This window comes from Atractosteus spatula, chromosome 6, assembly GCF_055471065.1.
Source record: "Atractosteus spatula isolate fAtrSpa1 chromosome 6, fAtrSpa1.hap1, whole genome shotgun sequence".
Taxonomy (NCBI): Eukaryota; Metazoa; Chordata; class Actinopteri; order Semionotiformes; family Lepisosteidae; genus Atractosteus; species Atractosteus spatula.
In genome coordinates, this window is record NC_142711.1 from 19452715 (window position 1) to 19595008 (window position 142294).

The 142294-nt window shown below is 50.4% G+C and overlaps 4 protein-coding genes across 10 annotated transcripts; 2 read left to right on the forward strand and 2 right to left on the reverse strand.

Moving 5' to 3' along the window:
* Positions 1-3477: 3477 nt before the first annotated feature.
* LOC148832614 (palmitoyltransferase ZDHHC5-A-like) lies at positions 3478-23838 on the forward strand. 5 transcript variants are annotated; one of them, XM_088918893.1, is made up of 12 exons: positions 3478-4017; positions 7483-7659; positions 8871-8992; positions 9214-9371; positions 9984-10156; positions 10619-10721; positions 14492-14583; positions 14802-14934; positions 15027-15150; positions 16153-16361; positions 19122-20125; positions 21838-23838. In XM_088918893.1, the coding sequence occupies exons 2-12, from the start codon at positions 7526-7528 to the stop codon at positions 22082-22084; spliced, it is 2499 nt and encodes an 832-aa protein (XP_088775019.1). In that variant the 5' UTR covers positions 3478-4017; positions 7483-7525; the 3' UTR covers positions 22085-23838. The 5 variants fall into 5 exon arrangements, with proteins under 5 accessions (XP_088775019.1, XP_088775023.1, XP_088775020.1 ...); XM_088918897.1 differs by lacking the exon at positions 3478-4017 and adding an exon at positions 4148-4227; XM_088918894.1 differs by lacking the exon at positions 3478-4017 and adding an exon at positions 4421-4473.
* Positions 23839-24262: 424 nt separating this feature from the next.
* tmx2b (thioredoxin-related transmembrane protein 2b) lies at positions 24263-33010 on the reverse strand. Its single transcript, XM_088918898.1, has 8 exons — positions 32654-33010; positions 31563-31623; positions 30339-30452; positions 29807-29883; positions 26790-26896; positions 26461-26526; positions 26141-26270; positions 24263-25906 (listed from the first exon to the last, which is right to left on the reverse strand). The coding sequence occupies exons 1-8, from the start codon at positions 32840-32842 to the stop codon at positions 25739-25741; spliced, it is 912 nt and encodes a 303-aa protein (XP_088775024.1). The 5' UTR covers positions 32843-33010; the 3' UTR covers positions 24263-25738.
* Positions 33011-34820: 1810 nt separating this feature from the next.
* Positions 34821-40085, forward strand: med19b (mediator complex subunit 19b). Of its 2 annotated transcripts, XM_088919364.1 has the most exons (7): positions 34821-34895; positions 34998-35182; positions 35690-35812; positions 37126-37259; positions 37649-37745; positions 37912-38006; positions 39316-40085. In XM_088919364.1, the coding sequence occupies exons 2-7, from the start codon at positions 35083-35085 to the stop codon at positions 39382-39384; spliced, it is 618 nt and encodes a 205-aa protein (XP_088775490.1). In that variant the 5' UTR covers positions 34821-34895; positions 34998-35082; the 3' UTR covers positions 39385-40085. The 2 variants fall into 2 exon arrangements, with proteins under 2 accessions (XP_088775490.1, XP_088775489.1); XM_088919363.1 differs by having other exon boundaries at positions 34878-35182.
* Positions 40086-40571: 486 nt separating this feature from the next.
* Positions 40572-73801, reverse strand: slc43a1b (solute carrier family 43 member 1b). 2 transcript variants are annotated; one of them, XM_088919279.1, is made up of 15 exons: positions 73623-73801; positions 63016-63170; positions 62233-62404; positions 62033-62088; positions 58907-58983; positions 52291-52383; positions 51729-51862; positions 50723-50877; positions 49278-49424; positions 47923-47958; positions 47614-47749; positions 46962-47091; positions 45639-45712; positions 45323-45446; positions 40572-44928 (listed from the first exon to the last, which is right to left on the reverse strand). In XM_088919279.1, the coding sequence occupies exons 2-15, from the start codon at positions 63167-63169 to the stop codon at positions 44749-44751; spliced, it is 1668 nt and encodes a 555-aa protein (XP_088775405.1). In that variant the 5' UTR covers position 63170; positions 73623-73801; the 3' UTR covers positions 40572-44748. The 2 variants fall into 2 exon arrangements, with proteins under 2 accessions (XP_088775405.1, XP_088775404.1); XM_088919278.1 differs by having other exon boundaries at positions 73648-73773.
* Positions 73802-142294: the final 68493 nt, after the last annotated feature.

Consider the following 142294-nt stretch of genomic DNA (forward strand, 5'->3'; position numbering starts at 1 on the left):
CCCAGTGCTCTTTGTCTCCTGGAGCCTCTTTTCTGCTGCTGCTCCCTGCTTTCAGGACTCTTGTCTGGATCCAATCTTGTATTCCCGGTGCGCTGGCATGTTCTGTGTCTTCTCTCCTGCGCCTGTGGTTTAGCGCTCGACTCTTGACATCACATTACCTCGTCCTGTTCCCACGGCCTTTTAGGAGCGTGCTTCCTGTATGGCTTCTGCTCCAGCCCCCTCCTGTCTGCTTACTGTACCGTTCTGTGACTGCTGCTCTTGGGGCAGGGTGTGGAGGAGTGATCAGGGCTATGTACTGAAGGGTGACGGGTTCGAGGTGCTTCTCTTCAGTCACTGTCCTCCTCTGAAGTCTACGTGAAGTGAGCCCGAAGCACATCCATCTCAGTCAGGAAACAATGCCGCGATATCTTGAGGAAATTCACAGTGCAGAGGTCTCGTGAAGGAAGTGCCAGTGTTAAAATAAAGAGTATTCCTGAGTTTGAAGCCTGTGTTGTACCGATCAGCAACAGAAACAATTGTAGGTGCAGTGGGCTTCTTGTAAGCAGTTTGTCAGAATTGACATACTATTGTCTTTCTTCATACAGTGTTCATTTGTTGTGCGCTTGCCTCAGAGCAATAGAAACCACTTAGTGAGTGCAGGCAACTTGGTTTCTTCCCAAGTTCCTTGATGTCCCTCACTCTCCTGTATTCAGACCTCTCGACATTGGGATTCTGGGAAGACTTCCCTATTTCCAGCAGCGTCAGTGATGATAGTCCCAGCATGCTGTGACAGTCATGTTGCTGTGTGTTCGCTTCTAGTCTGTCTACATGTCCGTCAACCAAGACTGGTCCTTGTAGAGTAGTCCTCTGCTGGGAGGAGAAGTGTGGTTTGTGAAATATAGAAATATATAGAATATGCTGTGCCCAGCAAAAAATCTTTCATAGCAGGAGAATAGAGCAGGTGATGCAGACAGTTACAGTACAGGATGGGAGACACAGTGAGAGGAAGTAATGGGGGAATATAGACAGTTTTACAGTACAGGACAGGAGGCCCAGTGAGAGGAGATAACTCTACAGTAAAGGACAGGAGACACAGTGAGAGGAGGTAATGGGAATATAGACTGTTTTACAGTACAGGACAGGAGACAGTGAGAGGAGATGACAGGGGAATATAGACAGTTTTACAGTACAGGACAGGAGACAGTGAGAGGAGATGACAGGGGAATATAAACAGCTGCAGTACAAGGCAGGGGAGGAAAGACCAGGGAGAGTGGCATGAATCACTGTAGCTTTAATCAGGAGATGGTTCATGAGCATCAGGAGTTGGAGCAGTGTGAGCTGTTCCTGCTCTGAGCTTGTGTGAGAGGCAGCCTGGTGAACAGACACACCCTGTTACCACAACAGACATGATTGTACTTGAGGACTGGATTTTCAGGTCTCCTGCAGGCAGTTAGATAAGTTAGAAAGCGAAAACATTTTTACTATGTACTGACACAAGGTAAACGCATAGCTTATACATCTCCACACCAGAACTGTCTGGGAAAATGATCAGTTGGCCTTCGACAGATTGTTGTGTCCAGTATGTGCTGGTTACCAAGTGCTGCCTCCTGTCTTCACTGATTAGAGAGGCCACCAGGAATCCAGTGGCAACTTTGAAGGACTGCAGGGCTTTACGTGGAAGACTGGTCAGTGTGTACATGTCGCAACACTATCCCAGGCCCTGCACAAGCCTGAGCTGTACGGGCAGGAAGAAAGCCACAGCTCCAAAAAGCCGAGATTGAGTCATGTGTGAGGTGTGCCAAGCAGCCCTGTGGAGGTTCTGAAGCCCTGTGTTTTTATGGTCTGGTGAAACCAGGATGGGACTTTTGGTGCTAAATGCAAAACATCCAATTCAGAAAAAACTGAGTACAGCTCCTCACCCACAGAGCACCATTCCTGCAGTAGAGCATGGTGGAGGCTGCGCTCTGTTATGGGGGTGTTTCTCTGCACCTGGGACTGGGGCTTTTATCAGGACTGAAGGGAAACTGGATGAAACCAAATACAGACTCTTGGCAGATAACCTGCTGCCCTCTGCTAGGAAGCTGAAATGAGGACTGGATTTCACCTCTTCCACATTACAACCCCAAGCACACAGCCAGAGCAGCAGTGCAGTTGCTGTAGAACAGACAGATAAGCGTCCCTGAGTGGCCCGGTCAGAACCCAGACTCGCAGGCTGCAGTCCGACAGCTTCAACACCCCCTCGGTGTGAGTGAGCTTGAGCAGCTCTGGAGGGAGCAGTGGGCAAACACTGCCAAGTCTCGGTGTGTTACGCTGGTACAGGTGGATCCTATCAGAATCATGGCTGTAATTCAAGAAAAAGCTGCTAACCCAGGGGTGTGTACGCTTCTCCAGCCCACTTGTCCTGGGTATCAAATGGGACGACTGTTCAGCATGTTTGAGCATTTGCTTTGCATTGAGAAGTTGGTACAATGTGTGAATTAAGGTCTTATAAGTTCTGATGTAATGTGTCTTGGTTCTAGGCTGTTTAGGAGAGCGGAGGAGTGTGCTGTGTGATTTCTGGGGGAGTGACATTTCTGCCCGTGTCACCCCCCCCAGAAATCACACAGCACACTCCTCCACTGTCACCCTCCAACGGTCTGCCCCAGTGAGGGCAGTAACATTAAACATTACGAACAAGAGGCCTGTATGCTGCTTGTTCTACCCAGACCCAGCTCGCTGTCCTGTGGCCTGTGAGTGAAATGCCTGGAGACGCTTGTTCCCTGGTGTCCTGCAGGAGACAGAACAGAGGAAAAGAAGTCAGTCACGCTGTTAGGGGAAGTGGTTTGTTTGTGTTTGGCCCTAGGTTGTGATTCTGTTGGCACCTTGTCAGTCTTAGTGTGTCACGCTGTGTTTGCAATGCAAACGTGGGTGAAACTGGGTGAATTTGGTTTGCTCATCAGGGAGGGGCTGGCCAATTGGATGAGTTCACTGAACAGCAGAACAGCTGTCAGGCTCTGTTAATTCAGGCAGGGGAGGGAACTGTTGAATTGACAAGCTCCTTTCAAACACCACAGCACGGACACCTGCAGAGTGCAGCAGTAATACAGCCTGCCGTGTCTTTCAAGAGTTAACTCTGTGTCCTGGTACAGAACAGTCGCACACTGCAGGTCTGAGCACGACTGGGACTGGGACTGGTTTTAGAACACTCTTAATCTCTGATGCACAAACGGGGTGCGATCCCAGCGTCCCTGTGTGCGTTTCTTCAGGTTTTAGTTATTGTTTTGTGTTGCGCTGCCGTGAGTGATGTCTGACAGAGCTGTGCGGGCCCAGTGCCCAGTAGAAACGCACAAACACAAGGTCCTGCGCGTCTCGCACGCTGCTGGGAGAGCGGCCAGCTGCTGGCCACGGACTGTCTCTGTTCGCTTTCACAGCCAGTCCAGGGAGTTAGACTCCGCTGTCGACAGGGAAGCTGTGCCCCATGTTTCTGAGGAAGAATAACTCGTGTGTTTTGTGTTGCAGGAGCAGTGTCGGGCTGGAGAGGTGCAGAGTGGATTTTACTTCACTTCATGACCAAGAGGAACAAACTTTCACAACCAAAGCTGTGCTTTTTTAAATCGTCAGTCAAGTCGACTGAACATTCGACTAAGCAGAGTGGAGTCTACAGTCTGCTAAAACGACACAGTCCGCACTGTCGCATCCTGAGGGGAGAGTGGACCTCCCGTGCTCTGCAGCTGAATCCCGTCTCCCTTCCAGCTGAAGGCAACAAGCGCAAGGATCTCAGGAAGGAATTCCGAGTTTTTTCCGCTCCTCAGGATTCCTTACAGGGAATTGAATTTTTTGCCCCCTCTTAGAAATTCCTGCTCCAGACTGCCCGTTTCTCCGGGAGTTTGGTCCCGGAGGGAGACAAGAAGGCCGCCTGCAGCCGCGATCGCTTGTGCCCCGTCGCCATGCGGGCGGGCGGGTCTGACCGCCGGGGCGACGCCACTGTTGATCCGGCTCCGGAGACGAGCCGGGGTGCGAGCGGGCCTTCGCGGGTGTGAATGCAGTCGGATCGGCCAGGTACCGGACCTCCACCCACACTGTGCGCGGGCTCTCCCTGCGTCTATTTCAAGTGCACCGACACTTTCCAAGACCGCCCGTGAACTGTTTTCACACCAGTGCGATAGACGAGAGGTTTCGATGAGGCTGGGCGGCGTTCCCCCCGGAGCCCTGTAGGACTGCTTCTGATTCTACTGGCCTCGAGGGAGTCTGTGCTCGTGTCTGCAGCCTGTGGGTAATCACAAGCCCCTTCACCTCGTCTCCTTTCTTCCCCATTAAATCGGAACGTTGACTCTATCATAGAAACCTGACTTGATTTCTTCATGTTCAGAATCCTTCGGCCCAGTTCAGGGACACTTGGTTATTTTTTTTAACCGGAAGTGAAAGAGGGGTTGCCTTTGAAGAAGGCAGGATCTCCCGCTGGTCAGATTGTCACTGGATCGCTGTCCCTGAAGAGGCGCTGTTGTGCTTTCAAAGGTTGGGCCTCGGAGGAGTACCCTGCATTTCCCTTCTTCCTGGCTAAGAAAATACGTGAAAAACACACGTATACCTACTGCGCGTCTTTGGACTTTTCTTAGTTCTTGGAGAGTGTTCCGGGTGTGCATGAGCGATCGCTGGGCTTACCGCGTATTTAGCGCACTGTGCTGTTCTCGTATGTTTCTTAGCAGCGTAGTTGAGCCTCAGTCATGTCTTCAGCACTCTGTACTCCGGTTTCCTAAGATTTCCCTCAGTTACGCACACCTAAGCGCCACTCCCGAGCTCCCCCTCTCCGGTCCCAAGTCCTTTGCGTTGGGAAACCGGGACCTAAATCCCACCCCTTGGATTCCCAGACAGCTGGGAACAGCCACCACCACCAGCGAGGACGTGCCGGGGTTCGAGCGGCACTCGGAGCGCTAGGAAGCCCGATCGATTTTCAAAAAGTAAGTTTTCTTTTCATGTATATAGATATCCACTATATATATATATGTCAAAAGAAAACTTACTTTTTCCAAATTGTAGGCCGGCTCCAGGACAAGGTCTCGGTGGACGCGTTACAGCGTCGCCGTGATCCTACGCAAAGAGAGACTTGATTGTCCGAAGTGCTTGACGGCAGAGATTTTTAATTTTCTTTTTAGCTTGTCTAGTAAGAGAGCTGGCCCCCGTACGCTAAGGAAAAGCCACACGTGCGGATCGGCCTCCGGGCTCCAAGGCCTTTTCAGTTCCAGAGCCGATAGCCTAGGGACCCCCGCCCCCCGCCTCGCCTGTCTCTGGCCGCCTCCGCTGCTCCTCGCGACTCCGGAGGGGGCGGTCGGGCCGCCCTCCGTCTACCTCCCCTCGGCCCTCTTCCCTTCGAGCTCTGTAGACCCCTTTTCCCACCAGATTCTCCGAAGCCTTTCTGTTAATCTTCCGAGGCCCCAGGGCGTTCGCGATAATTGAGTCTCTTTTAAAAAAAGATCCGTTGTACTTAAATTGTCCAGAAACGTCCGTGTCACTTCCGAGGGTTCCTCGCGCAGGCCTTGTGTCCTGTGTCCGGAACACGTTTCTCAGATCCGAGCCCCTTATCCCTGACTCCAGGCTGCAGGGTCTCAGTCCTCCCGGCGGAGACCGGAGCGACTGTTGTCCAGAGCATGGTAAGAAAAGGTGGATAAAGCCCAGTGTGCTCTTTCTCTGAACACTGAAGGATAGACGAGCCTTCAGTGCAAACATACTGCACAGTCGCTATTTCCCAAAACGTTTAAAAACCAAACTCCGTAAAGCACACTTCCACCGTCTCGTGTGGGTTCTGCCTTCTCACCTTCTGGTTGGGTAGGAGAGATTTTTCTCTCGCTTGTCCCTCAGAAAAGACCGTTAAGAAAATTAGTGCACTGCGTTCAGTTCTGTGGTCCATCCTGCCTTTCAAGTCGAAACGGCGAAACCGTTTCTCGAGAGAACTGACATAACGGGAAGAGATGATCCCTTAAGGCTTGCAAAGACTGCTAATTCCTCTCTCAAGTAATGCGCTGTTAACGGCTAGACCTGGTCGTAGTTGAGCTGCCTTTGATAACCACTAACACGGCAACATCACACACTGCTTAATCTGCACTTCAAGTGTTTTTGTTCGTTTGGCTTTGTAATCTTTTAGTAGTTGGACTTTCAGGCAGCCCTGTAATGCGCTGCGTGGTAGTGGGAGTTTTAGGAAGGCCAGATAGGTGCTGCGCTTGTTAACGAGACCCCGAGCAGAGGGGTCTTAGCCTGGACCAGTGCTAAGTGGGCTCCAGACTGCAGGGAAATTAAAGCACAGGCACTTGAAAAAGAGATTTCTTATTTTAGAGTGTATATATCTTACCTAAAAATCTGGTTGACTTGTAACCTTTTACGCACCAAAACCGCAAGGAGAGAAGCCATATTTTCAAAAGTAGTTTGCTTTTTCTTTAAAAAAAAAAAGTACACCTATTGAACATATATTTTTGTATCACAGCCTATCTCTACCAACATATACTTTTTTTTAAAAGATATTAAAACTGGCGGTTTTGTTGCATCAGTTTCCATTTGATATATGCAGAAACCATAAGCCTCTCTGAGTTCTTCCTGCGCGTTTGTTGTTCATAAGTCCTACAAATAAAAAATAAATAGGTTCACCCCTACTGCATCTTCTGTTTGCACATCTACAAGGAGATTACAAATCGGTCACTGCTTTATTAGGGAGTTTTTTTTTACCACCACAATCTGTTCTTCTGTAAAAAGTCTCATTTTGGGAAATCTGTCACTTGACACAAATCACATTTTCATTTTGTTTTTGTCTAGTGCCCAGTCAGTGCACCTTTTCCAAAAAACTCCCATATTCTGGTTGAACTTCAGTGCAGTTCACAACAGTTTCCCTGTAGTTAACCGACTGAATCCAGATCAGGTCTCTCATTGCAGCAGAGCGGCTGTCGGTCTGTCCTGGCCTCCTTTACAATACACACATTACGGTTTTCTTTCTATGTTTCCAAAGATGAATAAAAGCAAGTTGCTGGGTGGACTCTAGTTGTATTAAAGGAAAGCAGTCCACTGTTGTGCTGTGCGCGGGAAGTTCCAGAAGTACCGCCCCTTCCCATCTCTCCCTAGTTCAGTGAACCTGTCCCTAACACCTCTTCTGCCTTGAACCTCTCATTCCCAGATTGCCTGGTACACTCCTCCCGTTTTTTAACCCTCTCATCCTGACGGGCTTCTTTGCTCCCGTTTCCTGCCAAGGAATTTCACGCCACGGACTCTACAATACCTCTGAAAACTTGGGAACGCCTCTCTCCTTGGGCCTGTGAAATTTCTCCCTCCCCCTCGTCTTGACAGCAGGTTTCTCTCTGTGCTCCCTGGGACTGGTGCTCTCTTCCTCCTCCTCCTCCTCCTCGCTCCCTGCCTCTGGGCTATGTTGACCCCTGGGGGCTCCCCCTGTCCTGCGAGAAGCCAGCGCCCGCCCGCCCGTCTCTGACGAACGCCTGCTCAGCGTGTCCTCTCTCCCTCTCCCTCTCTCTCCCCGCCTCTGCTCAGGAGAGCCAGGCCCTTCCACCTCTCTCTCTTTCCCAGCGGCAGTATGCCCAGCGTCAACAAGGCCCCCGGCGGGGCTGGCTCCTCCTCGTCCGCGAGCCTCAAGCCCAGCAAGTACATCCCCGTGTCAGCTGCCACCACCTTCCTGGTCGGCTCCACCACCCTCTTCTTCGCCTTCACGTGAGTCTCCCTCGGCTTCCGGCCTGCGCGTGTCCTTCTCCTGGGTGTGAGTGCGAGTGGGTATTTTCATGTGAATTTCATTATTTTATTTGCTTTGGCAACACTGATTGTACCCATCGGTCATGCTAATAAAGCACCTTGAATTGAATTGAATTGAGTGTGGGTCTTCCTCCGCGGAGTGGCTGTTTCTCTTCTGGGTCTGAATTGGAGCGTCTATCTGTGTCTGTGTGTGTTCCTCTTGTGGGATGTCTGGATACTGGTATACCAGTTCACCTGCGTGCAAGTTGGACCCACATGATGTGAGACATTGCTAGTGCTATTGCTGCCTCCTGCCTTTCGCGGTTGGAGCTGAGTGTTTCTTCTCTTACTCGGCTGTTTTACATCTAATTTTTTCTTAATTGGTGAACAATAGAAGTGTATGCTTATGTGGTACAGAGGAAAGATCTCATTTTAATGCAGTGTTAATGTCCTGTAGTGTCCGGTCAGTGTGTCTGGACTGTATTAACCCCTCTCTCTCAGTGCAGTGTTAATGTCCTGTAGTGTCCAGTCAGTGTGTCTGGACTGTATTAACCCCTCTCTCTCAGTGCAGTGTTAATGTACTGTAGTGTCCAGTCAGTGTGTCTGGACTGTATTAACCCCTCTCTCTGTGCAGTCAGAGTTCTTAAGCCCATCCTCCCTCTTTTCACTGTCTCTCCACCCCTCTGTCTTTGTGTCAGTCACTCATTTATCCCCAGATTAAAGAGAAACAACAAGCTCAAAAACTAGGCCAACATCTGTCACCCTTAATGAAATGCTCGCTCGCTCTCTGTATATCTGCTGCTTTTGACACTCTGAAACAGTTAATCAGTTATGTTTTTTTCAGTTTCTCACTCTTCTTATTGTCATTTTCTTGTTTTGTAAAATCCCTCTGTATCTTATCACAGCTTGTGTGGACTTGCTGTGCACACTGTGTAGCACAGGGTGTTCTGCTCTGTCCTCCCTCTCCCATTCTTTTTTATAGTGTGGTGGGAATATTGTGTTGCATCTTTCTGTGTGTCAATGACGGAGGAGAATAACCAAATGGAGGTTCTGCAGCACCAGGGTTGTGAGCCCCCTGATGTATTGTGATCTGGAAGAATAACCGGTTTAGGGCTCTGCAGGACCTGGTTTGGGGACCCCTGGTCTAGACTGTTTCTCTTCTATGCTGTATTCACCCCGTCTCCCCCATTCAGGTGTCCCTGGTTGACGCACCAGTTCTCTATGGCGATCCCCATCTATAATGGCGTCATCTTCCTCTTCGTTCTGGCCAACTTCTGCATGGCCACCTTCATGGACCCTGGCATCTTCCCCCGAGGTAACTGCCGACCTGAGCGCCCTGGTTGTCTGTCTGTCTCCTCTCCTCCTGTCTCTGTGCGGTATTGGTGTAGCGTTGAGCCACCTGTCCTCCACCGTGCTGTAGCCTGGAGTCCTGTGTTGCCAGATCGCTTTTCTTCCGTCTCTCGGCGCCTGTCACACCGCAGTCTCCCAGCCCGCCTGTGCTGTGTCTTAATTATTCCCATCTCTTCCCGCCCCCAGCGGAGGAGGATGAGGATAAGGAGGACGATTTCCGGGCCCCGCTGTACAAGACGGTGGAGATCCGAGGGATCCAGGTGCGGATGAAGTGGTGCTCCACCTGCCGGTTCTACAGACCCCCCCGCTGCTCCCACTGCTCCGTCTGTGACAACTGTGTGGAGGTACGCCGACTGACGAGTCGGGACGGGCTGCCTGTCCGACCGGAACGGTCTGAGCAGTAAATAAAGGGCTACATTTGCTAGATTTTCCAAAGACTCAAAATGAATTAAACTACGACCTTTATATTTTTATACCACGAAATTCAAATGCATTGCTGAAATGTGGCTAAAAGCGAATTCAGCTTCAAGTAAGTGGTTTCTGTCATTTTAGTTGGTTAGACCAACTTAAGCGTGTGACTAAAATACGACTAATAGACATTTTAGCTGACTTAACTGAGACTGCTCTTACCCTTGTACCGCATTCTGGTCAGCTTCTGTCTGTCACACTTGCTGCTGTACCGAGTGTTTTAAGTTTCGGGATGATTGAGCCAATTAAGCCTGCTTTGCAGTGTGTAGTCCTTCGCTGCACTGTAGTGTTTTATTGCAGTATATCGTCGTCCCATCCCCTTGTCCCCCACTGGCATGTTTCCTTTACTGTAGAGCAGGCTGTTGTTTGCAATAATATACCCGGGGCGTCGCGGTTTCATTCCCTTTTCCAGTGCTCGCTGTGTTCGTTCCCTCTTCACCACCACGCAAGGCCAACAGCTGCAGCCTCTCGCTCTCTCTCCCCTGCAGGACTTCGACCACCATTGCCCCTGGGTGAACAACTGCATCGGTCGTCGCAACTACCGCTACTTCTTCCTGTTCCTGCTGTCGCTCACCACGCACATCATGGGCGTCTTCGGCTTCGGCCTTCTGTTCATCCTCTACCACACCGAGGAGCTGGGCAAGATCCACTGTGCCGTCACGTATCCTTCCGTGCCGATGCGCTGGTGCTGTAATGACTGTGTGGGAGATCGGCCCCTGGCCCTAATTACCTGATTAACTACCCGATTTTCTGGTTGAGAAGTACCTTTAAAACCTGCAGGACTTAAATCCTGGAGTTGCCCGTCATGGGCATTGGCCCATTACAAAAGGTAAGATCACGCCCCATCTCCTAGCTCCCCAAAACTGAGACAGTGTACCTCCCTCCTGCTGCAGGAGAGGGGAAAGAGAAGTGTGATTATGTCCCAGTAGGGGGCAGGGCAGAGCTGTGGCTGACCATCACACGCACTGTAGGCGAGCACTTTCCTCTCTTCAACATCTGATCTTCTCTCTCGGGTCTGCTGGGCAGAGGCACGGCCAGTCGTTGTCCTGTCTTGGCGTGTGACAGCAGAGCTGGCCTCCCTCGCGGTGTGGGCGTGTTTGTCCTTGACCCTCTCCCTGTCCAGGATGGCAGTGATGTGTGTGGCTGGCCTCTTCTTCATCCCAGTGGCTGGGCTGACTGGTTTCCACATTGTACTGGTGGCCAGGGGACGGACCACTAATGAACAGGTGAGAGCAGGAATCATTTCCCCCATCTTCTGATCAGGTCCGTCTCGCTGTCCTTGTCTCTGTACTGTGTGTCTTCCGGAGAGCCCGTTTCACAGTGTTCATCAGTGCGAGTCTGTCATTGTGTCAGTCGTGAGGCATGTTGGTAAGGTGGGTGGAGCCGCTCTGTAAGTTACCACCTTGTGGTCAGAGAAGCCCGGTCACTACCAGGATGGGAACTCCCAGGAAGTTAAGTGTTTTGCCGTGTGTTGAGCTGGTGGACCAGTAGGAGTTGCTCTTTCCTCTGAACCATTTTCCCAGCCAGTGTTCTGATATGGTGACCAGGTACGTTGTGCTATAGAAGGTGCTGTCATTTGGATGAAATTACAAACTGTGGTCCTGGCTTGAGGTCCACTCTGTGATTAAAGTTCGCTCTGCTCCTGGTTCAATAGTTTCTTTCTCCTCCCCCTGACCTGTGAGCAGTAAGTCCGCTGGTGCAGGAGGGGGCTGTGTGTCTCCCAGGTGGAGATACTGGTGCAGGAGGGGGCTGTGTGTCTCCCAGGTGGAGATACTGGTGCAGGAGGGGGCTGTGTGTCTCCCAGGTGGGCCGCTGGTGCAGGAGGGGGCTGTGTGTCTCCCAGGTGGAGCTGCTGGTGCAGGAGGGGGCTGTGTGTCTCCCAGGTGGAGATACTGGTGCAGGAGGGGGCTGTGTGTCTCCCAGGTGGGCCGCTGGTGCAGGAGGGGGCTGTGTGTCTCCCAGGTGGAGATACTGGTGCAGGAGGGGGCTGTGTGTCTCCCAGGTGGGCCGCTGGTGCAGGAGGGGGCTGTGTGTCTCCCAGGTGGAGCTGCTGGTGCAGGAGGGGGCTGTGTGTCTCCCAGGTGGGCCGCTGGTGCAGGAGGGGGCTGTGTGTCTCCCAGGTGGAGCTGCTGGTGCAGGAGGGGGCTGTGTGTCTCCCAGGTGGGGCCGCTGGTGCAGGAGGGGGCTGTGTGTCTCCCAGGTGGGGCCGCTGGTGCAGGAGGGGGCTGTGTGTCTCCCAGGTGGGCCGCTGGTGCAGGAGGGGGCTGTGTGTCTCCCAGGTGGGGCCGCTGGTGCAGGAGGGGGCTGTGTGTCTCCCAGGTGGGCCGCTGGTGCAGGAGGGGGCTGTGTGTCTCCCAGGTGGCTGCACTTCGGTGGGGGAGGAAATTGGTTCCCTTCTATATGTGTAAAGAGCTTTTGGACCCTTTTTGATTGAAAGTGCTTTAAAAATACAAGAAATTGTTTAACTCTGTTACAGTGGCTGAGTTAATGGCTATGTGTTGATTTTACTCAGAAGAATCAGATTGATCTCTGATTCAAATGCTGTTAATTTAAAGTAGAATTTAAAAAACCTGAAGAGAAGATAGTGCCCTGGCAGGGAGAGGGGCTGGTTGTGTGACTGCTATTTCAGTCTACCAATTAATAACAAATAACTAATTCCTATTAATGAAAGATCCAATGGCAAGCACATTCAGTCCAGTGTAATTAAGAGAGTGTTTTCTATAGGAATAGCCCGGAAGACCCCACAGAGCTGGTCTGTTAGCGGACAAGTGCACATGGCGTCCTGTTCCCTACAGAAACAGGTGGTGGGCGGAGTTGTAGAGGAGTGGAGGACTGCACTGTAGCACAGGTCTGAGCTTCAGCAGATTCACTCCACTCCAGTCACAAGAAGGCCAAAGAAATAAATACGGTGTAGAGTTAGAGAGCAAGAGATGGAATCTGAGCCTAAAAGTAATTGACAATATAGGCCTGTGTCCTACTGTTGGCCACAGATACAGAAAGGGTGTGAACAGTACAGCGCTGTGCAGTGATCCTGGAGCACTAAAACAGGTTACAAATGAGAAGGCAATTTGGCACATCCAGCCCATTTGGTAGTTAGCATTTCCTATTTCTTCAAAGCCAACGTTATCGGCTTCAAGTATATGGCTGGGCAGCTTCTTCTAAACTCCTACAAACCTCTGTGTCCTAACTTGAGGATCTCTTTCAGCTGTTTCTTGAAAAAAACGAGGGTAGCAGCTTCAATAGAATGACTGTTTCATACTCCCGCCGCCCTTTGTGTATAGACATATTGGTATTATAGATGTTGCTGCCAGAAACTTAAATGACTGGTGTAGCCAAATTTTACTTGGCCTATGTGTGTGGTTTGGGCAGACAGCACAGCAGGTGTTCCTCTCTCTTCCCTTGTATCTTGGTGCCACATCCTAGTCAATTTGCATAGATCTGCTTTAAGAAAGTGTCATAAAAACCCTTAATCAAGAACGATGAGGTCTCTGTAAGTTAATGGGGAGAATTTATACCCAGTTAGAGATCAGGTTAATTTCGCCCCAACCACCAAAATTACAGGTTTTTTAAAATCCAGGCATTCGTGAGACAAGGCTCAGCTTTTGTGCTCGTTCTTCTACTGTATTGTTAAGTGCCCCATGCGTCTAAATGCTGGAGTCAGCTGTCATCATGCTTAGAGCATCTACACTAAGGTCATGAGCACTTACACGTTAAATATATGTGAATGAAATATGATGACCCCTCCAACTTGCCTGCTTGAAAGTGTACTTCACAATCCTTTGTCGTTTTGGTCAGTATCATGCTGTGACCTGACTCCAGACTCCCGGTGTCTGATGTGTTCCACATGCATCGGTCAGTTGTGGCCTGTCTGTGTGTGGTCAGACAGCTGGACAAAAGCCTGTCCGGTGAAGGACACAGCTTTGATTGGCCACAGGGCAGGCTCAGAACACGCGGCTCATCAAGATATGCACACAGATCTCCAGACTGGTGGCGGGGGAGCAGGCACTCTCTGGCCCACTTGATTCCAGTCTGGGTTTTGCACCTGTCCCCAGTGGGATCGCATCACCCCGGTCTGGTCTGCGCCGGTCCGAGCAGGATTCCACCTGCGGAGGAGGGAGACTGACTGCTGAAGCCTGTTTGCTATGCTGTCAGCCTGAGGGCCCTGGCTTTCACACACAACAAAGAGAGGATGAAAGTGTGCGTCTTAGGGTTGCAGATATTTAATGCCGTTTGATGATAAACTTTTGGTTTGGTTTAGAAATTGTTAATCCAAATTTATTTGTAATCCTTCAGATATGACCTGAATAAGCTCCCCTCCCTCCAATCCCCTCCTAAAATCTGTTATGGGTTATGGTTAAAAACCTATAATCCTGTCAGCACAGCAAATTAATACACAGTCTGTCGTTGCTCAGCGTGCAACAACACACTGCTTAATCTGCAACATTAACCCCAGTGTCTGTTGGTAACAAGCTTGCTGTCTGATGTATTATACTGGAGGGCATTGTGCGGCTTTATCTGTCCTGCTGAGTCCCCCTCCTCCACGTCTCTCGGGGAGAAGCCATGAGTCTCTGCACTCTGTGAAATCAGGTACTCATGTGTTCCACCAGAGAGAGACTTCACAATCGCGTCCCCGTATGTACCACCGATGAGAGCCTCTTTAGTCAGATTCTTCCTGTGTTTTGCGGTTCTCTCTGTCCAGTCAGTGTTTGTCCTGTCAACCAGCTGTCTGACTGACAATGAACAATTAATGTGCTGTGGTGTCCACTTGATTGCAGTGTCTGTGTCTGTGCAGTGTTTATCCAGTCCTTATTCTTGGTGGAGCTCAGGGTAGGGTCTTGGAATCATGCTGTCCTGTCATAAGCTCGCTTCTTGGTTACAGTAGTCACTCTGATCTGTGTGTCTGTGCTGTGTGAATGTCTCTCACTTCCTCTGCCTCCGAGTCCAGTGTTCCTGTCCTGTGATATTGATTGGCTGTTTGATTCTCTCTTTCTCTCAGGTGACGGGTAAATTCCGCGGAGGGGTCAATCCCTTTACGAATGGCTGCTGGAGGAATGTGTCTCATGTTCTGTGCAGCTCGCAGGCCCCCAGGTGAGTTCCACTTTCACTGTATACTCTTCCCCTGAGACCATGCGCTCTTTCCGTTTAACTTCGTCCATAGCAGTCTCTCTCAGTGCAGTGTTAATGTCCTGTAGTGTCCAGTCAGTGTGTCTGGACTGTATTAACCCCTCTCTCTCAGTGCAGTGTTAATGTCCTGTAGTGTCCAGTCAGTGTGTCTGGACTGTATTAATTCCCCCTTATTCCCTCAGGTACCTGGGCCGTCCTCGACAGGAGCAGTCAGTGCTGATCAAGCCTCCCTTTTTGAGGCCTGAGCTGACAGAGGCCCAGCTGGGGGTGAAGATCCTAGACAACGGCATTCAGGGAGACTTGCACTCCTCTAGGGTAAGTGGGGAGGGTGTGCACTCTGTGTGCAGTGTATATATAGTCTGTGGTTACCAGGGTATTACAACTGACTGGTGTCTCTCTTTTTCCAGTCCAAAGGCAGTCTGGAGGTGATGGAGAGCCAGTCAGCTGATGCAGAGCCACCTCCCCCTCCCAAGCCAGAGCTTCATAGATACCCTGGGCTGAGGGCCCAGATGTCACTGGGGCATACTGAAGGTAACACTGTGCTGGAGACGGTGTACTGTGGTCACTGTACACTGCATCAAACACTGGGCACACCCCTAGCCTGGGCTGAGGCTGATACTGTGCTGGAGACGGTGTACTGTGGTCACTGTACACTGCATCGAACACTGGGCACACCCCTAGCATGGGCTGAGGGCCTAGATGTCACTGGGGCCTACTGAAGATAATACTGTGCTAGAGACAGTGCATTGTGGTCACTCTACTCGGTATCAAACACTGGAGATATTCCTACCCTTTACATGAAAGTCTTAGTGTACTAGAGAGGGTATACTGCAGTTGCTCTACACTGCATCAAACACTGGAGATGCCCCTAGCCTGTACTCAAGATAATACTGTGGTCACTGTACACTATATTAAACACTAGACATGCCCCTAGCCTGGTTTGAGGGTAATACTGTGCTAGAGAGGTTGATCACTCCCACGTTGCTAACTGTGTGTCTAGACTGTATACAGTCCAGTCTAGTCCAGTTCACACTCCCAGGCCAAACCGTAGCTAGTCTGAAAACACAGCGACCACAAGCGACTCAGTCATCATCAGACGGGTCTTTGTCTGTTGTTCGTACTTTTCTCTTCTGCTTTGCTTTCAAATAGGAAAACATCACCGAGTCTGACTACAATTTCAATCATGAAATCTCTTCAATAGATTTTTATGAGCAGTCTGTGTTAATGGTAACTGGGGGTGTTATCAGTAAGTACTGATGTGCCTGCTGAACATTGAAGCTGTTTTGCAGATCGTACAAATCTGTGCTTATGCTCTTGCGGACTGCAGTGCATTTCCCCTGTAGCCGGGGGCTCGGCAGCTCGGTCACAGTCCCGCTGAGCTGGCCTCGTGGGGACGTGACCCCTGCTGTTCCGTCCGAGTATGAACTCCAAACCGCACGGTGACGCCACAGTGCCGATCGCCCTGCCTCCGCGAGCTGTGCCAGTGCTGTAACACCCCCCCCCCCCCCCGCCATCTCTCTTCTCCCCTCCCAGAGAGCAGCCTGCTCAACGAGGCCCCACCGACGCCCACCATGTACAAGTACCGGCCCAGCTACAGCAGCCCGGGCAAGAACCACACGGCCCTCGCTCACGCCTCCGGCAACAAGGTACCGCCGCCCCGCTGCCCGAGCCCTGCTGTAGCGCGGCGGCCGCCCAGCCGCCGGGAGGAGCCCGCGCAGGGCGCTTCTCATAACCTGCTACAGGTGTGCCTCTAGGATCGCGGGGAGCCCGGACACTGGCCGGCTTCAGACTGGCCTTCCTGTCACTCTTCCAGCACGTGTGTCTCGTGTGCCTGCATGGCATGAGGTCAACGGCCTGTGTAGTTGTGCGTCATCACTAGTACTTATTGTACCGTTCCGTCTTTGGTAGTGATATTAACTTGTGACCCACTGTTTTTCTGTCGCTATACGTGACTATTTTTTGGGGGTTTGTTTGTGTGTTAATGGCTTCATTCCTTTTTTTTTCTTTCTTGTGACTCTCAGTGGCAATCGATTGATCAGTAAGTCTTACTGGGAACCCCCCCCCCCCGTTTGTGTGTGTGTAGCCAGCGTTATTACTACAGGGGTGTATTCACTCGTACAGGATATATCTTCTCTACAGACCATGCCAGTGTAAAATGGGACTGGATCTGTAGGTTCTATAGGCATTAAGAAGGCATCTCGGATCCCTCAAGTTAGTACAGGGGTCTCCAGCCCCAGTCCAGTTAGTAGAGGGGTTTCCAAATCTGGTCCTGAGAGCCCCTTTCAAGGTGGTCACCTGCTTTTGAAGACTGGAAACACCTGTAATCTTATCGTATCAAGCAAGTAGTCTGTTCAGTTAAGAGAACTTGATTCCTTGACTATTGAAGAGTGCATGCTAGTCCTCCTTGATCTCTATTTAATTCACCATTGCTGTACTTGACAGTCAGATTGTTCCTTATCTTTGGAAATGATCTGTAGATCTTGCAGAGCAAACACCAGCTGTTTCAGGAACAGCCATGTGGGAGCTCACGGGCAGTGGGACAGTGTCCGAGTGTTACACTCAATCACACTGAAGTTTCCACAGTGCCTTGAGCCCTTGATGTCGCTAGGCAAATAAAGAGACGGTGTTGGTGTTGTATACAGTTGAAATCCAGTAAATGGGCAATGTCAGTGTAGGACATGAAATGTGAGTGCAAGGTTGTAGGTCTCCTCACTTGGTCACACCAGATCATGATAGATCTTCAGTTTGCTTCTTCCACTAGGTTCCTTTGTGTTTTTATGTTGGAAGAAGCGACTCCTATTTTCTTTTTCATGTACTTCATTTCAACCACCCACCCACACCCATCCAGTTGTGTTTGTGTGTAGTGGTGTCTCCCAGAGCGTTGTGTAATTCACGTGATGCCGAGACCGAGAGTTGTCAGGGGTGTCAAACATACAGCCCCCAGGTGAATCCGGCCCGAGGGGCAGCTGTGGTCAGACCCATCAGCCAGGATGCAGCGTGTGCCTTGTCTGAGCCCAAATAGCCCACACATGAAACAGGCCCCCTTGGTGATGTCACTCAGTCTCGTACACTGCTCCCCCTGCGGTTCCCTACCGCTGTGGCCCCGTCTGATGACCTCACATGGCAACACCTCGTGTGTACAAATATGATGGGGAAGGGAATTGACCATCAAAAAGCGTATGCCCTTCCGCCAATACCGGAGCAACTTCAATCACCTAATCGCCACTGGTAGCACTGAAGCCATACCTAGTGTTTTTTTAACGATCTCAAAAGAGTTTTGAACATCACAAATAAAATTGTGTGGTTCAAGAAAAGCAGAAAAATCTCTCTCTAGAGGCAAATGTAAGGCTGACATGATTGATGTTTGCATGAAGCTGATGCCAAAGAGCTATAGTTGTGGAAGTTTTTATGTTGCTGATATCTAGCGAATAGTGTTTGCGTTTTCGGTGTATTTTTTGTCATAGGAAAGCACTTTAAACTGCCTTTTGCTGATTCTGTGTCCCAGTTAAAAGCTCTAATTCTACTACTACAAAATCAAAGGCTGTTCATCACTATCATCAGTCTCTATAGCAGAGTTTACAGGCTGATCACTAATCCGACTGCAGTAGCACAGTCTCTGATCTATGGTTTATCAACAGATATCCATATACTCTACACACCCATCCTTGTATGAAAAGGCAAATCGTTCTCAGCAACGTAATGTGAAACGTGATGTACAAAAAAATTCAAATCCCATCATGTGCCCAATATTGCCTGTTCTTACTATCTCAAGAGTCCTGTCACAGTCAAAATAAAACACTTCTGCATGATTATGAGAATTATTCCAGTTAATTTACAAGACCAGATATGTAAAAATTGTGAACTGTTGACCAGTGAAGTTGAAAGCAGTGCAAACGTCTTTCAATCTTATGCCTTTTCCCATCCTATTGCTTCCAGTTCTACAGCCAAGGGAGGAATGCTCTCTTTATTTCTTGGCTTTTGTAATACTGAAAGCGCTGGCAACACCTCCACTTCATCCAAGTGTACAATCACAACTGTGATCATTCAAATGACGCTTCTTACAGTAAAAAAAAACCCAGGAGGCTGTGAGTAACTTAGTCTGCATTTTCATCTCATGAAGACTAACTGCAGATGGCATTTTAAAGGGATGTATTTTATTGTAAAAAAAACACCAAAAGTCGTGCCTAGTATTTCAATTATTTGGGGTATGACATTTTTAAATGGTGTATTACGTATTTAAGGAATTGAAATATTAGGTCTTAAATGCTTTAATTGGAACCAGATCTGGCCCTCCTGAGCAAGTGAGTTTGACACCCCCGCTGTGTCTCCCATACCCCGCTGCTCCCCGGCCCTCGTTCTCTCTGGGGCTTGCTTCTGTGGGTGTGTCCGTCCAGTCTCCCAGCCCTCCCTCGTCTTGTGTGGGCGGTGTTGCCGGCACGGCAGAGAGGTCGCACTGATAGTGACCCTCGCTCCGTGTCTCTCTCTCTTTCCCTCTGTCCCAGATGAGCCGGGGCGACAGCCTGCAAGAGCCGCCCTCCATCCTGGAGTCCAGCCAGCACCCCAGCTACCGCTCCGAGCCCAGCCTGGATGGAGGAGGCGGAGGAGGGGGCCCGGGTTTGGGAGCTGGGGGCGCAGTGGGCATCCCGGGCTACTCCCTCGGGGGCCGCTCCTACCCCTCCTTCACGGACCCTGTGGTCCATTCGGGGGGGGCGTCCCGCTCTTCCAGCCTGCGCTCCACCCACACGGCCCACAATGCACTGGGCACCTTGCACTCGGAAGGCACCACGTCCACGAGCTACAAGAGCCTGGCCAACCAGACGCCCCGGAATGGGAGCCTCTCGTACGACAGCCTGCTGACGCCCTCCGAGAGCCCCGAGTTCGAGTCCGCCGCCCCCGAGCTGTCCCCTCCCGGCCTGCCTCACCAGAAGCCCCCACCGCCAGTGGTGGGTTACAGCTCACCTTTCCTCTCGGCCCAGATCGCCCACCAGCGCGAGGCCGAGCTGCACCAGTCCTCCTCCCTGCTGCTGTCCTCAACCTCTCCCCCGCCGCCTGGCTCCTCCTCCTCCGCTGCCTCCTCTCCCCCTCCCCAGAAGCCTTACCTGAGGGCTGCCTCAGGCAGCCCCCCTCCGGAGCGGGAGAGGCTGCTGCAGGACCACGACACCTTTTCTCAAGCCCACCCCCGCCACCACCCGCGCTACAGCCGCCCCCCGCTTCTGTCCGACGGCTCAGGGGCCCACCTACACCATCACCCCCCCTCTGTCCGTATACGCTCCTTAGGCTCCCCGGATCTACAGCCCCCAGCACCACCTGCCCACTCTTCCCTCTCCGCCCACACTGGCCCATCGGCGCCTCCTCCCTTGGGCAAATCCCTCTCCTACAGCAGCGCTGCCTCAACTGAACTGCAGTACCGCCACAAGCCAACAGGGGGCAGCAGCTTGTCCAGCACAGAGGTGCAGTACCGCACCAAGGCAGCAGGGGGCGGCAGTGGTGTCATCCGCGCTCCGAAGTGAGTAACGCAGCTCCTCTTCTCTGTGAGTGTCTCCTTTATTCTTCCTCTTTTACTGTTTTTTTGTCCTTTCTTCTAATAAATTCTTTTCCTGTGTGTTTTTAACAGCCTTTCCTTCTTGCTTTATGTTTGTGCATCCATTGTCTTCTATATGTTGTGTGTTAATTGCAGTGTTGGTAGCGTATTACTGTTATTAATATCAGAAGTGCAGTTGCCGTTTCTGCCAGGGATTGAAATAAAACTAATTGTGCACTAGTTAAAGGTGTGCTATATTTTGTTAGCTGCTGTCTCGTTTGTAATTTAACACCAGCTGCTAAACAATACTATTGGAGATAGCAAAGTGGAGATAAAATCAGGGTGCTACTACAAGTCATATTCATGGACCCATTACAGACCCAGGACACTGTCAGTGAGAGTAGGGGTGTTGCACAGGTGGGGCCGCCGGTGCAGGAGGGGGCTGTGTGTCTCCCAGGAGGGGTTGCTGGTGCAGGAGGGGGCTGTGTGTCTCCCAGGTGGGGCCGCCGGTGCAGGAGGGGGCTGTGTGTCTCCCAGGTGGGGCCGCCGGTGCAGGAGGGGGCTGTGTGTCTCCCAGGAGGGGTTGCTGGTGCAGGAGGGGGCTGTGTGTCTCCCAGGTGGGGCCGCCGGTGCAGGAGGGGGCTGTGTGTCTCCCAGGTGGGGCTCTACTACACTGGGGGAGGAAATGGTTCCCTGCTGTGTGAAGCCCTTTATTGAAACCTTACATTAACACAATTATAACTGATGGTGCATTCTGTAATACAGGATCCATGCTAAAGCATGTATAGGTGGTTTTGTGATTTCCGTCGGTTATTACCTGAGCCTGAATCCGGAGTCAGGGTTCTGTCTCTAATGCACCGACCCTTGGCTGTGTGCAGAGTGGGGCAGTGCTGGTTCTCACTCGTTATTCTTGTCTGCAAGGGTGGCACAGTGCTGTCTCAGCTCTCGGGTTCTGTGTTCACCCAGGACAGTGCCGAAAATAGTAAGATAATAACCAAGGTTAATTATCAAAAAGAGGCTGTTCAAACCTAGGTTTAGTATTGATTTTTCAAGAACCTTTTTTTAAAGATGTCATAAGAGCACTTGTACAATAATAAATATGACCAATGAGTGCACACCTTCTCTGTGGAGCTTGCATGTTCACATGGGGTTTTCTCTAGGTACTCCAGTATCCTGCCTTCTGAAGATCTGCTAGCTGGGTTCATCTTAAATTGTTAAGGTTAAATTGTACACATTTGTGCGTGCCCAGAGATGGACTGGTGTCTTCTAAGATCGTGAGCTGGTTCACCCATTGAGAAGGCATTCAGCCCGTTGGGGAGTTGATGAGATTCTCAGATTGATTCCACAGCTTGTTGAAAGAAGCCAGGCTATCGGCTTCAACAACATGGCTGGGCAGCTTGTTCCACTCTCCCTTCACACCTAGAGTATGTTATTCTAACGTTTCATTTAAATCTGGACAGGCTCCATTGGAGAATATTCTTGCAACCTAGAAGATTGCATTGCCTCCTTGGTGAATTAAACAATGTGTATAATTAATCATTTTTTGTTTTCCTGTTTTCATTTATCCTTTCTTTGCCTTTCCTTGTTCCCCATTTCCTCCACCTGCCTTGTTCTACCTCCTTTTCTCCTCCCCTTTCCTCCTTCCTCCCTCTCTGTGATCTGCTTCCTGCCCCTCCTCCTCCCCCCTCTCTTCTCAGGGACGAGATACAGATGAAATCCTTCAGCAGGTCCAATGGGCAGCCTAAGACCCACCCCTCCTCCTCCTCCTCCCCTCAGCCCCGCCCTCTCTCCCCGCCTCACCCAGTCGGCTCCTCTGCCCGGCCGAGGGAGGGTCCAGGGCTGGCCAATCACAGCGCTCCCCTCAGCCCAGCCCACAGGCCACAGGGGGGCGGAGTGAAGAAGGTGACAGGTGTTGGAGGAACCACTTATGAGATCTCTGTGTGAGAGATGGACAGGTGGGCCTGCCAATCACAGCGCAAGGAGCCCTTCTAGAGCCTTCCTCCCCCTTACTACAGAGAGTCTTGTAAATGGAAGAGCAGCAGCCGGGCGAAAGCCACAGGGATGGAATTTGTTTTTTCTTTACTTCTCTCCTCCTCAAGGATCAAGGGTGAGGAAGGGGGTGAAGGGGAGCACTGACTGATGCGACTGTACTAAACAGAGAAAAAAAACGGTTTCTTCACGGACGCAGTGCGTGCGGTTTTATTCGGACCTGCAGTTTCATTCAGGGGCAGGACAGCAGGCGGACCAGGGCTGCGACCCGGAGGCGCCTGGAGGCGGCGCTCTCTCCTCCACGGACCAAAGGCGGACCAGGACACTCGTTCTCCCTCTGCGGCCGGTGCCGACGGTGGAGAGAGCCGAGAGAGCTCGCCGCCAGGGCTGGGCCGTCGAGGCCTCGGTGTCGAATCTGTGACTTGATGACAAATGTCCAAACAGGCCTTTCGGCTGGCGGGCGGCCGCCGGGATGGAGACGGGACTTTATTCCAGAGAGCGCACTCCTCACGGACCACGCTCGCTCCCCAGCCGGCCTGGCCCGGGACAGACCCATTAGGAGGAACTTTCTAAAACGGTTTGAATTTGATCACCTATGGATTACAGGGAAGGATTTTGTTTTTATTTTTAAAAAAAATATTTTATATAAATATATGTACCTCCTTTGGCAGCGTCTCATCCAGAGGGACGGTAACAAAAGAAAAGAAAGCCCTTTGTCCATCTGGCTTGATGGCTGAAGCAGGCCAGTCAGGGGGTCGTGGGTGTTTCCGAGGTGGCGACAGCTGGTCAGTGCAGCTGTGAGGAAGACTGGGGTCCTCTTTGTCAGGCACAGCAGGAGGAAGAGGAGGCTGAAGCCATGAGCGGGGAACGGACAGTCTGGCTCTGACAGCGGGGTGCTGTGTGAGCTGCTGGAGGAGTCGCCCTGTGGGACGTGGACATGCGGTCGCCCAGGGTCTTCCGTCAGCCCAGTGCAGGCCCACGTGAAAGCCTGTCTGAACGCAGCTCGTTCAGGCCTTCTGACTGGCTGAGCGGAGGATTGGAGCTGCTCCAGAGGGACTGTGGGAGCCACCCTGTGTGGTACAAGGAGCAGCCCTTTCCCATTCGTGCAGGAGAGCTGGCACCAGCCTGGGTGGCTCTGGGAGGGACAGGGCCCCCGCCTGGCTTGAGGGACTCGACAGCAGTATGCAGGAGCGCGTGTGGTGGCTCCAGAGCAGTGACCTGCCTGTAGGAGTGCAAGCATCAGTGTGGCACCAGCCACCGCCAGTAACCAGTGCCTTTACTGGTTGCCACTGGGAACCTGGAGCAGGATGGCTGCTGGGAGGTTTGTAGTTAAGCCAAGCACTGATTTCTGTGCAGGTAGTCATAGTGCACGAGCAGCTGCGCTATGTTTCTAGATGTGGCTGGGTGTGTGTGTGTGAGTGAGTGGTCACTGTTGCCTCGCTAGAAGTGTGTCCTACCAAAGATCACCTGCCCAATTCAAGGCTGACTGACGCTAGGGCAGCCATGATGGAAGTCCAGCTCTTGCCCAGGCGGAGTGTGGATTCGGACTGAAGCGAGAGAAAGGCAGGCGCTGTGGTCGTCGTCTGTAAAGACTGTCAACAGGGCCCCATGGGGCATGAGTGAGGGGGGACAAGAAACCTACAATAATGGTTATTAATCATTTATCCAGGGTTGAATAAAGATAAAGAGTCTAAAGAAGTGAATTTTAAGAGGAGCTGTGTTGGATCTCTCTGTTATTGCTTTTTTATTGCATCCCTGAGGCTATTTCTACTGAGTAAGGATGCATGTTTCCACTTGGTCACCAGCAGTTAATGGTCCTTGTCCACCACTGGTTTCTGCACTGTCCCACTGCAGCTGTCCCTTTACCTACCAGGACTTGATCCTATGCGGATTACAGGCACAAGCAGTGTCTTTCTGTAGACCGTGGACAACTCTGCCACACTTAAAGATCGGTTCTCTGCAGCACACCATTTAATGAGATTCAGAAAGGTGTGGACAATGCTATCCCACTAACAGCAGTGAAATGGCACAGAGGCTAGAGAAGCAATCCTCATCCTCCTCCTCATTCAAGCTGCCACACCTGCATCCTAACCTGCCGAGGAGGAGGGAGAAAGAACCACGCTGAACATTTGCTTCAAGGTTACAGTGTTTTAATTTCCACAGAATTATTCCCCCCCTCCCCCTGATCCACACTTAACATTAGATTAAACAGCCTGGCCTACATCACAAGAGCTGGCAGCCTGGCGTTGTGCTACAAACTAAACCGGGACTAAAATCTTTAAAAAAAAAGGTGATAAATTAGAAAAATGGATATTAGAAAAGATAGCAAAAACAAAATCCTTTAAGACTGGACTGCTGAAGTCACAAAAGATGCTGGAAAGGGGGCGATGAAAGGTGGCCAAGAGCTAGCCTCTCTCCCAGCATGCCTGGGGGGGAGCAACCGGCTGCCTTCCACCATTGCCCTTCATCGTCCCTCTCTTTTAACTCCTGTTATCAACCACAAACCACTTCTAATACTTCATGATCCATTGTCAGTGACTTTGGGAGGCATTAGACAGGAACACTCAGTTAATGAGTTAAGATCTAAACTAATCAAACTATTCATGATCTAATAAAATATTAAACTGTTTTTGCCCTTACAATTGAGCATGGTTTCAATCAAAGCATACCAGGGCCTCCTTCCTGGTGGGGGGGTGCAGTAACGAGGGGTGGCGAGGGACGTGTACTCTAGGGGGGCTGGGAGTTAGAGCTACTGGGAGGTAGGGCTCCTAGCAGGAACTCTCTCCTGTCACCTGATTGGCCACAGCTAAGAAATGGCAGCGGGGCAAAGCGACTCACAAGGCGTTGCACAAGAGATCTGCGACGGGGCAGGGTCGATCTGGACTGGGGTCGATCGCCGAGGCGCTACAGGAGGGGTCCAGATCCCTGCAGGAGCTGCTTGGTCATCTGTGCTGAGGACCAGGGTCTCAGGGGAGACTCAGAGGAGGAGCTTCAGGCCTGGACTCGGACAGGTAAGATCCAGCAGTGTGTCTGACACGAGGACACAGGACCGGACTCGCAGAGTAACACAGACAGGTGAGAGCCAGCAGTGTGTCTGACACGAGGACACAGGACCGGACTCCCAGAGTAACGCAGACAGCTAAGAGCCAGCAGTGTCTCCAACAGGAGGACCCAGGCGAATGCACACAGCAGTATTTCAAGCAGAGACCTAGAGAATAAATTTGCTCTCCGTCTTTTGCTCCAACCTCCCTTCCCATCCCTGTCTCTCTCTTCTCCCTCAGTCAACCCTCCCATCCCCCCAAAAAGAAACCCTTCTCCCTGCAGCAAAAACCTGTTTCACTTTAAAACAAGTCAGGGTAGGGTGGGAGAGGGTTGGAGCCCTTGATGACAACAGTAAATTTTATTTCACCAACTCAATTTAAAAACAACACACAAAATAAGTCTGTTCACATAGGACAGCATAGCTAATACTAAAAGTTTTAAAATAGGAAATAAAACATCCTCTCCTGTTCAAGAGGTTCCATCTCAGTGGTGCTCCTCTCCTTCCCACTCCCCAGAACTCATCTGCATATCCCTGCCCAGTCTTTGTGAGGTCTTCACACAGGGGCTCTACTTGTCCTTCTTGCTCTCAGTCTCCGCCCCCTCTTCCCCTGTCTCCGTGGCACCCTCCTCTGGCACTGTGGGGAACTGCGTCTCCTGCTTCTCCTCCCGGTTCTTGGACAGTTTCTTGGATTTCTGGTACAGCTCATTCAGACTGAACTCCCGGATAATGTTCTCCTGGATGGATAAGAGTAGTGCATAAGTGCACAGGGCCTTTGCATGCAGAGCAGCTGTGCTTTAACAGAACCCAAGGGAAGTGAGACGAACGCCAGAGGACCTGCTGGTGCCCAGTCTGCCAGGCCTGCAGGAGTACCAGGCTCAGAATCAAACTGAAGAGTGACGCACGGAGTCTGAGCCACAGAACCCAGAACCTCGTGATCATGAAGCCGCTAGTGCCTGGACCTCTCTTACCTCAGTGAAGCTCCAGGACACGGCTCTCCCCTTCTTGTCAATCTGGGGGCGCCTCATGACCTCCTTCCCCCCCTGGAACAGGACGAGAGAGGGCAGCTGCTTTGTCAGAGGAGACGTGCTGACTTTATACCTGGACACATAGAGAGAGAAGGGTTAATACAGTCCAGACACACTGACTGGACACTACAGGACATTAACACTGCACTGAGAGAGAGGGGTTAATACAGTCCAGACACACTGACTGGACACTACAGTACATTAACACTGCACTGAGAGAGAGGGGTTAATACAGTACATTAAAAATACTCATATATACTCACTTCTTTGATACTTCTCCATATCGGCCAACATCAACTTTCCCAAACTTCAATCCTACACAATTATACCTGAGAGACAAACAGGAGAAAGAAAAACAAGCATTTAAGTGGAGGACAGATTTTGTTTCACATACTAACATTTTGATCAACATTTTGAATGTTTCCATTAGCAGCACTGATCCTATGCTGTGACTGTCATGCCAGTGTCCATGTCAGAGCTGTAGCTGACACCACAGGGATGTGCAGTTCCCGGCAGTGCCTGTACAGCGAGGGGGGCGCTGTGGCGTCCCAGCAGTGTCGGCGTTCTCACTGTCCCCCAGCTGGCGTCTTACTTGAGCGACAGGTCCGCGTAGACCGAGGCGAAAGACTGGCACTCCGGAGACCAGTTGGCGAAGAACTCCACGATCCAGGTCACCCGGCTGTCTCTCTGCAGCTCCTCCTGTCCCCAACCAATCGACAAGCTCGTTAGCACAGCAATCGGCACTCGTTAACACCAATCAAAGGCTCTGCACTGACAAAACACTCAGAGCCCCTGAGCCTCCGCGTTCTGAATAAAACCCCACCAGTTCCTAGAGTTCCTAGGCTGCTCTCTGCAGAGAGGTGCCAGGTCACTCACTGGACAGCTCTCCTGCAACAGGAGCCCAGGAGGACAGCAGGCTAAGCTGACCCCAACCAGCATGAAGATGACCCAGGGCTGAGACAGCTGAGAGGACAGGCCAGTTCGGGGATGTAGCTATAGGTGATCAGAGCACCTAGGCATCCCCGTTAAAGTCCTATAGATTAGAGAACCCACTCCAGTTAGCCTTACAGATCAGGGTCCTCACTGCAGTTAGTCTCTTCAGCGGTCTGATCTCTGAAGTGTGTGGTGTGCGAGGGGAGAGAGAGTGCTCACTCTCATTCAGCGGTCTGATCTCTGAAGTGTGTGGTGTGTGAGAGGAGAGTGCTCACTCTCGTCAGCAGTCTGATCTCTGAAGTGTGGAGTGTGCGAGAGGAGAGAGAGTGCTCACTCTCGTTCAGCAGTCTGATCTCTGAAGTGTGTGGTGTGTGAGAGGAGAGAGTGCTCACTCTCGTTCAGAGGTCTGATCTCTGAAGTGTGTGGTGTGTGAGAGGAGAGTGCTCACTCTCGTTCAGCAGTCTGATCTCTGAAGTGTGTGGTGTGTGAGAGGAGAGTGCTCACTCTCGTTCAGCAGTCTGATCTCTGAAGTGTGTGGTGTGTGAGAGGAGAGTGCTCACTCTCGTTCAGCGGTCTGATCTCTGAAGTGTGTGGTGTGTGAGAGGAGAGTGCTCACTCTCGTCAGCAGTCTGATCTCTGAAGTGTGTGGTGTGTGAGAGGAGAGTGCTCACTCTCGTTCAGCGGTCTGATCTCTGAAGTCTGTGGTGTGTGAGAGGAGAGTGCTCACTCTCGTCAGCAGTCTGATCTCTGAAGTGTGGAGTGTGCGAGAGGAGAGAGAGTGCTCACTCTCGTTCAGCAGTCTGATCTCTGAAGTGTGTGGTGTGTGAGAGGAGAGAGTGCTCACTCTCGTTCAGAGGTCTGATCTCTGAAGTGTGTGGTGTGTGAGAGGAGAGTGCTCACTCTCGTTCAGCAGTCTGATCTCTGAAGTGTGTGGTGTGTGAGAGGAGAGTGCTCACTCTCGTTCAGCAGTCTGATCTCTGAAGTGTGTGGTGTGCGAGAGGAGAAAGTGCTCACTCTCGTTCAGCAGTCTGATCTCTGAAGTGTGTGGTGTGCGAGAGGAGAGAGTGCTCACTCTCGTTCAGCGGTCTGATCTCTGAAGTGTGTGGTGTGTGAGAGGAGAGTGCTCACTCTCGTTCAGCGGTCTGATCTCTGAAGTGTGTGGTGTGTGAGAGGAGAGTGCTCACTCTCGTCAGCAGTCTGATCTCTGAAGTGTGGAGTGTGCGAGAGGAGAGAGAGTGCTCACTCTCGTTCAGCAGTCTGATCTCTGAAGTGTGTGGTGTGCGAGAGGAGAGAGTGCTCACTCTCGTTCAGCGGTCTGATCTCTGAAGTGTGTGGTGTGTGAGAGGAGAGTGCTCACTCTCGTTCAGCGGTCTGATCTCTGAAGTGTGTGGTGTGTGAGAGGAGAGTGCTCACTCTCGTTCAGCGGTCTGATCTCTGAAGTGTGTGGTGTGTGAGAGGAGAGTGCTCACTCTCGTCAGCAGTCTGATCTCTGAAGTGTGTGGTGTGTGAGAGGAGAGTGCTCACTCTCGTTCAGCAGTCTGATCTCTGAAGTGTGTGGTGTGTGAGAGGAGAGTGCTCACTCTCGTTCAGCAGTCTGATCTCTGAAGTGTGTGGTGTGCGAGAGGAGAGAGTGCTCACTCTCGTTCAGCGGTCTGATCTCTGAAGTGTGTGGTGTGTGAGAGGAGAGTGCTCACTCTCGTTCAGCGGTCTGATCTCTGAAGTGTGTGGTGTGTGAGAGGAGAGTGCTCACTCTCGTCAGCAGTCTGATCTCTGAAGTGTGGAGTGTGCGAGAGGAGAGAGAGTGCTCACTCTCGTTCAGCAGTCTGATCTCTGAAGTGTGTGGTGTGCGAGAGGAGAGAGTGCTCACTCTCGTTCAGCGGTCTGATCTCTGAAGTGTGTGGTGTGTGAGAGGAGAGTGCTCACTCTCGTTCAGCGGTCTGATCTCTGAAGTGTGTGGTGTGTGAGAGGAGAGTGCTCACTCTCGTCAGCAGTCTGATCTCTGAAGTGTGGAGTGTGCGAGAGGAGAGAGAGTGCTCACTCTCTTTCAGCAGTCTGATCTCTGAAGTGTGTGGTGTGTGAGAGGAGAGAGTGCTCACTCTCGTTCAGAGGTCTGATCTCTGAAGTGTGTGGTGTGTGAGAGGAGAGTGCTCACTCTCGTTCAGCAGTCTGATCTCTGAAGTGTGTGGTGTGTGAGAGGAGAGTGCTCACTCTCGTTCAGCAGTCTGATCTCTGAAGTGTGTGGTGTGTGAGAGGAGAGTGCTCACTCTCGTTCAGCGGTCTGATCTCTGAAGTGTGTGGTGTGTGAGAGGAGAGAGTGCTCACTCTCGTTCAGCGGTCTGATCTCTGAAGTGTGTGGTGTGTGAGAGGAGAGAGTGCTCACTCTCGTTCAGCGGTCTGATCTCTGAAGTGTGTGGTGTGTGAGAGGAGAGAGTGCTCACTCTCGTTCAGCAGTCTGATCTCTGAAGTGTGTGGTGTGTGAGAGGAGAGAGAGTGCTCACTCTCGTTCAGCAGTCTGATCTCTGAAGTGTGTGGTGTGTGAGAGGAGAGTGCTCACTCTCGTTCAGCAGTCTGATCTCTGAAGTGTGTGGTGTGTGAGAGGAGAGAGAGTGCTCACTCTCGTTCAGCAGTCTGATCTCTGAAGTGTGTGGTGTGTGACAGGAGAGAGTTCTCACTCACGTCAATGGTCTTGTCGCTGAAGTATTTGATGTACTCGGGTCCCATGTAGAGAGGAGGTTTACATGTCATCAGGAAGACTAGACAAAAAAGCACAAACAACAACAGGCAGCAGAGTTAGTGTTGGTAGGTCTCCCATCATCAACATCTTTGCTGGATTAATGCCAACAACCACAATACTGTATGTGCTATAATAGTAGGCGCTGTGACCAGCATAATCAACTCAGAAGTGGAAGGTTGTGGGTTCGAATCCCAAGTGAGACGCTGTTGAGCCAGGTGCTTCACCTGAACTGCTCCAGTAAGATACACAGCTGTAAAATGGCTGCAAATAGAAGTCTCTTAGCATAAAAAACATCAGCCATATATATTACTTAGTAATAATTCCTGGAGTGATTATTCACATCGCACAGGTCCACTGACTCGCTCCAGTTTAATAAGGATTATTGAACTGCAGTTCCCCACTCTGCCTGTACAGAGTGAGGGGGCGCTCTAGAGTATTAGAACCGGCAGTACCTACAGTAGCTGTCCGACTGACCTATGCACAAAGTGAGGTACAGCAAGCCCATCCTGATGTCCAGTCTGAAGAACAGGATGACGTTGGCCACCTTACTGAACAGGAAGATGTTCCCCACGTGCTGCTCCACTGTGACTGGAGAAGAGAGAGGGTTTTAATACAGTAAACAGGTTTAACTGCGAGTGTACAGCATAGTATACCTACACACATTATACACCATATACCACGTGTATGCTCCTGCTGACACTGAATGAATGTGTATTTCAAGTGTGTGCACAGCCCATATGCAAGAACACAGGCATTCAAAACGATTATTAGGAGGCCATGACTAGTAAGGGCCAGGGGGAAATCTGGCCAGGAGCCAGGGTCACACCCCTTCTCTGTTCAAGAAACACCCCGGGGTTTTTAATGACCACAGGGAGTCTGAACCTCCGTTTACTTCTCATCCTCAGCACTAAATGTGTATAATGACCAGCAGTCAGGACACTGGGGTCAGCACCCCTACTCTCACTGACAGTGTCCTGGGTCTGTAATGACCAGCAGTCAGGACACTGGGGTCAGCACCCCTACTCTCACTGACAGTGTCCTGGGTCTGTAATGACCAGCAGTCAGGACACTGGGGTCAGCACCCCTACTCTCACTGACGGTGTCCTGGGTCTGTAATGACCAGCGGTCAGGACACTGGGGTCAGCACCCTACTCTCACTGACAGTGTCCTGAGTCTGTAATGACCAGCAGTCAGGACACTGGGGTCAGCACCCTACTCTCACTGACAGTGTCCTGGGTCTGTAAAGACCAGCGGTCAGGACACTGGGGTTAACATCTGAATGACAGCATGTCCTACAGCACAGTGCTCCTGTTCCCCATTCTGAGGCTTGGCTTGAAAACTCTGGTCTAGAGGGAAGGACGCCACCTACTGGTTGTCCAGTGGCCTGCAGTAAATTATTTGGGGTTTGCATGCATCAGGACAGGGGTGTCCGACCCGCTTCCTTGAGGGCCTGATGCCTTCTGGTTTTCCTACCAACCAGATAGGATGTTCCTTAAGCTGAATAATCAGCTTTTAAACAATACACTTCATTAAAGGGACAGTTCATTATAAAACACCTCAGAGCCAGGCTCCACGTGTTACACTTCTGCAGTTTGTTAAAGAATCAGAGCCACTGCGCGCCTGAGCGCTCAGGCTGTTAGAAAGCTGGACGCGCCCGGACCTGAGTCCGAGCGCCACTGTGTGACAGGAGTGTCTTACTGGCTCTCCGGTTCTTCATCATCACGATGGCACTGAGGAACATGAGGATCTCCACTTCCCTCTGGGGGTAGAGCACACAGCACGTCAGGGCGACAGGGACAGCACACTGACACGCACCAGCCCACAGCAGCCATTGCTACAGCTACCAATCGCAACACAACCAACACTCAGCAGCTACAGCATGACTGTGCAACAGGTTGCTCAGAGGGGTACTACACACGGCACACGCCACACTCTCCTACAGCACCGCACACCCACCCACACTCCCCCACGGCACCTCACACTCTCCCACTGCTCCCCACACCCTCCCACAGCACCCCACAGCACCCCACAGCACCCCACACTCTCCCACACTCTCCCACACTCTCCCACACTCTCCCACAGCACCCCACCCCCACCTGCACCCTCCATCACCCCAGGCCAGTGGCCGCCCTCAGCCCCCTCTCCCCCTGTGTGTACAGTAAACACATCAGGGCCAACGGACACACCAGCTGCCTGCTGTCCCAGTGCTGTGTGCTAAACACTACAGGGGTCCCCTGCCCTGGTCCTGGAGAGACCCGGTCCAGTTAGTACAGGGGTCCCCTGCCCTGGTCTTGGGGAGACCCGGTCCAGTTGGTACAGGGGTCCCCAGCCCTGGTCCTGGGGAGACCCGGTCCAGTTGGTACAGGGGTCCCCTGCCCTGGTCCTGGGGAGACCCGGTCCAGTTGGTACAGGGGTCCCCTGCCCTGGTCCTGGGGAGACCCGGTCCAGTTGGTACAGGGGTCCCCAGCCCTGGTCCTGGGGAGACCCGGTCCAGTTGGTACAGGGGTCCCCTGCCCTGGTCCTGGGGAGACCCGGTCCAGTTGGTACAGGGGTCCCCTGCCCTGGTCCTGGGGAGACCCGGTCCAGTTGGTACAGGGGTCCCCAGCCCTGGTTCTCCTCGTCCTCTCCCCCTGTCCTAACAGTCCGCTCGCCCTCTGTCTCCACACTTGCCTTAGACCAATACCTGAGCTCACTGGCGAGTGTCTCTCTCTACCTAGTACCAGCCGGTCAGTCGCGGAGGTACCGGCCTGCTCTAATATCAAAGCCCTGGTCCTCCTCCGGTGACTCACCCAGTCGAAGTCGCAGGAGTTGCCGTCCTCTCTAGTGGTGGACAAGTGCTCACAGATCCCCGGCGTCTTTCGCACCAGCAAGAAAATCACCGACAAAAACACTGACGCCACATAATACGGCTTGAGCAGCCATTTGTACACCCGGGGAAGGTGATACAGAAACGCCAGGAGGGGAGTAAGTAACGCCATTTTTATAACTCTCAAACAAGAGTGCCACTACATATATATGCGGCAGATTGCTGGTGCAGACGAACATGCACACAGAGGTCTGTCTGCCGACAAATAATAACAGTCTGCGGTCGCAGGGAAGATTTAAAGGGGAAGTGAAGAGAGGTCACTGCGGACAAACAACAGCCATAAAGCCACGCCTCTAGCGTAATCGGATTGGTTAGCTGTGGAGACATCTTGGATATTATTGGATATTACAGCTGTCACTCTTCTGTACAAAGGAATAGGACTTTTTCGGTTGATCGGGGATTGTGACATACATTGTAAGGCCCTTGTAAAAGGGAAGTTTTTGAATGAGCTTTATTTATACGTAAAATTAGCCTTTTATTGTACCGTAAAGATCAGAAACTATACGCCTCTAAATTTGGTGTCAACTATCTGTTAACATAAACAGTCAAATGAACACAAAAGCTTAAACCTAAATAAACAATCCTATACACTTATATAAGAGTATTATTAGTGTCCAGAAAAGCGCTATATAAGTGTTTATAATAATAATGTATGATTATTGTTATTATATAGCACTTTTCTGGACTCTCCATTCAGAGCTCTTTACAGGTAATGGGGATCCCCTTCACCACCACCAGTGTGCAGCCCCACCTGGATGATGCTCCAGTTTGCTCACACACACGAGCTCTCAGTGGGGAGGAGGGCAGAGTGATGAAGCCAGTTCAGAGAGGGGGTTATTAGGAGGCCATGATTGGTAAAGGCCAGGGGGAAATCTGGCCAGGACATTAGTGTAACACCCCTACTCTTTTTGAGTTTTTGTGATGACCACAGAGAGTCGGGACCTCAGTTTTATGTCTCATCTGAAGGACAGCACCTTCTTACAGTATAGTGTCCCTGTCACTATAATGGGGCATTAGAACCCACACAGACTGCAGGGTGAGCGTCCCCTGCTGGCCCCACTAACACCTCTTCCAGCAGCAGTCTTAGCTTTCCCAGGAGTCTCCCCTCCAGGTACTGACCAGGCTCACTCCTGCTGAGCTCCAGGGGGTGGTGTTTTGACACATAGTCAAAATACATAGTTTGACACCTACTGTCAAAATACCAAAGAAGAAGTGTTATACACAAAAAAATACCAAAACAATTACTCTAAAAACCAAAAGGCGATTCAGACATGACCGCAGCTCTGTGCTGAGACAGAGAAAGGTAAAGGGGCTGACTCCCTGAGTCCCTGAGGCAGCACTGCGGTTCTGGCAGCGATGGAGGAGAACGAGGAGAAGGAACAGCTGAGTGACCAGCAAGAGACGGGTGGGTGGGCAGTAGGACAAAACCTTCACAAATCAGCTATGTTTGTGTGACACCTGTGACCCTTTCCACAAAGTGGTGAGAGTGTCAAACAACAGTCTAGCTGTTGAAGCTGATACAGTAACGTCTTGCAAGACACAGCTGGATGTAATCCTCCAGTTAGGAGAGGAGACACTCCTTTACACAAAGGGGGGCGGGAGTGTGGAGCAAGCAGCCCAGCCACGTTGTTGTTGAAGCCAGTGCAGTGACAGCACTGGAGGAGATCCTCCAATCAGGACGGGAGCTTCTTCTTTACACAAAGGGGGGCGGGAGTTTAGAAACAGCTGGATGAGATTCTCGGATCAGTTGTCCACCAAGTGCCAAACAGGATAGACGGGGCAGATGGACTACTCTCGGCTGTTTAAGAACATTACATTTCACCATAATGGATGATAGTGAGGAATACAGGTACTTAAGTGGAAGAACAACACCTTTAGTAATATTCGCTTGCTCACTGATGTGACACTGAATTTAGACCGGTGATTCCTAAATGCTAATAAATGATACAGTATTTAAATAAAAATGAGAATGCGTCACTAGAAGTCTGCACCATTGTAATTGCGTCTGGTGTGCAAATTTGATCTGAATCATGCAACAGCGGTTCACTGCTTCATTTTGAGTCGCCTATATATGAAGAAAGACGGTAGCGCCCAATTTGCTTAGTCGTACGGAAGCTCACGGATTCAGAGCAAAACAACGCGAAGCACGGTGCGGTGGTTTAGTGGTATTTGTGTTAAAATTTCCACGATTTATTTATTTTGTTTATTTCTTAAAATTAACATTTTGCTGCATCGATGACGGAAATTTTCTCTTTGTTTGGACAAAGCGACTCTCAAGGTCCCCCCGGCTCCTCGGCGCTGGGCTACGGGCCGGGTAAACAGCCGGGGCCGCCACCCCAGAATCAGGTGTCCATGGCGGTACAGATGCCACCACAGCTCGGGGATGAGGGGCCTCCTCTTCGGAAGCCCGCAGCGATGAATGAGCCTTTTTATTTACTTCGGGAACTTCCAGGTAAACAGACTGCGCTCGCCCACATAGTCATCTTCGACAAGACTTTGCGTTACAGACGAGGAAGTAAAATATTCAATAGTTTCTTTTTTAAGTTGGTAAAAGTATTCAGAGATGTATTGTACAGGGCACAGCAGTGCAGAGCTTGAGAGGATGATTCTGTGCTTGAAACTAAATACGTCTCGTTGCTGTTCCGTTTCAATTGTAAGTTTGTGTATTAACCCCTCTCAGTGTAGTGTTAATGTCCTGTAGTGTCCAGTCAGTGTGACTGTACTGTATTAACCCCTCTCTCTCAGTGCAGTGTTAATGTCCTGTAGTGTCCAGTCAGTGTGTCTGTACTGTATTAACCCCTCTCTCTCAGTGCAGTGTTAATGTCCTGTAGTGTCCAGTCAGTGTGTCTGTACTGTATTAACCCCTCTCTCTCAGTGCAGTGTTAATGTCCTGGAGTGTCCAGTCAGGCAGTGTTCCTGTAGTTTCTAATACAGCTGTTATCTTTTGCCCTTCTTTCAGTGGGGAATGAACTGACCGGGAACACTAACCTGATCACCCATTATAACCTGGAGCACGCCTACAACAAGTTCTGTGGGAAGAAGTTGAAGGAGAAGCTCAGCAATTTCCTGCCCGAGTTGCCTGGTAAGACATGGCTGGGGTTACAGCACTCTTGCTGTCTTGCCTGTCCTTTCCACTGTCTCTCTGCTCTCGGTTCAGGCCGAGAGACTTTCCGGACGTCTCCATGTGCACAGCGTCCTCCCTCATTCATGGCAGAAAACTGGAATATTTCAGTACACGTAGGCAAAGAGCGGCATATTACAGATGAGTAATTATGTCCTGTTAATTACTATTGTCATGTGTAAAATCCACTAGTTTTGCTTTTTAAACTGAGGTTACACAGTGGAAAACCCCACGCTGCTGTTCTGGACGCCTCGTCCCCTGCTGGCTGAAGAGCCCCTGATTCTGGAAATGTTTCTTTCCCATCGTGCTTCCTTGAAACCCCATTACAACGTTTCCCCAGCCCTGGGGAGACATCTCGGTGACTTCAATGTGAGAAAGAACAAGCGCTGCGATTGAGTCTGCGGACTGGCAGGGGCAATCTGTCCAGTTTTGGATAATAATGATTCCTGACACTTAAACAGCGCTGTTAGGGACACTTGGCTCAAAGCGCTTTACAGATAATGGGGATCCCCTCCACCACCACCAGTCTACTCCCCACACACCAGCTCTGTGTGGAGGAGAGCAGAGTGATGAAGCCAGTTCAGAGATGGGGATTATTAGGAGGCCATGATGGGTAAGGGCCAGGGGGAAATTTGGCCAGAACACCAGGGTCACACCCCTACTCTTTTCAAGAGTCACCCTGAGATTTTAATGACCACAGAGAGTCGGACCTCGGTTTTACATCTCATCCGAAGGACAGCGCCTGTTTACAGTGTAGTGTCCCCATCACTATACTGGGGCATTAGGACCCACACAGACCGCAGAGTGAGTGCCCCCTACTGGTCCCAGTAACACCTCTTCCAGCAGCAGCAGAGTGTGTCTGGACTGTGTGTCTGGACTGTATTAACCCCTCTCTCTCAGTGCAGTGTTAATGTACTGTAGTGTCCAGTCAGTGTGTCTGGACTGTATTAACCCCTCTCTCTCAGTGCAGTGTTAATGTACTGTAGTGTCCAGTCAGTGTGTCTGGACTGTATTAACCCCTCTCTCTCAGTGCAGTGTTAATGTCCTGGAGTGTCCAGTCAGTGTGTCTGGACTGTATTAACCCCTCTCTCTCAGTGCAGTGTTAATGTCCTGGAGTGTCCAGTCAGTGTGTCTGTACTGTATTAACCCCTCTCTCTCAGTGCAGTGTTAATGTCCTGTAGTGTCCAGTCAGTGTGTCTGGACTGTATTAACCCCTCTCTCTCAGTGCAGTGTTAATGTACTGTAGTGTTTAAATCCTTCTCGGTCTCTCCCAGGGATGATTGACTCTCCAGGCTCTCAGGATGGTAGCTCTCTTCGCTCCCTTATTGAAAAGCCTCCGGTCTGTGGCAACTCCTTCAGCCCCCTCACTGGAGCCCTGCTCACCGGCTTCAGACTGCACACTGGCCCGGTAAGTCTGACTGTGTGTGTGTGTGCGTGTGTGTGTCACTGTTGTTGTGTTGTCACATTGTTGGTCAGTCTGTATGCGTTTCCCAGCAGCCCAGTGAGTCTGTCTTGTCTGGAGTGTTGCTGATCGGGACACTCGTTCTCTGTACACACTGCAGAACAGGGTGGTCCAGAGGAAGATGAGATCCCTGTCGTAGCGCAGGCACTTGGATTTGCACTGCTCTTCAACACGAAGAAGCCTGCAGAGTGTACAGACGAAATGAGAATGGGTCTGTGTAATCTTGCGCTCCTCACAGCAGGGAGTCACACTCCGCGAATGAAACAGGGCACTGGGCTTTGTCTCAGAGCTGCGTCTGTCTGTCAGCGTGCTGACTTTCTCCTCTTCCACGCCAGCTGCCAGAGCAGTACAGACTGATGCACATCCAGCCACCAAAGAAGAAGAGCAAGCACAAGCACAGACACCACCGCCCCCAGGACCCCCTCCCGCCAGGTCAGTGTCCTGTCCTGACTACCCCTCGCTGTCCAGACTGACCCCTCCCGCCTGGTCAGTCTCCTGTCCAGACTGACCCCTCCCGCCTTGTCACTGTCCTGCACTGGACACAGTGCACTGGACACAGTGCCACACTGTCCTCTCACAGCCCCCCATCTCTTTCCAGAGACGCCCTCCGACTCTGACCACAAGAAGAAGAAGAAGAAGAGGGATGACGATCCTGACCGCAAGAAGAAGAAGAAAGATAAGAAAAAGAAGAAGGTGAGAAGACCATCTGTTACCTTTTTATGTTCATCAGTATTACCTGTCAGGCCATTTTTTATTTTTATAAGCATTGTACCAGGGACTCAACTGACTCCCAGTGCAGACACTTGCAGCTGTTGAAAGAGAAACCTTTCTGAACGAAATCACACGTTTATAAGTGTATTCAACCACAGTGTCTTTAGTGCCTGCACTGTTTATTTTGTCATATTACCATCTTGTGTGGAGCTGCTGTTCGTGTTTTCCACACCTCGGCTAGCAGCTGTGAACCCCGTGACCGCACACGGGGGAGAGTGGGGTGGGGGGGTGAGAGTGGCCTTGTCGCAGGCAGCACGGCCTCGTACTGGAGGATCAGGGCTGATGGGAGGAGAGGGTCATCCCTCGCTGTTGCGCTGTTGACACCATGTGTCTGCAGGCACCTGGGTAGCCACAGGGGGGCGCTGTATCACCCAACGAGCCCTGGCTGACTAATCCCACCCCACCCTAATGCCGGCGTCACACTACACGACTTTTCCTAGGATTTTCAGTCCTAGTCTTCTTTTACATAATCGTAAGAAAATCACAGCGAGTCGCGGCGCACGCCCGATACCGTCAGTTGTGAAGTGCGACACCCCCAGCGCTCTTAACAGCCCCTACGGCTCTCTGGGACAGGTTTGATTTTCACGTAGCCAGTCACAAGCCGCAGGGGTGGGCTCTTGTGTCTGCGGCAGTCGCAGCCGATGAGCGCTCAACCGGAAGTACAGCGCAAACAGTGTGGCTGCAAGGGAAGAAGGGAAGCGAGTGATTGGGACCGTGCAAATGGAGGAGAGGCTCGTCGAACTCTGGAGTGGGCACAGAAGTCCGTGCGATGTTTCGTGGTTGTTGTTTGTTTACTTTCCTGCGGTGCTCTTCCTCCTATTCCGGTGTGCTCCAGGTTGATTGGCTGCCAGAGTGAGGCGACCTCGCGGTACTTCCGCAGCGCGCTACGAGATTTGGAACCGTCATAAAAAGTCGTGAGGGAATCGTTTAATTAGTCACCCCCCTGTGCTTCCTAGTCGTATAATCTGACACCCTCAGGACAGGAAAGGCAGTGAGATTCAGCAACTGCAGTCGATAAATTTGACATGCTCTCCGACTAGAAGTCGTGTAGAGTCGTGTAGCGTCCTGTAGTGTGACGCCGGTTTAAGCAACGCTCAACCTGTTGCAACCCAGGCTCGACCCTATAACCCTAGAGCTCAGCCAGTCGGGTGCCCCTGCGGCCCGTCACGGGGAAAGAGCTTGCCTTTTTTTCTTTGTAAGCCGTTTCCTTTTATGGTGTCTTCTGTTCCAGAATCGGCACAGTCCTGATCACCCTGGATTGGCTGGATCTCAGCCCAACAGCAGCAACAGCCTGAGATAGTGAGCGCGACTGCCAGTCACCACTGACCTGGCTCTGACCTAAGCTGGCTTAGGATCGACTGCTAACAATGACCCCTGAACTCTGACCTCTGACCACTTCCATGCCAGGGTGCATGTGCGCACCCCCGGGTTTCAGGGTTTGTGCTTTTTCTGTGGGCCCCCGCCGAAGACGGCTTCCTCGGAGCGCGGGTGGCTGTGCCATCGGGCTGGGACCCCGCCCGGCTGGGGCTGGCCCGAGTCCGTCAGGGCATCCTTGGTGTAATGGGGGCCGTGAGCAGGTTGCAGGAGTGACGTCGCCCATGTAAAACCCTGCAGTGGCGGACCAGGTTCGAATCCCTGCAGGAGCAGGGAGAGCTGCCCTCGTCTCGCCGGCGTAAAACCCTGGAACCCGCCGGGCTCCGGAGCTCCGGCTCGCGCCCGTGGGAGCAGCGGTCCGCAGCCATCGCCTCCTTCCGTGCTGCTGGACAGCGGGCTCCAGATCTGGGCTGAAATAGTTTTCACCATGACCCCTGGGGTAAAGGATTCTGGTCATTTTTAATGTTCCCCCCTCCTCCCCCCCACACTAATACACCTTCCTAACCAGTAGTGTTAACGTGTGCATTGCTGAGCCTGTGCCTCGTCCTGTGTGTTCAGTTTTCTGGAACAGTACACCTCAGAAAGTACACGCCCTGTTTTTGAAATCAATAAAGCCCGTTTGTTACAGAGTGGTCGTTTTTATTCTCGGGTGTGACTCGGGCGGTCAGGTGCGATCAGGACGAAAAGCAGCCCCAGTTCTGTGGATCAGCGTTTGCCAGGGCCTTTCTGCCCCCGGAGGGGACCAGGGCCACCAGCCGGGGCTCGGACTGCGTGTCTGCTGGGCGCGGGGCAGCAGCTGGGTTCTCCCGGAAGAGAAGGCCCGCGGACAGGCCTTTTCAGGGGTTTGGTCGCGGTACAGGTTTTGATGTTCATCCAGTCCAGTACAGCCTGTAGTGAGCGGGTTTACCTTGTCAAAAGCTGGATGGGGATGAAAACCTCCAGCCCTGGCCTAAATTGTCAAGTGGCCGTTTTTTGTTTTGTTATTCCTGTTGCCTTGCTGTGTGAAACCGCACCGCGCCCTCGCGGCTGGCAGACGTGACGAAGCGAGGGGCTCGTCTCTGCTGGTCTCCTTCTGCTGGGCCAGGGGTAAAGAACAGCAGCTGAGTCACAACATGGCTGAATAACACCCTTTGACTTTTATTGCATTTTAAAGACAGTTGAGTGTTCATTTTCATGACAGCACCGCAAAAAGAAACACAAAAATACAGGTATATAATTCAGGTTACACAACGAACCTGCAAGGTATTCTTTACCAAGGGCTCTCTCCCTGCATGCTACCCTGCTGACACACTGTCTCCACCAGGGGGCACACCTGCTGGCCTGGGGCCCAGAAACTTTCTGATCTTACTTCTACTTGCTGAACCGGACAGGTTGTAGCCTCTCCTTGTTCTTAGGAAGCTGGAGGTTTAGAGGGAGACGTATAAATCCTGCTGGACAGCAGCCCTCAGGGCCTTGGAGCTCTCCTGTACTATACTCGCAAGAACAACGCAGTGAGAGAGCGTGCCTCCTAGCTCTGTTCAGGCTCAGCGAGGCACGCCTTTCCCAGTAATAGTTCACGGCAGTCACAATGAAATGCTTTGAACTCGTGCTCCCTGAGGCATTACTGAAAAGTATGGAAAGGAAATGTGACTAAAAAAGAGCCCGTGACTTTGCACCACTTGTACTCCTCCGTTATGCAAAGGTGTACACCTGTGTGCTCGATTGAAGAGATAGACTGTGCAAATATTTGTGGAAATGTTTGCCCTTTATCGGGTCCGCTGCTGTGACGTCAAGTGTAAGGTTCTTATGCAGCAGTGCATCATGGGATCTGTCGATTTCATTGCAGAATGATTAAGGCACTGATATTACAGACACTTCCTGATTTTACCATCACAAAGTTATTAGGGGGAAAAACACAACTCCCATGAAACTTCCCCGCCAGCTCTGCGGTACTGTAAATGGCTCTGATAAAGGCTTTACAGATCTACACGCCAAAAAAAACCCAACAAACATCTCATCAGCAACCCATCCCTGGAGGCTGTGACACCACAGACCTCCTGTCTGAGTGTGGAAAAGGTTACCTTGGTGGACCATGGGAGTTATATGTCATTCACAGCCCTTGGAATTAAAATAATTTAAAAAAATGAGTTTATGTTGCCACAATACCCCTACTTTTTATGACTATATTACCCCTAAACGCATTTATAGTTCTGACACTGGCTGACCCACTAATTTACCATCTTAATGACTTACTGACTAACTTACTGACATACTGACTGACTTACTGACACACTGACTTATCGACATACTGACTTATATAGGGACTTACTGACACACTGACTGACTGATGTACTGATCACACTGACAATATCAGCAGAGGTGCCATAAGTAGTGACTCCTTTGCATAGAGCTGTATTCTCCTGTCACACACCTCACACAACAGAAGCATAGATGCCTTTACTTCATTATGTGCCTTTAGAACTGATGTTGCTATTACAATGAATGCGAAAATTGGGCAACATATTTCTAGAATGGGTAATATAAACAAAAAAGTAACGGAAAATGAAGACAGAGTGAATAAATAAAAACAAAAATGGAAACTAATTCTAAAGCAAATCTTTTCAGAACAGAAATATATAAAATAACACTTTTTGTGTCTTTGGCTTTCATGTTGAGTATCTGAATTTAGTGTGACATTAAATTATTCAAGCAAAACAAAGCAAATTTGGTAAAGGGCTGCCCTCTCACAGGTGAAGAGGAACTTCAGCTTACAGCGATGATGATAACAACCCCATTAAGTTCATTTGCTCCCTGAAGTATGATGTGAAAGTCTTACGGACAAAATGTTAAAAACTACATCTTCCATGAGTCCCCGCAGCCACCATGAGACAACAGCCTCCAGTGTCCTATGAGAGTTGTAGTTTTTCTATTGTAGGTGGCCAAGGCACTGATTAAATACAAGGCATATACAACAAATATTAAGGTCCAAAAATACATTCTGTGGGACTCTCCCATCAGTCTTTACGACCCTAATGAGCTTTTCTTTGGGATATTTCAATGCAAGTGATGCAGGCTATAGTGCTCATTTTATAACAGGTTTGCTTGTCCACACATCCCAGTGCTGACTGGTCAGTATAACCATCGCCATGGTGAATCCGGACCAAACCACGCCACAACACTGGAGGGGGGCAAACACAACATAGTGCTGATTGGTCCATTGTGACTGTCACCATGGTGAATCCGGACCAAACCACGCCACAACACTGGAGGGGGGCAAACACAATATAGTGCTGATTGGTCCATTGTGACCGTCACCATGGTGAATCCGGACCAAACCACGCCACAACACTGGAGGGGGACAAACACAATATAGTGCTGATTGGTCCATTGTGACTGTCACCATGGTGAATCTGGACCAAACCACGCCACAACACTGGAAGGGGGGCAAGCACAACATAGTGCTGATTGGTCCACGTGACTGTCACCATAGGGAATCCGGACCAAACCACGCCAGAAGGAGGGGGGGGCACAGGAGGGAGTGGGTGGTGAGTGCTACATGTCTGTGAAAGGCCAATCTCTCTGCTTTCTCTTGCTAAGCTCTCTCTGACTTGGGTTGTAACTGCATCAGCGATTTTCTTCAGTGAGCTTTTTCAGTTTTCAGTTCTTTTATATTCGCTTGAAATGGCCCGGATGATCAGGATCCAGAAACAATCAAGAAGGTCTTTCTGTTGCAGCAAGGAGAGGGCTGAGCTTCTTCAGCTTCCGAGCGGTCGATCCTTAAGGAGCTGCTCCGTGGGGAATCCTTCCCTCTGACGCCGCTGAGGCCCACCAGATCTCGATTCGCATAAGAAATTAGTCTCTCTGGTTGTGCGGCACAGAGCAGAGATCAGTGTGTCCTGTTCCTGAGTGAATTCAGTCTCTCTGTGCAGGACAGACAGGAGGGATGATGATCAGTGTGTCCTGTTCCTGAGTGAATTCAGTCTCTGAGCACGACAGACAGGAGGGATGATGATCAGTGTGTCCTGTTCCTGAGTGAATTCAGTCTCTGAGCAGGACAGACAGGAGGGATGATGATCAGTGTGTCCTGTTCTTGAGTGAATTCAGTCTCTCTGTGCAGGACAGACAGGAGGGATGATGATCAGTGTGTCCTGTTCCTGAGTGAATTCAGTCTCTCTGTGCAGGACAGACAGGAGGGATGATGATCAGTGTGTCCTGTTCCTGAGTGAATTCAGTCTCTCTGTGCAGGACAGACAGGAGGGATGATGATCAGTGTGTCCTGTTCCTGAGTGAATTCAGTCTCTCTGTGCAGGACAGACAGGAGGTATGATGATCAGTGTGTCCTGTTCCTGAGTGAATTCAGTCTCTGAGCACGACAGACAGGAGGGATGATGATCAGTGTGTCCTGTTCCTGAGTGAATTCAGTCTCTGAGCAGGACAGACAGGAGGGATGATGATCAGTGTGTCCTGTTCCTGAGTGAATTCAGTCTCTCTGTGCAGGACAGACAGGAGGGATGATGATCAGTGTGTCCTGTTCCTGAGTGAATTCAGTCTCTCTGTGCAGGACAGACAGGAGGGATGATGATCAGTGTGTCCTGTTCCTGAGTGAATTCAGTCTCTCTGTGCAGGACAGACAGGAGGGATGATGATCAGTGTGTCCTGTTCCTGAGTGAATTCAGTCTCTCTGAGCAGGACAGACAGGAGGGATGATGATCAGTGTGTCCTGTTCCTGAGTGAATTCAGTCTCTGAGCAGGACAGACAGGAGGGATGATGATCAGTGTGTCCTGTTCCTGAGTGAATTCAGTCTCTCTGAGCAGGACAGACAGGAGGGATGATGATCACAAGCACGCTGACTGATGTTTTTGAGTACTGATGCCACAGAGTGCCAGACAGCTGCGTACAGCACTGGCGCTCAGAACAATTATCACTCTCCACGGCAGCACAGAACACAACCCACTGCAAAAACGTGAAAAACACTGCTAAAACAAAAACCTATTGTTAAATGCTTTAAGGGGTAGGGAATAGTGACAAAATAATGGTTTGTGTTCCAGTCTAGCATGCGTATGTTTCTATCTACAAAAGGTCTTTGGCTCAGCTGTGGATTGAATAAAAGGATTTGGTAGACGCTTTCAAAACCCTGTCAAGTGCCACCTCTCCCGTTGCTTGCAAGTTCTGAGCCTTGCATTTTGTAGGTCTTTGGATATGTGTGTCCCAGTCTGATTCTCAGTCCTGGAGCTGCCAGATGCAATTTCACAACCTGCTTGTACTATTATTTTCCATATTCCTGAATCCTTCTTGAAGGCTGTCCTTTCCTTAGGCGTCTCCTGTTGCTATTTGCCCGTTGCTGTGGTGCTTGAGACTGCTGCTCTCCGACAGGCCAGCAGCACCCCTCTCTTGCTCAGCCTTCTCCCGGATGAGGTTCCGGCGGTGATAGTAGAGGTAACCAGGCAGCAGGAACCCAGTTAGGGAGAAAATCAGGAGACCCAAGTTGATCTGTGATCGGGAGGAAAAATAAGAGTCACTGTTCATGCAAATAGATCTCACAAGCTCATCCTCTCTCAGTGCAGTGTTAATGTCCTGTAGTGTCCAGTCAGTGTGTCTGGACTGTATTAACCCCTCTCACTCAGTGCAGTGTTAATGTCCTGTAGTGTCCAGTCAGTGTGTCTGGACTGTATTAACCCCTCTCACTCAGTGCAGTGTTAATGTCCTGTAGTGTCCAGTCAGTGTGTCTGGACTGTATTAACCCCTCTCTCTCAGTGTAGTGTTAATGTCCTGTAGTGTCCAGTCAGTGTGTCTGGACTGTATTAACCCCTCTCACTCAGTGCAGTGTTAATGTCCTGTAGTGTCCAGTCAGTGTGTCTGGACTGTATTAACCCCTCTCTCTTACCCAGTAGGGGTTGCCATGTAGAGGTCCCACCATGGCGATAAACAGCAGCTGCTGCAGGAGAGCGAAGACGGCGCTGATCAGGGACTGCAGCCCAGTCAGAGTACCGAAGTGATTGGAGGGGTACCTGGAAGAGAACAAGGGATGAGGGTAGTGGAGACCAGACACTGATTCGCTCAGTGACTGGCAGGTATGCTGACACACTGACCAACGTGCCCACTGGCGCAGTGCCAATCTCCACAACGTTCATGTTACAAAACAGTCCAGTCCCCAGCGACGGAGACGCAGGGAGAGCCCGTCAGCCGGCTGGGATACTCACACTGCAGCGTACAGCCCCCCACAGCATGAGTGAATGAAGCCTCTGACCATCGTGTGAAGGATGAAGGAGACGATCTGTGAAGGGAGAAAGACGGGGGCTCAGCCGGTCCAGTAAAACACACCCCGCATTAGAGCCTTAACTTGCACAATACGGTAAGTGTAAAAGGACCGGTGTGTTCCCCTTCTGCAGCGCTCTGGAGGAGCAGCGTACCGTTTACTGCGGTAAACGAGTTGTGATCGAGTGTTTCATGACGGGCAACAGTGTTAGTGTGCAATTTCACCCCACACTCCCGCCGTTTCCATAGTGCTACAGCAAAAACGAGCACTTCACTCTGCTAAGGCATAAGGAGCTTCATCCGATGACAGGTCTACTGAGCCCTTTGCCACTGCCTTCGGCTGTCGACAATTTACAGAGATATGGAAACGTCTGCTTGATTCAGGAACCAGGCGAACGGAGGAGGGAACGCCTGGTCTACCTTGCCATCACCTGCAGCTGAATTAGAGAACAGACAAACTGATTCTGCAGTCCTGACAGGTGGGTGTTCCACTGTACCCCACAGGGGTCGTAAGAGCACTAGCTGATATGCACTTGTCTTTGGAGTTTCGAAGGCAGGTTAACTGAGACACAGGTGTGTCAGTGTGCTCACATTTACCTGTGCAGATCAGTTCTGTATGAGACAGGTGTGTCAGTGTGCTCACATTTACCTGTGCAGATCAGTTCTGTATGAGACAGGTGTGTCAGTGTGCTCACAGTTACCTCTGCAGATCAGTTCTGTATGAGACAGGTGTGTCAGTGTGCTCACAGTTACCTGCAGAGATCAGTTCTGTATGAGACAGGTGTGTCAGTGTGCTCACAGTTACCTGTGCAGATCAGTTCTGTATGAGACAGGTGTGTCAGTGTGCTCACAGTTACCTGCAGAGATCAGTTCTGTATGAGACAGGTGTGTCAGTGTGCTCACAGTTACCTCTGCAGATCAGTTCTGTATGAGACAGGTGTGTCAGTGTGCTCACAGTTACCTCTGCAGATCAGTTCTGTATGAGACAGGTGTGTCAGTGTGCTCACAGTTACCTGCAGAGATCAGTTCTGTATGAGACAGGTGTGTCAGTGTGCTCACAGTTACCTGTGCAGATCAGTTCTGTATGAGACAGGTGTGTCAGTGTGCTCACAGTTACCTGCAGAGATCAGTTCTGTATGAGACAGGTGTGTCAGTGTGCTCACAGTTACCTGCAGAGATCAGTTCTGTATGAGACAGGTGTGCAATGTGCAGTGTTGTTAAAGTGCGGGTAGATTGTCTGCACAGAGGTATGCCAGAATATTCTTTACCTGTACAGGCAAGTTGTCGATGAGGCAGGTGACTCCAAAGAGAACGAGGAGGATGTTGGTAAAAATGAAGGCTCTCATGGCATTGGTCAGCTTCTGGATCTTGCTGTCTCTCCGTGGGGGTTTGGACATGCTGTGAAGGACACAACAATCACATGGAACTGGCACTCAGTGAGCACAAACAGATTTAACTCTGGATGTTCCTACTATACAACACCAAGTTCTTAACAGTAAGTGCACAAGGTCGGCGAGTCAATACTGTATTAACCCCTCTCTCTCAGCGCAGTGTTAATGTCCTGTAGTGTCCAGTCAGTGTGTCTGGACTGTATTAACCCCTCTCTCTCAGCGCAGTGTTAATGTCCTGTAGTGTCCAGTCAGTGTGTCTGGACTGTATTAACCAGTCTCTCTCAGTGCAGTGTTAATGTCCTGTAGTGTCCAGTCAGTGTGTCTGGACTGTATTAACCCCTCTCTCTCAGCGCAGTGTTAATGTACTGGAGTGTCCAGTCAGTGTGTCTGGACTGTATTAACCCCTCTCTCTCTCAGTGCAGTGTTAATGTCCTGTAGTGTCCAGTCAGTGTGTCTGGACTGTATTAACCCCTCTCTCTCAGTGCAGTGTTAATGTCCTGTAGTGTCCAGTGTCCACTCTTTTCCTTACCACTTCTCCCCCTCTGTCTCCGTGCTCTTCTCCTCCACACACTCCTTCATTCTCCAGTCCATGATGTATCCAATGAGGGGGCACGTCAGCAGACACAGAAGCTGCAGGGTCCCAAAGATCGAGGAGTAGAACCCCACTGAAACACAAGACCCCGCGATGTGAGTCCCAGCAGCCACAGTGTGAGCCACCGGCAACCCCCAGCGCACTCTAGCGAATACACCGAGGGAGCCCCGGCACGTGACGGCAGTCCAGAGGCTCATGGGAAATGAGCGCGATGGGAAAGCAAGGCCGTGGAAGGAAGAGACTCACCTTGCTCTGTCGCCTCTTGGGCTACCGCTTCAGAGGCTGCAGGAGGAAGAAGGACACACAAGGGGGGTCAGTGTCAGGTTCAAGTCTTCTGGCAGGATACACGAGAGGGTTTGGGGGTTGTGGCAAGTGATAGCACGAGTAATTGATCTTAAAAATGTAAGACAGCTACACAGAAGAGAAGATTATTCAGCCCCTGTACAGGCTATGTGACAGTACATAATTGATCGGAGGATCTCCTCCAGCTGTTTCCTGAAAAAGCCCGTGGTATCGGCCACAACACCACAACTGGGCAGCTTGTTCCACGCTCCCACCAGCCTTTGTGTAAAGAAATGCCTCCTGCTCTCAGTTTTACATGCCTCGCCGTGGAGTTTGCACCGGTATCCCCTTGTTTTGAGTGTTTGAGTGGTGATTCTGGAAAAGTCCACTGGCGTGACCGTGACACGCACCTGTATCAGCTTCAGTGTCTATTGTGTGTCACATACAGAGCAACATCCATTTCAGTAGATGGGTTGGATCCTAATGTGACAGAGGGATGAGATGTGGCAGTGCCGGATTTCCCATGAGGCACTGTAGGCCCAGTGCCTGGGGCCTACGAAATGTTTAGGGCCTACGAAGGAGGGAAACACTAGTGACTTATGAAAAACGAGCTGGAACAACAGGCCTGCGATCGACTCTAGGTGCTCCAAATCAATACGCTCTCCAGCGGCTGTTCTAGGCCTGCGGATAGGGAGGCAGGGAGGGGCGCAGGAGAGACACGCGAGAGGAAGGGCTGGGTGCGAGACTTGTGCATACAGGCAAGCGAGATCAGGATCTAACTGTTCTCACAAGCTTCTGTGCGAAACACCATTACGAGTTGACCAAACCTACTACAATCTTGCACCGTGCACGAAGGCCCTCTAAGGTCTTCTCAGCGCACTGTGATTCGAACACAGAATCCCTGGATTTAAATCTCCACTTTTATTCCACACTATTTCCTGACATTTTGTTTGCTTTTTTATGGCTTCCCCACACTGGCTCTCACTGCCGTGGGTGTAGTGCGTCCTACGGGAATGTCAGAAAGGTTGCGAGTGGAGTCACGATGTCTAGATATTTCCCCAGCTGGTATTTTTGTCCAGCTCCACTCACGTGTGCGCTGATTTATACAGTGGGGTGTTTCAGTGGGCCGACTGAGGGGAGGCAGCACCGTGCTGAAGGGCACAACAGCAGTGTCACAGTTGGGAGTTGAACCTACAACCCCCTAGTCACCGAGCCGCGGCCCGCACCGCGGAGGGCAGGCCGCCGCTGTGAAGCTGTGACGGGCGTCAGGGCGTGTGTGGTGGGTCAGCGTGTGGCGGCGTTCCTGTGGAAGTGCTTACGGTGCTCTTCTCCTCGGGTGACCACGAACTCCAGCATCTTGTTCATCGCCCCCATGAAGAAGATGATGCGCAACTGAGTCATCGCCATGGTGATCAGACTCCACAGAAAGATGGGGGAACACACTGAGCTACGAAATGACACTGAGTCTGTGGGAGAGAGAGAGGGGTTAATACAGTCCAGACACACTGTCTGTGTGATAAAGTGTGTGTGACTACAGTGTGTGTGAGCAGTGACTACAGTGAGTGTGAGCAGTAAATAGAGTGTGTGTGACTACAGTGTGTGTGAGCAGTGACTACAGTGTGTGAGCAGTAAATAGAGTGTGTGTGACTACAGTGTGTGTGTGAGCAGTGAATAGAGTGTGTGACTACAGTGTATGTGAGAAGTGACTACAGTGTGTGTGAGCAGTGACTAGTGTGTGTAAATACAGTGAATACAGTGTGTGTGTGACTACAGTGTGTGTGAGCAGTGAATACAGTGTGACTACAGTGTGTGTGACTACAGTGTGTGTGAGCAGTGAATACAGTGATTACAGTGTGTGTGAGCAGTGACTACAGTGTGTGTGAGCAGTGAATAGTGTGTGTGACTACAGTGTGTGTGAGCAGTGACTACAGTGTGTGTGAGCAGTAAATAGAGTGTCTGTGACTTCAGTGTGTGTGAGCAGTGACTAGTGTGTGTAAATACAGTGAATACAGTGTGTGTGACTACAGTGTGTGTGAGCAGTGACTACAGTGAATACAGTGTGTGACTACAGTGTGTGTGACTACAGTGTGTGTGAGCAGTGAATACAGTGACTAGTGTGTGTGAGCAGTGACTACAGTGTGTGTGAGCAGTGACCACAGTGAATAGTGTGTGAGCAGTGACTACAGTGTGTGTGAGCAGTGAATACAGTGAATACAGTGTGTGTGAGCAGTGACTACAGTGTGTGTGACTACAGTGTGTGTGAGCAGTGAATACAGTGTGTGTGAGAGCAGTGACTACAGTAAATACAGTGTGTGTGAGCAGTGACTACAGTGTGAGACTACAGTGTGTGTGAGCAGTGACAAGTGTGTGTGACTACAGTGTATGTGAGAAGTGACTACAGTGTGTGTGAGCAGTGACTAGTGTGTGTAAATACAGTGAATACAGTGTGTGTGAGAAGTAACTACAGTGTGTGTGACTACAGTGTGTGTGAGCAGTGAATACAGTGACTACAGTGTGTGTGAGCAGTGACTACAGTGAATACAGTGTGTGAGCAGTGAATACAGTGTGTGTGACTACAGTGTGTGTGAGCAGTGAATACAGTGTGTGTGAGAGCAGTGACTACAGTGAATACAGTGTGTGTGAGCAGTGACTACAGTGTGTGTGACTACAGTGTGTGTGAGCAGTGAATACAGTGTGTGTGAGAGCAGTGACTATTGTGACTACAGTGTGTGTGAGCAGTGACTACAGTCAAACCCTCCCTCACTCTGTGGCTCTGTTCTGTGGTCTATGCTCTCTGCGGAGCAGTCCACGTCCCTGTGCTTCTGGCTCAGCCTCTGGCCCACAGTGGTGACATGGCTGTAGAAGCGATCTCCTGTCACCTTGTGATCCAGAGCCAAACCACTCAGCTTGATCTTTTTCCTGCAAGAGGCAAAGACAAACTGTCAGACAACAGGGGAAACATGAATCATTTTTGCATCTGACATCCCCCTTAATATATATATATATTCTATATACAGATCTCCCCGATAACTTTGCTGAAACAGATAGGAAGAGCAGAGCAAGACACTGGTTTATCTGTTCATTTACATGAGTTCAAGAAGCACGAAGTGAATACAGTGCACTATAGCACTGCACTGACTGTCATAAGGTCAGTGGGTAGAGGAAAGGCAACTGAAGAAGAAGAGTTCACCTCAAACCCATTCCTCCACTATTCAGCATCACTTTAATCCACTGAAGAACAGCATGCAAGAAAACTGTAGTTTATTTATATTAACCCCTCTCTCTCAGTGCAGTGTTAATGTACTGAAGTGTCCAGTCAGTGTGTCTGGACTGTATTAACCCCTCTCTCTCAGTGCAGTGTTAATGTACTGGAGTGTCCAGTCAGTGTGTCTGGACTGTATTAACCCCTCTCTCTCAGTGCAGTGTTAATGTCCTGTAGTGTCCAGTCAGTGTGTCTGGACTGTATTAACCCCTCTCTCTCAGTGCAGTGTTAATGTCCTGTAGTGTCCAGTCAGTGTGTCTGGACTGTATTAACCCCTCTCTGTCAGTGCAGTGTTAATGTCCTGTAGTGTCCAGTCAGTGTGTCTGTACTGTATTAACCCCTCTCTCTCAGTGCAGTGTTATTGTCCTGTAGTGTCCAGTCAGTGTGTCTCTACTGTATTAACCCCTCTCTCTCAGTGCAGTGTTAATGTACTGTAGTGTTCAGTCAGTGTGTCTGTAAAGTCCTAACACCCCTGTACTCCCTTCCATCCCTCCGTCTCAGTACTGACGTGTAGCTGATCTCCTCAGGTGCGGGGAAGGACTCTACTGGCCAGTTCAGGAAGCAGTTGAGGAAGACGAGACAGGCCAGCCCGGCCCACACCCACATGATGATTGTGAAGGGCACGCCTGCGTCATACACCAGCTGAGAGAGAGGAGAACAAGCTGAGGCAGTGCTGGCACAGTGATCATGGAAGTCAGAATTGGGTACAGTAGAGAAACACTGAAATTCACAGTGGGACACATGAAAGAGAGCAAGGTCTGCACACTGGCAGAGACAAAGCCTCAGAGAGTCAGACTGCGAGACAGAAAGGTCAGAAGAGTGGATACAAACAAGAAAAGGCTAGATGGCCAATCTATCCCATTTTGTACTTGGCATTTAATTAATCCAAGGATCTCATCCATCAGTTTCTTGAAAGACGCTACAGACAGAGAGATGAGAGGCAGGCACTTTTAATCCGAGATCCTGCCCTCAGACTGAAACACGTTCCTTCTTCATCTGAGCTCCCGTCTTCGGGTCCTCAGCCTTGGACCTGCAGACACACTGACTGACCCAGACAGACACAGACAGACCTTGACTCCAGGGAAGGTGACAGCGGAGGAGGCATAGGAGCCAATCATGAGAGACATCACTGTGGAGCGCAGATTTCCGAACATGTTGGGTAGCTGTGTGAGAGAGAGAGAGGTATACAAGGGGTTAATGTGGCACTTCATTGATCATACATTAAAAATCAGCTGGAAATCAACCAACTGCAGAGCACCATTTGCTGCTTCTTAGGATACTGCACAAAGTGCTCAGTTATATTCATGGGGCATGAGATGATATTTCTTATACCACAAGAGACACTAGGGTTAATAGAAGACAAACACACTGGACACTCCAGTACATTAACACTGCACTGAGAGAGAGGGGTTAATACAGTCCAGACACACTGACTGGACACTACAGTACATTAACACTGCACTGAGAGAGAGGGGTTAATACAGTCCAGACACACTGAATGGACACTCCAGTACATTAACACTGCACTGAGAGAGGGGGGTTAATACAGTCCAGACACACTGACTGGACACTACAGTACATTAACACTGCACTGAGAGAGGGGTTAACATAGCACAGACACACTGAGTGACTAGGCACCACATTACTAATATTGTCTGTGTACATTAACACAGAGGGACAGGGAGATCAACACAGCACATTACGAAAGTCGTTACGTATCTCACTCAGGGACAAACAGTGTCAAGGATAAAACCATAAACTGTGAACTACTGGACCAGTTCATTATTATTCCTGTATTACTTTGGTTACTATTCTAATACTGTATTGTTACCGATTTCATTACTTTGGACAAGTTTCAGTGTTTTATATCCTGCAGTGACACACACTGACCACAAGGTGGAGGAATGGAGCTGACCTTACATCAGTATAACGCAACCTTACATCATGCGCCTCTAAAATTAGCTGCAGCCAATTAGATTCGGAGTTCCAGACCAGCCTCTCTCCGTCTGCCAGTGTTTCTCCTCCCGTACCTCAGCTCTGACCTCTATCCTCAGCTGCCTCCCTCCCCCAAATATTACAAGCGGTGTGTCCCACACACACACACAACCCTCCCCCTTCTCTCTTCCCAGCATCTAGGGGTCAAATCAGGACACCTGGCCCCCGTGTCTGCCCGTATCTCTCTCTGCCTCTCACCAGTCCACAGCCCACTAGCCTGCACTTTTCAAAGCCCTCAAAGTCACTGACAAAGTCAATTCAGAATCAACAGTGACACACTAATCAGAGGACACGAGTAGAAACTACAGGGAAGAGCATTTAAAACAACAGGAGAACAGGAGGCACTTCTGTACACAAAGGGTGGTGGGAGTGTGGAACAAGCTGCCTGGTCAAAACGTTGAAGCTGATGCCCTGGTTTCTGTCAATGAAAGGCGTGTTCTTACTTCTTCTCTTTCTCTTTTTTAGTCCTTCTTCACCCTCTCCTGTCTCTCTTTTTCTCTACCTCTTACACAAATTCAGATTCAGATTGGGTTTGACCTGGACTCCTTGGAGGTAGTGGCTGAGAGGAGAATGAGGTCCAAACTAGAGGCCATCATGGACAACTTCTCCCATCCCCTCTTTGACAGGCTGGCAGGAATGAAGAGCACGTTCAGCAATAGACTGATTCATCCACGGTGCGACAGGGAGCGCTACAGGAGGTCATTCTTGCCGTCTGCCATAAGACTGTACAACGCATCCACCTTGCGTCTTGGCAGAGGCAACATCGACAGTGACCTGTTTCTGGACTAAACGCATCTACACATCTACTGCTACATCTGTTCTCTTTCTTTTTCTTTTTCTTTTTCCCGTTTACAACCACTTTTTGTGCAATATATGCCAGGGACCTGTGCAATACATTTATATTTATATCTATAGTTACATCTATATTTATATTCATATGTGTAATATGAGTGTGATACGATTTTCTGTGTACTGTTCTGTTCTAGTTTGTTCTTGTGCGTCCGGACTGTGAGTAACTCTTGTATTGTATTGTATGTATTGTACTATTATTATATAATTCGTTACACTGTGGCTGTGTTGTGTGTGTTAAGCTGCTGTTGCACTGCAATTTCCCTCACGGGATCAATAAAGTATCTATCTATCTATCTATCTATTCAAAGAGCTGTATTTGCATTACCAATGAGTTACATTGTTGCCAAAGCAAATACAATTAAGACATTATTTACTCACATTTACAGTGGAAACATGTAATTTGACAATTGCACACATCACATAAAACATTATTGTGAAACAGGCTCACTGTCTGCTCCTCAGGCTGTGACAGGAGATCCCATACTGAGCTGCAGCTCTGTCCAGCTCCCTCCCCCAGTAAGATGGGAATCTGTGCCGATAATGGCAGGTGTTGGGAATTAATTCTGGGATTAGATTTATTTTAGGGAAGCATGTTTGTCTAGTGAGAAGAGTATTTCTCACAGTGCTACAGAAAGTGCATCTCAGTCTCTGCTTCTCCCTGCTGGCAGTGAGAGTAGAGCCTGCTCTCTGTGTCCAGTGTCTGTGTCCAGGCTGTGCTCACTGAGCCTGTCCTCTCTGGACAGTCAGGTCTGTCTGCGTACAGGCCCTGGTTACTGAGCCTGTCCTCTCTGGACAGTCAGGTCTGTCTGTGTCCAGTGTCCGTGTGCAGGCTGTGGTCACTGAGCCTGTCCTCTCTGGACAGTCAGGTCTGTCTGCGTACAGGCCCTGGTTACTGAGCCTGTCCTCTCTGGACAGTCAGGTCTGTCTGTGTCCAGTGTCTGTGTCCAGGCTGTGCTCACTGAGCCTGTCCTCTCTGGACAGTCAGGTCTGTCTGCGTACAGGCCCTGGTTACTGAGCCTGTCCTCTCTGGACAGTCAGGTCTGTCTGTGTCCAGTGTCCGTGTGCAGGCTGTGGTCACTGAGCCTGTCCTCTCTGGACAGTCAGGTCTGTCTGTGTACAGGCCCTGGTTACTGAGCCTGTCCTCTCTGGACAGTCAGGTCTGTCTGTGTACAGGCCCTGGTTACTGAGCCTGTCCTCTCTGGACAGTCAGGTCTGTCTGTGTACAGGCCCTGGTTACTGAGCCTGTCCTCTCTGGACAGTCAGGTCTGTCTGTGTCCAGTGTCCGTGTACAGGCTGTGGTCACTGAGGCTGTCCTCTCTGGACAGTCTGGTCTGTCTGTGTCCAGGCCGTGGTCACTGAGCCTGTCCTCTCTGGTCAGTCAGGTCTGTCTGTGTCCAGTGTCCATGTACAGGCTGTGCTCACTGAGCCTGTACTTCATCAGTACCTGTAGCACTGAGCCCTTAGCATTCCAGTGCGTGTTGTGTTTCTATGTGTTCTGTGGAGGATGTTTCTGGGGGGTTGATATTGTAGATCCTTCTTCTAATGGAACAGAAAGCTTTCTCTCTCCAACTTCCTCTCCCTCTCCCTGCCTTTCTCTCCCTTCTTCCTCTAGCAGGGAAGGAGAAAATGTGCCCAGCTCCCTACCAATCAGGCTCTTCAGACTGACTGCTCCAAACACAGCTGTGAAACTAATTGCACACCACATCAGCGTCTTTGTCTTGTATCGCAGGCTTGTGACCACGAGTCCTAAAAGCAGATAATGACACCGCACAGGCGCTGATGGCACAATGAAAATTAAGTATTGCAATCGAGGACGATAGTTTGAGGCACCACACAGACAACAGCATTAATTAGGAAATAAGATATTGCTGGGTAATGCATTTATTCAAAGCATTCCTTCGTTGTGAATATGAGGGCGACTACAAATATATTCCCATTTTCTTTCTGTTTATCAGTGGATTCCCTCCCAAAAAATGATTTTATCTGCATCTGGGGCAGAAAACATCTGTGTTATAAAACATAAGGCAGAGGAATGCACCGAAAAGGTGCCCATCTGATAAGAACCGTCCCGCAGGGGCTGGAACACAGACCAGGACACTGGCTTCCCTCAGTGGGACATTCCCTTCCTGCCCCGAGGTCACTGTCCCGGTGGAGACGACACCTGATCCTAATCAGTCACCAGCTGTGCTCTCCCGCCGTAGAAGGTAACACCCAGCTCATTCTGTGGGGTGGCTCACATCTGTCTGGCGCTATGACTCCTCTCACTGTGCCTCCTGTCCTGAACTGCGACACTGTCTGGATCACCTGCTCCACCCTTACCACCTTGCAGTTACTTAGAAAACGCATATGTCCTGCTAGCCATGATATTTCTTTTTATCAGTCTGAGAAAAAGGAGAGAGGTAGAGAAAAAGATGGAAAAGGAAAAGACTGGAGAGAGAGAGATGGGGGGGGGGGGGGTTGTCGACCCAGGCGCAGATTCGGCAACACTTTCTTGTCATGCCAGTACAGCACAGCTGAAGAAACGGGCAAGCGAAGGTTGATTCCACACCGGAAAAAACTGAAAGGAGAAACACTCGGCTCGGTTCCGGTTGCAGGAGACGCGGGCTGACGCACATCCCGGCCCGAACAAACCTGAATGAAGCCCAGGGGAGGAGAGAGAAGGAGGGAGAGGCGGAGGGAGGGAGGGAGGGAGGGTGCTCTGGTGGGTTTAAAGCAGAGCAGCGCCCTGCGGGAGGGTGTGTGGGTGGTGTGGCGCTCTGATTGGGCAGGGGCGCGTTCTGGAATTCTGTACTGGAAGTCATGTGCTAGCTTTTATCGTAGGGCCCACATACGCTGACATGAATGCACCTGCGTGCACTCACGCTGACATGAGCCCAGGGTCATTCGAGAGCACGGGAGCCTGCTGCGTGAAGTCTACCCCAGTGAGCCCTGCTGTAGCAGCTGCCGGGTACTGCAGGAGGCTGCCTGTCTGATGCAACTCCCGGCGTCCTGAGCAGCGCCGAGCCCTCGGGCAACGCCTGGCATCGAGGTGCAAACGACATCGTTACCACAGCTCCCATCTCAACACTCTCCCACAGTCTCCAATCCACGCTTTACTAATCACTATCCACCTTTCACCCTGAGACCCGGGAGTAACCCTTCACAGCAGCTCTTCACATGAATGAGCACTACAGCATCTCCCTCTTCTCCAAGCACCACATCTAGATCAGCAACCTCTAATTCCCCCCCCCCCCCCACCCGTCTGACTCTACTGGTTGATCCTGTTTGGCCAGGAACAGCCCCCCGGTGCCCCTGACACTGCAGCAGCCGGTCTGATGTTTTCTCAACAATCACAATCCAGCACCGCCCGTACACATAACTGCTGAATCAGGAGGGGAATCGGGAGTCCTCCAGACTCCCACCCCCCTCGACTATGAGAAGGAGCACGTGGAAGCGCTGGCCAGCGACGCCCAGCTCCTACAGGCCCTAACGCCTCCCATCAACCCGGTCCTCTGCGGTGAGCCTGGACACAGCCCCCTGTCCAGCACCTGTGACGGTGTCCTCAGCACCTGTAAGCGCCTTGGCAATCGTCACTGCCTTCCTCGGCACTTCGGTGCCTCGGTCACGCCAATAAAGCTCTCCAAATTTGAATACCTGCAGGAAGACGCGCAGGGTTTGGATAACAAAATAGTCTTTTCCCACTCTTTTCAAGAAGTCACTTTCCGGGATCTTCTTCTGTTTTTTTTACATACTTTTGTAGCCCCGACACACACAACCCAGCTTGTGGTCATGTACAGTACGTGGTGAAAACTAACAGTCTGTCAGCTTGGCTGGGCTCTTGCAGGATCAGATAGAGGGTGTTTCCAGTGCGGACACACCCTCACTCTCCCGGGGGGCAGGTACTGAGTGCAACTGCCCTGATACTGCACCCCTGGGACACAGGAAGTGTCGGGGAAGGTGAGCGTTAGTCAACAACCTAAATCCCGCTACACTCAAGCCAGTATTACTCATCTTGCAACATTGAGGTGGAATATGTCTGAACAGATAAAACTGTATGCAAGCTCATCTTCGCCATCTCTCGCCCTGATGACAGGACCGGCACCCCTCACAGTGCGAATCGGACTTGACCACTAAAACCAAGCCTGCAGGAGTCGTGAGAAACTCTTCAAGGTCCAATCGGCAAAATTCTCATTCCATCGCAAAACAAAGATGACCTTTAAACACCTGTACCTTACCTTGAAACATATAACTACAATGTTAAAAGCAAATGCTAACAAATGTACCTAAATCATGTTCTATCACCTGAACAATTTAAATTGGTGAAGCGGGTTTTTATAGCTATTTCACTGCTTAAACCTACATAGCTCTGTCATTGTTGCATCACAGAGCAGGACACAGATTACTGGAGCCGTGCACTGTTAACTAGACAGATTAACGTACTGTGCACACTGCAAATTAACTCAAGTACAAAAACTCTTCTGTGGGAACAGCTGTACAGCAAGACAATTAAATTATATCATCCACTCATGGCACGCAAGACGAAGCAGACAGTGGGAAAGTTCTGTCTGCGAAAGACTGCAATTGAATATAATCGGCCTCAGGAAAACAGCGTATCTACAATGTCTATTTGTATGGAATACATCAGTGTTGTTTCTTATTATTTCATTTCTAAAATGTACTCAGCTGAAAATCACCACGGGTGTAATATTTCCCCATGGGTGTAACATCATTGCTGAACGTGGGGGTGGCGCTGGCCAGTGTGAAGTTTGCTGTCTGTCACCCAGTGCTGTCTGTCTGTCTCGTACTGATGCATCACTCTCAGGCCCCTTTCTCTGTCACATGTCCCTTTAATTCTCTCACCGTGAGCGAGGTGAAGGTCAGGCAGATTCCTCCGAAACCGTTGAAGGACAGAGCGAGGAAGATGAGAGCAGAGAGGACTGCAGAGAGGGAGAGGATAAAGGATTAATACAGTCCAGACACACTGACTGGACACTACAGTACATTAACACTGCACTGAGAGAGAGGGGTTAATACAGTCCAGACACACTGACTGGACACTACAGGACATTAACACTGCACTGAGAGAGAGGGGTTAATACAGTCCAGACACACTGACTGGACACTACAGGACATTAACACTGCACTGAGAGAGAGGGGTTAATACAGTCCAGACACACTGACTGGACACTACAGGACATTAACACTGCACTGAGAGAGAGGGGTTAATACAGTCCAGACACACTGACTGGACACTCCAGTACATTAACACTGCACTGAGAGAGAGGGGTTCATACAGTCCAGACACACTGACTGGACACTCCAGGACATTAACACTGCACTGAGAGAGAGAGGGGTTAATACAGTCCAGACACACTGACTGGACACTACAGGACATTAACACTGCACTGAGAGAGAGGGGTTAATACAGTCCAGACACACTGACTGGACACTACAGGACATTAACACTGCACTGAGAGAGAGGGGTTAATACAGTCCAGACACACTGACTGGACACTACAGGACATTAACACTGCACTGAGAGAGAGGGGTTAATACAGTCCAGATACACTGACTGGACACTCCAGTACATTAACACTGCCCTGAGAGAGAGGGGTTAATACAGTCCAGACACACTGACTGGACACTACAGTACATTAACACTGCACTGAGAGAGAGAGGGGTTAATACAGTCCAGACACACTGACTGGACACTCCAGTACATTAACACTGCACTGAGACAGAGGGGTTAATCCAGTACAGACACACTGACTGGACACTACAGGACATTAACACTGCACTGAGAGAGAGGGGTTAATACAGTCCAGACACACTGACTAGACACTACAGTACATTAACACTGCACTGAGACAGAGGGGTTAATCCAGTACAGACACACTGACTGGACACTAAACACTTAAACAGATCAGTTAGGTACAGAAACACATACAGCTGACGGGTACAGAAACACACAGAGCAGATACAGACACTTATATAGATCAGTTAGGTACAGACAGACACACTCACAGATCAGACACATACACAAACACATGCATAGCAGACAAGTACAGAGACACACAAAGTTCAGAAGCACACACATTTGTATTCCTAACTCTGTTGGGATGTCCCATTGAGTCTTGTATTATAGTATTTACTGTTCCAAACTCCACTCAAATAAAACTCAACAGGGGTAAAATAAGATCCAAAATAAATATTTTCGGTACTTTTACAATTGATAGATAGGCAATAACAGAACATACAGATACTAACAAACACACACAGGTTAGACAGGGTGCTTGCTCAGTTCCCATAGACCAATTCCAAGCTTCTTTCAGACTTCTTCCATGAAACTTTTAGACATTTTCAAAACCCATCTAGAACATCTGTGTCTTTGTGAAACACATGCACGCTCCGTTGACATTTTTCTTGCGATGAAATTATACATTTCAGCGACTAAAACCTCAGATAATTCACGAACACAGAATAAATATTCACATGACAGTTTTCCTGCTTTTTTTATGCGCCTTGACACAGAAAACTAACAGAACAGAGTGTAAGAAAACAAACCCCCTTTGGTTTAGATATTGTTGCAATATTGTGCACAATATTAAAAATTATCCCAGTTGAAGAACGCAGTTTGCACTGACAAATCTTCCCTCATATAACTGACCTCTGTTACGTGCAAGTTCATTAATAACAGCCCTTATAAAAACAGTGTCAGAATTCTGCCCTGCAGTTCGATTATTCCCTCCCCTTCAGCATAAAGGCCACAACGCCTTTTATCACGATCAGAAACTTGGCTGAAAATTAGAGCTGGGATATAGCTACAGCCAGACTGTGTTTGACATTGTGGAAATTATCTGGCTTTGATTACAATTACTTCCATTATGACTTTTCTAATTCACTCACGTTTTTACCTATGGATAGACAGATATTTCCAGATTTATGCAAAACAAGATCATCTGGCTCATTACGACATTTTTGTCCTGCGACGTAGCATTACTGTTTCAGAAGTGTGTTATGTAACTCTTGTACTCAAACACTGTCTGGTCAGGTCGGACCAGTAGACCTCAGGTTTGTAACTATAATTATCGTTTGTGCCATTTGTGTCACAGACACGCCACTGTCGATTTTTGTTGTTAGCTATATATCTCGAAAGTGTACAACGAACGCTGATTGCATGTTCAGTTTAAAATAGCAATTGCTTTGCGTGACTGACTCTGAGAGTACAGCTGAGTTTGGTTCTGTATAGGTACTTAAATCCTGTGTTTATGCTCACCTGAACGTATGCTCACCTGAACTTGCTCACCTGGCATGGATACAATGAACTGTCGAACACATTTAAGTGTTTTTAAGAAAACAGATGTGAGGACTGATGGTGCATAAGTGCAAAGCGTGTCCATATAAGCTTGCTAAACAGAAAGCACTGAAGACTAGACAGGACAGGACTGTCACACCATGATGAGAAAACTCCTCCCCCAAACACACTGCATCTGTGATGTTCGCTGCAGAGACCAGTCAACTGTGTTCACACACAGTATGTGGGATCGTGCCCGTACCTCAGAATTTGCATTCATCATTTTAATATTAAATACATAGGAACCCAGTCTAACCAAAATCACAGACCGGAAATGAACCCTTTCCAGTTCTGCCTCCTAATGTGGTTTTAACACGGGTAGATTTCAGTTCAGCTGGCTGAGCCACTGTCTGACACCCAGACAACTGCTGCCTCAGACGAACACGAATAACCGCTCCCTGTTTCTCACCAGGCCGATTTCGGAAGCACGCACGTGTGTATTCTTGTTGAACACCAATAAATGTGTGTGAACTTCAAGAAGTCATTTTCATTTCCAGACTTTCCAGACCTGCACAAGCACCCTGTCAGACACAGACAGGCAAACACACCCACACAGATCAGAGAGATACTGACAAACACGCATACCAGAGAGGACAAGAACAACAGATGGACTCAAAAACAGTGTCACTTACTCTTAGGGTCGTAGGCAGAGACAGCAATCATGGCGCAGGAGAAAGCAAAGCAGGCACTGAGAAAGAAAGGGAGGGGTGAATACAGACATCATGATAGACTGGACTCATGGCGCTGCACAGCCCATGTACAACACTACAGAAGATGGCAGCATATGCTCTCCGCCGTCCTCTCTCTCACCCCTTCCTCCAGCACGTCTCACCTTCCAAGCAGCCTCAGCGGTCGCGGACCGTACTTGTCCATCAGGATGCCCAGAGGAAGAGTGGCCGCACTCAGGAGGAAGGAGCCGATAGTGAATCCTAGATTCAGCATCTCCTCCTGCTCCACACAGCTGAGCCAGGTACTGTTCGCGACAGACACTGAGGAGTTACCTTCTAAAAGAGAGAGAAGGAGCTAAATACACATATCAGACATTAACACTGCACTGAGAGAGAGGGGTTAATACAGTCCAGACACACTGACTGGACACTACAGGACATTAACACTGCACTGAGAGAGAGGGGTTAATACAGTCCAGACACACTGACTGGACACTCCAGTACATTAACACTGCACTGAGAGAGAGGGGTTAATACAGTCCAGACACACTGACTGGACACTACAGGACATTAACACTGCACTGAGAGAGAGGGGTTAATACAGTCCAGACACACTGACTGGACACTCCAGTACATTAACACTGCACTGAGAGAGAGGGGTTAATACAGTCCAGACACACTGACTGGACACTACAGGACATTAACACTGCACTGAGAGAGAGGGGTTAATACAGTCCAGACACACTGACTGGACACTACAGGACATTAACACTGCACTGAGAGAGAGGGGTTAATACAGTCCAGACACACTGACTGGACACTACAGGACATTAACACTGCACTGAGAGAGAGGGGTTAATACAGTCCAGACGATTCTGACTGAGCAAAAAAAAAGGTCTACTGTTGTGTGTACAGTGCGGTGGGTGTGAATACGGTGTAACAGAGACCTTGGCAGAGGTGGGAGTAGAAACCCTCATTCTTCAGCATGATGAGCAGGGAGCCCCAGCCTAGCAGCACAGCAGAGAACAGCAGGTTCTCTACCACTGCAGACCCTGCCATCCACCACCTCCGTCGGTATGCTGTAGAGAGTGAGGGAGCCATCCTGTGAGAGAGAGAAAGAGAGGGGTTAATACAGTACAGAGCCACTGGACACTACAGGACATTAACACTGCACTGAGAGAGAGGGGTTAATACAGTCCAGACACACTGACTGGACACTACAGTACATTAACACTGCACTGAGAGAGAGGGGTTAATACAGTCCAGACACACTGACTGGACACTACAGTACATTAACACTGCACTGAGAGAGAGGGGTTAATACAGTACAGAGCCACTGGACACTACAGGACATTAACACTGCACTGAGAGAGAGGAGTTAATACAGTCCAGACACTACAGTACATTAACACTGCACTGAGAGGGAGGGGTTAATACAGTCCAGACACACTGACTGGACACTCCAGTACATTAACACTGCACTGAGAGAGAGGGGTTAATACAGTCCAGACACACTGACTGGACACTCCAGTACATTAACACTGCACTGAGAGAGAGGAGTTAATACAGTCCAGACACACTGACTGGACACTCCAGTACATTAACACTGCACTGAGAGAGAGGGGTTAATATAGTACAGACACACTGACTGGACACTACAGGACATTAACACTGCACTGAGAGAGAGAGGGGTTAATACAGTACAGACACACTGACTGGACACTCCTGTACATTAACACTGCACTGAGAGAGAGGGGTTAATACAGTCCAGACACACTGACTGGACACTACAAGACATTAACACTGCACTGAGAGAGAGGGGTTAATACAGTACAGACACTGACTGGACACTACAGTACACAGACCATATACATTAGCACAGAGACATTTTCAGTGTGTGCTGCCTATCATAAGTATGAGTACACAGTCAGCGTGTGTTTGTGTGTACACAGAATAACTGGCAAAGAAATGTGTCACTTAACCAATGAGTTTTCTGAAGGGAGCTTTGAGACACTTTGAGCAACAGCGCCAGGCTATCTCACACACAAAGTAACACTGGAAAACACACAGCCAGATCACCCTATAACAGAATCCCAGCCACAGCGTGACACCAGTGTGTGTATCTAGACTGGGCTGACTCTGCTACTGCCAGGACTAGCTGGTAGGAGCTACACAGAGAGAGCATTTTTAGTTGCAGTGTTGCCAGAATTAGAGTGAGGTAGAGTCATATTCACACTCTGAGCCGCGACCACAGTCTGATCACTCCAGGCCAGCCTGCTTCCTTACTCCCTGAACGGACACAGACTCCCTCTTTCCTCTGAGAGCAAGGTGTTCACTGGCCAGCAGTGGGTGAGAAGATTTCTGATGGCAGACATGTACTTGGTTCAGGTGAATGAGATGAGATGGAGGTCCCTCACTGTGAATTTTTAAACAGAAGCTCGGGAAGGACTTCAGCAGCCTTCTGCTGCCCTGCTCCAGCCTGTCATTCGCAGTGACATCACTTCCTGTAAAGCTAACGAGACCTCAGTGAGCCCCTCTCCTGCTCACATCGGTCTCTCTGCGCCCCACTCTGGCCGGCTGGCCCCTGGGGACTCCTCATGGCACAGGGGGTCCTGAAGTCCTGTGAGCAGGGGGAGGTCAGGCAGAATTCACGAGGAATGACAACAGCTGAGAGCTGAGAGCTGCGGGCTGAGGAGTCCGACAGGGGAAGTCTGGACTCAATACGCTGGGCCAGGGGTCAGCCCCCTGCACTCATCCTGCACCACCTCCCTGTCCTCCAAATGAGCCTCCGAGCCCATCCTGCCCTCTGAACGACTCTCAGAGCCCATCCTGCCCTCTGAACGACTCTCAGAGCCCATCCTGCCCTCTGAACGACTCTCAGAGCCCAACCTGCCCTCTGAACGAGCCTCCGAGCCCAACCTGCCCTCTGAACGACTCTCAGAGCCCATCCTGCCCTCTGAACGAGCCTCCGAGCCCATCCTGCCCTCTGAACGAGCCTCCGAGCCCATCCTGCCCTCTGAACGACTCTCAGAGCCCATCCTGCCCTCTGAACGAGCCTCCGAGCCCAACCTGCCCTCTGAACGACTCTCAGAGCCCATCCTGCCCTCTGAACGAGCCTCCCAGCCCATCCTGCCCTCTGAACGACTCTCAGAGCCCATCCTGCCCTCTGAACGAGCCTCCGAGCCCAACCTGCCCTCTGAACGACTCTCAGAGCCCATCCTGCCCTCTGAACGACTCTCAGAGCCCAACCTGCCCTCTGAACGACTCTCAGAGCCCATCCTGCCCTCTGAACGACTCTCAGAGCCCAACCTGCCCTCTGAACGACTCTCAGAGCCCATCCTGCCCTCTGAACGACTCTCAGAGCCCAACCTGCCCTCTGAACGAGCCTCCGAGCCCAACCTGCCCTCTGAACGACTCTCAGAGCCCATCCTGCCCTCTGAACGACTCTCAGAGCCCATCCTGCCCTCTGAACGAGCCTCCGAGCCCATCCTGCCCTCTGAACGAGCCTCCCAGCCCAACCTGCCCTCTGAACGAGCCTCCCAGCCCATCCTGCCCTCTGAACGAGCCTCCGAGCCCATCCTGCCCTCTGAACGACTCTCAGAGCCCATCCTGCCCTCTGAACGAGCCTCCGAGCCCATCCTGCCCTCTGAACGAGCCTCCGAGCCCATCCTGCCCTCTGAACGACTCTCAGAGCCCAACCTGCCCTCTGAACGACTCTCAGAGCCCAACCTGCCCTCTGAACGACTCTCAGAGCCCATCCTGCCCTCTGAACGAGCCTCCCAGCCCATCCTGCCCTATGAACGACTCTCAGAGCCCATCCTGCCCTCTGAACGACTCTCAGAGCCCATCCTGCCCTCTGAACGAGCCTCCGAGCCCATCCTGCCCTCTGAACGAGCCTCCCAGCCCATCCTGCCCTCTGAACGACTCTCAGAGCCCAACCTGCCCTCTGAACGACTCTCAGAGCCCATCCTGCCCTCTGAATGACTCTCAGAGCCCATCCTGCCCTCTGAACGAGCCTCCCAGCCCATCCTGCCCTCTGAACGACTCTCAGAGCCCATCCTGCCCTCTGAACGACTCTCAGAGCCCATCCTGCCCTCTGAACGACTCTCAGAGCCCAACCTGCCCTCTGAACGAGCCTCCGAGCCCAACCTGCCCTCTGAACGACTCTCAGAGCCCATCCTGCCCTCTGAACGAGCCTCCGAGCCCATCCTGCCCTCTGAACGAGCCTCCGAGCCCATCCTGCCCTCTGAACGACTCTCAGAGCCCATCCTGCCCTCTGAACGAGCCTCCGAGCCCAACCTGCCCTCTGAACGACTCTCAGAGCCCATCCTGCCCTCTGAACGAGCCTCCCAGCCCATCCTGCCCTCTGAACGACTCTCAGAGCCCATCCTGCCCTCTGAACGAGCCTCCGAGCCCAACCTGCCCTCTGAACGACTCTCAGAGCCCATCCTGCCCTCTGAACGACTCTCAGAGCCCAACCTGCCCTCTGAACGACTCTCAGAGCCCATCCTGCCCTCTGAACGACTCTCAGAGCCCAACCTGCCCTCTGAACGAGCCTCCGAGCCCAACCTGCCCTCTGAACGACTCTCAGAGCCCATCCTGCCCTCTGAACGACTCTCAGAGCCCATCCTGCCCTCTGAACGAGCCTCCGAGCCCATCCTGCCCTCTGAACGAGCCTCCCAGCCCAACCTGCCCTCTGAACGAGCCTCCCAGCCCATCCTGCCCTCTGAACGAGCCTCCGAGCCCATCCTGCCCTCTGAACGACTCTCAGAGCCCATCCTGCCCTCTGAACGAGCCTCCGAGCCCATCCTGCCCTCTGAACGAGCCTCCGAGCCCATCCTGCCCTCTGAACGACTCTCAGAGCCCAACCTGCCCTCTGAACGACTCTCAGAGCCCAACCTGCCCTCTGAACGACTCTCAGAGCCCATCCTGCCCTCTGAACGAGCCTCCCAGCCCATCCTGCCCTATGAACGACTCTCAGAGCCCATCCTGCCCTCTGAACGAGCCTCCGAGCCCATCCTGCCCTCTGAACGAGCCTCCCAGCCCATCCTGCCCTCTGAACGACTCTCAGAGCCCAACCTGCCCTCTGAACGACTCTCAGAGCCCATCCTGCCCTCTGAATGACTCTCAGAGCCCATCCTGCCCTCTGAACGAGCCTCCCAGCCCATCCTGCCCTCTGAACGACTCTCAGAGCCCATCCTGCCCTCTGAACGAGCCTCCCAGCCCATCCTGCCCTCTGAACGACTCTCTGAGCCCAACCTGCCCTCTGAACGAGCCTCCGAGCCCAACCTGCCCTCTGAACGACTCTCAGAGCCCATCCTGCCCTCTGAACGACTCTCAGAGCCCATCCTGCCCTCTGAACGAGCCTCCCAGCCCATCCTGCCCTCTGAACGACTCTCTGAGCCCATCCTGCCCTCCGAACGAGGCTCACACGGGCCAGTGGCATCGCTGGGCAGGGGGCAGTGCACCGCCTCTCCCCTTCGCTGCACAGCGCTGAGGCGAGACTGGCCCGCACTGAGGGTCCAGCCAGGAGCCCCCTCCTCGCAGCTTTCCAGAGGCGCCGATGTGTCCGCGAATCCCTGATCCCGCAGAGCGGTGATGGATGCCAGGGTTCTGCGTCAGACGTTCCCAGAACAGATCGAGACCCCTGCCCGCGCGGCCGCAGCGCCTCGGTCACCGCCCGCCCTGCGGACAGCGGCTGTCCGGCGCAGAGCCGACTCGAGGCTAAGAGACGCACGTCGGGCAGGACCGCCCCACGCTGACGGCGCGCCTGCTGTGCCCAGCGAGGGTCGCCACCTTCACAGGCGCTGCGGGGCCTGCTGGCGTCTCCCTTTCTCCGAGCGCGGACCGTCCCGCCCTCTCCAGCCCCCCAGGCCTGTCCCCCTGTCCCCCGGGCCGGCCGCGGCCGGCCGGCGGTCAGCACGTGTGGCTGTCAGTCGGCCGCGCAGGGCAGGCGCAGCCACGCGGGGGGTAGTGTGTGTGTGTATCGGGGTCAGTCACTGTGTAATCCCATTACAGCCACTTCCGCAGCTGTCTTTGTGCTCATTGAGCTGTTCTAATTGGGGGTGCTGGGCTGTAACTGATACTGAAGCACACACTGCTCTCACAGCATCCACAAGCAGGGCTGTCTCAGCTACCAAGTGTGTCTGTACTGTATTAACCTCTCTCTCTCTCTGTGCAGTGTTAATGTCCTGTAGTGTCCAATCAGTGTGTCTGGACTATATTAACCCCTCTCTCTCAGTGCAGTGTTAATGTCCTGTAGTGTCCAGTCAGTGTGTCTGGACTGTATTAACCCCTCTCTCTCAGTGCAGTGTTAATGTCCTGTAGTGTCCAGTCAGTGTGTCTGGACTGTATTAACCCCTCTCTCTCAGTGCAGTGTTAATGTCCTGTAGTGTCCAGTCAGTGTGTCTGGACTGTATTAACCCCTCTCTCTCAGTGCAGTGTTAATGTACTGGAGTGTCCAGTCAGTGTGTCTGGACTGTATTAACCCCTCTCTCTCAGTGCAGTGTTAATGTACTGTAGTGTCCAGTCAGTGTGTCTGGACTGTATTAACCCCTCTCTCTCAGTGCAGTGTTAATGTCCTGTAGTGTCCAGTCAGTGTGTCTGGACTGTATTAACCCCTCTCTCTCAGTGCAGTGTTAATGTACTGTAGTGTTAATGTGCTCTGTGTGTACTGTATTAATACTGCACATTTCTCTTTTGCTGTCTTTCCCAGCCCCTTTTCTTTGTCCCTCCCCCTGTGTTGTCTCTGTTTCCCGCCAGCTTGCTCTGTAGCTGCTTCCTGTGAGAGACGCACACATCTGAGTAATGCGATACAGAGGCCCCTCCCAGAACTCATACAGTAGAGACACACAGAGCAGAACCTGCTCTTACATTACCACTGCTGTGCAATACAGTAAGAATGCCCAGAGGATTGTGATGTGCTAGTGATAAAAATAAAGTGACGATAATTTCTGTGCAAGCTATATACTGTATAACGTACTGTCAGTGCCTTAGCCATAATTCAGCTAGATGAAGCACCTCTTTATGGAGCAGAACAAGGTTATATCTTAGCAGACAAAAAGGGCTAGGGTATTATCTAGTATATAATAACTGAGAGAGGGGGGTTAATACAGTCCAGACACACTGACTGGACACTACAGGACATTAACACTGCACTGAGAGAGAGGGGTTAATACAGTCCAGACACACTGACTGGACACTACAGGACATTAACACTGCACTGAGAGAGAGGGGTTAATACAGTCCAGACACACTGACTGGACACTACAGGGCATTAACACTGCACTGAGAGAGAGGGGTTAATACAGTCCAGACACACTGACTGGACACTACAGGACATTAACACTGCACTGAGAGAGAGGGGTTAATACAGTCCAGACACACTGACTGGACACTACAGGACATTAACACTGCACTGAGAGAGAGGGGTTAATACAGTCCAGACACACTGACTGGACACTACAGGACATTAACACTGAGCTGTGAGAGAAAATGAGACTGCACATTAGGTAACACACAGGTGTTAACCCATGTCAGTAAACGGTGACGTGTATTTGAGAGTTTCTGTGAAACAGGAAACAAGACTGAATGTCAGGGACAGAGAAAAAGATTTAGAGATTCAAATATGAACTTGCATTTCAAAGAGGTGAAGAATGGGAAACTACTGCTACTAATTCAAACAACAGTAATGAGGACATGCTTGTACAACCAAGGGCATGCCTCTCAGTGTGATAATAACAGCAACAAGGGCATGTTTATTAACACACACCCAGCTCCAGCAGTGTTTACCAGAAAAAAAAATCTAGAGCACTTCACCTTGAGTTGTGCTTTTTAACCTGGGAAGTATCCAACGTATCTGAGTGCCTGGCATTTCCCAGCCTGCTGACCTCCAATCGAATCCGTACAGCGACAGCACGGGGGGCAGGCATGCCTGGCAGCTCCAGGCACTCCTAAAGACAGCAGAGCCTCTCCCACCCGCGCTCCGGAACTGCACATCAGGAAAACCCGGGCTGTGCCGGCATTCCAAGGATCGCACCAATATTCAAACACACACAGACACTGAGAGAGAGACACTTCCACCATAGAAAGCTGTCATCTCACTCCGAAAAACTGCTGTCTCTGTAGCAGATCACACGACCTTAGAAGAATACTGTGAGTGATCTGTTCTCCAGCTGTTGTTAGAGAAACAGAGCTGGACAATGAGAGAGAGACAGGACAGCATCCAGCAGGGAAAAAGAGACACTGTACTGTGACAAATATACAGGGATTAGAGAAACATTCTTCCCCCAAATTAACAAATCTAACCCCAGAATTCCCACACCTGCCGGAATCACAACAAGTCCCAATCCTACTGTTGAACTGGCAGCCCAGTATGTGATCTCCTGTCCCAGCCTGAGGAACAGACAGTGAGCCTGTCTCTCAATAATAATAATACAGTGTGTGATCTCCTGTCACAGCCTGAGGAACAGACAGTGAGAATGTCTCTCAATAATAATAAATCAGTGTGTGATCTCCTGTCACATCCTGAGGAACAGACTGTGAGCCTGTCTCTCAATAATAATAATACAGAGTGTGATCTCCTGTCACCTCCTGAGGAACAGACAGTGAGCCTGTCTCTCAATAATATAATAACACAGTGTGTGATCTCCTGTGACAGCCTGAGGAACAGTGAGCCTGTCTCTCAATAATAATAAATCAGTATGTGATCTCCTGTAACAGCCCGAGGAACAGACAGTGAGCCTGTCTCTCAATAATAATAATAATAATAATAATAATAATAATAATAAATCAGTGTGTGATCTCCTGTCACATCCTGACGAACAGACAGTGTACCTGTCTCTCAATAATAATAAATCAGTGTGATCTCCTGTCCCAGCCTGAGGAACAGACAGTGAGCCTGTCTCTCAATAATAATAAATCAGTGTGTGATCTCCTGTCTCATCCTGAGGAACAGACAGTGTACCTGTCTCTTAATAATAATAAATAAGTGTGTGATCTCCTGTCCCAGCCTGAGGAACAGACAGTGAGCCTGTCTCTCAATAATAATAAATCAGTGTGTGATATCCTGTCACATCCTGACGAACAGACAGTGTACCTGTCTCTCAATAATAATAAATCAGTGTGATCTCCTGTCCCAGCCTGAGGAACAGACAGTGAGCCTGTCTCTCAATAATAATAAATCAGTGTGTGATCTCTTGTCACAGCCTAAGGAACAGACAGTGAGCCTGTCTCTCAATAATAATAATAATAATAATAATAATAATACAGTGTGTGATCTCCTGTCCCAGCCTGAGGAACAGACAGTGAGCCTGTCTCTCAATAATAATAAATCAGTGTGTGATCTCCTGTCCCACCCTGAGGAGCAGACAGTGAGCCTGTCTCTCAGTAATAATAATAATACAGCGTGTGATCTCCTGTCACAGTCTGAGGAGCAGTAAGCCTGTCTCCCAATAATAATAATACAGTGTGTGATCTCCTGTCACCGCCTGAGGAGCAGTGAGCCTGTCTCTCAATAATGCTCCATATGTTTGTACATAAATGTATTACGATATGTCTGTATTGTAAATGTCTGTAAATATCTGTAGATGTTGTGTTAATTGTATATGCTTTGGCAACACTAATTTATTCATTGGTAATGCCAATTAAGCTTCTTGAATTGAATTGACAGGAGGGGAGACAGAGGGACAGGAGGAGCAGGACTGTGAGAGAGACAGGAGGAAATGGGGGAGGTGAAAGCATTCAGTCTCCCGTGTACAGGTGCACGTGTTTTGAAATGCCTTTGACCTTGACAGCAGTTTCCATTCAAAGTCACCAGGAGAGAGAGTGGTGTGGCCAGAGTGGGAACCTGGCAGGTCCCCCAGGCACCCTGTCCTGCCTGACCAGCAGCTGGACGTGAATGTGGCTCTGAGGCCAGCTCGACAACCTCACCCCCTTCGTACACTTCTGCTAAGAGTATCTGACAGCATTATTTAGGGTTTGGGCTTCATGGGGACCTGTGCAACAGGCCCGCTCACCAACCAAGGCCACAAAAACACAATCAGGCCTCATGGAAATCCTGTGTATCCCCCTAAACCACGGCAACTCCAGCTGATACCAGCACAGCCCTGCAAGGTCAAGACCTAAGACCAGAGAAGAGTCCTTTCGGTCACACGGCTCCGAAGCTCACTGCTCTGAGCCACACCGACACTGAATCAGCGTCGGGACACTACGGCTGAAATACTGCCAACCGCCGCGGGAGAGAGAGAGGAACAGAGTGGAGTGCCGTCGGGCCCCAACCAGAACCAGCCGTCCACTGGTGTCAGATACGACACACAGACAGGTCCTGGTCAAGCCCTGCTCCCCAGTAAGAGAAACCCTCCTCACAGCCTGTGTGTGTTCATGCTGTTACACTGAGACACACTCTCCAGTCAGAGAAACACTCCTCACAGCCTGTGTGTGTTCATGCTGTTACACTGAGACACACTCTCCAGTCAGAGAAACACTCCTCCCAGCCTGTGTGTGTTCATGCTGTTACACTGAGACACACTCTCCAGTCAGAGAAACACTCCTCACAGCCTGTGTGTGTTCATGCTGTTACACTGAGACACACTCCCCAGTCAGAGAAACACTCCTCCCAGCCTGTGTGCAGTACACCTGTGTGTGTTCATGCTGTTACACTGAGACACACTCCCCAGTCAGAGAAACACTCCTCCCAGTACGAACATGTAGGCCACAAGGGTTTCTGGATTTGAATGTTAGTAATTTGAATATTAACAGCTATATAATTTTCCTTATAGAAAATATAACTACAATTAAAATATTAAAATTAATTATCTTTAATATAAAAAAACTCAACCCAGACGTTGTGGTAATAATATGAAGAAGAAGAATTAAATATAAAACATTATTATTAAAAAAAGTATTGGTAGTATTATTAAATCTATTATATCACTATGATGATAAAAATATTATGATGATGATGATGATGATGTGGAAGAGCGAGAGCGGGACAGGAATCTGTACGATACGAGACGAAGGTGAGGTCTCTGTGTCGTATCACGGCAGGGCTATGCAGGACTCGGGAGATAAACGAGTGTGTTTAAAGGTTTTACAGTAATCACACAGGTCTCGGTGTCCAGCACAAGTGTGAAGAAGAGAAATATAAGTGATACTGTGAGGAAGCGGAGTCCGCCTCTGTGGGACCAGCTGCACCCGCGACAAGACCAGCACCGGGCCGGTCCGGCCCGTCCCGACAGAGCTCGTCGCCGCAACTCTGACGACTCTTCAGCTCCGGGCCCCCCGGGTCAGGGCGGACCGACACCGGCTCGGCGGTTTGAGCGCCAAGAGGCCTCCGAACTTTCGGTCGGTCTGGCTCGGCTGCCACGTGTGTGATGCTCGTGTCGGGTTTCTACGGTGCGCGCGGAGCCCACACGTTCAGCGGCGGCGCTCGAGCTCAGCCCGCCCTCCCTCTTCAGTCCGGTCTCGAGCTCAACTTTACCGCGCGCCGCTCGGGCAAAACGCAAGCGTTCAGCTCGGGACACTCACAACACGCAAACTTACACTACAAACTTACACTAAAGTTCAGAATAACCACTCACGTGGAAAGATCCCGCACTTCGAAAGGCGTCTTCAGGTGGGGGAAAAATGAAAAACGTGTCTGTTCCCTCACTTGTTTTACTAATATAGAGAGGCAGAAGTCTTCCCCGTTCTTGCTCTCCTTGGCTAAACAGGTAAAAACGTACGATATGATATGATCGGTTACTATATAAACAACCACGCGTTTCCTTTCTGCAACAGGCTCGTCCAGTTTTTACGCTTAAAGACTCCGCTACCACACTTTCTGTTTGTCTCCTCCCTCTTGCTCTCTCGCTGTCTATACAAGGCTCCCAATTTTACAGTCCCCCTTCCTCCTCCCCCCCCCCCCTCACAGACCCTCTCTCTCGCTCAGTCACTCACACGCCTCATGTCATGACGAGTGTATTTAAACGTCAATGAGAGCACTGTTGTGCCATAGCTCACCCTACTGACTAAATACACACAGGGCTCAGTACAGACACCTCCACCGCAGTACCGACACACACTGCTCGGTACAGACACCTCCACTGCAGTACAGACACACAGGGCTCTGTACAGACTCTTCCACTGCAGTACAGACACACAGGGCTCTGTACAGACACACAGGGCTCAGTACAGACACCTCCACCGCAGTACCGACACACACTGCTCGGTACAGACCCTTCCACTGCAGTACAGACACACAGGGCTCGGTACAGACACCTCCACTGCAGTACAGACACACAGGGCTCTGTACAGACACACAGGGCTCGGTACAGATACCTCCACTGCAGTACAGACACACAGGGCTTGGTACAGACACCTCCACTGCAGTACAGACACACAGGGCTCGGTACAGACACCTCCACTGCAGTACAGACACACAGGGCTTGGTACAGACACCTCCACTGCAGTACAGACACACAGGGCTCGGTACAGACACCTCCACTGCAGTACAGACACACAGGGCTCGCGGTACAGATACCTTAAACTTGAACTTTATTGCCATATGTAACCGGTACATGTACTGGTACAATGGAATTCTTACAGAAAGTCTCTCGATTGTTAAAACAAGTGTAAAAACACAAAGTGCAGACAGTGCATCAAGACAATATACAAACAAACAGTAGACAATGTACAAGTAAACAAGAAAACAGTTTGAATGTAAACAATGCAGATGTGTAAACAATGACTGGAGATGTGCAATAAATAAGAAATCATAATGAGGTAGAGGGTGTAGGTGTGGTCCGAGGGGCATGGCTAAATGTGTTCGCCAATCACACTGCTTGTGGGTAGAAGCTATTGAAGAATCTAGTGGTCAGTGTCCGTATGCTCTTGTATCTCTTGCCTGAGGGCAGTGGGGTGAAGAGCTCATGCCCGGGGTGGTGACTGTCCTCTGTGATGGCCAGAATTCTACCACGGCAGCGGTCCTCATAGAGCTGTTTAATCTCGGTGAGACCACAGCCGATGATCTTCTGGGCCATATTGACCATTCTCTGCAGTGCCTTTCTCTCTCGAGAAGAGGTGTTGCCGTACCACACGGTGATCCCGTTGGTGAGGATGCTCTCGATGGTGCAGCGGTAGAAGTTCACCAACACATGTATTGGCATCCCCCATCGCTTGAGGCACCTCAAGAAATAAAGGCGCTGCTGAGCCTTCTTCATGATAGAGTCAGTGTTCACAGTCCAGGTTAGATCTTTAGAAATGTATATTCCCAAAAACCTAAAGCTGGTGACTGTTTCCACTTCTGTTCCATCAATACTGAGTGGGCTGTGAGTGTGTGGCCTGTGTCTCCGAAAGTCCACTATTAGCTCTTTCGTAATTAGCTCCACCGCAGTACAGACATACATGGCTCAGTACAGACACTTCCACTGCAGTACAGACACACAGGGCTCGGTACAGACACCCTCACTGAAGTACAGACACGGCCACTGCAGTACAGACAGACATGGCTCAGTGTAGTAAAGAGATTCAGTTCCTCCAGCCTGTCAGTGTAAGACATGTTTTTAAGATTGTGATGCCGCGGGTTGTGGCCACTGCTTCTGAGCGCAGAGCAGGCATATCCACAGTCGCTAACGTGTCTCCCATTCTGGGGAATGTCACGTCACTCGTCCGGGCAGCTAGGTCACGGTTCCGAACATTTTATTTCCTCACGCTCACTCCGTGTGAGCTGCTCCACATCTCAGGCGCAAGCAATCTCAGCACTCTCTGAGCCCTCAGCTTGCAGACTCTCTATGCTCTCACTCCTGACACATCTCCCTCAGTGCCACCTTACGAGACTTGGGAAGAGAGATATGGCGCTCACACATTTTCTCTCTCTCTCACTCCTTGGGCCTCTCATGACCCCCTCCCAGGCCATCTCCCTCAAGGTCAACTCGCGGCGCTGTGCTCTCGGCTCAGGCTCGACTCGGCTCGGCAAATCTCACTCCGCTGGTTCTTGCTCTCGCCAGCTCTTCCTTTCCGGGGAGTGACAGTGGGAGACCCGCTTTACTGTCTTCTTTACCTTACAGGCAGGCAACAACTGTTGCTTGTTAGACCGTATGGGAATGCCCACAGCTGTTGCTGTTCCGCTTTGAATTATACAGGAATACCCACAGTTGCTGCTCGTCAGATCACAAAGGAACACGTACAGCTGTTGCTCATTAGATCGCTTGGGGAATGCCCACAAATTTTGCTTGTTAGATCACAAAGGAACGACCACAGCTGTTGTTCATTAGATCACACAGGAACGCCCACAGCGGTTTCTCATTAGATCACAAAGGAACACGTACAGCTGTTCCACATTAGATCACATGGAAACGTCCACAACTATTCCTCGTTAGATCACACAGGAACGCCATAGTTGCTGCTCGTTAAATCACACGTGGAACGCCCACAGCAGTAGGCCTATTAAAATACATGGGACCGCCCACAGCTGTTGCTAATTAGATCACAAAGGAACACGTACAGCTGTTGCTCATTAGATCGCTTGGGGAATGCCCACAAATTTTGCTTGTTAGATCACAAAGGAACGACCACAGCTGTTGTTCATTAGATCACACAGGAACGCCCACAGCGGTTTCTCATTAGATCACAAAGGAACACGTACAGCTGTTCCACATTAGATCACATGGAAACGTCCACAATTGTTCCTCGTTAGATCACACAGGAACGCCATAGTTGCTGCTCGTTAAATCACACGTGGAACGCCCACAGCAGTTGGCCTATTAAAACACAGGGGAACAGCCACAGCTGTTACTAATGAAATCACATAGAAACGCCCAAAACTGTAACTAGTTAAATTACACAGATTCGACAGCTGTGGTTACTTAGCAATGGGCCCTTCTATAACAAGAAGCTCTGCCCTTCGGTAGCCCCACCTCGTACGGCATTGCAGTACGAAAAGTACAATTCCTCTCCTCTCCTCTCCTCTCCTCTCTCTCTCAGACGTGTTGACGGATTCAGTTGTCCAGAGTTGTCAGGTGGTTTCTGTCCCGATTTTTAAGAACTTTATTTTCTTTTCACAAAAAAATACAGGACATCACAAATTAGAAAGCTTTACATTAATATACATACTTAAAACAGTATATATGATCACATCTCATTACATTTTGACACGGTACCAGTTACATAGCAACAATTTCTTTTTTTCTGGTGCAAATCTCATTCTTTACTTAAACATGATAATGTTTTTCACAGTTTCTTGAGATATTGACCTATGCTCTCTATTTCCCACAGATTTTCTGCTTCCTCCCTCCCTTCTCTCCACAGATCTCTGAGGTAATAGTTCTCTCGGGTGATGAACAGGGCCAGGCTACCTGCTGCCTTGACTGGGACCTCGATGCCTTTGAACAGCCCCATGTTCCTCAGTCTCCACAGGGCGTCTTTCCCACTGTTCACCACGGCCCAGATCCTGTCAAACACGTCAGGAGGAAGTTTGGCAGGAGAGATGCCGTATATGACGAAAGCAGCGGTCAGGGTAAATTGGGGCGAGAGAGCTTGCAACCAATCTTCAAACTGGGCCCAGAAGGCCTTAGCAAAAAAGCAGGACCACAGGAGATGGGTCACAGTCTCCTCCTCGCCGCAGCCCACCCTAACGCAGCGAGGGCTGGGGGTGAGGCCCCTATGGTACAAGAAAGTTTGTACCGGTAAGCACTGGTGGACGACACTCCAGGCTAAATCTCTGTGAATGTTGCACAGAAACTTAGAGGATGTGCGTTTCCACACCTTCCTTGTTTGGGCTGATGTTAAAATGCCCACAGGGGTCTGCCTATTGTTCTGGGGTGCAACGAAATCTTCCAGTTTTTTTACGCTGACATCTCGGAGGGGAATATGGCCAATTGGGTGAGATCTTAGAAAATTTTTAACTGTCCCATAAAAAAAAAACTGTCCCAGCTCGAACCCGGGTCTGTGTGTGGGCCCATGCAGCTGGTCTCCAGTCTGCAGCGCAGGTCAAGGAACGGTCCTCTGGGGTAGCTCTTGGCCCTGCAGAAGTGCGACTCTTTCGATGTGTCCTCGGCGTGGGGAGAGCACCAGCTGCACGGGCGGCGCAGTGCGGGAGAAATCGGGAGGAGCAGCTGCACCACTGGCTGCTGAGACACAGCTGTTTCCTGGAGCACAACAGGCAGGATCCCACCGGGCCCTGGGGAGAGCTTCTGGAACTGAAACTCTTCTCCCTCTGCTCTGCTGACACTGTTTAACACAGAACCTTGTCCTTCTGCTGGCCGAGTCACGGTGCTGGGAATCCTTCGTCCCTCCTAATCTGCCCCCCAGAATCCTCTTAACTACCTAAAACTCTGAAACCCGGCTTGTCCAGCATCCCAGAAATGAGCTCGCTCAAATCTCTCTAGTTTTCTGGTCTCACCGACCGAGACAGCTCTTTGGCGCCCTCTTGTGTCTACGACGTGTATGTACTGGACTCGGCTAGTAAACGAGGTTTTCCTGTGTGCTGTCTACATCCCGCCCTCAGAATCCCCCTACTACAGTGAGGGAATTCTCCCCAGTCTCCACACGGAGATCGGTCACTTCCAGGGCCAGGGAAACGTGCTGCTCTATGGTGACCTCAACGCACGAACAGGCACACTGGCAGACTTCACCAGCACACAGGGAAACACTCACATATTCGGACAATCCCCTCTGTACCACACACCGGTCACCTCACACAGGTGCAGCCATGACACTACGGTCAACAGCACCGGGCGCGAGCTGCTGCAGCTCTGTCAAGGGCTGGGCCTGTACATCGTCAACGGCAGGACTAGAGGGGACTCTCTAGGCAGGTTCACCTACAGCTCAGCTCTGGGTAGCAGTGTGGTGGACTACGCCATCACCGACCTGGACCCCTCCTGTATCAGTGCCTTCACTGTCAGGCCACAAACCCCCCTCTCCGACCACAGCCAGATCACACTCTACATGAAGAGAGCACACCAGTACAGAGACACACTGACACAGCCCAGCCAGCTGTATGACCTCAACCAGGCGTACAGATGGGACACAGACAGCCTGGACAGATACCAAACTGCACTGGGCGATGACGAAATTCAGACACTGATGGACACATTCCTAAACACTCCGTATCAAACCAACAAATTAGGCATCAACTTGGCCACACAAAAACTAAATCACCTATTCCACAAACTAGCATCAAAATCTAAGCTAAAAACAACTAAATCAAAAAACTACCAAAAAACAAAAGCAAAAGAAAAGTGGTTTGATACGGAGTGCAAAAACATCAGAAATGCACTACGAAAAGTCTCAAATGAAAAACACAGACAACCACACAACACAGATCTGCGACTCAGGTACTGTGACATGGTAAAACTTTACAAACACACGCTGAAAAAGAAAAGAAACACATACATAGACAAACAACTTGCAGAAATTGAGGAGTCACTAAATCAGAACTGTTTCTGGGAGAAGTGGAACAACTTAAACAAATCAAAACCAGAAGAATTGGCCATCCAAAATGGAACAATCTGGCAAACATACTTTGAAAGTCTGTATGAAAAGCTCCCAAATACAAATCAATCAGACCAAAACACCATTTATGAAAAACTCAAAATTTTGGAATTGGCTATCAAAGACAACCAAAACCCCTTAGACTCCCCAATCACTGAGCAGGAGCTACTGGACAAACTCCAGGCCCTCAGACCACGCAAAGCCTGTGGCCATGATGGTGTCATAAATGAGATGCTGAGACACAGCAGCCCAAAGTTGCAACAAGCCCTGCTCAAACTCCTCAATCTCATCATGACAGCTGGATGTTTCCCCGAGGCCTGGAACCAAGGACTGATCACGCCCATCTATAAGAGTGGAGATAAACTCGATCCCAGCAACTACCGGGGCATCTGTGTGAACAGTAACCTGGGGAAGGTATTCTGCAGTATCCTGAATACACGAATACTGGCCTTCCTTACCGAACACAATGTCCTGAGTAAAAGTCAGATTGGCTTCTTGCCAGATCACCGCACATCTGATCACATTTACACCCTGCACACACTGATAGACAAACACGTCCACCAAAAACACAAAGGAAAAATTTTTGCCTGCTTTGTCGATTTCAAAAAAGCATTTGACTCGATTTGGCATGAGAGATTGTTTTATAAACTACTCCAAAGCGGCATAGGGGGCAAAGTGTACGACATAATTAAATCAATGTATTCAGAGAGCAAATGTGCAGTGAAAATTGGAAACAAAAGGACTAAATTCTTCACCCAAGGCCGCGGGGTGAGACAGGGCTGCAGCCTGAGCCCAACACTGTTCAATATCTATATCAACGAATTAGCAGGAATGTTGGAGCAGTCTGCAGCTCCTGGTCTCACACTACACGACACAGAAATCAAGTTCCTGCTCTACGCAGATGACCTGGTCCTGCTGTCGCCCACAGAACAGGGGCTGCAGCAGAACCTGGCACTGCTGGAGCAGTACTGTCAGACCTGGGCACTGACAGTCAATCTGGACAAGACCAGAGTTATGGTTTTCCAGAAGAAAGCCAGACCTCAGGGAAACAGGTACAAATTCACACTCAACAACAACACATTGGAGCACACATCCAGCTACACATATCTCGGTCTCACCATCAGCTCTTCCGGGAGTTTTGACCTGGCAGTGAAGGCACTGAGGGAGAAGGCACTCAGGGCTTTCTACGCAATAAGAAAGAGGCTCTTCAACATCAACCCACCAACAAGAATCTGGCTCCAAATACTTGAAAGTGTAATCCAACCCATTGCCCTATACGGCAGTGAAGTGTGGGGTCCCCTCACAGACCAGGATTACACCCAATGGGACAAACACCCCACAGAAACTCTGCACATGGAGATCTGTAGAAACATCCTCCGTGTGCAGAGAAGAACTCCTAACAACGGGTGCAGGGCCGAATTAGGCCAGTACCCACTATTGATAAACATACAGAAAAGAATATTCAAGTATTGGCTACACCTAAAAAACAGTGACCAAAATTCCTACCACCACAAAGCCCTGCTGAGCCAAGAGCTGAGCCCAAAACAGAGCCCCCTGAGCCAGCTGGTCCTGAGGCTCACCGACCTGAGCCACACCGACACTAACCAGCCTCAGGACAGCACTGCTAGAGCACCACAACCCAGACTCAACCACATCACAGCACAGATCAAACAGCAATATCTCACACACTGGGACACACACACACAGACACAACATAAACTGGAATGTTACAGAACCTTAAACAGACAATACACACTAGCTGAATATTTGACCAAAATAAAAAATAACAAACAGAAACAGACCCTGACGAAGTACAGGCTCAGTGACCACAACCTGGCCATAGAAACTGGGCGACACAGGCAGACCTGGCTGTCCAGAGAGGACAGGCTGTGCTCCCACTGCCAGCGGGGAGAAATAGAGACAGAGGTGCACTTCCTACTGCACTGTGACAGATACTCTGGGATTAGAGAAACATTCTTCCCTAAATTCAGAAATCTAATCCCAGAGTTCCCACACCTGCCAGAATCACAACGGGTCCCAATCCTACTGGGAGAGGGAGGAGGGAACTCAGTTGAACTGGCAGCCCAGTATGTGATCTCCTGTCACAGCCTGAGGAACAGTGAGCCTGTCTCCCAATAATGCTCCAGCCGCCTACAGAATATGTCAATATTGTATAATATGTCTTTGTTGTAAATGTCTGTAATATGTCTGTAGATTTTATTTTACTTCTATTTTTGTTTTGTTTCATGTAAATATCATTACTTTCATTTGCTTTGGCAACACTGATTGTACCCATCGGTCATGCTAATAAAGCACCTTGAATTGAATTGAATTGAATAGTATCAAATTCTTACTTTCAAGCAGGGAGCGTTTGGATTTGCTCCACTTCCAACGTGTCTGCTCAAATTCAAATTTAAAGAACTTTATTGGCATGACTAATGAATTACAGGGTTACAAAACAAATACAATTAATACAGCATCTGTATACGTTCTATATGTTATATGTTATACTTATATGTTGTACTATATAAGTACAAACATATTATTATACATTAACATACATAAAACATTATTGTGAAACAGGCTCACTGGCTGCACCTCAGGCTGTGACGGGAGATCACACTCTGTATTATTATTATTATTATTATTATTGAGAGACAGGCTGTGTCTTTGGGTTGACTCAGTGAGTTGTGTTGTTAAACAGGGCACACACAGGCAGACACATACACACCGGACAGGACGCCTGTCCGTCACAGGGCACACACAGGCACAGACCCACACACACCCCGGACAGGACGCCTGTCCGTCACAGGGCACACACAGGCACAGACCCACATATATTTGCCCCACAGCCTATTTTCTTAGAAGTCAATTACCCTGGAAGAAACCTACACGAACATGGGGAAAGCATGCAAACTCCACACACAGCACCAGGTGTGGAATCGAACCCAGGGCCCCAGCGCTGTGAGGCTGCAATTCTAACCTTACGTGAGTTTACATTCTCTAGAATGTCTTTAAGAGTGTATGAAGGGAATGAAACATATTATATACTGTAACTTGCATGCAGTTGGACAGAGGGGCCACAAGGCGGCGCTGGTGCCCAGTACTGAAGCCAAACATGATGACTTTGCTTTGACAGTCCTTTTCTCTGCCCGACCCATAATTCAGAATTCAGGTGTCTTAAAGGGCCGAATTGAGTTGTGTGGCAGTCTGTGGTCCTATAGCGAGAGGGTCGCTCTGGAGAGCAGACGGGACCACTGTAGGTAACATGCAGCTGAGCTCATCAAGTAGTTAATTGACCTGAGGATCTCATCCAGATGTGTCTTGAAAGAAGTCAGGGTATCAGGTTCATGATCATGATGGTGATGATGAGTATCATCATCATCTTCATCATCACCCATCACCCATCACCCACCCATGTACGGCGCTGTACATTTGTGTATGTACATGTGTATAGCTTATTCGTTCCTGTTTTCTTCATATTATCCGCTGCTGTGGAACAAATTGCCCCTTGGGGATAACAAAGACTATTCTCTACTCTCCACTCTCTCAGTCCTTGATTTTAGATGCTCTTCCCTGTAGTTTCCATTGGTGTTCACTGGTGTCCTCTGGTCTGGTTTTCACCCCTCATTCAGAAGAAACAAGCTGGGCCGACGTCATTGATGACCTTGTGAATTTGAAGACAAATCCCAATACTACAGTATATGAATAATACCCAGTTTTTCTAGCACAGGACCGAAGTCACGTCTCTCAAACTCGGTTCCTGAACACGAAGTGTCTGCTGGGGTGAGTTCCAATCAGGTCTTTTTTTTTAACATAACTGGCTTAATTATTTAATTAGCTGTGAAATTGTAATGCTTCTCACTGCCAACAAGGTGACAGGTACTTTATTGAAGTGAGGCCTTGTAGCTGTAAAAGCTCTATCACCCTGCAGCTCCCAGCTTGCAGCCCCCCCTGGAGCTCAGCAGGAGGGAGCCTGGTCAGTACCTGGAGGGGAGACTCCTGGGAAAGCTAAGGCTGCTGCTGGAAGAGGTGTTAGTGGGGCCAGCAGGGGGCGCTCACCCTGCGGTCTGTGTGGGTCCTAATGCCCCAGTATAGTGACGGGGACACTACACTGTAAAAAAGGTGCTGTCCTTCGGACAAGATGTAAAACCAAGATCCTGACTCTCTGTGGTTATTAAAAATCCCAGGGTCTTTCTCGAAAAGAATGGGGGTGTTAGTCTGGTTTCCTGGTCAAATTTCCCCCTGGCCCTTACCAATCATGGCCTCCTAATAATCCCTATCTCTGAACTGGCTTCATCACTCTGCTCTCCTCCCCGCTGAGAGCTGGTGTGTGTGAGCAGACTGGAGCATCATCCAGGTGGGCCTGCACACTGGTGGTAGTGGAGGGGATCCCCATTACCTGTAAAGGGGTGGTGGAGGGGATCCCCATTACCTGTAAAGCGCTTTGAGTGGAGTGTCCAGAAAGGAGTTGTGTAAGGATCTATTATTAAAAGACAGTAAGACACAGCCTATATATATATATCAAATGTAGAAAATAAATAGGTTAATTGTTTATCGGACTACACAATTTGGAACTAACCCCAGAAGTTCCAACACCTCCAGGAAGCGGGTTTGAGACCCCTGATTTAAAACATTCGACAGGGGTCCCGGCTATGCTGTGACCCGGAAGCAGTCGCTCTCCGAGCGCTGGCCGACCCCGCCCTTAGGAGAGGGTTCGCTCGCGCGCTGTGTGCTCGGGAGTACGGCTGCTCCCGGCCGGTCTTACGATAACTAGGCGTGGGGGGTAAACTCACTACACATCCCGGACGGCCTGCTCGTTCTCAGGAATCGTGTAAGACTTTCCCCTGAAGTCCTTCTCCGAAAAATCAAATTAAAACCGTCTGGGAAAAGAAAGGCGCAGCGCCGTCTAGCCACACGAGTTACTTCCCCCCAGAGCCGGGGGAGATGTGCTGGAGGTGTCTCCACCAGCAGCCTTTCTTGTGTGCAGTTTTACGAGAACAAAAACGCTCATTACGGTAATAAATCCCAGCCTTATGACCCCCGACAGGTTCCTGCAAGGGCCGGTGACGCGGGAATCCGCCACTGGGGCCAGTTTCCCAACGTGGTTGCTTCTGCACAGAAACAGCGTGTGCAGTAATTACGTTTCCCAGTTATCCGTGCCTGGTCAGTGCTCCACCCTCCCGCGGACTTCCCGAGAGCGAGGTTTGACTTGGGCTGTAACACCTCCACTCCGCGAGTCCGCTATTTAAACAACCCGGCGTCATCGTACAGCCGCTTCCTAGCGTGCTGGTGGTTCCGGGTTAGAACCGCATCAGCCCAGTCCCAGAGCCAGGACAGCGGTCACACCTGGGCTCCGGGAGGCTTGGAGCGACTTGGTTGTGCGAACCAAGCCTTAACGACCACTTGCCAGACAAAACGATTGATCCCGGACAACCGCCTCTTTTAAGAGGCTTTTAAATGTGAAATATGTTAAGATTGGGTTGCTCGCGAGAAGGGTATACGTGGTTAGAATCAAGCTCACCTTCTTACAAAAGAAAGCGCACCGGGTCATCAATAAGGACCTGCTGTTCTGCCCATCTCTGTCTCCGGTTAACAACTAGAAAAGCACCGCGATTCAGCCGAGTTCACACGTTCGTTTGTTTCAGACCAGGAGGCCAGTCCCGTCAGAAAGCAGGACTAACTGGGTACTGTCAGCACGCTGCTTCTTAATGAGCCGGTCCTCCCGGTAAATACCAATCGCAGTGAACCTGGCTCCAGCTCCGGACTCATAATGTTCTCGATTGCGACAAGACCAAGGTCACAGCAGCTGCTCCCTGGACGACACTAAAGTACTGGACTAAGCGCGACTGTTTTCATAGATGGGGCAATTCAGTACAAGTGCTAAGCGGAACACGGGGCCGCTTGAGGAACTTCCGAGTGCAGCGGCAGCTCATCACCGAAACACTCTCGCTACTGCCACCGGATTGTGGTGCTCTTCACGGCGTAATATTCACCGAAAACTGCTGTAGACACAGCCCCCCCTCCAGGACTGGACACCCTGCTGTAGACACAGCGCCCCCTCCAGGACTGGACACCCTGCTGTAGACACAGCCCCCCCTCCAGGACTGGACACCCTGCTGTAGACACATCACCCCCTCCAGGACTGGGACTGGACACCCTGCTGTAGACACAGCGCCCCCTCCAGGACTGGACACCCTGCTGTAGACACAGCCCCCCCTCCAGGACTGGACACCCTGCTGTAGACACATCACCCCCTCCAGGACTGGGACTGGACACCCTGCTGTAGACACAGCGCCCCCTCCAGGACTGGACACCCTGCTGTAGACACATCACCCCCTCCAGGACTGGGACTGGACACCCTGCTGTAGACACAGCGCCCCCTCCAGGACTGGACACCCTGCTGTAGCTTCGGGTTTTTATTCAATTAAACAAATAATCAAATTCTCGGATTTATTCATTCATTAAAAGTAGTTTTATCAATGGGCGTCTCAGAGTCTAGTGAGATGTATGACAATAACGCAGCCACGTGTAACTGAGAGCTCGGGTGCAGTAAGCGTTCAGAGCACCTTGGATTCCCCAGGAAACGGTGCAATTTCAGCCAGCCTTCCCATGTCGCCATCGTGCAGAGCTGAACTTGAGTTTACCGGCGCCGGGAGATCGGAGGAAGAGGAGGCGGCAGGTATCCACTGCTAGACGTCTTCCCTGGAAAAGCGCCGAGCACCTGCCCCGACGCGCCGAACTTCTCACGAAGCCGCCGCTTCCTTCCGTGGAAGTGCGTGACGTCACCGGCTCCCAGGCAGAGGTCGCCTGCCAGGCGCTCGCGCTTTCCGCGCTCCCGTGCAGCCAGCGCCAGGCACGCGCACGCAGGGACACCTGGCCGGACGGGGCTCGGGCCGGCGGCGCGCGGTTCGGTTCTCCATCCGGGTCCTCCCGGGGCCTCGAGCCCGCCGGGCTCGCGATTACTCGCTGACCCCGCGCTAAAGCCACGAGGTCTGGCGGTGACGCCTGGGGGAACTGCTTTCACTTACTGATGTGTCGGATTACTTTGTAAAAGTTAGCAGGAACCGTGGGAGGGAAAGAACTGTAAACAGTGATGTACGCTGTTGAAAGCACCTTCCTGTTCCAGTATAGAAGTGCCTGCGGACACGAGCCGCAGTGGGTTATCTCTGACAGATCCCAAACTGCACTGGGCCATGAAGAAATTCAGACACTGTTGGACACATTCCTAAACACTCCGTATCAAACCAACAAATGAGGCATAAACTTGGCCACATAGAAACTAAATCACCTATTTCACAAACTAGCATCAAAACCGAAGCTAAAAACAACTAAATCAAAAAACAAAAGCAAAAGAAAAGTGGTTTGATAAGGAGTGCAAAAAGTCTCAAATGAAAAACACAGACAACCACACAACACAGATCTGCACCTCAGGTACTGTGACACGGTAAAACTTTACAAACACACGCTGAAAAAGAAAAGAAACACATACATAAACAAACAGCTTGCAGAAATTGAGGAGTCACTAAATCAGAACTGTTTCTGGGAGAAGTGGAACAATTTAAACAAATCAAAACCAGAAGAATTGGCCATCCAAAATGGAACAATCTGGCAAACATACTGTGAAAATCTCTATCAAAAGCTCCCAAACACAAATCAATCAGACCAAAACACCATTTATGAAAAGCCTGAAATTTTGGAATTGGCTATCAAAGACAACCAAAACTCCTTAGACTCCCCAATCACTGAGCAGGAGCTACTGGACAAACTCCAGGCCCTCAGACCACACAAAGCCTGTGGCCATGATGGTGTCAAAGTTGCAACAAGCCCTGCTCAAACTCCTCAATCTCATCATGACAGCCGGATGTTTCCCCGAGACCTGGAACCAAGGACTGATCACGCCCATCTATAAGAGTGGAGATAGACTCGATCCCAACAACTACCGGGGCATCTGTGTGAACAGTAACCTGGGGAAGGTATTCTGCAGTATCCTAAATACACGAATACTGGCCTTCCTTACCGAACACAATGTCCTGAGCAAGAGTCAGATTGGCTTCCTACCAGATCACCGCACATCACATTTACACCCTACACACACTGATAGACAAACACGTCCACCAAAAACACAAAGGAAAATTTTTTGCCTGCTTTGTCGATTTCAAAACAACACTTGACTCGATTTGGCAAGAAAGATTGTTTTATAAACTACTCCAAAGTGGCATAGGGGGCAAAGTGTACGACATCATTAAATCAATGTATTCAGAGAGCAAATGTGCAGTGAAAATTGGAAACAAAAGGACCAAATTCTTCGCCAAGGAGGAGGCGCTGTGTCTACAGCAGGGTGTCCAGTCCTGGAGGGGGTGCTGTGTCTACAGCAGGGTGTCCAGTCCCAGTCCTGGAGGGGGCGCTGTGTCTACAGCAGGGTGTCCAGTCCTGGAGGGGGCGCTGTGTCTACAGCAGGGTGTCCAGTCCTGGAGGGGGCGCTGTGTCTACAGCAGGGTGCCCAGTCCTGGAGGGGCGCTGTGTCTACAGGTTTTTCAGGTTTCTCTAAAGCAGCAGCACCTGAAGAGCCGGGGGAAGCTGTTCAGCAGGTCGAGTTCAGGCAGTAATGAGCTGGTTTGGTTTGTTACAAACTGAGCTGGAGTGAAAATCTGTCGACACACCAGCCCGCTCAGACCAGGGGTGGCCTCCTCTGGTCTAACTGTTTTCTGCTTTATGTTCTTGACTTTAAGAGATATTTAAACAATTAAACACATTATTTTATTTGATAGATGTACAGTATATACAGTGGTGTGAAAAAGTGTTTGCCCCCTTCCTGATTTCTTATTTTTTTGCATGTTTGTCACACTGAAATGTTTCAGATCATCAAAAAAATTGAAATATTAGACAAAGATAACACAAGTAAACACAAAATGCAGTTTTTAAATGAAGGTTTTTATTATTAAGGGAAAAAAAAATCCAAACCTACATGGCCCTGTGTGAAAAAGTGATTGCCCCCCCTGTTAAAACATAAATCAACTGTGGTTTATCACATCTTTGGAAAGCTGAGTTCAATTTCTCTAGCCACACCCAGGCCTGATTACTGCCACACCTGTTCTCAATCAAGAAATCACTTAAATAGGACCTGCCTGACAAAGTGAAGTAGACCAAAAGATCCTCAAAAGCTAGACATCATGCTGCGATCCAAAGAAATTCAGGAACAAATGAGAAACAGAGTAATTGAGATTTATCAGTCTGGAAAAGGTTATAAAGCCATTTCTAAAGCTTTAGGACTCCAGCGAACCACAGTGAGAGCCATTATCCACAAATGGCGAAAACATGGAACAGTGGTGAACCTTCCCAGGAGTGGCCGGCTGACCAAAATTACCCCAAGAGCGCAGCGACGACTCATCCAAGAGGTCACAAAAAACCCCACAACAACATCCAAAGAACTGCAGGCTTCACTTGCCTCAGTTAAGGTCAGTGTTCATGACTCCACCATAAGAAAGAGACTGGGCAAAAATGGCCTGCATGGCAGAGTTCCAAGACGAAAACCACTGCTGAGCAAAAAGAACATAAAGGCTCGTCTCAGTTTTGCCAGAAAACATCTTGATGATCCCCAAGACTTTTGGGAAAATACTCTGTGGACTGATGAGACAAAAGTTGAACTTTTTGGAAGGTGTGTGTCCCATTACATCTGGTGTAAAAGTAACACAGCATTTCAGAAAAGGAACATCATACCAACAGTAAAATATGGTGGTGGTAGTGTGATGGTCTGGGGCTGTTTTTCTGCTTCAGGACCTGGAAGACTTGCTGTGGTAAATGGAACCATGAATTCTGCTGTCTACCAAAAAATCCTGAAGGAGAATGTCCGGCCATCTGTTCGTGACCTCAAGCTGAAGCGCACTTGGGTTCTGCAGCAGGACAATGATCCAAAACACACCAGCAAGTCCACCTCTGAATGGCTTAAGAAAAACAAAATGAAGACTTTGGAGTGGCCTAGTCAAAGTCCTGACCTGAATCCGATTGAGATGTTGTGGCATGACCTTAAAAAAGCGGTTAAGGCTCGAAAACCCTCCAATGTGGCTGAATTACAACAATTCTGCAAAGATGAGTGGGCCAAAATTCCTCCACAGCGCTGTAAAAGACTCATTGCCAGTTATCGCAAACGCTTGATTGCAGTTGTTGCTGCTAAGGGTGGCCCAACCAGTTATTAGGTTTAGGGGGCAATCACTTTTTCACACAGGGCCATGTAGGTTTGGATTTTTTTTTCCTTAATAATAAAAACCTTCATTTAAAAACTGCATTTTGTGTTTACTTGTGTTATCTTTGTCTAATATTTCAATTTGTTTGATGATCTGAAACATTTCAGTGTGACAAACATGCAAAAAAATAAGAAATCAGGAAGGGGGCAAAAACTTTTTCACACCACTGTAGTATAGGATGGCTTTACAATCATATATGGTTGATTTCACAGTATTAGTATGTCAGTCAACGATCCAATTACTGTGTCAGTGTGTCACCCAGTCTTCAGAGTGTCAGTGTGTCAGTCAGTGTGTTGCGCAAATATTTTTTTCAAAACTGTATTTATATGTACACGATCAATTAAAAAGCCCTGTTGTCTGTTTTTCTTCCTTCATGACGCTTATCAGTTGCTTAACTGAACTCTTAATTGAAGTAATAATAAGCTGTTTAATTGGAGATTTCAGGTTACCATGATCTTATTTGGCTGATGCTTTCAAGATCAGATGAATCTTTACTGTTGGATCTGTACAGGAGCAATCTGAGACAAGCGCAAAGGCTGTGCCCCACACAGGATTTGAACCTGCAGCCTCCTAGTGAACAGCACAGAGCCCTGACCACTATACAGGAGACAAGAGCAAGGGCTGTGCCCCACACAGGATTTGAACCTGCAGCCTCCTAGTGAACAGCACAGAGCCCTGACCACTGTACAGGAGACAAGAGCAAGGGCTGTGCCCCACACAGGATTTGAACCTGCAGCCTTCCAGTGAACAGCACAGAGCCCTGACCACTGTACAGGAGACAAGCGCAAGGGCTGTGCCCCACACAGGATTTGAACCTGCAGCCTCCTAGTGAACAGCACAGAGCCCTGACCACTATACAGGAGACAAGTGCAAGGGCTGTGCCCCACACAGGATTTGAACCTGCAGCCTCCTCGTGAACAGCACAGAGCCCTGACCACTATACAGGAGACAAGTGCAAGGGCTGTGCCCCACACAATATTTGAACCTGCAGCCCTCCAGTGAACAGCACAGAGCCCTGACCACTGTACAGGAGACAAGTGCAAGGGCTGTACCCCACACAGGTTTAGCCCGGTGTGTCCGTCGGTGGGCTGACGGCAGGATGTGGGTGTGCGAGTGGGCAACAGTCCCGCGAGAGCGACGGGAGAGGTTCCCGAGATGGAGATGCAGATGGCACGAGGCTGGTGTTTTCCAAGGAAGCCGCCCCGAGTTCTTTGGCAACTCTCCCGATCAGGTTGCGAGCTGCCCGTTCCAGCGCAACAACGAAACACGAAAAACCACGACTTTGGAAGCGCGGCAGCAGACGCTCGGGCGGCGTGAGCAGGGCGAGGGAGTCGGCAGCGCGGGCCGGCGGACGGAACACGGCGCGCGACCTCAGCTCGTCCCGTGCGCCCCGCGCGAGAGACATGCGCTCAGGTAAGGGCCTGACAGCACCGGCGCCGCGCACGGGTCTGGCGCAGGACTGCTGCCCCCCCCGATCCCGGGTCCCGGAGTCTTTTAGTTTTTTAGGGAGCCCTCCGCTCTCCCTGTCTCAGCCAAACTCCTCGGACGTCCCGTTATTAAACGACTCGTGTTGAGACTGGCTCAGCTCGGCTCGGGGCCGCCGGACTCGGGACAGCTGTTATAAGGATCGAGGTGTGCCCCTAACCAGGGCGTCAGGAAGAGCGCCGCCGCCACCTGTTTCCCTGCATCACTAACCGATAACCAATTAGCAGTCGCTCAGGAGAGCAGCGCTTCTCAGCCGAGGGGCAGCAGGCGGCCGTTGCGTGCGGTCATTTCTCTCCGAAACAGTGAGCTCGGTGCAGGAGTCTGTCAGAGACGATGGGGTACAGACCGCGATCGCGGGTTAGAAGTGCGTTAAGCAAAATATAGAGTTGCCTCTCTATACGACTTGGAAGCAGTTGGACCCGCAATCGATTAGAACCTGTGAATCACGGCTGACTGGGCTCGATACTCACTGCATGGGCTGAACTGAATCATTCGCGTCTGAGCCCCAGGTCAGGGCCAGCGCTGGTAAACCACTGTGCTGATGTGCAAGAGAGAAGGAACACAATCTAGAAAAAACAATCATTTACTATTGGTAAATCTGTCCTGTACCTGTCTGTATCACCTGCGCTATTCCTGTTATCTCCTCTCACTGTGTCTCCTGTCCTGTCCTGTAACTGTCTGTATCACCTGCGCTATTCCTGTTATCTCCTCTCACTGCCTCTCCTGTCCTGTCCTGTACCTGTCTGTATCACCTGCGCTATTCCTGTTATCTCCTCTCACTGCCTCTCCTGTCCTGTACTGTAACTGTCTGTATCACCTGCTTTATTCCTGTTATCTCCTCTCACTGTCTGTCCTGTCCTGTATTGCTCTAGTCCTGAGTGACTATCACACTGATAGACACAGTCACTGAGAAACTATCACACTGACAGACACACTGACTGAGTGACTGTCACACTGACAGACACACTGACTGAGTGACAATCACACTGATGGACACACTGAGTGACTGTCACACTGATGGACACACTGACTGAGTGACAATCACACTGATGGACACACTGAGTGACTGTCACACTGATGGACACACTGAGTGAGTGACAATCACACTGATGGACACACTGAGTGAGTGACTATCACACTGACAGACACACTGAGTGACACACTGACTGAGTGACTATCACACTGACAGACACACTGAGTGACACACTGACTGAGTGACTATTACACTGACAGACACACTGAGTGACTATCACACTGACAGACACACTGACTGAGTGACTATCACACTGACAGACACACTGAGTGACTATCACACTGATGGACACACTGAGTGAGTGACAATCACACTGATGGACACACTGAGTGAGTGACTATCACACTGACAGACACACTGAGTGACACACTGACTGAGTGACTATCACACTGACAGACACACTGAGTGACACACTGACTGAGTGACTATCACACTGACAGACACACTGAGTGACTATCACACTGACAGACACACTGACTGAGTGACTATCACACTGACAGACACACTGAGTGACTATCACACTGATGGACACACTGAGTGAGTGACTATCACACTGACAGACACACTGAGTGACACACTGACTGAGTGACTATCACACTGACAGACACACTGAGTGACACACTGACTGAGTGACTATTACACTGACAGACACACTGAGTGACTATCACACTGACAGACACACTGACTGAGTGACTATCACACTGACAGACACACTGAGTGACTATCACACTGATGGACACACTGAGTGAGTGACAATCACACTGATGGACACACTGAGTGAGTGACAATCACACTGATGGACACACTGAGTGAGTGACTATCACACTGACAGACACACTGAGTGACACACTGACTGAGTGACTATCACACTGACAGACACACTGAGTGACTATCACACTGATGGACACACTGAGTGACTGTCACACTGATGGACACACTGAGTTACTGTCACACTGACTGAGTGACTATCACACTGACAGAGACATTGAGTGACTATCACACTGATGGACACACTGACTGAGTGACAATCACACTGATGGACACACTGAGTGACTATTACACTGACATTTCACAATGGGTTAGCTGGCTGGGAGTTCAGGTGATTGATAGAGCTGTATAAAAGGAGTGCCGCTGTACTTTGAAATTGAAGCTCAAGCTATCTGGCAGGCATGGACTCGACTGACGAGCTCTGCTACTGCAACACTACTCAAGGGCTGAACCACTGTGCACTGGTTAGTTCAGTTAGAATTCAGTTTTTGTTTTATTCTGTAAGAAACTCCACTGGCTTCTTTCTGACCCTCTGTCTGTCTCACCTGTAACAGACTGAGATACACAGACAGCTGTCTCTTGATCAGTCTGTCTGTCTCACCTGTAACAGACTGAGATACACAGACAGCTGTCTCTTGATCAGTCTGTCTGTCTCACCTGTAACAGACTGAGATCCACAGGCAGCTGTCTCTTGATCAGTCTGTCTGTCTCACCTGTAACAGACTGAGATCCACAGACAGCTGTCTCTTGATCAGTCTGTCTGTCTCACCTGTAACAGACTGAGATCCACAGGCAGCTGTCTCTTGATCAGTCTGTCTGTCTCACCTGTAACAGACTGAGATCCACAGACAGCTGTCTCTTGATCAGTCTGTCTGTCTCACCTGTAACAGACTGAGATCCACAGACAGCTGTCTCTTGATCAGTCTGTCTGTCTCACCTGTAACAGACTGAGATACACAGACAGCTGTCTCTTGATCAGTCTGTCTGTCTCACCTGTAACAGACTGAGATCCACAGGCAGCTGTCTCTTGATCAGTCTGTCTGTCTCACCTGTAACAGACTGAGATCCACAGACAGCTGTCTCTTGATCAGTCTGTCTGTCTCACCTGTAACAGACCGAAATACACAGACAGCTGTCTCTTGATCAGTCTGTCTTTCTCACCTGTAACAGACTGAGATACACAGACAGCTGTCTCTTGATCAGTCTGTCTGTCTCACCTGTAACAGACTGAGATACACAGACAGCTGTCTCTTGATCAGTCTGTCTGTCTCACCTGTAACAGACTGAGATACACAGACAGCTGTCTCTTGATCAGTCTGTCTGTCTCACCTGTAACAGACTGAGATCCACAGGCAGCTGTCTCTTGATCAGTTTGTCCATCTGTCACAGTCTGTCTGTCTGCCTGTCTCTTTCTGCTGTTCAGGTCCTGCGTGGCTGCTGTGTTCTTTCATGTGCCAGTGTGCGCTGTGGCTGTGTCCCTCAGCTCTGGGGCGTCCCCTGGTGCCTGGCTGTGTCACGGACTGCAGACAGATGGAGAGGAACATGGGGTCACTGAAGGCTCTGAACAGCAGCCTGGTGAAGATCAGAGCAGAGCTGGTGAGAATCACCTACCGGTCATTCGCAGACGAGTCCCAGTGATTGAGACAGGTAAACCAGCTGTCTTTCAGGGCCAGGGTAGACCGACAGACAGGCAGAGAGAGAGAGAGAGAGAGAGAGAGAGAGAGACACAGATAGACAGAAAGGCAGATAAAGAGACAGACAGACAGAGGCAGACAGACACACAGAAAGATGAAATTAGATAGCAGACAGAGAGACAGACAGGTCGGTAGACAGAGAGACAGGGCTCTCTCCAGTCGCAGAGCCCTGTACATGTCCGTGCAGCGCAGAGGCATGGTATCATTCCTGCAGTGTATGCAAATCAGCTGCATGGAGCAGAAGAGGGGGCGTGGCTCTTCTGGGGACAGGTGTGCCGGGGCGCCCTGCCACTTCAGAGAAATCTGTAACAATAAAACAGCGTGAGCTGAAAACACCGCAACACTGGGGAAAGGACAGCTCCTGGCCCAGCCAGACAAACACAGGAGTCAGGTGTCTTTCCTGGGAAGAGGGCAGCATGCCTGGCAGGCTCAGACATGTGCTTGCAGCTCTGCGCGCACAGGCTCTCCGGAAATGAGGCAATCGGGACTTTCGCTGGAGTATGCCTGGCTGGATCAAACCCAGCAGCTCAAGTAACTGAATGCTATAGTGTAACAAAACTTACTGCACTAGAATCTGTCCAGGGAAGGGAGAGCGGACAGATGCCTGGGCTGAAGGAACTGGGTCTCTTTAGTGTTAAGGGAGTATCCCACACTGACAGACTGAAGGAACTGAGTCTCTTTAGTCTGAAGGGAGTGTCCCACACTGACAGGCTGGAGGAACTGAGTCTCTTTAGTCTGAAGGGAGAGTCCCACACTGACAGGCTGGAGGAACCGAGTCTCTTTAGTCTGAAGGGAGTGTCCCACACTGACAGGCTGAAGGAACTGAGTCTCTTTTGTCTGAAGGGAGTGACCCACACTGGAAGAACTGAGTATCTCAGTCTGGAACAGTGACAACTAAGAGGGGACCCGAGACAAGTATCCAAAATCCTCAAAAAAATGATGAAGTCGATGCAGCAGATATTCCTTGACGTTACAATGAAACACCACACAAGTAGAAACTACAGGGATGTGTATGAAAACTGAGAACAGGAGGCATTTCTCTACAGAAAGGGTGGTGGGAGTGTGGAACAAGGTGCCTAGCATTGTTGTTGAAGCCAATGAGGTCCCGTGATCAATTAACTACTAACTGGCTTCTGCCTTCTGAATATGATTGTTAAAGCCAAGTTGTCTGTCAGTGATATCTTGTATAACTTCATGAATCATGCAGTAAATGTAACTTCATGAATCATGCGGTAAATGTAGTAAATGTAGCAGATTTAAGAAATAGCATTTGAATACTTATGTCTCGTCCCATATAATATAGTTTACTAAATTATAACAAAATAGATTTCTAACAAATACATTGTATGTCACGTTATAGGAAACAAGCTGGAAAAATGAAGAACCACTGTCATATATAAATCTTACCATTTCAGTTACCTCACAGAACAAGGTAGAAAATACATTTAATTAACTCATTTTTTATTACTTTCACTCAATGTAGTGTTAATGTCCTGTAGTGTCCAGTCAGTGTGTGTGGACTGTATTAACCCCTCTCTCTCAGTGCAGTGTTAATGTACTGCAGTGTCCAGTCAGTGTGTCTGGACTGTATTAACCCCTCTCTCTCAGTGCAGTGTTAATGTACTGGAGTGTCCAGTCAGTGTGTCTGGACTGTATTAACCCCTCTCTCTCAGTGCAGTGTTAATGTCCTGTAGTGTCCAGTCAGTGTGTCTGTACTGTATTGACCCCTCTCTCTCAGTGCAGTGTTAATGTCCTGTAGTGTCCAGTCAGTGTGTCTGGACTGTATTAACCCCTCTCTCTCAGTGCAGTGTCAATGTACTGTAGTGTCCAGGCTGCAGTATTGAATATCTGTCTGTCTCCCCCTCAGGTGTTCTCTGCCCTCTCCCACTATCACTCCCTCTCCATATGGTTGCTTCAAAATCAGCAGGTGGGCTGGTCAGTGCCAGTGGGGGAGCAAGCCGACCTGGAGGAGCTCAGCCACAGGCTCAGTGATGTCATCTTCCGCTACAGACACATGGTCAGCACCTGGGGCATCGACTCTCGCTCCTCTCACTGCTCGACTGCAGCTGTTGCTGTCTCTGTCAGGGGCAGGAGCAGCAGTAGAAACACTGTCGTCACTGTCGGGGCAGCAGTAGCAGCAGAAACACTGTCGTCACTGTCAGGGGCAGCAGCAGCAGCAGAAACACTGTCGTCACTGTCAGGGGCAGCAGCAGCAGTAGAAACACTGTCGTCACTGTCAGGGGCAGCAGCAGCAGCAGAAACACTGCCGTCACTGTGAGGGACAGCAGCAGCAGCAGAAACACTGTCGTCACTGTCAGGGGCAGCAGCAGCAGCAGAAACACTGTCGTCACTGTCAGGGGCAGCAGCAGCAGCAGAAACACTGTCGTCACTGTCAAGGGGAGCAGCAGCAGTAGAAACACTGTCGTCACTGTCAGGGGCAGCAGCAGCAGTAGAAACACTGCCGTCACTGTCAGGGGCAGGAGCAGCAGTAGAAACACTGTCGTCACTGTCAGGGGCAGCAGCAGCAGTAGAAACACTGTCGTCACTGTCAGGGGCAGCAGCAGCAGTAGAAACACTGTCGTCACTGTCAGGGGCAGCAGCAGCAGTAGAAACACTGCCGTCACTGTCAGGGGCAGGAGCAGCAGTAGAAACACTGCCGTCACTGTGAGGGACAGCAGCAGCAGTAGAAACACTGTCATCACTGTCAGGGGCAGCAGCAGCAGTAGAAACACTGTCGTCACTGTCAGGGGCAGGAGCAGCAGTAGAAACACTGTCGTCACTGTCAGGGGCAGGAGCAGCAGTAGAAACACTGCTGTCACTGTCAGGGGCAGGAGCAGCAGTAGAAACACTGTCGTCACTGTGAGGGGCAGCAGCAGCAGTAGAAACACTGTCGTCACTGTCAGGGGCAGAAGCAGTAGAAACACTGCCGTCACTGTCAGGAGCAGCAGCAGTAGAAACACTGCCGTCACTGTCAGGTGCAGGAGCAGCAGCAGTAGAAACACTGCCGTCACTGTCAGTGGCAGCAGCAGCAGTAGAAACACTGCTGTCACTGTCAGGGGCAGGAGCAGCAGCAGTAGAAACACTGTCGTCACTGTCGGGGCAGGAGCAGCAGCAGTAGAAACACTGTCGTCACTGTCAGGGGCAGCAGCAGCAGTAGAAACACTGCCGTCACTGTCAGGGGCAGGAGCAGCAGTAGAAACACTGCCGTCACTGTGAGGGACAGCAGCAGCAGTAGAAACACTGCCGTCACTGTCAGGGGCAGCAGCAGCAGTAGAAACACTGTCGTCACTGCCAGGAGCAGCAGCAGAAGTAGAAACACTGTCCTCACTGTGAGGGACAGCAGCAGCAGTAGAAACACTGCCGTCACTGTCAGGGGCAGCAGCAGCAGTAGCAACACTGTCGTCACTGTGAGGGGCAGCAGCAGCAGCAGTAGAAACACTGTGGTCACTGTCAGGGGCAGCAGCAGCAGTAGAAACACTGTCGTCACTGTGAGGGGCAGCAGCAGCAGCAGTGGAAACACTGTCGTCACTGTCAGGGGCAGCAGCAGCAGTAGAAACACTGTCGTCACTGTCAGGGGCAGCAGCAGCAGTAGAAACACTGTCGTCACTGTGAGGGACAGCAGCAGCAGTAGAAACACTGCCGTCACTGTCAGGGGCAGGAGCAGCAGTAGAAACACTGTGGTCACTGTCAGGGGCAGCAGCAGCAGTAGAAACACTGCTGTCACTGTCAGGGGCAGGAGCAGCAGTAGAAACACTGTGGTCACTGTCAGGGGCAGCAGCAGCAGTAGAAACACTGCTGTCACTGTCAGGGGCAGGAGCAGCAGCAGTAGAAACATGCCGTCACTGTCAGGGGCAGGAGCAGCAGTAGAAACACTGCCGTCACTGTGAGGGACAGCAGCAGCAGTAGAAACACTGCTGTCACTGTGAGGGACAGCAGCAGCAGTAGAAACACTGTCATCACTGTCAGGGGCAGCAGCAGCAGTAGAAACACTGTCGTCACTGTCAGGGGCAGCAGCAGCAGTAGAAACACTGTCGTCACTGTGAGGGACAGCAGCAGCAGTAGAAACACTGTCGTCACTGTCAGGGGCAGAAACAGTAGAAACACTGCCGTCACTGTCAGGGGCAGCAGCAGCAGTAGAAACACTGTCGTCACTGTCAGGGGCAGCAGCAGCAGTAGAAACACTGTCGTCACTGTGAGGGACAGCAGCAGCAGTAGAAACACTGCCGTCACTGTCAGGGGCAGGAGCAGCAGTAGAAACACTGCCGTCACTGTGAGGGACAGCAGCAGCAGTAGAAACACTGCTGTCACTGTCAGGGGCAGGAGCAGCAACAGTAGAAACACTGCCGTCACTGTCAGGAGCAGCAGCAGCAGTAGAAACACTGCCGTCACTGTCAGGGGCAGCAGCAGCAGTAGAAACACTGCTGTCACTGTCAGGGGCAGGAGCAGCAACAGTAGAAACACTGTCGTCACTGTCGGGGCAGCAGCAGCAGTAGAAACACTGCCATCACTGTGAGGGACAGCAGCAGCAGTAGAAACACTGTCATCACTGTGAGGGACAGCAGCAGCAGTAGAAACACTGCCGTCACTGTCAGGGGCAGGAGCAGCAGTAGAAACACTGCCGTCACTGTCAGGGGCAGCAGCAGCAGTAGAAACACTGCCGTCACTGTCAGGGGCAGCAGCAGCAGTAGAAACACTGTCGTCACTGTCAGGGGCAGCAGCAGCAGTAGAAACACTGCCGTCACTGTCAGGGGCAGGAGCAGCAGTAGAAACACTGCCGTCACTGTCAGGGGCAGCAGCAGCAGTAGAAACACTGTGGTCACTGTCAGGGGCAGCAGCAGCAGTAGAAACACTGCTGTCACTGTCAGGGGCAGGAGCAGCAGCAGTAGAAACACTGCCGTCACTGTCAGGGGCAGGAGCAGCAGTAGAAACACTGCCGTCACTGTCAGGGGCAGCAGCAGCAGTAGAAACACTGTCGTCACTGTCAGGGGCAGCAGCAGTAGAAACACTGTCGTCACTGTGAGGGACAGCAGCAGCAGTAGAAACACTGTCGTCACTGTCAGGGGCAGCAGCAGCAGTAGAAACACTGTCGTCACTGTCAGGGGCAGCAGCAGTAGAAACACTGTCGTCACTGTGAGGGACAGCAGCAGCAGTAGAAACACTGTCGTCACTGTCAGGGGCAGAAGCAGTAGAAACACTGCCGTCACTGTCAGGGGCAGCAGCAGCAGTAGAAACACTGTCGTCACTGTCAGGGGCAGGAGCAGCAGTAGAAATACTGTCGTCACTGTGAGGGACAGCAGCAGCAGTAGAAACACTGCTGTCACTGTCAGGGGCAGCAGCAGCAGTAGAAACACTGTCGTCACTGTGAGGGACAGCAGCAGCAGTAGAAACACTGCCGTCACTGTCAGGGGCAGCAGCAGCAGTAGAAACACTGTCGTCACTGTGAGGGACAGCAGCAGCAGTAGAAACACTGCCGTCACTGTCAGGGGCAGGAGCAGCAGTAGAAACACTGCCGTCACTGTGAGGGGCAGCAGCAGCAGTAAAAACACTGCCGTCACTGTGAGGGACAGCAGCAGCAGTAGAAACACTGTGGTCACTGTCAGGGGCAGCAGCAGCAGTAGAAACACTGCTGTCACTGTCAGGGGCAGGAGCAGCAACAGTAGAAACACTGCCGTCACTGTCAGGAGCAGCAGCAGCAGTAGAAACACTGCCGTCACTGTCAGGGGCAGCAGCAACAGTAGAAACACTGCTGTCACTGTCAGGGGCAGGAGCAGCAACAGTAGAAACACTGTCGTCACTGTCGGGGCAGCAGCAGCAGTAGAAACACTGTCATCACTGTCAGGGGCAGCAGCAACAGTAGAAACACTGCTGTCACTGTCAGGGGCAGGAGCAGCAACAGTAGAAACACTGCCGTCACTGTGAGGGACAGCAGCAGCAGTAGAAACACTGTCATCACTGTGAGGGACAGCAGCAGCAGTAGAAACACTGCCGTCACTGTGAGGGACAGCAGCAACAGTAGAAACACTGCTGTCACTGTCAGGGGCAGGAGCAGCAGTAGAAACACTGCCGTCACTGTCAGGGGCAGCAGCAGCAGTAGAAACACTGCCGTCACTGTCAGGGGCAGCAGCAGCAGTAGAAACACTGCCGTCACTGTCAGGGGCAGCAGCAGCAGTAGAAACACTGCCGTCACTGTCAGGGGCAGCAGCAGCAGTAGAAACACTGTCGTCACTGTCAGGGGCAGCAGCAGCAGTAGAAACACTGTCGTCACTGTGAGGGGCAGCAGCAGCAGTAGAAACACTGTCGTCACTGTCAGGGGCAGAAGCAGTAGAAACACTGCCGTCACTGTCAGGGGCAGGAGCAGCAGTAGAAACACTGCTGTCACTGTCAGGGGCAGCAGCAGCAGTAGAAACACTGCTGTCACTGTCAGGGGCAGGAGCAGCAGCAGTAGAAACACTGTCGTCACTGTCAGGGGCAGCAGCAGCAGTAGAAACACTGCCGTCACTGTCAGGAGCAGCAGCAGTAGAAACACTGCTGTCACTGTCAGGGGCAGGAGCAGCAGCAGTAGAAACACTGCCGTCACTGTCAGGGGCAGCAGCAGCAGTAGAAACACTGCTGTCACTGTCAGGGGCAGGAGCAGCAGCAGTAGAAACACTGTCGTCACTGTCAGGGGCAGCAGCAGCAGTAGAAACACTGCCGTCACTGTCAGGAGCAGCAGCAGTAGAAACACTGCTGTCACTGTCAGGGGCAGGAGCAGCAGCAGTAGAAACACTGCCGTCACTGTCAGGGGCAGCAGCAGCAGTAGAAACACTGCCGTCACTGTGAGGGACAGCAGCAGCAGTAGAAACACTGTCATCACTGTCAGGGGCAGCAGCAGCAGTAGAAACACTGTCGTCACTGTCAGGGGCAGCAGCAGCAGTAGAAACACTGTCGTCACTGTGAGGGACAGCAGCAGCAGTAGAAACACTGCCGTCACTGTCAGGGTCAGCAGCAGCAGTAGAAACACTGTCGTCACTGTGAGGGACAGCAGCAGCAGTAGAAACACTGCCGTCACTGTCAGGGGCAGGAGCAGCAGTAGAAACACTGCCGTCACTGTGAGGGGCAGCAGCAGCAGTAGAAACACTGTGGTCACTGTCAGGGGCAGCAGCAGCAGTAGAAACACTGCTGTCACTGTCAGGGGCAGGAGCAGCAGCAGTAGAAACACTGCCGTCACTGTCAGGGGCAGGAGCAGCAGTAGAAACACTGCCGTCACTGTCAGGGGCAGCAGCAGCAGTAGAAACACTGTCGTCACTGTCAGGGGCAGCAGCAGTAGAAACACTGTCGTCACTGTGAGGGACAGCAGCAGCAGTAGAAACACTGTCGTCACTGTCAGGGGCAGCAGCAGCAGTAGAAACACTGTCGTCACTGTCAGGGGCAGCAGCAGTAGAAACACTGTCGTCACTGTGAGGGACAGCAGCAGCAGTAGAAACACTGTCGTCACTGTCAGGGGCAGAAGCAGTAGAAACACTGCCATCACTGTCAGGGGCAGCAGCAGCAGTAGAAACACTGTCGTCACTGTCAGGGGCAGGAGCAGCAGTAGAAATACTGTCGTCACTGTGAGGGACAGCAGCAGCAGTAGAAACACTGCTGTCACTGTCAGGGGCAGCAGCAGCAGTAGAAACACTGTCGTCACTGTGAGGGACAGCAGCAGCAGTAGAAACACTGCCGTCACTGTCAGGGGCAGCAGCAGCAGTAGAAACACTGTCGTCACTGTGAGGGACAGCAGCAGCAGTAGAAACACTGCCGTCACTGTCAGGGGCAGGAGCAGCAGTAGAAACACTGCCGTCACTGTGAGGGGCAGCAGCAGCAGTAAAAACACTGCCGTCACTGTGAGGGACAGCAGCAGCAGTAGAAACACTGTGGTCACTGTCAGGGGCAGCAGCAGCAGTAGAAACACTGCTGTCACTGTCAGGGGCAGGAGCAGCAACAGTAGAAACACTGCCGTCACTGTCAGGAGCAGCAGCAGCAGTAGAAACACTGCCGTCACTGTCAGGGGCAGCAGCAACAGTAGAAACACTGCTGTCACTGTCAGGGGCAGGAGCAGCAACAGTAGAAACACTGTCGTCACTGTCGGGGCAGCAGCAGCAGTAGAAACACTGTCATCACTGTCAGGGGCAGCAGCAACAGTAGAAACACTGCTGTCACTGTCAGGGGCAGGAGCAGCAACAGTAGAAACACTGCCGTCACTGTGAGGGACAGCAGCAGCAGTAGAAACACTGTCATCACTGTGAGGGACAGCAGCAGCAGTAGAAACACTGCCGTCACTGTGAGGGACAGCAGCAACAGTAGAAACACTGCTGTCACTGTCAGGGGCAGGAGCAGCAGTAGAAACACTGTCGTCACTGTCAGGGGCAGCAGCAGCAGTAGAAACACTGCCGTCACTGTCAGGGGCAGGAGCAGCAGTAGAAACACTGCCGTCACTGTCAGGGGCAGCAGCAGCAGTAGAAACACTGCCGTCACTGTCAGGGGCAGCAGCAGCAGTAGAAACACTGTCGTCACTGTCAGGGGCAGCAGCAGCAGTAGAAACACTGCCGTCACTGTCAGGGGCAGGAGCAGCAGTAGAAACACTGCCGTCACTGTCAGGGGCAGCAGCAGCAGTAGAAACACTGCCGTCACTGTCAGGGGCAGCAGCAGCAGTAGAAACACTGCCGTCACTGTCAGGGGCAGCAGCAGCAGTAGAAACACTGTCGTCACTGTCAGGGGCAGCAGCAGCAGTAGAAACACTGTCGTCACTGTGAGGGGCAGCAGCAGCAGTAGAAACACTGTCGTCACTGTCAGGGGCAGAAGCAGTAGAAACACTGCCGTCACTGTCAGGGGCAGGAGCAGCAGTAGAAACACTGCTGTCACTGTCAGGGGCAGCAGCAGCAGTAGAAACACTGCTGTCACTGTCAGGGGCAGGAGCAGCAGCAGTAGAAACACTGTCGTCACTGTCAGGGGCAGCAGCAGCAGTAGAAACACTGCCGTCACTGTCAGGAGCAGCAGCAGTAGAAACACTGCTGTCACTGTCAGGGGCAGGAGCAGCAGCAGTAGAAACACTGCCGTCACTGTCAGGGGCAGCAGCAGCAGTAGAAACACTGCTGTCACTGTCAGGGGCAGGAGCAGCAGCAGTAGAAACACTGTCGTCACTGTCAGGGGCAGCAGCAGCAGTAGAAACACTGCCGTCACTGTCAGGAGCAGCAGCAGTAGAAACACTGCTGTCACTGTCAGGGGCAGGAGCAGCAGCAGTAGAAACACTGCCGTCACTGTCAGGGGCAGCAGCAGCAGTAGAAACACTGCCGTCACTGTGAGGGACAGCAGCAGCAGTAGAAACACTGTCATCACTGTCAGGGGCAGCAGCAGCAGTAGAAACACTGTCGTCACTGTCAGGGGCAGCAGCAGCAGTAGAAACACTGTCGTCACTGTGAGGGACAGCAGCAGCAGTAGAAACACTGCCGTCACTGTCAGGGTCAGCAGCAGCAGTAGAAACACTGTCGTCACTGTGAGGGACAGCAGCAGCAGTAGAAACACTGCCGTCACTGTCAGGGGCAGGAGCAGCAGTAGAAACACTGCCGTCACTGTGAGGGACAGCAGCAGCAGTAGAAACACTGTGGTCACTGTCAGGGGCAGCAGCAGCAGTAGAAACACTGCTGTCACTGTCAGGGGCAGGAGCAGCAACAGTAGAAACACTGCCGTCACTGTCAGGAGCAGCAGCAGCAGTAGAAACACTGCCGTCACTGTCAGGGGCAGCAGCAACAGTAGAAACACTGCTGTCACTGTCAGGGGCAGGAGCAGCAACAGTAGAAACACTGTCGTCACTGTCGGGGCAGCAGCAGCAGTAGTAACACTGCCGTCACTGTGAGGGACAGCAGCAGCAGTAGAAACACTGTCATCACTGTGAGGGACAGCAGCAGCAGTAGAAACACTGCCGTCACTGTGAGGGACAGCAGCAACAGTAGAAACACTGCTGTCACTGTCAGGGGCAGGAGCAGCAGTAGAAACACTGCCGTCACTGTCAGGGGCAGCAGCAGCAGTAGAAACACTGTCGTCACTGTCAGGGGCAAAAGCAGTAGAAACACTGCCGTCACTGTCAGGGGCAGGAGCAGCAGTAGAAACACTGCCGTCACTGTGAGGGACAGCAGCAGCAGTAGAAACACTGCCGTCACTGTCAGGGGCAGCAGCAGCAGTAGAAACACTGCTGTCACTGTCAGGGACAGCAGCAGCAGTAGAAACACTGTCGTCACTGTGAGGGACAGCAGAAGCAGTAGAAACACTGCCGTCACTGTCAGGGGCAGGAGCAGCAGTTGAAACACTGCCGTCACTGTGAGGGACAGCAGCAGCAGTAGAAACACTGCCGTCACTGTCAGGAGCAGCAGCAGCAGTAGAAACACTGCCGTCACTGTCAGGGGCAGCAGCAGCAGTAGAAACACTGTCGTCACTGTCAGGGGCAGAAGCAGTAGAAACACTGCCGTCACTGTCAGGGGCAGCAGCAGCAGTAGAAACACTGTCGTCACTGTCAGGGGCAGGAGCAGCAGTAGAAATACTGTCGTCACTGTGAGGGACAGCAGCAGCAGTAGAAACACTGCTGTCACTGTCAGGGGCAGCAGCAGCAGTAGAAACACTGTCGTCACTGTGAGGGACAGCAGCAGCAGTAGAAACACTGCCGTCACTGTCAGGGGCAGCAGCAGCAGTAGAAACACTGTCGTCACTGTGAGGGACAGCAGCAGCAGTAGAAACACTGCCGTCACTGTCAGGGGCAGGAGCAGCAGTAGAAACACTGCCGTCACTGTGAGGGGCAGCAGCAGCAGTAAAAACACTGCCGTCACTGTGAGGGACAGCAGCAGCAGTAGAAACACTGTGGTCACTGTCAGGGGCAGCAGCAGCAGTAGAAACACTGCTGTCACTGTCAGGGGCAGGAGCAGCAACAGTAGAAACACTGCCGTCACTGTCAGGAGCAGCAGCAGCAGTAGAAACACTGCCGTCACTGTCAGGGGCAGCAGCAACAGTAGAAACACTGCTGTCACTGTCAGGGGCAGGAGCAGCAACAGTAGAAACACTGTCGTCACTGTCGGGGCAGCAGCAGCAGTAGAAACACTGTCATCACTGTCAGGGGCAGCAGCAACAGTAGAAACACTGCTGTCACTGTCAGGGGCAGGAGCAGCAACAGTAGAAACACTGCCGTCACTGTGAGGGACAGCAGCAGCAGTAGAAACACTGTCATCACTGTGAGGGACAGCAGCAGCAGTAGAAACACTGCCGTCACTGTGAGGGACAGCAGCAACAGTAGAAACACTGCTGTCACTGTCAGGGGCAGGAGCAGCAGTAGAAACACTGCCGTCACTGTCAGGGGCAGCAGCAGCAGTAGAAACACTGTCGTCACTGTCAGGGGCAGCAGCAGCAGTAGAAACACTGCCGTCACTGTCAGGGGCAGCAGCAGCAGTAGAAACACTGCCGTCACTGTCAGGGGCAGCAGCAGCAGTAGAAACACTGTCGTCACTGTCAGGGGCAGCAGCAGCAGTAGAAACACTGTCGTCACTGTGAGGGGCAGCAGCAGCAGTAGAAACACTGTCGTCACTGTCAGGGGCAGAAGCAGTAGAAACACTGCCGTCACTGTCAGGGGCAGGAGCAGCAGTAGAAACACTGCTGTCACTGTCAGGGGCAGCAGCAGCAGTAGAAACACTGCTGTCACTGTCAGGGGCAGGAGCAGCAGCAGTAGAAACACTGTCGTCACTGTCAGGGGCAGCAGCAGCAGTAGAAACACTGCCGTCACTGTCAGGAGCAGCAGCAGTAGAAACACTGCTGTCACTGTCAGGGGCAGGAGCAGCAGCAGTAGAAACACTGCCGTCACTGTCAGGGGCAGCAGCAGCAGTAGAAACACTGCTGTCACTGTCAGGGGCAGGAGCAGCAGCAGTAGAAACACTGTCGTCACTGTCAGGGGCAGCAGCAGCAGTAGAAACACTGCCGTCACTGTCAGGAGCAGCAGCAGTAGAAACACTGCTGTCACTGTCAGGGGCAGGAGCAGCAGCAGTAGAAACACTGCCGTCACTGTCAGGGGCAGCAGCAGCAGTAGAAACACTGCCGTCACTGTGAGGGACAGCAGCAGCAGTAGAAACACTGTCATCACTGTCAGGGGCAGCAGCAGCAGTAGAAACACTGTCGTCACTGTCAGGGGCAGCAGCAGCAGTAGAAACACTGTCGTCACTGTGAGGGACAGCAGCAGCAGTAGAAACACTGCCGTCACTGTCAGGGTCAGCAGCAGCAGTAGAAACACTGTCGTCACTGTGAGGGACAGCAGCAGCAGTAGAAACACTGCCGTCACTGTCAGGGGCAGGAGCAGCAGTAGAAACACTGCCGTCACTGTGAGGGACAGCAGCAGCAGTAGAAACACTGTGGTCACTGTCAGGGGCAGCAGCAGCAGTAGAAACACTGCTGTCACTGTCAGGGGCAGGAGCAGCAACAGTAGAAACACTGCCGTCACTGTCAGGAGCAGCAGCAGCAGTAGAAACACTGCCGTCACTGTCAGGGGCAGCAGCAACAGTAGAAACACTGCTGTCACTGTCAGGGGCAGGAGCAGCAACAGTAGAAACACTGTCGTCACTGTCGGGGCAGCAGCAGCAGTAGTAACACTGCCGTCACTGTGAGGGACAGCAGCAGCAGTAGAAACACTGTCATCACTGTGAGGGACAGCAGCAGCAGTAGAAACACTGCCGTCACTGTGAGGGACAGCAGCAACAGTAGAAACACTGCTGTCACTGTCAGGGGCAGGAGCAGCAGTAGAAACACTGCCGTCACTGTCAGGGGCAGCAGCAGCAGTAGAAACACTGCCGTCACTGTCAGGGGCAGCAGCAACAGTAGAAACACTGCTGTCACTGTCAGGGGCAGGAGCAGCAACAGTAGAAACACTGTCGTCACTGTCGGGGCAGCAGCAGCAGTAGAAACACTGTCATCACTGTCAGGGGCAGCAGCAACAGTAGAAACACTGCTGTCACTGTCAGGGGCAGGAGCAGCAACAGTAGAAACACTGCCGTCACTGTGAGGGACAGCAGCAGCAGTAGAAACACTGTCATCACTGTGAGGGACAGCAGCAGCAGTAGAAACACTGCCGTCACTGTGAGGGACAGCAGCAACAGTAGAAACACTGCTGTCACTGTCAGGGGCAGGAGCAGCAGTAGAAACACTGCCGTCACTGTCAGGGGCAGCAGCAGCAGTAGAAACACTGTCGTCACTGTCAGGGGCAGCAGCAGCAGTAGAAACACTGCCGTCACTGTCAGGGGCAGCAGCAGCAGTAGAAACACTGCCGTCACTGTCAGGGGCAGCAGCAGCAGTAGAAACACTGTCGTCACTGTCAGGGGCAGCAGCAGCAGTAGAAACACTGTCGTCACTGTGAGGGGCAGCAGCAGCAGTAGAAACACTGTCGTCACTGTCAGGGGCAGAAGCAGTAGAAACACTGCCGTCACTGTCAGGGGCAGGAGCAGCAGTAGAAACACTGCTGTCACTGTCAGGGGCAGCAGCAGCAGTAGAAACACTGCTGTCACTGTCAGGGGCAGGAGCAGCAGCAGTAGAAACACTGTCGTCACTGTCAGGGGCAGCAGCAGCAGTAGAAACACTGCCGTCACTGTCAGGAGCAGCAGCAGTAGAAACACTGCTGTCACTGTCAGGGGCAGGAGCAGCAGCAGTAGAAACACTGCCGTCACTGTCAGGGGCAGCAGCAGCAGTAGAAACACTGCTGTCACTGTCAGGGGCAGGAGCAGCAGCAGTAGAAACACTGTCGTCACTGTCAGGGGCAGCAGCAGCAGTAGAAACACTGCCGTCACTGTCAGGAGCAGCAGCAGTAGAAACACTGCTGTCACTGTCAGGGGCAGGAGCAGCAGCAGTAGAAACACTGCCGTCACTGTCAGGGGCAGCAGCAGCAGTAGAAACACTGCCGTCACTGTGAGGGACAGCAGCAGCAGTAGAAACACTGTCATCACTGTCAGGGGCAGCAGCAGCAGTAGAAACACTGTCGTCACTGTCAGGGGCAGCAGCAGCAGTAGAAACACTGTCGTCACTGTGAGGGACAGCAGCAGCAGTAGAAACACTGCCGTCACTGTCAGGGTCAGCAGCAGCAGTAGAAACACTGTCGTCACTGTGAGGGACAGCAGCAGCAGTAGAAACACTGCCGTCACTGTCAGGGGCAGGAGCAGCAGTAGAAACACTGCCGTCACTGTGAGGGACAGCAGCAGCAGTAGAAACACTGTGGTCACTGTCAGGGGCAGCAGCAGCAGTAGAAACACTGCTGTCACTGTCAGGGGCAGGAGCAGCAACAGTAGAAACACTGCCGTCACTGTCAGGAGCAGCAGCAGCAGTAGAAACACTGCCGTCACTGTCAGGGGCAGCAGCAACAGTAGAAACACTGCTGTCACTGTCAGGGGCAGGAGCAGCAACAGTAGAAACACTGTCGTCACTGTCGGGGCAGCAGCAGCAGTAGTAACACTGCCGTCACTGTGAGGGACAGCAGCAGCAGTAGAAACACTGTCATCACTGTGAGGGACAGCAGCAGCAGTAGAAACACTGCCGTCACTGTGAGGGACAGCAGCAACAGTAGAAACACTGCTGTCACTGTCAGGGGCAGGAGCAGCAGTAGAAACACTGCCGTCACTGTCAGGGGCAGCAGCAGCAGTAGAAACACTGTCGTCACTGTCAGGAGCAGCAGCAGCAGTAGAAACACTGCCGTCACTGTCAGGAGCAGCAGCAGCAGTAGAAACACTGCCGTCACTGTCAGGGGCAGCAGCAGCAGTAGAAACACTGCCGTCACTGTCAGGAGCAGCAGCAGCAGTAGAAACACTGCCGTCACTGTCAGGGGCAGCAGCAGCAGTAGAAACACTGCCGTCACTGTCAGGGGCAGCAGCAGCAGTAGAAACACTGCCGTCACTGTCAGGGGCAGCAGCAGTAGAAACACTGCTGTCACTGTCAGGGGCAGGAGCAGCAGCAGTAGAAACACTGCCGTCACTGTCAGGGGCAGGAGCAGCAGTAGAAACACTGCCGTCACTGTCAGGGGCAGGAGCAGCAGTAGAAACACTGCCGTCACTGTCAGGGGCAGCAGCAGCAGTAGAAACACTGTCGTCACTGTCAGGGGCAGGAGCAGCAGTAGAAACACTGCCGTCACTGTCAGGGGCAGCAGCAGCAGGAGAAACACTGCCGTCACTGTGAGGGGCAGGAGTAGCCTGAGAGAAAGGCCTGCCTAGGTTTCGTCTTGATGCAGACACATCCGGTGGGAATACACATCTGTTCACTGTGACACCCTGTGGCCCATCCCTCAGGAGCCACAGGGTGGAGCAGTTGTGCCTCGCCACGGATCTGAATCCGCAACCCAGAGTTTCACGAGGGGTAACAGCCCTCGAGAATCAGGTGCATCAAAAAATTGCTCATGCAGTGTTTCTGCTTGACTGGGACCCCCCTGCCTGCAGAGCTGGAGGAGACAGAGACGGGGGCGAAGGAGGAGAGGATCTGGGTCTTGTGATTTGGGGGCCACGAGGTCGGGAATGACTCCGAGCTGCGGCCGCTCGTCACTCTTCTGTGTTTCTGCCCCCAGAGCCCCTCCCAATTGCTGTCTCCAAGGCCCCCCACTCCAGAACTCATTGTTCTGGGCACAGAAAAATTCAAACAAATCGAGACAAATACCGTCTTCCGGGCTTGCGGCATTCCTCAGCTTCTCGCGCGGTGAGAAAAACCAGTTTCACGGCCCCGGCTTCTGTTTTAGATCTCACTTTCAAAGCCGCATTCAAGGGAACTCACCAGAGCAGAAGCCTTCTTCAGGGATTTGATGAGGCAAATGATTTCAGTATTTAATAACAATCAGTTTAACCCTTCCCTCTCTCTCAGTGCAGTGTTAATGTCCTGTAGTGTCCAGTCAGTGTGTCTGGACTGTATTAACCCCTCTCTCTCAGTGCAGTGTTAATGTCCTGTAGTGTCCAGTCAGTGTGTCTGGACTGTATTAACCCCTCTCTCTCAGTGCAGTGTTAATGTCCTGTAGTGTCCAGTCAGTGTGTCTGGACTGTATTAACCCCTCTCTCTCAGTGCAGTGTTAATGTCCTGTAGTGTCCAGTCAGTGTGTCTGGACTGTATTAACCCCTCTCTCTCAGTGCAGTGTTAATGTCCTGTAGTGTCCAGTCAGTGTGTCTGGACTGTATTAACCTCTCTCTCTCAGTGCAGTGTTAATGTCCTGTAGTGTCCAGTCAGTGTGTCTGTACTGTATTAACCCCTCTCTCTCAGTGCAGTGTTAATGTCCTGTAGTGTCCAGTCAGTGTGTCTGGACTGTATTAACCCCTCTCTCTCTCAATGAAATGTCTGTTTCTCTTTCACAGAACCTGTCATGCAGTCTGCAGCTCAGGAATGAGTCCACTCTCTGGTTGTGTCCACATCACCACACCTACAACAACATCAGCATGTGCTGGTGGCGGTTAGTTGCCAGCCTGCTGACCCTGGTGCCCGATATGAAGACAGAGTTCGGCGCGTGGCTCTCCGCCCACTGCTCGCGCCCCTCTCCTTAGCCTCGCTCTGCTCAGGAGAACACGAGGAGGACACGGACTGCGCCCCCCCCCGAGCTCTGTTTTGGTGCAGAAACAGAGAGGAGGAGGTGAAGGACTGCACAGGAAAGGGGAGGCACCCCTGCGTTTGGGGGTGTACTCTGGTTGATGCATGGAGTCACTCATGGAAGATCTTGGGATTATCCATGTCCGGGATCATCTGTGCCCCCAGCGAGCAGGATGGACTGTTGTGAGATCCTTTCATTTGATCCCCTGCATCGTGCTTGTTCACTGAGACACCAAGGGAGAAACAGCACCAGCCTTGTGTGAAGGGCGACCTCTGCTGGCCACATGTGACAATGTCCTGGGAAGTCATGTTCACTTCAGACTTATTCCCTCCTGCCTGTGATTGTTCTGCAGTTTTACAGCCTCACTCCTGGCTTGCAAGTGAAGTCACGTGACTCTTCTGGATAGAGCTCCGTGAGCCTCCACCAATCAGCTGTAAGGAGGGTCCGAGGGTCTCTCCTGTAGTCCACGTGCATTGCACTCTCCAATCAGCACGTAGTGTAGCATCACCGCTAGCCAGGGAAAACAAGGTGAAATACTGGGAACACACACACAGGGCAAGATGCGTCCTGTACACCGAGAGACTCAGGGCCTGTCAGACTACAAAACCACACAATCAGACCCCCTAAGTGTGAATTTCCTGCACATGCTTCTGCCATCCAATAGAGAAAGTGATCTCACGACATCAAAGATGTGAGCTATGTTTTGTAAACATGCATTATCATGTTTAGCAGCTGAGCATCAGTAACAGAGGCAGCAGTATTGCTCTCTCAAGGTGAGTTCAGCAGAGTTTGCAGAGACGTGTCATTGTTAGCTGTCATTGTGAGACTGACAGGGGTGTTTTTGATCATCCAGTTGAAGTTAACCAATGTGTGATAGGAACTGCCTTTTAATGACCCAGAATGCCATCAGACAGGCGGCGGCTGTAAGTCAGGTAGTAAGAACAGGGTACTCTCCAAGCCAATGCCTCAGTGTGGGGACCAGGGGCACTGTACTGTAGGAGGCGCTATCCCTCAGATGAGACGTTAAACTGTTTGGTATTATATACCCCAGGGCTGTTCGCAGAAGTGTTATACCTAGTCTTCTAGTGTAAATCCACTCTGGCCTCCCTGAATATCCCCCTTATATCAACTGCTGACCCTGCATCTGTGTGCAGAGGGGCAACAGGTGCAGGAGGGGGCTGTGTGTCTCCCAGGTGGGGCCGCTGGTGCAGGAGGGGGCTGTGTGTCTCCCAGGTGGAGCTGCTGGTGCAGGAGGGGGCTGTGTGTCTCCCAGGAGGGGCCGCTGGTGCAGGAGGGGGCTGTGTGTCTCCCAGGTGGGGCCGCTGGTGCAGGAGGGGGCTGTGTGTCTCCCAGGTGGGGCCGCTGGTGCAGGAGGGGGCTGTGTGTCTCCGAGGTGGGGCTGCTGGTGCAGGAGGGGGCTGTGTGTCTCCCAGGTGGGGCCGCTGGTGCAGGAGGGGGCTGTGTGTCTCCCAGGTGGGGCCGCTGGTGCAGGAGGGGGCTGTGTGTCTCCCAGGTGGGGCCGCTGGTGCAGGAGGGGGCTGTGTGTCTCCCAGGTGGAGCTGCTGGTGCAGGAGGGGGCTGTGTGTCTCCCAGGTGGAGCTGCTGGTGCAGGAGGGGGCTGTGTGTCTCCGAGGTGGGGTGCAGGAGGGGGCTGTGTGTCTCCCAGGTGGAGCTGCTGGTGCAGGAGGGGGCTGTGTGTCTCCGAGGTGGGGCCGCTGGTGCAGGATAGCTGCTTTGCCTTAGTTCAATAGCTTTGGATCTGGGTTGATGACCCGATTGACCCATCTTAAAACATGTTGCATCCCAGAGACCTGGCCTGAGTGGAGGTGCTCTGTGTCTTTAGATCCTGGAGTTAAGGAATGAGAGATCTGTCATGCTGTCTCAGGAGAGCTTCTCTGCCCAGGTCAGGTTTCATCACAGCAGCAGCCCTGTCGGTTGTAAGAATCTGTAGGTAGGAGGGGTAAACTCAGCACTGAAATGTGGCCATGCCTCATACTTTAAATAGAATGACGGATGTTTCTTTGTAACAAGCTTGTTTTGTAGGTCTCAGCTAAGTATTTGAAGGACCTCATACAGCCATTTCTTGGTTTAGAGCGTATGAACTTTCACAGCACATCTGAGCAGCTTGTTCCACACCCCCACCACTCTTTGTGTAAAGAAGTGTCTCCTGTTTTGACTGGAATATCTCATCCAGCTGTGTCTTGACAGAAGTCAGAGTATTGCCTTCAATAACACAGCTGAGCATTGTGTCCCCCACTCCCACCCCCCTTTGTGTAAAGATGTGGCGTCAATTCCCAGTTTAAAATGCAGTTCCTCATGATTTCCACTCGTGCCTTCAATTTTTCTCACTGTTGGTTATGAAGAATGAAGAATTGCTCTGCATAGTTTAATCGGTCCCCTCAGGTCTTCTCTGTCTAAGACTGAAGAGACTCAGTTCCTCCAGCCTGTCGGTGCAGGACATTCCCTTCAGGTGCTGAGACAGGTTGAGTGCTGCTGAGAGCCATTTGCCTCCCGTTTCCTACTGCCTGTGGCACTGTCATGCCCTTGAGATGCCTTCCTGAGTCCCTGGAAAGAGTCCATCCTGAGCTAGGCCACCATGGAGAAAGCCGAAACTTATCCTGGTAACGGGATATTCCTGCGTAAGGGCGTTCTAGCTCTGAAAACACACGGACAATCGATTCAACCCTGCAATCAGCCCTTCCACTGCATCTCCTGTCCTGTACTGTACCTGTCTGTATCACCTGCTCTGTTCTCCTGTTATCTCCTCTCACTGTGTCTCCTGTCCTGTACTGTAACTGTCTGTATCACCTGCGCTATTCCTGTTATCTCCTCTCACTGTGTCTCCTGTCCTGTACTGTAACTGTCTGTATCACCTGCGCTATTCTCCTGTTATCTCCTCTCACTGTGTCTCCTGTCCTGTACTGTACCTGTCTGTATCACCTGCTCTATTCTCCTGTTATCTCCTCTCACTGTGTCTCCTGTCCTGTACTGTACCTGTCTGTATCACCTGCGCTATTCTCCTGTTATCTCCTCTCACTATGTCTCCTGTCCTGTACTGTAACTGTCTGTATCACCTGCGCTATTCTCCTGTTATCTCCTCTCACTATGTCTCCTGTCCTGTACTGTAACTGTCTGTATCACCTGCGCTATTCCTGTTATCTCCTCTCACTGTGTCTCCTGTCCTGTACTGTAACTGTCTGTATCACCTGCGCTATTCTCCTGTTATCTCCTCTCACTGTGTCTCCTGTCCTGTACTGTAACTGTCTGTATCACCTGCGCTATTCTCCTGTTATCTCCTCTCACTATCTCCTGTCCTGTCCTGTAGTTATGTCACTTGCTGTATTTCCTGTTATCTCCTGTGTTTCCAATTACGGAATTTAAAAGTAAACTAATTACAATAATTATACCACTAAACTTGAAATAAGCCGTTATTAAAAAACCTATTAAAAATGTAATTAATCATGGAATTATATGTATGGAGATTTGAGCAACAGAATATCAAATAAATATGATTAACATTGTTTTTGTAGCTCTTCTCTCTGCAGTGTGAGAGACAGCCTTTGCTGACGATTGTAGAAACCAAGAGATTCGGGCCTGAAGTGTCCGAGTACAGGGAGAGAGAAGCAAGTGTGAAGGTTCGAGTTTAGCATGTGAATTCAGTGGAAGTTCCCAGCTCCTACCACTATATGGGTACAGAGTAACATACAGATTCTGCTAGCAGACTCCATCAGCATGAACACCATTTGGTTTAACAGAACCCCTGTTTGCCTCTTTACTGTGCACTGTAAAGTCCAGTGAGTAATGAAATGAGACAGGTATACATTGCACATATCCAGCACTGCAATACTATTGCTCAACACTATTGCGGAAGGTATTGGATTCATTGCTGAGATTGCACCAACTACCTACACCGCTAGGACAAACCCTGAAAGCAATTTCCATTTCTGCTCCGTAGGAGGCGAAGGTGAATCTTACTGGGATTTTATGAGTGTTGATAATGTGGGCGGATTCGGCTTCGTCACCAGTGATGGCTGAGTTCAGTGGAAAGGGCGGGTCGGGCTCCGTGGGCCAACGGCAGAGTCGGGGTCACAGCGGGGACCGACTGTCTCCCTGGGGCTCCACGACCCGCTCATGCTCTCTGGACCGACAGGACCGGGTCAGCTCTGGCCCACCTGCAGGAGAAACACTGTCAGAGTGAATAATAATAATAATTATAATAATTGCTTACACTTATATAGCGCTTTTCTGGACACTCTACTCAAAGCTCTTTACAGGTAATGGGGTCTCCCCTCCAACACCACCAGTGTGCAGCCCCACCTGGATGATACGATGGGAGCTATAGTGCGCCAGAACGCTCACCACACACCAGCTCTCAGTGGGGAGGAGAGCAGAGTAATGAAGCCAGTTCACAGAGGGGGATTATTAGGAGGCCATGATTGGTAAGGGCCGAGGGGAAATTTGTCCAGGGCGCCAGGGTTACACCCCTACTCTTTTCGAGAATCACCCTGGGATTTTTAATGACCACAGGGAGTCAGGACCTCGGTTTTACGTCTCATCCAAAGGATGGCGCCTGTTTACAGTGTAGTGTCCCCGTCACTATCCTGGGGCATTAGGACCCACCCGGACCGCAGGGTGAGCGCCCCCTGCTGGCCCCACTAACACCTCTTCCAGGAAAGATGGTATAGCAGCAAGGAGAGGGGGATGAGACGGGTCAAATTAAACAGAAAGGCAGCGGTATCCAGAGAGGAGACTGGAAAAAGAGCAGTGTTGAGTGATGCTCAAGAGCTTGACTTGGGGAGGTGAGCTGGAAGGAAAGGCAGTGCGACTAACGAAGGAAGGAACAAAACAGGTAGTGTTGAGCTGCGCGCCGCGGCAATGATGGGGGAGACCGTGGGGGGGACACTATAGCAGATCAATGGTGCTCCAGCAGCACAGTCAGTAAAAACTATGGGCGTGTCTGGGTGTCCCTGTCCAGCGTGTGTCCTGCCCTGCACCCGCTGCATGCTGGGACAGGTGCGGCTCCCCCCTCTCACAGTGAACCGGACACAGCAGCTCATCAGAAATACCAAATATAAGATTAGGACTCCTGGTGTAAACAGGCAAGTCTTTCGTCTGGATTTCAAAGTGTGAAAGAGGTTACAGCTCTCAGGGTGCTGGGAGTGGGCTGCAGCGTGGGGGCAACTGGGAAGCCGTAAGAAGGTACTTAGAGACGCCCCTCTGCAGAGCGTGAAGCCCCACAGGGATAGATGAGAGATGATTGGGAGCCAAGTTCTGGAGTGAATGCGCGTGGTTGTGGGAAAGCAGTGGAGACCTGCCCGACATGGCCAGATGGTGTTAGAAGCCGAGCCGCTGACTTTTAGAGCTCCTGAGCGTCTAGAAAGCAGCAGGAAGACTTCCCGTAAAGACTGATCGCACGGACCCAGCCGAGACGTGATGTAGACATGACTCAGTGTGGGGTGGCAGCGTCATCAAGAACTGACCGAGTGCAGGCAGTGTTTCCCCAGCCCAAACAAGAGACTTTACGGGCAGCGATCATTATTGCACCAAAATGGAGCTCAGGATCAAACACGATCCCCAGATGTGTCATAATAGGGCAGAATTGCACGTTATTGTCTCTAAGCTGCAGAGAATTAGGTAAGTGAGATGCATCTGCCCTGGGGTTTCCAAGGAATGACAGGGAAGGCAGAGGGAACCATGAGGAACTCCAGACCTGGTGGTGCTTGTAGAGCAGTCGCCTCACACAGGATGGGCAGCTGGGACAGCTGGTGGGAAGGTAGCTCAGACAGGAGGACTGCCGGACCCTGCCAGCCCTCACAGAGGTGATGGATACTTGTGGGGTATCAGACATGATCACATAACTATGAGAGAAAGGAAGGAGGTAGGAGGAGGGAGAATAAGGCATTCAGGACATTGCCCAGACACTGTCTGCGTGAAATAGCCATAGTGCAGGTTGAAGCTCTTTGGACTTTACTGTAGAAGCAAATGTCTATCCAGCTAAAGCCACCAAGAGAGTCTCTGAGGAAATGGGCCCTTTTTGTATCTGAAGGTGAGATACACCTCCACCAGAGGGCGCCCCCTAGAGAGGGGGCAAAGTGGGAGCAGCAGGGTGCAACACCAGGACAGAGGGGAATATGGAGAGATTCTCAGCAGGCGAACGCAGGAGGCCTGGGGTGCCAGCACAAGTCACAAGAAGCTGGGCCTGTCCAGGGAGGAAATTCAATGCCACACAACTGAGCAGCACAGTGAGCTAGAAGTTGTACATATGTCAATCAGGATAGGGAGTGGTGGTGTGTTTTAAATTGTGGGGATCAGAGGCCTTTGCAGTATCCCAATATCCTGGTGATATAATTTACACAGAGGGATGAACAAGGACAATGACCCCACCTTCTGCCCACGAGTGTTGGGCTACAGCTGGACTGTATTAACCCCTCTCTCTCAGTGCAGTGTTAATGTCCTGTAGTGTGCAGTCAGTGTGTCTGGACTGTATTAACCCCTCTCTCAGTGCAGTGTTAATGTCCTGTAGTGTGCAGTCAGTGTGTCTGGACTGTATTAACCCCTCTCTCTCAGTGCAGTGTTAATGTCCTGTAGTGTCCAGTCAGTGTGTCTGGACTGTATTAACCCCTCTCTCAGTGCAGTGTTAATGTCCTGTAGTGTCCAGTCAGTGGGTCTGGACTGTATTAACCCCTCTCTCTCAGTGCAGTGTTAATGTCCTGTAGTGTCCAGTCAGTGTGTCTGGACTGTATTAACCCCTCTCTCTCAGTGCAGTGTTAATGTCCTGGAGTGTCCAGTCAGTGTGTCTGGACTGTATTAACCCCTCTCTCTCAGTGCAGTGTTAATGTACTGGAGTGTCCAGTCAGTGTGTCTGGACTGTATTAACCCCTCTCTCTCAGTGCAGTGTTAATGTACTGTAGTGTCCAGTCAGTGTGTCTGGACTGTATTAACCCCTCTCTCTCAGGGCAGTGTTAATGTCCTGTAGTGTCCAGTCAGTGTGTCTGGACTGTATTAACCCCTCTGCAGTGTTAAAGTTTCCAGTCAGTCTCTCAATAACAGTGATAAACAGTCAGTGTCTCTCCTCGCTGGCCTCAGTGTTGAATCATCTGTAGCTCCACTCTCGCTGCTCCCTGCCTCCTCCCTCTCGCTCACTGAGCTGTCAGCCCTGCAGGTGTGCATTCCTTCGCAATAATAGATGTAATAGATGTTGCCATCCAATAGGGAGATCCTGACTCTGCTGCTGCGGAAGAACAGAGGGAAAGGGATATTGCATTGTGAAGGAAAGTCCCTGTCGATTAGATATGCAAATTCCTATTCACAGGAAACAGTGTCAGCAGTGCTCATTTGTAACTTCATCATTACCTGTGCAATTACTGAGAGTGTATCCAAGTGTTAAGTTAGGAAACTCTCTGGGATCAATGAGATAATATCCCTCGATTTGGATTGTGCACTTTTAATGACTTTTTATCCTAACCTTCTGTTTGCCTTTTTAATTCCTTCTGCACATTGTCCATTGTCCAGAAGACATAAATACTGTGTCAGCAAAAACACCCCAGCCTCTTTCATAAGTCTACAGTCTCAGTGCAGGAGAACAGTCCTGTTACAGTAGGAGCTACAGTCCCAGTACAGTAGAACAGTCCTGTTACAGTAGGAGCTACAGTCCCAGTACAGGAGAACAGTCCTGTTACAGTAGGAGCTACAGTCCCAGTACAGTAGAACAGTCCTGTTACAGTAGGAGCTACAGTCCCAGTACAGGAGAACAGTCCTGTTACAGTAGGAGCTACAGTCCCAGTACAGTAGAACAGTCCTGTTACAGTAGGAGCTACAGTCCCAGTACAGTAGAACAGTCCTGTTACAATGGGAGCTACAGTCCCAGTACAGTAGAACAGTCCTGTTACAGTAGGAGCTACAGTCCCAGTACAGTAGAACAGTCCTGTTACAGTAGGAGCTACAGTCCCAGTGCAGGAGAAGAGTCCTGTTACAATAGGAGCTACAGTCCCAGTACAGGAGAACAGTCCTGTTACAGTAGGAGCTACAGTCCCAGTACAGGAGAACAGTCCTGTTACAATAGGAGCTACAGTCCCAGTACAGTAGAACAGTCCTGTTACAGTAGGAGCTACAGTCCCAGTACAGTAGAACAGTCCTGTTACAGTAGGAGCTACAGTCAAAGTACAGTAGAACAGTCCAGTTACAATAGGAGCTACAGTCCCAGTACAGTAGAACAGTCCTGTTACAAGAGTAGCTACAGTCCCAGTACAGGAGAAGAGTCCTGTTAAAATAGGGGCTACAGTCCCAGTACAGGAGAACAGTCCTGTTACAATAGGAGCTACAGTCCCAGTACAGGAGAACAGTCCTGTTACAATAGGAGCTACAGTCCCAGTACAGTAGAACAGTCCTGTTACAGTAGGAGCTACAGTCCCAGTACAGTAGAACAGTCCTGTTACAGTAGGAGCTACAGTCCCAGTACAGTAGAACAGTCCTGTTACAATAGGAGCTACAGTCCCAGTACAGGAGAACAGTCCTGTTACAATAGGAGCTACAGTCCCAGTACAGGAGAACAGTCCAGTTACAGTAGGAGCTACAGTCCCAGTACAGGAGAACAGTCCTGTTACAATAGGAGCTACAGTCCCAGTGCAGTAGAACAGTCCTGTTACAGTAGGAGCTACAGTCCCAGTACAGGAGAACAGTCCTGTTACAATAGGAGCTACAGTCCCAGTACAGTAGAACAGTCCTGTTACAGTAGGAGCTACAGTCCCAGTACAGTAGAACAGTCCTGTTACAGTAGGAGCTACAGTCCCAGTGCAGTAGAACAGTCCTGTTACAATAGGAGCTACAGTCCCAGTGCAGGAGAAGAGTCCTGTTAAAATAGGGGCTACAGTCCCAGTACAGTAGAACAGTCCTGTTACAGTAGGAGCTACAGTCCCAGTACAGGAGAAGAGTCCTGTTACAGTAGGAGCTACAGTCCCAGTACAGTAGAACAGTCCTGTTACAATAGGAGCTACAGTCCCAGTACAGTAGAACAGTCCTGTTACAGTAGGAGCTACAGTCCCAGTACAGGAGAACAGTCCTGTTACAATAGGAGCTACAGTCCCAGTACAGTAGAACAGTCCTGTTACAGTAGGAGCTACAGTCCCAGTACAGGAGAACAGTCCTGTTACAATAGGAGCTACAGTCCCAGTACAGTAGAACAGTCCTGTTACAGTAGGAGCTACAGTCCCAGTACAGGAGAACAGTCCTGTTACAATAGGAGCTACAGTCCCAGTACAGTAGAACAGTCCTGTTACAGTAGGAGCTACAGTCCCAGTACAGTAGAACAGTCCTGTTACAGTAGGAGCTACAGTCCCAGTGCAGTAGAACAGTCCTGTTACAATAGGAGCTACAGTCCCAGTGCAGGAGAAGAGTCCTGTTAAAATAGGGGCTACAGTCCCAGTACAGGAGAAGAGTCCTGTTACAGTAGGAGCTACAGTCCCAGTACAGGAGAAGAGTCCTGTTACAATAGGAGCTACAGTCCCAGTACAGTAGAACAGTCCTGTTACAGTAGGAGCTACAGTCCCAGTACAGGAGAAGAGTCCTGTTAAAATAGGGGCTACAGTCCCAGTACAGGAGAAGAGTCCTGTTAAAATAGGGGCTACAGTCTCAGTGCAGGAGAACAGTCCTGTTACAATAGGAGCTACAGTCCCAGTACAGTAGAACAGTCCTGTTACAGTAGGAGCTACAGTCCCAGTACAGGAGAACAGTCCTGTTACAATAGGAGCTACAGTCCCAGTACAGTAGAACAGTCCTGTTACAGTAGGAGCTACAGTCCCAGTACAGTAGAACAGTCCTGTTACAGTAGGAGCTACAGTCCCAGTGCAGTAGAACAGTCCTGTTACAGTAGGAGCTACAGTCCCAGTGCAGTAGAACAGTCCTGTTACAATAGGAGCTACAGTCTCAGTACAGGAGAAGAGTCCTGTTAAAATAGGGGCTACAGTCCCAGTACAGGAGAAGAGTCCTGTTACAATAGGGGCTACAGTCCCAGTACAGGAGAACAGTCCTGTTACAGTAGGAGCTACAGTCCCAGTACAGTAGAACAGTCCTGTTACAGTAGGAGCTACAGTCCCAGTACAGTAGAACAGTCCTGTTACAATAGGAGCTACAGTCCCAGTACAGGAGAAGAGTCCTGTTAAAATAGGGGCTACAGTCCCAGTACAGGAGAAGAGTCCTGTTACAATAGGGGCTACAGTCCCAGTACAGGAGAACAGTCCTGTTACAGTAGGAGCTACAGTCCCAGTACAGTAGAACAGTCCTGTTACAGTAGGAGCTACAGTCCCAGTACAGTAGAACAGTCCTGTTACAGTAGGAGCTACAGTCCCAGTGCAGTAGAACAGTCCTGTTACAATAGGAGCTACAGTCCCAGTACAGGAGAAGAGTCCTGTTAAAATAGGGGCTACAGTCCCAGTGCAGTAGAACAGTCCAGTTACAAGAGTAGCTACAGTCCCAGTACAGTAGAACAGTCCAGTACCAATAGGGGCACAGTCCCAGTACAGGAGAAGAGTCCTTTACTGTCATCCTCCACAGTCTTCATCCTCCACAGCAAGTTGTCCACCACAGCCAGTCTTCGTCCTCCACAGTCTTTGTCCTCCACAGCAAGACTTTGTCCTCCACAGTCTTCATCCCCCACAGCCAGACTTCATCCTCCACAGTCTTCGTCCTCCACAGCCAGTCTTCATCCTCCACAGTCAGTCTTCGTCCACCACAGACTGTGCCATTTGCCACAGCCCTGAACCTCAGGTTTCATAGAATAACAAATACATCCCAAAACATTACATATCATATTTATTGCACATGCTGAACTAGTTGCAACAGAGTCATGACAAATTACACACAGCTTTTTACAGCAGAACCAGTTTATACTGCCTGGTTGCAATTACCTCTGTCCTTTTTATTTGTATTAATTGTCCTAATAGATAAGGAAACAAATTAATATTTATATCTTGTTGATCTATATTTGGGAACCCAAAAATGTTTGCCAGGGGGAATAAGCTGATATTCAGAATTAAGAATATGTGAAGGAGCTGATAGAACTTTTTCTAACGATGGATTGTTCAAAATGTGCAAGGAGAACTGCTTCACTGCTGCTTGACACAAGACGGGTGTTTTTTTATCTTAACTTGACTGATAAATTACCAAGCCACACTTTTGTAACTTATCTAATATAGCTCTCGATTACAGTATGGCAAACTAAAGAGGAGCATTATTTCCTGTCCAACTCAAAATATTCTCAATCTTCTTAATATTACTATATCTAATCAATATCCAATAATGCTCTCAATTACAGCATGGTAAAAGAGGAGCATTTTCTGTCCTAATTACAACAGGTTAACAATAGGAGCTACAGTCCCAGTACAGTAGAACAGTCCAGTTACAATAGAAGCTACAGTCCCAGTACAGTAGAACAGTCCTGTTACAATAGGAGCTACAGTCCCAGCGCAGTAGAACAGTCCTGTTACAATGGGAGCTACAGTCCCAGTACAGGAGAACAGTCCAGTTACAGTAGGAGCTACAGTCCCAGTACAGGAGAAGCACACTACAGCAGTGACGAAGCCCAGTAGCAGTACTCCAGTATACTGTAATCCTACTGTCCTGCAGTAAAAGTCCAATTAAAGCATGATGTCATAATTGTACCACTGTACCACAGTGCAAAATAACCTGATAGAATTTAGTCAGATCCTGGAAGCACATTCTAGGGATGGAACAAGTTCTGGCGGCAACCTTTCCCTGCTCCTGTATGACAAGTGGATGGTGGGAGATGCAATCCTGTTTTCTGAGAAAAGGTGATGAGCGCTGAGAGATGATGCGCTGTGCATGTTCCCATTGGAGCATCCTGCACTGGTGTGGGGTATATATGTGTGGTATCGGGGTGCAGTGCGCTTTGTGCCTCTGTGAGTCTCTGTGTCTCCCCACTGTACATCGCCTGGCCCAGTCACAGCCCTTGAACACGCAGCTGAAAAGTGAGTAACCAAGGAGGACGAGACTCTCTTTCTCTGTCTTGTGCTTTCGGATGTTAACTCTGAGTGTCTACCTGCAGGGGTGCAGGTTTTGGGGTTATTTTGAATTTAAGGTGTGTTGTCCAAGTGCAGTTGGATAAGAGCATTAGAATCCAGTGTGACTCTCAGGACTTTGTGATGTATCCTCGCTAGAGGAATAGGTGGAGGAGACGTCTATAGTGCTCTGCAGGCAGAGCAAAACATCGACAGTGGATAAATGTCTTTTCCACTGCTGCTTGCTTGTCTGCCTGCGTGTCTCTGCGTGTGTGTCTGCATTTGTGTACATCTTTCTCACTGGGGTGTCTGTCTGTCAAACACCATCCTAATCTGATCTGATCTGATCTGATTTCTCAATTCAATTCAATTCAATTCAATTCAATTCAATTCAAGGTGCTTTATTAGCATGACCGATGGGTACAATCAGTGTTGCCAAAGCAAATGAAAGTAATGATATTTACATGAAACAAAACAAAAATAGAAGTAAAATAAAATCTACAGACATTACAGACATTTACAACAAAGACATATTATAAAATATTGACACATTCTGTAGGCGGCTGGAGCATTATTGGGAGACAGACTCACTGTTCCTCAGGCTGTGACAGGAGATCACATACTGGGCTGCCAGTTCAACTGAGTTCCCTCCTCCCTCTCCCAGTAAGATTGGGACTTGTTGTGATTCTGGCAGGTGTGGGAGTTCTGGGATTAGATTTGTACATTTGGTGAAGAATATCTGTCACAGTGCAGTTGGAAGTGCACCTCTGTCTCTATTTCTCCCCGCTGGCAGTGGGAGCACAGCCTGTCCTCTCTTGGCAGCCAGGTCTGCCTGTGTCGCCCAGTTTCTATGGCCAGGTTGTGGTCACTGAGCCTGTACTTCGTCAGGGTCTGTTTCTGTTTGTTATTTTTTATTTTGGTCAAATATTCAGCTAGTGTGTATTGTCTGTTTAAGGTTCTGTAACATTCCAGTTTATGCTGTGTTTGTGTGTGTGTGTCCCAGTGTGTGAGATATTGCTGTTTGATCTGTGCTGTGATGTGGTTGAGTCTGGGTTGTGGTGCTCTAGCAGTGCTGTCCTGAGGCTGGTTAGTGTCGGTGTGGCTCAGGTCGGTGAGCCTCAGGACCAGCTGGCTCAGGGGGCTCTGTTTTGGGCTCAGCTCTTGGCTCAGCAGGGCTTTGTGGTGGTAGGAATTTTGGTCACTGTTTTTTAGGTGTAGCCAATACTTTAATATTCTTTTCTGTATGTTTATCAATAGTGGGTACTGGCCTAATTTGGCCCTGCACCCGTTGTTAGGAGTTTTTCTCTGCAAACGGAGGATGTTTCTACAGATCTCCATGTGTAGAGTTTCTATGGGGTGTTTGTCCCACTGAGTGTAATCCTGGTCTGTGAGGGGACCCCACACTTCACTGCCGTATAGGGCAATGGGTTGGATTACACTTTCAAATATTTGGAGCCAGATTCTTGTTGGTGGGTTGATGTTAAAGAGCCTTCTTCTTATTGCGTAGAAAGCCCTGAGTGCCTTCTCCCTCAGTGCCTTCACTGCCAGGTCAAAACTCCCGGAAGAGCTGATGGTGAGACCGAGATGTGTGTAGCTGGATGTGTGCTCCAATGTGTTGTTGTTCAGTGTGAATTTGTACCTGTTTCCCTGAGGTCTGGCTTTCTTCTGGAAAACCATAACTCTGGTCTTGTCCAGATTGACTGTCAGTGCCCAGGTCTGACAGTACTGCTCCAGCAGTGCCAGGTTCTGCTGCAGCCCCTGTTCTGTGGGCGACAGCAGGACCAGGTCATCTGCGTAGAGCGGGAACTTGATTTCTGTGTCGTGTAGTGTGAGACCAGGAGCTGCAGACTGCTCCAACATTCCTGCTAATTCATTGATATAGATATTGAACAGTGTTGGGCTCAGGCTGCAGCCCTGTCTCACCCCGCGGCCTTGGGTGAAGAATTTAGTCCTTTTGTTTCCAATTTTCACTGCACATTTGCTCTCTGAATACATTGATTTAATGATGTCGTACACTTTGCCCCCTATGCCACTTTGGAGTAGTTTATAAAACAATCTCTCATGCCAAATCGAGTCAAATGCTTTTTTGAAATCGACAAAGCAGGCAAAAATTTTTCCTTTGTGTTTTTGGTGGATGTGTTTGTCTATCAGTGTGTGTAGGGTGTAAATGTGATCAGATGTGCGGTGATCTGGCAAGAAGCCAATCTGACTTTTACTCAGGACATTGTGTTCGGTAAGGAAGGCCAGTATTCGTGTATTTAGGATACTGCAGAATACCTTCCCCAGGTTACTGTTCACACAGATGCCCCGGTAGTTGTTGGGATCGAGTTTATCTCCACTCTTATAGATGGGCGTGATCAGTCCTTGGTTCCAGGCCTCGGGGAAACATCCAGCTGTCATGATGAGATTGAGGAGTTTGAGCAGGGCTTGTTGCAACTTTGGGCTGCTGTGTCTCAGCATCTCATTTATGACACCATCATGGCCACAGGCTTTGCGTGGTCTGAGGGCCTGGAGTTTGTCCAGTAGCTCCTGCTCAGTGATTGGGGAGTCTAAGGGGTTTTGGTTGTCTTTGATAGCCAATTCCAAAATTTTGAGTTTTTCATAAATGGTGTTTTGGTCTGATTGATTTGTATTTGGGAGCTTTTGATAGAGATTTTCAAAGTATGTTTGCCAGATTGTTCCATTTTGGGTGGCCAATTCTTCTGGTTTTGATTTGTTTAAGTTGTTCCACTTCTCCCAGAAACAGTTCTGATTTAGTGACTCCTCAATTTCTGCAAGTTGTTTGTCTATGTATGTGTTTCTTTTCTTTTTCAGCGTGTGTTTGTAAAGTTTTACCATGTCACAGTACCCGAGTCGCAGATCTGTGTTGTGTGGTTGTCTGTGTTTTTCATTTGAGACTTTTCGTAGTGCATTTCTGATGTTTTTGCACTCCGTATCAAACCACTTTTCTTTTGCTTTTGTTTTTTGGTAGTTTTTTGATTTAGTTGTTTTTAGCTTAGATTTTGATGCTAGTTTGTGGAATAGGTGATTTAGTTTTTGTGTGGCCAAGTTGATGCCTAATTTGTTGGTTTGATACAGAGTGTTTAGGAATGTGTCCATCAGTGTCTGAATTTCGTCATGGCCCAGTGCAGTTTGGTATCTGTCTAGGCTGTCTGTGTCCCATCTGTATGCCTGGTTGAGGTCATACAGCTGGCTGGGCTGTGTCAGTGTGTCTCTGTACTGGTGTGCTCTCTTCATGTAGAGTGTGATCTGGCTGTGGTCGGAGAGGGGAGTTTGTTGCCTGACAGTGAAGGCACTGATACAGGAGGGGTCCAGGTCGGTGATGGCGTAGTCCACCACACTGCTGCCCAGAGCTGAGCTGTAGGTGAACCTGCCTAGAGAGTCCCCTCTAGTCCTGCCGTTGACGATGTACAGGCCCAGCCCTTGACAGAGCTGCAGCAGCTCGCGCCCGGTGCTGTTGACCGTGGTGTCATGGCTGCACCTGTGTGAGGTGACCGGTGTGTGGTACAGAGGGGATTGTCCGAATATGTGAGTATTTCCCTGTGTGCTGGTGAAGTCTGCCAGTGTGCCTGTTCGTGCGTTGAGGTCACCACAGAGCAGCACGTTTCCCTGGCCCTGGAAGTGACCGATCTCCATGTGGAGGCTGGGGAGAATTCCCTCACTGTAGTAGGGGGATTCTGAGGGCGGGATGTAGACAGCACACAGGAAAACCTCGTTTTCTGTACAGATGGTATTTCTTTTGATTTTAAGCCAAACTCGTGACTCTTCTTTCTTTACTAATTGTATGGAGTGACTGAGCTCTGCTCTGTACCAATGATCCCCCCAGAGTCTCTGCCCCGGGTGATTTGGGGTTTTTTGACAGAGGGCACCATGATCTCCTTGTAGCCTGGGGGACAGTGGGTAGCCAAGTCTCCCCAACACCATGTCTCCTGTAGAATCATGATGTCTGTCTCCTTTACATCCTTGATAAATTCAGGATCAGTGCTCTTCAGCCCAAATGCTGACGAGCCCAGACCCTGAATGTTCCACATACTTATCTTTAGAGATCTCATTGTTATCGTTTGAATTATCTTTGCAAGTTGTTATTGTTTTCTGGAACTGTATCAAATTTGTGTTGGACACAAATTTGTGTTGGAATCTCTATCTGTCCATCTTGACTCCATTTCAATGTGCTCTAGGGTTTGATTTAAGACATCTCGGCATATGGACATGAACTCCAGCACAGAGGACGTTCACGTTAGTTATAGACCTGTCCTCCTCCCACTGGCACATTGACTTGCTGACACACTGACCTTCTTATACAATAGCCTACTGGCACACTGTCCTACTGGTACATTGACTTGCTGGCACACTGACCTACTGGCACACTGGCCTGCTGACACACTGACCCACAGGACACCACAGTGCTCGGAGCAGCACACTGAGCAGGCAGGACCAGAACTGTGTCTTCACAGGGTGAGAAGCAGTGAGCTGGTCTCTTTCTCAGTGCAGTGTTCATGTACTGGAGTGTCCAGTCAGTGTGTCTGGACTGTATTAACCCCTCTCCCTCTCAGTGCAGTGTTAATGTCCTGTAGTGTCCAGTCAGTGTGTCTGGACTGTATTAACCCCTCTCTCTCAGTGCAGTGTTAATGTACTGTAGTGTCCAGTCAGTGTGTCTGGACTGTATTAACCCCTCTCTCTCAGTGCAGTGTTAATGTCCTGTAGTGTCCAGTCAGTGTGTCTGGACTGTATTAACCCATCTCTCTCAGTGCAGTGTTAATGTACTGTAGTGTCCAGTCAGTGTGTCTGGACTGTATTAACCCCTCTCTCTCAGTGCAGTGTTAATGTCCTGTAGTGTCCAGTCAGTGTGTCTGGACTGTATTAACCCCTCTCTCTCAGTGCAGTGTTAATGTCCTGTAGTGTCCAGTCAGTGTGTCTGGACTGTATTAACCCCTCTTTCTCACTCAGTGCCGAGCTGGTACTGTGTACTCTCTATTGCAGTGTTATGCACATTGGAGGTCTGTGGCAGCCCCATTGGAATAAACTCTCCTTACTGCCAAGAAAAAGATAATTTCTGGAACAAGTCAGACCTTCTGAAAGATTCCCTGCTGAGAGCAAGAGAGAGTCTTGAGGAGAACGGGTTGAAGGTGAGACAATCCAGGGACTGAGGGGTTTGGAGGGAGATGCAATATTTTGCTTTATGTGAAACGTTCTTGGTTCAACAGAAGCTTGATCAAACTCAGGCAGTGGGTTAATGTGGGTCGACCCAAGCAGATTCGAACAAAGAGCATGAATAGAGTTAATCTCAATGGAAGATCTGAAGCACAGGCACATCGTACAGACATAGACAAACAAACATACTGACACACACAGTCACACACACTGACACTCACAAACACAGTCACACACGCTGACACAGTCAGACTGAGAGACACATTCACATACTGACACACACACTCACACAGATCGACACATACAGTCACATACGCTCATATACAGTTACACAGACTGACACACACATACAGTTATACACACACTCAGGCACACTCATATACATATTGACACTCACACACACTCACAGACTGATACACTCAGCCTGACACACACTCAGAAAGACTCACTCTCACACACAGACCTACACTCACACACATAGACTCATACACACCCATCCATTTGTGTGTGAGTTGTATATCTTCTGTTAGTGAACAGTTGGAGACAGACACAGAGACATAGAGAAGGAGAGAGACAGACATTTACAGAAAAACAGACAGATCAAAAACATTCTGTTGAGCCTTTGACTGAAAAGACCATAAGAAAAGTTGCGAATGAGAGACCATTTAGCTACACTAATGTGTTTAGTTGCTCTGAGCTAACTAAAGGATGAGCTTGAAGACCATGGCAGGGCAGCTCGATCTGTACTTCTACAAACCTTTGTGTAAAGAAGTACCTCCTGTTCTCAGTTTTAAATGCTCTTCCATGTCCTTTTCACACATATTCACTGGTCTATGTTTCTCTAATCATTATGCAGATGTCTTCTGAGTTGACTGTCAGTGTCTTTGAGGAGATTTAAGACTTGTATCAGGTCTCCTAGTTGTCTTCTCTGTTCAATAATGAAGAGTTCTAGTTCCTTTAGCCTGTCAATGTGGGACACTCCCTTCAGACTAAAGAGACTCAGTTCCTTCAGCCTGTCAGTGTGGGACACTCCCTTCAGACTAAAGAGACTCAGTTCCTTCAGCCTGTCAGTGTGGGACACTCCCTTCAGACTAAAGAGACTCAGTTCCTTCAGTCTGTCAGTGCGGGACACTCCCTTCAGACTAGAGAAACTCAGGTCCTCCAGCCTGTCAGTGTGGGACACTTCCATTCAGACTAAAGAGACTCATTTCCTTCAGTCTGTCAGTGCGGGACACTCCCTTCAGACTAAAGAGACTCAGTTCCTTTAGTCTGTCAGTATATGACACTCCCTTCAGACTAAAGAGACTCAGTTCCTCCAGCCTGTCAGTGTGGGACACTCCGTTCAGACTAGAGAAACTCAGGTCCTTCAGTCTGTCAGTGTGGGACACTCCCTTCAGACTAAAGAGACTCAGTTCCTAAAGCCTGTCAGTGTGGGACACTCCCTTCAGACTAAAGAGACTCATTTCCTTCAGTCTGTCAGTGCGGGACACTCCCTTCAGACTAAAGAGACTCAGTTCCTTTAGTCTGTCAGTGTGGGACACTCCCTTCAGACTAAAGAGACTCAGTTCCTTTAGTCTGTCAGTGTGGGACACTCCCTTCAGACTAAAGAGACTCAGTTCCTTCAGCCTGTCAGTGTGGGGCAATCCCTTCAGACTAAAGAGACTCAGTTCCTTCAGCCTGGCCAGGCATGTATCATTAGAGCACCGCAGTGATCAGATGGTGACAGTGATTTAAAAGTACTGCTTACACCTGCACCTACGCCTATGCCAGCGCCTTGTATCGCTTCCCCACTCTGCTCAGAGGGGACAGTGGTGTCACACCTGTGTCTCAGCGATTTTTCCATGTCTCTTCTGGCAGGGAGTCCCGGTTCCACCCGAGTGTGCGATTCCAGCTGACGAGAGCTGGAGCTTGAGCCCGGTGAGTGAGAGAGCCCGTCGCTCTGGTGCTGAAGCTGTTCCTTCTTCACACACAGTACGCAGGAGCAGGGGAAGGACAGCACAGGCTTTTAAAGACGAAGCAGAACCAAACCTCTGCAAAGCCTGCATGGAGAAACAGCAAAAGAGATCAGGAGAGCACCAGGGCTGTCCTTCCAGGTCACCCTCCAGCGCTGTCTGAAAGTGTGAGTGTGGAGTGTGTAACCCCCCTCTCTCTCTCTACCGGACAGGAGACGCTGGATTGGGGGCTGTGTACATACACGGATTGTCTACAGCTTCTGAGTAACCAGATCGACACAGCTGAGATCATGATGAACACAGACTCACTCCGGCGTACCCTGGAGAAAATAGTAAGAGCCCACTGCAACACCTGCAGGAGACCCCAGAAACCTTGTGCCTCGGTTCATCTCTATTCAGCAGGGAATAACCCTTCACCTGTTCCTTTGCAGCCTACGCATGCTGACGCAGCTCCCTGCTTGAACATCTTCAAATAAAAATGTTGCAGTGAGCTGGCCTCTCTCTCAGTGCAGTGTTAATGTCCTGTAGTGTCCAGTCAGTGTGTCTGGACTGTATTAACCCCTCTCTCTCAGTGCAGTGTTTATGTCCTGTAGTGTCCAGTCAGTGTGTCTGGACTGTATTAACCCCTCTCTCTCAGTGCAGTGTTAATGTACTGTAGTGTCCAGTCAGTGTGTCTGGACTGTATTAACCCCTCTCTCTCTCTCAGTCTTCAGTCTCGGGAGTGAAGTGCTCCTGTCCTTGTATACCCGAAGATCAGTGGACTAAGCTGCAGTACGGGAAAACCGTAGTTGATTCCTGGCTCGATTCCCTCAATGTATTAAGATTTCCGTTGACATCCTGCCCAGTGACGTCGGACGAATGGAAACGCGGACGTTCCTGAAGCCGAGAACTGCGGAATGCCGAAGGAGGCGGCATCACCAACCCCACCTCAAAAGGCGCAATTTCACTCCCTGGAGCTGCCCGCGATCTCACCTGCTGACATGTCAGAACATGGGAATATTCACGGGACCGGGAGCGTAACTCTTTAAAAATGCTGTTTGGATACTTCTGTGTGTAAGACATTCTATTTAAAATCACAATAGTGTGGTTGCGGTAATATTGTGCTTTGTTATTTATAAATGTTAATTTATACCGTGAAAAAAATGAATAAACTCCTGTTACAGAACATTATCTGTCACCCTTTTTCTTCGCTTCCGTTCCGGGCTGCTTGGCAGGTTTCGGACTTCCGCTTCCGTCTCAGGATCCGCAAACACGGAGCAAGGCGGCAGGGGGCATCCTCGGGTCACGGGCCGCCTCGGAAAAGCTCTTGGAAGCGGCTGTTCACTCTCCTGCCGCTAGATGGCGCTGCTACCTCACCCAGTCTGCATACTGTAACGCGACGGGCCCGGCGAGGACAGAGACAGGAACTCGGGCTCTTGTTAAATGAGAACACGGCGCTTTATTAATCAGGCGTGCGTCCAGTGCAGCAACCACTAGAGGGGGAGAGAGAGGCAAACAGGGTACGACACACTGGGGTCAGTTCGGGTCCAGGTATAGGGTGGTAGTTGGGGACATGTAAAAAGGGGGTGCTAAACCAGCTAAACTATTTACACAAGTCCGGCGATCTCGCGACTGTACACCGGTTCTGCAATGGGTCAGCTGCCCTGGCCAGCGGCTCTCCTAGCCCCCACCCTGGCCACCACTACCCCCGTCCTGCCCCCCACCCCAGCCGGGCGCTCTTCTGCCACAACTTTTCCCCCTAAGTGTGTGGGTATCCCCCCACAGTTCTGTGACAATACTGGTAGTTTAATTGGCTTCTGGGAGAACTGACCCCAGTATGAGTGTGCGGGTGTGTCCGTATGTCTCCTGATTAAATGGTTAGAAAACAGGTGGATTTATTAAAAAAAATACATAGTATTGATGGCAGAGGAGGAGCTCCATTTAATTTCTGGAGCAGAGCTGTCAGGTGTAATTCCTCGAGGGCCTTGTTTCATCTGGGTTTTGTTCCACCCGACTATTCAAATGTAAAATTATTTAAATTGGGTTTATAGGTAACTGTAACTTTAGAGACTCCTGTCCTGCCTGGAAGATCTCATCCAACTGTTTAAAGACATCAGGGCATCAGCTTTAACAGCCTGGCTGGGCAGCTTCTTCCACACCCCCACCACCCTTTGTGTAAAGAAGTGTCCCCTGTTCTCAGCACGGATGCTGCTGATATCCATTCTGTTACAGGTGTTTGAAATGTCCATTACATGAGAGAATGGGCCCACTTTTGCGTTATTAAGCCAGTTAGCTGGAGCTGAGGAAGGGCTGATCAGGAATGGAACTGGGACGAAGGACTCAGGGTGTTGCCGCTGTTGGGGTTCCAGACCAGCCTTTCTAACAACACGTGCAGATGTCACCTGAGGTGACTAACTAAGATAGAAAAGAACTAATTAGCTCATAGTGTGCTTAAGTTAGAATTCACAGATTTCAGTATGCAATTTTTAACAATTAATTGCAGTTTCCATGCCTCCATGGAAGCATAGATAACTGTGAACCAACAATCTCAAGTTAAGGGATTTGTGTCTTTGTCTCTGTATCTCACTCTTATATCTCAGATTTAAAATTCTATTTTTTTGTGCCCCAGTAGGATGGGAATCTGTGCTGATAATGGCAGGTGTGGGAATTAATTCTGGGATTAGATTTATTTTAAGGAAGCATGTTTGTCTAATTCCAGAGTATTTCTCCCAGTGCAGCTGAAAGAGCCTCTCTGTCACTGCTTCTCCCTGCTGGAGGTTGGAGCACAGCCTGTCCTCTCTGGACAGTCAGGTCTGTCTGCGTCCAGTGTCTATGTACCGGCCATGGTCACCGAGCCTGTCCTCTCTGGACAAGTCAGGTCTGTCTGTGTCCAGTTTCTGTGTCCAGGCTGTAGTCACCAAGCCTGTCCTCTCTGGACAGTCAGGTCTGTCTGTGTCCAGTTTCTATGTCCAGGCTGTGGTCACTGAACCTGTCCTCTCTGGACAGTCAGGTCTGTCTTTGTCCAGCTTCTACGTCAAGGCTGTGGTCACTGAGGCTGTCCTCTCTGGACAGTCAGGTCTGTCTGTGTCCAGTGTCCATGTACAGGCCGTGCTCACTGAGCCTGTCCTCTCTGGACAGTCAGGTCTGTCTGTGTCCAGTGTCCATGTAGAGACCGTGGTCACTGAGCCTGTCCTCTCTGGACAGTCAGGTCTGTCTGTGTCCAGTGTCCGTGTACAGGATGTGGTCACTGAGCCTGTCCTCTCTGGACAGTCAGATCTGTAGGTGTGAGGCAGGTTGTTGTCAGTGAGCCTCAGGACCAGCTGGCTGAAGGGACAATTGTCTCAGCTCAACTCTTGGCTTAGCAGGGCCTTGTGGTTTTAGGAATTCTGCTGTTATTCAGGTATAACCAATGTATTATGGCCCTCTTCTGTGTATTGATTAGTAATGGGTATTAGCCTTATTCTGCCTTGTATGTATTACTAGGATTTTTCTCTGCACATGGAGAATGTTTGCATGTTCTCTGTGTGCAGAGTTTCTCTAAGTTGTTTGTCCACATTAGTGTAATCATGGTCTGTTAGTGGATCTGACACTGCACTGCCATGTAGGGCAATGGGTTGGATCACACTTGTTAAATAAGGTGTACCTCACTCTTTCTCTGTCTCCGTGTCAGTGAGAAGGGGTATATCAGCTGCAATGTAAACCATGAGTTAATCCTGGGTTTACCACATATCTTGCTCTGTGGTGATTGCAGAACCACGACAATACACTTCTTGTAGTAGACTATTACAGTGTGATGTTCTGGGAGATTCAGGTAAAACACTGAGGCTCTATTTTGTCAGATAACTGTGAGTGTGACAACGCCATCAGCACTCACATTGGTCAATGGAAGTGCAGTATGGGTCTGAAGCCACACGAGGGCAGTATAATCTCACTTGTAGTCATTAAATGTGCTTTAGGTCCAGTTTACCACTCTGCTGTAGTTTTATTAGAACAAGGTGGTTTTAACTAACACATACTGTACGATGAGATTAAAATGCAACTGGAATTCTCATTTCATTGTAAATTGTTTGTGCAGCTTTGTAGCTTTATAGAGAGAATCAATTTGAGGCACTCCCACACAGACTTCTGTACCCAGGCTCCTTCGTTCTCTACACTATCAAACCTTAAAAATCTTTGCTGTTTAATGGAGGAGTAAATGAGTTACATTAAAGAGAATAATTGTTTTCTAATTAAAATCATTCAGGCAAGAATGAATGTGACTGAAACAATATTTCTTAAGGTAATTTAAAATTACCAGGACCAGACACCCTGCTGTAGACACAGCGCCCCCTCCAGGACTGGACACCCTGCTGTAGACACAGCGTCCCCTCCAGGACTGGACACCCTGCTGTAGACACAGCGTCCCCTCCAGGACTGGGACTGTCCCGGTGATAAAGAGAGACAGAGAGGATGGCCAGAGGATGATAATTCTCACACTGGGAGACACAGGCCTGAGCAGTGGGAGGCACGTATCAAATTCATATCAAGATATTTCTCTTGTCAGGAGATAACTCCTTGGATATACAGTCCTGTTACAATAGGAGTAGTACAGGAGAACAGTCCAGTTACAATAGGAGCTACAGTCCCAGTACACTACAGCAGTGACAATGCAGCAGCAGTACTCCAGTATACTGTGATCCCACTGTCCTGTAGTAAAAGTCTAATTAAAGCATGATGTCACAATTGTACCACAGTGCAACATAACCTAATAGAATTTAGCCAGATCCTGGAAGCACATTCCAGGGATGGAACAAGTTCTGGCGTTAGCCTTTCCCTGCTCCTGTATGACAAGTGGATGTGGTCTGCTGGCACACTAACCAACTGGCACACTGACCTGCTGGCACACTAACTTACTGGCACACTGACCTACCAGTAAAATAGCCTACTAGCACACTGACCTACTGTAACAGTGAGCTATTTGCACACTGGCCTACTTGTACAATACCCTACTGGCACACTGACCTGCTGGCACATTAACCCACTGCTACATTGACCTGCTGGCACACTGAGCTACTTGTACAATAGCCTACCGGAACACTGGCCTGCTGGCACACTGGCCTAAAGCATACTGACACATTGACTTGGCACACTGACCTACCTGTAAAATAGCCTACTGGCACACTGTCCTGTTGTCAAAGTGAGCTATTTGCACACTGACCTACTGGCACACTGAGCTGGCACACTGACCTACTTGTAGAAAAGCCTACTGGCACACGGACCAACTGGTAGGATGGCACACTGACATACTGGCACAGTGACCTACTAGCAAACTCACCTGCTGCTACACTGACCTGCTGGCACACTTGAACTACCTGTAAAATAGCCTACGGGCACACTGGACTGCTGGCACATTAACCTACTGCTACATTGACCTGTTGGCACACTGACCTACTTGTACAATAGCCTACTGGAACACTGACCTACTGGCACACTGCCCTGTTGGCGCATTGACCTACAGCATATTGACACATTGACGTGGCACACTGACCTACCTGTAAAATAGCCTACTGGCACACTGATCTGCTGTCACATTGACCTGGCACACTGACCTACTTGTACAATAGCCTACTGGCACACTGACGTACTGGCACACTCGCCTGCTGGCACACTGGCCTACTGGCACATTGATCTACTGTCACATTGAAATATTTGCACAGTGAACAACTTGTATAATAGCCTACTGGCTCACTGATCTACTGGCACACTAACCTACTGATACATTGACCTGGCACACTGACCTACTTGTACAATATCCTACTGGCACACTGACCTGCTGGCACACTGATATACTGTCACATTGAACTATTGGCACACTGACCTACTTGTACAATATCCTACTGGCACACTGACCTGCTGGCACACTGATATACTGTCACATTGAACTATTGGCACACTGACCTACTTGTACAATAGCCTACTGGAACACTGACTTGCTGGCACACTGGCCTGATGGCAATCTGACATACTGGCACTTTGATCTGCTGGGACACTGGCCTACTGGCACACTGGACTGCTGGCACACTAACCTACTAGCACACTCACCTGCTGCTACAATGACCTGCTGGCACACTAACCTACCTATAAAATAGCCTACTGGCACACTGGACTGCTGGCACACTTACCTACTGGTACATGGACCTGGCACACTGACCTACTTGTACAATAACCTACTGGAACACTGACCTGCTGGTACACTGGCCTGCTGGTTCATTGGCCTACTGGCAAACTCACTTACTGGTACACTGGCATTCTGGCACACTGACCTACTTGTACAATAGGCTACTGACTCACTGACCTTCTAGCACACTGACCTACTGGCACATTGTTCTGGCACACTGACCTACTTCTACAATAGAACAAGTAATAGGTTTATTCCATGCTGAAAAAAAGAAGAAAAAAAGCACAACGTTTCGGCCGTGGAGCCTTCTTCAGGTGTCATAAACCTATTACTTGTTCCTTTGCAGCCTACGCATGCTGACGTAGCTCCCCTCCTGAACTACTTCTACAATACCCTACCAGCACACTGACAAACTGGTACAGTGACCTACTAGCAAACTCACCTGCTGCTACACTGACCTGCTGGCACACTTGAACTACCTGTAAAATAGCCTACAGGCACACTGGACAGCTGGCACACTTACCTACTGGCATACTGGCCCGCTGGCACACTAACCTACTGGCACACTCACCGACTGCTACACTGACCTACTGGTTCACTGATCTACTTGTACAATAGCCTACTGGCACACTGAACTGCTGATACACTGGCCTGCTGGCACACTGACTGGCACACTGATATACTGTCACACTGAACTATTGGCACACTGACCTATTTATACAATACCCTACTGGCATACTGACCAGTTGGCACATTGACCTGCTGGCACACTGGCCTGTTGGCACACTAACCTACTGACACATTCACTGACTGCTACACTGACCTGCTAGCAGACTGTTCTGCTGGTTCACTGGCAAACGCAGACGTTCCTGAAGCCGAGAACTGCGGAATGCCGAAGGAGGCGGCATCACCAACCCCACCTCAAAAGGCGCAATTTCACTCCCTGGAGCTGCCCGCGATCTCACCTGTTGACATGTCAGAACATGGGAATATTCACGGGACCGGGAGCGTAACTCTTTAAAAATGCTGTTTGGGTACTTCTGTGTGTAAGACATTCTATTTAAAATCACAATAGTGTGGTTGCGGTAATATTGTGCTTTGTTATTTATAAATGTTAATTTATACCGTGAAAAAAATGAATAAACTCCTGTTACGAAACATTATCTGTCACCCTTTTTCTTCGCTTCCGGGCTGCTTGGCAGGTTTCGGACTTCCGCTTCCGTCTCAGGATCCGCAAACACGGAGCAAGGCGGCAGGGGGCATCCTCGGGTCACGGGCCGCCTCGGAAAAGCTCTTGGAAGCGGCTGTTCACTCTCCTGCCGCTAGATGGCGCTGCTACCTCACCCAGTCTGCATACTGTAACGCGACGGGCCCGGCGAGGACAGAGACAGGAACTCGGGCTCTTGTTAAATGAGAACACGGCGCTTTATTAATCAGGCGTGCGTCCAGTGCAGCAACCACTAGAGGGGGAGAGAGAGGCAAACAGGGTACGACACACTGGGGTCAGTTCGGGTCCAGGTATAGGGTGGTAGTTGGGGACATGTAAAAAGGGGGTGCTAAACCAGCTAAACTATTTACGAGTCCGGCGATCTCGCGACTGTACACCGGTTCTGCAATGGGTCAGCTGCCCTGGCCAGCGGCTCTCCTAGCCCCCACCCTGGCCACCACTACCCCCGTCCTGCCCCCCAGCCCAGCCGGGCGCTCTTCTGCCACAACGCCAGGCGAGGGCGCTATAACACATGTATCCGGACAGGGCGGCGCGGTGGCGCAGTGGGTAGAATCGCCATCTCAGGAGTGGGATTATGGGTCTAACTCCGGACCTGGGGTTCTGTCTGTGTGGAGTTTGTATGTTTTCCCCCTAAGTGTGTGGGTATCCCCCCACAGTTCAGAGACAATACTGGTAGTTTAATTGGCTTCTGGGAGAACTGGTTTGAGAGAAGCCAGGGTGTCGGCTTCATCAACATGGCTCGGCAGCTTGTTCCACACTCCCGCCACCCATCACACACATCACAGCAGCAGCCCTGAGAGACGGGTGACAGATGAGTGCCCGTGTCTCCCCCTGGTGGGAGGATGGCCAGAGGACGAAAATTCTCACACTGGGAGACACAGGCCTGAGCAGCGGGAGGCACGTATCAAATTCATATCAAGATATTTCTCTTGGCAGGAGATAACTCCTTGGATATACGAGGCCTTTCTTAACTGGAATGACCCTGTCGTATTTTCCACCTGCACCCCAATCCTGGTTCTGGGGAGTCAGATTTCTGGTTCAGGTGTCCAGGGATACCCCAATTCAGTTATCTTGTAGATCTGGGGTCCAACATCCTGGTACTATGGAGCCCCAATCCACTTAGTCATCAGCAGGAAAACAACATGAAACAACATTTAGGCTGCAGCCCTGGGCCTGTCACATGGCAGAGTTCTCTGCTGGCCCAGCAGGGGGAGTTGTGCGGTTCTGGCCCCTCGGGCACCTGTGATCCAGTTTGTGCTGCATCACAGATCACCCACCCCGAAGCCGAGTGGCCGAGGGGGAGGCTGCGCAGGTGGGGAGGAAGGAAGTGACATCACAGGAAGTGACATCGCGGAATCCGGGCCCTGCCCAGGTCGTGGGCTGCAGCACGCGATTGTTGTCATTTTGAACGCATCTCAGTGCGTTTCAGAACGCGCATCGCTTCCTTCCACAGTTAATTCCGTTGCAATTTTTCTCTGCATCGCACACTGTCAGAAGAAGTTCTCTTCCCACTGGAAGACACAAAATCTCACACACGCACACAGGCTCAGGTGCACAGTAATGACGCACCCCCCCCCAGTGCAACTCCTAATCACACTGTGCTGCTATATCAGTCTCAGGGTTTAGAATAGTATCGGCAAGATGTGCAGAGGTCCCTGGAGATCTGGGCAGACACACAGACAGCTGCCCAACTGGCTCCAGATCGAAGAAGTATGACGCTACATCGGGCGCAGCCTGGATCTATGAATAACATTTGGAAGCCGAATTTCTGGAGGCAGTTTGATCCGATAATAGCACGCTCCTTGCAGGAAGCGAGGCAGTCAGATGGCTGCTCACAGCCCGGCGTGGGGGCCCGCTCGGGGCCAGGGCGAGGGGTGCTTCGTGCAGGGCTCTGTTGCTGCACCCCGCTGCGATGCCTTACTGGCCATCGGGAGAGAGACTCCTCAGGGAGCCGGTGACTCTCTCTGGGTCTCTTCTTCCATACTGACTTTATTATACTGACTCTGTACTTTATTATATCAACACGGTGCTTTGTTACACAGACTGTGATTTATTATACTGACTCTGCTTTATTACACTGACTCTGTGCTTTATTATATCAACACTGCTTTGTTACACAGACTGTGTGATTTTATTATACTGACTCTCTGCTTTATTATATTGACTCTGTGCTTTATTATATTGACACTGTGTTTTGTTACACTGACTGTGTGATTTATTATACTGACTCTCTGCTTTATTACACTGACTCTCTGCTTTATTACACTGACTCTGTGCTTTGTTACATTGTGTGCTTCATTATACCGACTCTGTGCTTTATTGTATCGACTGTGCTTTGTCACACAGACTGTGTTCTTTATTATACGGACTCTCTGCTATATTATACTGACTCTGTGATTTATTATACTGACTCTGTGCTTTATTATATCAACACTGCTTTGTTACACAGACTGTGTGATTTTATTATACTGACTCTCTGCTTTATTATATTGACTCTGTGCTTTATTATATTGACACTGTGTTTTGTTACACTGACTGTGTGATTTATTATACTGACTCTCTGCTTTATTACACTGACTCTCTGCTTTATTACACTGACTCTGTGCTTTGTTACATTGTGTGCTTCATTATACTGACTCTGTGCTTTATTGTATCGACTGTGCTTTGTTACACAGACTGTGTTCTTTATTATACGGACTCTCTGCTATATTATACTGACTCTGTGATTTATTATACTGACTCTGTGCTTTATTATATACACACTGTGCTTTGTTACACAGACTGTGTGATTTATTATACTGACTCTGTGCTTTGTTACACTGACTGTGTGCTTTATTATACTGACTGTGCTTTATTATATAGACTATGCTTTGTTACATAGACTGTGTGCTTTATTATACTGACTCTGTACTTTATTATATAGACTGCTTTGTTACACAGACTGTGTGCTTTATCATACTTACTCTGTGCTTTATTATATAGACTGCTTTGTTACACAGACTGTGTGCTTTATTATACTGACTGCTTTATTGTATCAACACTGCTTTATTATACTGACTCTCTGCTTTATTGCACTGACACTGTGCTTTATAACACTGAAAATGTGGTTTATTACACTGACTGTGTTCTTTATTATACTGGCACTTTGCTGTATTGCACTAGTTCCTTGCTTAATTACACTCATTATGTGCTTTAATACACTTAATCTGAATTTTATTAGACCGGTGCTGTGTTCAGACACTCTCTCTGGAGCTGTGTGTTCAGACTCTCACTGGGGTTGTGTGTTCAGACACTCTCTCTGGTGCTGTGTGCTCAGACTCTCTCTGGAGCTGTTGTATTCAGACTCTCTCTGGGGCTGTGTGTTCAGACTCTCTCTGGGGCTGTGTGTTCAGACTCTCTCTGGGGCTGTGTGTTCAGACTCTCACTGGGGCTGTGTGTTCAGACTCTCTCTGGGGCTGTGTGCTCAGACTCTCTCTGGAGCTGTTGTATTCAGACTCTCTCTGGGGCTGTGTGTTCAGACTCTCTCTGGGGCTGTGTGCTCAGACTCTCTCTGGGACTGTGTGTTCAGACTCTCTCTGGGGCTGTGTGCTCAGACTCTCTCTGGGGCTGTGTGTTCAGACTCTCTCTGGAGCTGTTGTATTCAGACTCTCTCTGAGGCTGTGTGTTCAGACTCTCTCTGGGGCTGTGTGTTCAGACTCTCTGGGGCTGTGTGCTCAGACTCTCTCTGGAGCTGTGTGTTCAGACTCTCTCTGGGTCCCTGACTGAGTCTCCGGAGGTGGAGCCCTGCTGTGTCTGCCTGTGGTGCCTGGGTGTACGTGTGCGTCTTGCAACGATGTAAATGTCAGGCGATGACAGTCCCAGAACTGCGACACCTCTGGCGTCCCGCCCGGCTGCTCCCCTCCTGCCTGCGCTCTGACAGATGGGCTGGGAAATCCGTCTCTGTCCCTCTCCCCCCTCCCTCGCTTTCCTTTCACTCGCTCCTTCGTCAGAGAGCCACGCAGCGTGACTCATGTAAACACACACACACCCGCCTCCCCGACACGCTTTCGTCACGCACACGCACACGCACGCACACAAGGGAGGACACAACGACGGACTGGACAGCGGGCTGGCTTGGCCATCTGGAGCAGCCCAGCCTGAAACTGGGACACAGACTGACAGAGACACACACAGACACACCACACACAGACTGACAGAGACACACTCAAACACACCACACACAGACTGACAGAGACACACACAGACACACCACACACAGACTGACAGAGACACACACAGACACACCACACACAGACTGACAGAGACACACTCAAACACACCACACACAGACTGACAGAGACACACACAGACACACCACACACAGACTGACAGAGACACACACAGACACACCACACACAGACTGACAGAGACACACACAAACACACCACACACAGACTGACAGAGACACACCACACACAGACACACCACACACAT

Bases quoted from the DNA above. Each gene is read 5' to 3' on its own strand.
- slc43a1b (XM_088919279.1), bottom strand. From the start codon at position 63,169: ATGGCTCCCTCACTCTCTACAGCATACCGACGGAGGTGGTGGATGGCA. The intron at 62,089-62,232 runs GTGAGACGTGCT...TTTCTTTCTCAG, and splicing joins CCGCTGAGGCTGCTTGGAAG to TGCCTGCTTTGCTTTCTCCT. The intron at 45,447-45,638 runs GTGAGTATCCCA...GTTCTCTTCCAG, and splicing joins GGGGGGCTGTACGCTGCAGT to GTACCCCTCCAATCACTTCG.
- med19b (XM_088919363.1), top strand. From the start codon at position 34,966: ATGACGGAAATTTTCTCTTTGTTTGGACAAAGCGACTCTCAAGGTCCC. The intron at 35,813-37,125 runs GTAAGACATGGC...GGTCTCTCCCAG, and splicing joins TTTCCTGCCCGAGTTGCCTG to GGATGATTGACTCTCCAGGC. The intron at 37,260-37,648 runs GTAAGTCTGACT...CTTCCACGCCAG, and splicing joins TCAGACTGCACACTGGCCCG to CTGCCAGAGCAGTACAGACT.
- tmx2b (XM_088918898.1), bottom strand. From the start codon at position 32,842: ATGGCGTTACTTACTCCCCTCCTGGCGTTTCTGTATCACCTTCCCCGG. The intron at 29,884-30,338 runs GTCAGTCGGACA...TTTTTTGTCTAG, and splicing joins GTACCTCACTTTGTGCATAG to TCTTCCTGATGACATGTAAA. The intron at 25,907-26,140 runs GTAAGAGAGGTC...TTATCCATCCAG, and splicing joins TGTCCTGGAGCTTCACTGAG to GAGAACATTATCCGGGAGTT.
- LOC148832614 (XM_088918893.1), top strand. From the start codon at position 7,526: ATGCCCAGCGTCAACAAGGCCCCCGGCGGGGCTGGCTCCTCCTCGTCC. The intron at 7,660-8,870 runs GTGAGTCTCCCT...TCCCCCATTCAG, and splicing joins ACCCTCTTCTTCGCCTTCAC to GTGTCCCTGGTTGACGCACC. The intron at 20,126-21,837 runs GTGAGTAACGCA...CTCTCTTCTCAG, and splicing joins GGTGTCATCCGCGCTCCGAA to GGACGAGATACAGATGAAAT.